General features: G+C 39.7%; 2 protein-coding genes across 6 annotated transcripts; one reads left to right on the plus strand and one right to left on the minus strand.

Moving 5' to 3' along the window:
* The first annotated feature begins 14394 nt into the window (after positions 1-14394).
* On the plus strand, positions 14395-74191 carry LOC120541722 (IgGFc-binding protein-like). The gene is made up of 21 exons (XM_039773613.1): positions 14395-14406; positions 18267-18317; positions 31233-32450; positions 32544-32866; positions 36649-37219; positions 39530-40128; positions 41467-42034; positions 42125-42720; positions 43606-44176; positions 46034-46230; positions 49220-49358; positions 57501-57829; positions 58254-58827; positions 59113-59711; positions 62742-63303; positions 63464-64056; positions 64903-65476; positions 66077-66273; positions 69159-69533; positions 69817-70106; positions 73597-74191. The coding sequence occupies exons 2-21, from the start codon at positions 18269-18271 to the stop codon at positions 73604-73606; spliced, it is 8934 nt and encodes a 2977-aa protein (XP_039629547.1). The 5' UTR covers positions 14395-14406; positions 18267-18268; the 3' UTR covers positions 73607-74191.
* Positions 74192-83272: 9081 nt separating this feature from the next.
* On the minus strand, positions 83273-120819 carry LOC120541723 (guanylate-binding protein 1-like). 5 transcript variants are annotated; one of them, XM_039773615.1, is made up of 11 exons: positions 120545-120819; positions 111557-111758; positions 105336-105463; positions 105144-105253; positions 100997-101187; positions 100659-100901; positions 100056-100336; positions 96469-96681; positions 95709-95811; positions 94331-94524; positions 83273-84003 (listed from the first exon to the last, which is right to left on the minus strand). In XM_039773615.1, the coding sequence occupies exons 2-11, from the start codon at positions 111747-111749 to the stop codon at positions 83788-83790; spliced, it is 1872 nt and encodes a 623-aa protein (XP_039629549.1). In that variant the 5' UTR covers positions 111750-111758; positions 120545-120819; the 3' UTR covers positions 83273-83787. The 5 variants fall into 5 exon arrangements, with proteins under 5 accessions (XP_039629549.1, XP_039629553.1, XP_039629548.1 ...); XM_039773619.1 differs by lacking the exon at positions 120545-120819 and adding an exon at positions 119886-120065; XM_039773614.1 differs by lacking the exon at positions 120545-120819 and adding an exon at positions 113462-113627.
* Positions 120820-137541: the final 16722 nt, after the last annotated feature.

Genomic DNA, 137541 nt, shown 5'->3' on the forward strand with positions numbered 1-137541 from the left:
GAGACGGATGTGAAGTACAAGTGCAAAAGTGAGTGCCTCCAACATTTTTGGGCACGCTGATCTCACTTTTATATTGAGGTAAATTGACATAAATATGCTTTAACATGTCTCTGGTATCGTCTTCTGGTTTTTTTTTCAGAACAAACACTTCAAAACAATTTTTGTAGGACATAGTCCAAACTCCTGATATTATGTTGATATATTATATTGATATTCAAAAATGTAAAAACATCAATGATGTGTATTTCAAAAACTTGACGTGCTAGCTTAATTCCGATTTCATGTCGGTGTAAAAAAACTTAATAAAGAGCTGCTCTGAAGTTCCCAGTAGCAAACAAACAATATTTTAATTATAATTAGTCCAAGGGAACAAGCCTTCTAACACTGTGGCTTTGGACCATCCCCAGGCCATAAAAATCTGAAAAAGCCATCATGGTAATGCTTTAGAATTATTTTCCACTTCTCTTGTTTGGCTCCCCTCATTATGTTTGTTTTTACCTCTTGGTAAGTGGTTCTTTTTTGATATTTTTTTGCAATAATGAATTTGGGCTTTGTTTAAGATCAAGATTCTGTATAAAGACCTGGCTTTATTTTTCCTTTGAGGTGTACCTTCCATCTTGCTTGTTTTTGGATAATTTCAATATATCTTTAAATATCAAAGAACATTGATTTGGTAATATTGCCTGGGGTTTAATATGATTCTTCTCTTCCTTAGCTTTTACAATTCAGTCTTGGCTCCTTTGGTATAAATAGGCTGTGAAGTCCACTTCTTGATTTTGAGACCAGGCTGAATTTATTGTTTGACCTCATACAAGCCTTGCAGCTGTTATGATTTGGTTATAAATTTAAGTTTTTTTCATTTTTCCTATTGTTTTTTGATAAAACTTTTGATCGTTATCTTAGAAATTAGAACATATGGATTTCAAATCTTGTTGTTTTTCTTTCAAATAGAATGTATTTAAAATTGCTGAATTATTTGTGCTTGCTTTCATCGCCATTTAGTGTATTGAAGGCACCAGAATGTCGTGGAGTAGTTGTTACCATAATGCTAGGTAAAACACCCGAAAGTACCTGATCAACCCTTCTGTGGCAGCACTGAGGCCTAGTTTTTTTCAGATTGCAGCCTGGTTTGAGTTCCGTGTGCAAAGCAATGATAAGTATGATGAATGTTTAGAAATGTTTGGAAATGTTCCTTATTTTGACAGCATTTGCTTCTTTAACTGTGTCTGCTTCTCTGTGCCATTATACCTTGTAGGATATTGCCTCTGTATGTTTGATGGCTCTACCCCAGTTTGACTAGCTACTACCATTTTTAACTTGTATGGCAAAGTGTAATAATAATAAATTCAATTTCATTGAGCTGAGCGATGGTTCTCCAAATATCCAATGATCTAAGGAATTAGCTGTTTACAAAAGTCTAGTGGCTTAGGAACTGAACTGCTGGATTCAGTCCCTACCTGTGTGCACTTTTCCAAATGAAAAAATATTAAAGCAATTATACTATGAGTATGAGGTTTGTGAACTTTTTTGGATAAAGTATAGCATAATAAATGATCAATAAATACATTATTATGCATTATGTTGTTTTCTGATTTTTTTCTGTCACATTTATCACCACTACTCCTGATGACACTCTCATTCTAGATTCTCCGCTCTCGTCTCAGTTCTAACCCTCCAGCTTTTCTGTTTAACATGCAGAGACTGGGCTGTTCATGCTTACTGACATGGCTGTTATTTACCCGCCCTGAGTGATAAATGCTGTTTTTTATTTGTCCCAAAGTGTCACCATGTGGACTTTCACCTTATGTGGCCTCCTGTTTTTTTTTTTTTTTTCCAAAATGTAGCACATGATACACTATGGCAAAGTGTACAAGTATATTTAACTCGAAGGCGAAGACATATTTTCCCACTGGCATAAAACAACCCTCATGGCAAATATTGACAACGCAAAGCTGAAAGGAAACCTCATTATGTAGTCTGAGTGATGCATTTTTCTTTATAAATATGCACTTCAATCTTCAATCACAATTCCTCAATTTATTTTCCTTTCAGGGGCATGGTGGCACAATGGTAGGGTTGCTGTCTCACAATAAGGAGGCCTCTTGGGTTCTACCTGTGTCAGCATGGGCTCCCTCTGAGTGCTCCAGGTTCTACCTACAGTTCAAAGATATCTAAGTTACATGGATCTGCAATGCTAAATTGGCCTGTGTGTGTGTGTGCACCATATTTAAGTGCTGCTTCTGCCTTGTGTCCAATGGCTGCTGGAATAGGCTCAAGCTGCTCCACAACCCTGCCCTGCATAAGTGGGCTAAGAAAATGAATGAATTTTCCGTTTACAATCAGAAAGTTAATATAATTTTTCCATAAGGTTATTCACTATAGGTCAGTTTATTTGTATATAGTGTCTTTCACTTTAGACCAGCACAGAACCATGTACAGGTGGTAAATTTAAAACACTGAAGCTTTGTAAATTTGTAAAAATGGCTTCAATTCTTAAAGGTAAGTGTTAATCAGTTTAAAAGCAACTGTGGGATGCAAATGATTTTGCAGAAAGGACACCTCTTGAAGGTCTTGCTCATTTGGGAAAAAAACAATGTTGGATAGACTTACATCTGCTGGATACCCGACCTCTTCTCTTAGAGCATTCATGTTATGCAGTGGACCCAATGCTGTAGTTTATCACTGGTGAAGAGACTTCACACACCTGCTTTGAGGTCCCCATCCTATGTCAAGAGGTTCCTTCATGAAAATGGTAGTAGCACAAAACCACTACAGCATGGTACTGAGAACAAGAAGAGGAATGGAGCAGTTACAGCCATTCAGTGAGCGTCTCCATCAATAGACATAACTGCTGTGATGATGAATGATGCGCAAAAAAGGGAATTCTGACCGAGTAAGGATTTTGAATCATGGCTGTTAAAAGGGGGCAAACAAAGATAAAGAGTTGGGGCACCACCTAGGTGACCCTGTATATTTAAAGGTTTTATAGCACAAGAAAACATGCAATAATTGCAGCAAAGTCTTCTCAGATGTGAGTTCAAGACAGAACTGGAAACAAGATGGCTGGTTCCTGGGTTATATGGTCATGCAGCAGGAAGAGGCAAGTCCAGATGGGCAGGAGATGGAAGTTATGTCAGCAATAGAGTGGCTGTCAATCTTCAGTTCTACAGAGGGAGGAGAAGAAAAGACATTAGAACACAGCACCAGCCCCTGGTTCAATGGGTAACTACTGTCACCAAAGCCCTTTAGCTGTCTTCCATGTGCACGTTTGTGACAAGCCGTAGTAGTCCAAAAGACCTGAAGTCAAGAATGGAGATACATCTACAAGTAACGTTACTTTATTGACAAATTCTTGCCTGGCAGTTTATTGAAAATTCCTTTTTTTTCCTAATGAAGATGCTAGCACAATAGAAAAATAAAGAAATCAATTAAATGTTTTTAATTTTAAAATATAAAAGACCTCATTCAAAATTCAGACTTTATTTTGTATTACCTTCATTTTTTATTACATAAAATGTAATTTTAATTAGCAAATAACAACATTGTAATATACAAATGAACATTAATATTATTGGACAGTCCAAACAGCTGAGCAGACCACCAAACAGTAAAACAGTAAGTAGTGAGGACCGGCTGTATGCGAACAACAGGGAGGTGTGTCTCACACAAGATCCGGCATTGCAATTACATTCAGGAGCTTAACTAGGCACACTGTTTACTCTCCACGGCCAGTTAACTTCCATTGTATATCAAAATACCAAGCTAGATGAGTTCAAAATACCAAGCTAGATGTTTATGGACACTCCTCCCAGCCCCCTGCTTCATTTGCTCTTTCATGTGACTGTATCAAGTAGGTTTCACATTCATTCAAGACTTAATCATCCTCAGGTGCAGAAAACAAACTATTTGAGAAATTCTTTTTAGGCAAAATGTTTTGGATGCTATTCCTGGGATATTGCACATACTGTATCATACTGCATGTCTGTGTGTATATATAGTGGTTGGCAAGGTGGTGTAACAGTTAAGCATGGCTGTATCCATCAACTCAGTCATGTAGGTTTGCATGTTCTCCCCATGTTTGCGTGGCTTTCCCTCCAGGTATTTCAGTTCTCCTGTCACATCTCCAAAGACATGCATGTTAGCTTAAACGGCAGTTGCAAATTGGTCCTGTGTGGCTGGCAAATATGGTTATGTGTTTGAGTGCTTCCTGCAATGGCCTGTGTGACAAGAATGTAAGTTTAATGTCACTGTGCTCTGTACAAGAAATTATTTTATAAATCCAGTCACATGTACAGGCCAGGCCAAAAGGGTCTCTCAGCATTTAGAAGTGTTTAGCCAAGCACAGGACAAGATGGACGGAGACAGCTTGAGGAATGTGTAGTCAGCCTAAAGACAGGTGTATGCTATTTTGTCCTCTGTTGGAAGTGAGCACGGGATCTTCTTTCCTTGTTTGGAAATGGACTATTTGCCTCTGTGGGGGTCTGTACGTGAAGGAACCAGTATAAAAGGCTTGGACAGCAGCCAAACACTTCGAAGCTGATGGACGGATGGAAGATTACATCATCCGTCCTATAAATCCTTTCAGCGCAGTGACGAAAATGACAAACTATTACACAAAGTGTTATCATGGCTTCCTTTCGTCTGTTATACCGCGTAAATTGTCATTAAAGAAAGCTAAGTTATTTTCTCTTATGTGATTTTTACCGCCGTATCACTATGGTAGGGATATAGCCTTTTACATTATATCTATATAGTTTCTGGTTACTTAAAATGCCACAATTTGAAAGAACTTATTCCATTTAGGGAGCTATATTGCCCCTAAAAGGAAACAGCCTGCCACATAGTTAAGGGATGTTTTCTGCCCTATGTCCTACCCTGCCAGGATAGAGTCTGTTCAGCTCTGAACTTTAATTGGATTAAATAATTTTGAGAATCTACGTATGTTATTTTATATATTCTGTATTTCATATTCATATTAGAAAATCTGTCACAAAGCATTTAACCAAGGCATTTTGTAATGTTATACAAGGACAGGAACCATAAGGGACAACTAGGGTGTCTGTCATTTTAATGATGTTCTCAGTTTCAAGAGTACAAGGAGACCTGGGGACGTAAATGTGAACTCCAGGGAAGAAGGCCAGAGGAATTCCGGGAATGTTACTGACAGTGTTTTAAGCATATGAAAGGTTCTGTATTAATACAATGTATGTTCATGGTACATATAAACATTGGATACACTAAGAACAGATAAAAACAGGAAATACGAAGCGTTACACAGAATAAAAGACAATAATCCAAAGTAAAATACTTAATACAATACTAGAAGAAAACCCTGAACAAATAACATAATCTGTGTTGTAACACACAAATTATCCTGAACATCCGGACAGAGAGGATAAACTGACAGAAGTGTCAGAATGTGAGGGTAAATTAAAAAGCCTTCTTGGACAAATGAGATTTTAGATGTTTTTAAAAAGAGTGATCTGAGTCAGCTGATCTTATTAATTTAGGAAGGTCATTCCAAAGTCTGGGCACCAAAGAGCTGAAGGGTCTGTCACACATAGAGCGCATGATAGTGTGGGGTGAAGCGAGACTGTCAAAATCACTGGACCTTAGTGAGTGCATAGGAACATAGTGATGGAGATGGGGATTGATATAAGCCATTTAAAGGTTTTTAGGTTATTAATAGAATTGTATATTCTTGTAAGACACAGGGTGCCAGTGAAGGCGCAACAGGATGGGTGTTATGTGCTCACAGTTGTGAGTCTACGTTAGGACTCTTGCAGCAAAGTTTTAAGTCAACTGGAGCTGTGATAGAAAGTTCGAAGGAGCACCTGCCAATAGGGAGTTAGAATAGTCGATGTGGGATGTGATAAAAGCATGGACAAGTTTCTCAGCATTAGAAAAACAGAGGAGTGAGCGAGCGCAAGGCATATTACGAAGGTGGAAGTAAGAAGGATTCTTAATGTGGTTCGTGTGGGTGAAATAAGAAAGGGAGGAATCAGAAATGACACCAAGATTCCTTGCAGTTGAAGTAGGCCTGGTGAGATCATTGCCAAGAGTGACAGAGAAAGAGCTCCTGTTCTTAACTTGAGCTGCAATTTAATTTTAAAGAGCTATGCTTCATCCCGGTTTTAATTTCACCGAGAAAGTTGTGAGCTGGTGTTGCTGTAGCCTCAGAAGTTACTCCGGAGAGGACTATACAGCTGCCCGTGATCAGAAGGCGTTTGAGCTTAGAATCGAGAGAAGAGTCTGGTAAAACTGAGCCAGGGAGAGAAGATAGTCTGGAAGTGAATTGGAGATGGTCTCTTTGTGCTTCTGTACTGTATCTGCACAGTTGGTTAGTGGACAATCCACCGCAGCTAACAGACTCGCTCCACAACCTGTACTGTTAGGTGTGGTGTAACATCTCATCTATTCTGCTTTTTTATATTTTTTTCTGGTTCTCTACTTGTCCTTCTTTAATTTCTTGTTTTGTATTTATCTACCCGTCCATCTATTGTATTAATATGCTCAAACTAAATAAAACATTGCAGAGATCTACCAGCATTGTCAGAGACATAAAAGGATGCAATGCCAGTTCATCACTAGGTCACAAGCCCACAGCTGCTAAGCAAGTAGATTTTCCATTTATTGCACTACACACCTCTTTGGGTTCAAGTTTTGCACTCAGTGAGGTCGGACTTTTTGCCTGATGACACTGCGTTCGTATAAAGTGTTGGGGAAAACAATGTTTAGATGGTATTCTCATTGACAAGTTTTAGGTGCAGTAGAAACGTGCTAATATAATATAGATAATAATAAATATTCATCATACTTATAAATATAGATAATAATGAAAAGAATAATGAGGGTGTTTCTGTTCTGTTATACATATCTCTTTATTTCGAGTTCATTTATAAATGGAAATGTTATTTAAAATGACATTTTTGCAATGAAATAAATATACATATTTCTACCCTGAATATGAAGTAAATGGGACATTATAGCATAGTGAATAAATTATAAAAAACAGAGACTTCAAAAATGAAAAGAATTAAATAAATTTCTTTATAAATAAAACAAACCAAACCATGCACATGAGCTTTTAGAAAATCTTGAACAGAGAAATATTTTGCTATGTACACCTGGAAAGGGGTGTCAGTTTTTACCAACTTTACTGTGTCTTGCTTTGTAGAGAAAAGCCAAGCAAAATGACACCTTTTATTGGCTAACTAAAAAGATTACAATATGCAAGCTTTCGAGGCAACTCAGGCCCCTTCTTCAGACAAGATGTAAATTGAGTTTTCTCTACATTCATAATGGCTAACACGGTACAACAACCTGTGTCTTGCTTTGAAATTTGCTCTGCTCTTGTTTCCTGACTGCCGCAGATAACACAAACTACAAACATTGAGACAATGACACCTACATAAACGGAGGTGTGGTGTCACCAGTTGATACTTTGACTTGGATTCACATTTCATTAAGTGCTCTTTTACTTGTTTTCCTAGATCCTGAATTCTTGCATGTATATTTGATTACTAGTTTAGCTCTTGTTTTTCCTGTCTTTGCCTTTGTATATCTACTTTTATTATTTCCTTTGACTCGACCTACATTTCAAAGGAGGGAGTGAATCTCTTTTATGATCCTGGGTTTTGCATTTATTTTTTTTTATTACCTTTATTGTTTAGACAGCAATGTCATTACAGTGTCATCATGTGTGGTCACCATTTTGGTTTTTTTTCCTCATTGCTGTTGTTATTTGCAAAGGTATGTTTAGTAAAGTTATCTACTACATCAAGTCAAAACACAGATTCATTAAATATATATGAAGCATTATCTCACCCTACCAGGTAGGTAGGTAGGTAGGTAGGTAGATAGATAGATAGATAGATAGATAGATAGATAGATAGATAGATAGATAGATAGATAGATAGATAGATAGATAGATAGATAGAGGCATTTTAAAAGTGCATTGACGTTGCCATAAACACCAGAATAATTTGTTGGCTAAAAGTCCTCACTGCTAGTGCGTCAGAGAGAGAACACGCAGCATTGTTCATAATGACATTCAGTCTTGTCTTCATTCTGTCCCCCACTACTACATCCACAGGGCTAAGAGTGCATCCCATAACTGAACCTGCCTTTTTAATTAGCTAATTGATTTTTTGGGCCACTTGAGTAAGGTTATTGGCCCAGCACATCACAATGTAGACAATGGCACTGGGTATGACAAAGTTGTAGAAGATGTGAAGGATGTCATTAGCCACATTAAAGAAACAGTCTTCCAAGAAAAGTGTCTGCTCTGCCCTCTTTTACATAGTTTCCCTGTGCTGTGAGACCAGTCCAGTCTGTCATTAATGCGGACCCCGAATCCTTGTAGCAGTGTGCCACTTGTACATTCACTCTATGAATAGTGACTGGGCATAGAGGCTTTTTGGCTCAAAAATGTTCATTGCAATCCATGAACGCATCTTGACAACGCAACCTCAAAACATCACAACACCAAAAAACAAACATAGGGTAAAATGGTAAGTACTAAATAAATGAATACTATTTATTTTTTACATACCATGACAGCATAATGAAAGAATAATAAACCTTAAGACATAAGGAATCAAAACAAAATTAAACTGGCTCTGAGGAAAATTCATTGAAGGAGACAAAATGTCAATCATGACTACCTGGCTAGTATGTACATTTGAAATTTAAATTTACAATTTTAAATTTATGAGTATTTGCTTAGGAGAGGCTTCTATCCAAAGTGAATTATAAAACAAGTCAATGTAATTGAATAAACATCAGTCTGGGGAACTGTTTAAGAACAAGTGTTACAGGACAAGGGTACAAAATTTACCACCACAATTAAAGAGCTCACAACAAAACACAAGTGAGTCTTCAAACACTTTTTAAACACTTAAAGAAGTGAGAAGTTTGAATGGAGGTTTGAAACTCCTTCCACCAGAAAAGAGTCTGGACTAAGATTTGACGCCACACACAGGTGGCATCAAAAGACACCATTCATCAGCAGAGCTGAGTGGTTAAGAAATAGCATAGGACCCCATGAGTGTCTCTCTCTATATATACTGAATATATATTGTCACACAAATGAGTCAAAGACATCACAAAGGTTTGGGGCAGCCACCCGTATATTGTTCCAAGGCTGCAAAATAGGCTTAAATTAGAACTGAGATGTTCACAGATCCGAGTCCAAAACAGAAATGAGGGTATGGTAGTAAAGGTCTGCAAGGAACTGAGAAAGACAGTCAGCAAACTCCGCCACCCCCTGGCATGGTATTATTATTACTCAGGCCCTTTAGCTGCCTCCTATTCACACGTGTGTGACAATATTATATACATATATATATACAGTAGATACATATATATATACATATATGTGTGTATATATATATATATATATATATATATATATATATATGGTGTGAAACAGTTTTACTGTCAAATAATGCAAAGAGTACGCGACACGTGTTTCACCCTAATTCTGGGCTCATCAGGCGTTGTGCCACGGCATGTGGTTCATTTATTTGACAGTATGTAGATCGGGGTTGTGTACTCTTTGCATTATTTGACAGTAAAACTATATCAACCATTCTATGATCTGCTTCTCGGAATTGGAAGAGGGCATCTTGGCGGATGTTAGCCGACTTGCTGACCAACCACAAGTGTTACCTGGTAGGTAACCACCCATACAATCAGATTGTGATTCAGACTACGAATGCCTTGAATATATATATATATATATATATATATATATATATATATATATATATATATATATATATATATATATATATATATATATATATATATATATATATATATATATTGTCACACATGAGCGCATGGGGAGCAGCTTAAGGACCCGAAGTGCATCACGTCAAGTCGTGCCAGGAGACAATGGCAGGGTACTAACCTCTCTCTCTCTTTCTCTGTAGAAAAGACGAAGTACCGCCACCATAATCCTACCCAGACACCCAAGAGAATGACACTTCCGTGTCCCTTTCTCTCCTCTGGTCCCCCACTGATGACGTCTCCTACCCATCCACCACCACGCCTTCCCAGCATTCCACATTTTTAATTTCCGGTCTGGCTCTTTAAAATGACCGTCCACCCATTTCTTTTTTGTGTAATGATTTGTGGCAATTTTTTGACCTTCTTTGCTGCAGTATACGGGACTAAATACCCCAAACCTTTACGAGTATTTTGTCCTTTATTGAACTATATATATATATATATATATATACAGTACAGTTGATATAGGTGATGATCTATGACTACTAATATGTGCTGCTACAAGGGGCCCATTTTTCTGACTGACTGATTAGATGCATTTCTCTCAGGGTGGTGAGAGTTCATCATCAGGCTGCATTTAATAAACTAATCATACTATTTTGAAATTCTCTACAGATCAATGATCAATAGCAGAGCTGATGCTGCAGTGGATACTATGACATACACCCCAACACTAATGCTAAAGGACATTATTAAACAGGCAGAAGGATCAATAAGACAGTTTATCACCTTTTTTGTGAGAAATTATTAATTTATTGTAAAGTGATTAGAGGGGTTGTGGTGGAGGGCCCAAAATCCTCTGCTTCACTTGGGTGCATAGTATGCATAACCCAGCTATGCATTTAAAAACATGTATCTTACCATGGTGGAAAAAGCAAATATAGTAACTGAAATGATTTTTTTTCCCTTTTGTCTTTCAACACTGTTTTTCTTTCAGCTCACAGTTCCAGCATTTGTTTAACAGGCACCCACCCTGTTCCTGCTCTGGTAAAACTAAATATAAATTAACTCTTCATGCCTTTTGAAGCATGAATGTTTATAAATCAGTATTTGCAAAGCTCATGAGAAATTTGCATGATTTCAGCTTTTTTTTCCTTATTATTAAACACTGTAGTTCTGCCCACTTTAGCTTACAGTTGTTTTTTTATTGGGCAGCACGGTGGTGCAGTGGTAGCGCTGATGCCTCGCAGTTAGGAGACCCAGGTTCGCTTCCCGGGTCCTCCCTGCGTGGAGTTTGCATGTTCTCCCCGTGTCTGCGTGGGTTTCCTCCGGGTACTCCGGTTTCCTCCCACAGTCCAAAGACGTGCTGGTTAGGTGGATTGGCGACTCTAAATTGGCCCTAGTGTGTGCTTGGTGTGTGGGTGTGTTTGTGTGTGTCCTGCGGTGGGTTGGCACCCTGCCCAGGATTAGTTCCTGCCTTGTGCCCTGTGTTGGCTGGGATTGGCTCCAGCAGACCCCTGTGACCCAGTGTTTGGATTCAGCAGGTTGGATGATGGATGGATGGATGTTTTTTTTATTGCGCCAGGTTTAGTTTGCTTTACTTTCTGCTGTTAGTTACATAATAGAAAAGAGAAGTTTGGTGGCCCAGTGTGTAGTTTTGCTGCCTACTGACATCTTCAGAACTTGAGTTTGTTTGCTGGTGGTTTTTGCCCTTTTTATATGTTCTCCCTTTCCCTATTTACAATTTCTTGCCACATCTGAAACATATGCAGATAATATTGAATATTATGGCTAAAGAGTAGGTTGGTGTAAGTAAGTATTTGAAAAGTAAGTTTAATTGGAAGGAAGAATATAATTAAGTTACCATCTTAAACAGGAATCTTGTGAATAGCAGAATTTAACTCTTATAGGGTAACTAGCCAAACTACCTGCCGATGCCTTGGGGGATAATCATTTTTTTGAAAATTTAACATGACTAGACACATGATTAGACAAAAACCTGTAATTCTGTGAGACAATGGCAAATTAATAGAGAAGAAAATGCTGTTTTGTACCTTCTGCTTTGGCTGCTATAAAACTTCCTGTGTGCTTACGACAATATCTTCGTCCCATGCTGCTTGATAGGAATTGTAGTCCATAGGTCACTGCTGTTTTTTAAGCTGCTCCACCCTCTCATTGTATCCCCTCTTCTCAATACAGCATATAGCCTATATTGTAAATTGGGCTAACAGCAAGGCACATTCAAAATTTTTGTGAAATTAGTTAAGCTGTTTTTGTGTGATTAGCAAACCAACAATCAGACACTGAAAGAGAAAAAGTTTAACAACTTGATTTTTATATATTACTGTGATGTTCACAGTATTCACAGGCTTAAGCCTTAAAAAATTGACAACCTGGAATTCATGTCTGAAGTCATGTCAGAATCAGATGGCTACTTTTCCAGATGAAAACAAGCTTCACTAAGATGGTCCTGTCATTTGCCTTCATAACTACTACGATACAATACATTAAAACTTATATTTTATATAATGCTCTTCAGTAAGTGCAGGCGCAAAGCACTGTGAACAATTCTCAGTTGAAACACTAGTGTACTGATTACTGAATACAAAGCTGGTACACATATAAATGCAGCTTTGCTAAAACACACAGAGAGCACTGCGGAAACTGATTAAACATGAATGGAAATCAACAATATCTGCCCATTAATTAATTAATTGAAGAACTAGGGCCAGTTGACAACAATAGAGATTAACATTGTAAAAGAGAAAGTCAAACATACATTCACAGTCCTGGAGACCTCAGCCAACTGGCTGCTTACTTGCTTCTGGGTTTTCTATAGTGGAGTTTTTGCTGGCCATCCAATCTAATGAGAGAATTGTTCTTCTATTAGATGACTCCAATGCTCCTTATCTGAGATGTCTTTTCCATATGCAGGACAGCAGCTGGACAGTAGGGCAGTGACACCAAGTACCACACTGAGATACAGAGAAGAGAAACAGAAAAGAGGAGGGTTAGTAATGGCTTAAAAATATTGTGATACTTTTATTTCTGTACAAATGATTAACAAACAGAGATAAAGCATGCACAGCTAATCAGCAGCTCTAGTCATGGTATGCTGGACTAAAGTCTACAGCCTGAATCTAAAATATCAGACTGAAGAAGCATCTCTTATATTAACAGGCTCATCATTCTACATCTTTGGGACCCTGTAACTAAAAGTTTGACCTCCCACTGTTATTTTATTAATCCTTGGAGTGTTAAATGTGCCAGCATCTTGAGATCTTAGTTTGTAATCTGGTTTGTAAGTAATGATAAGTTCAGATAAGTAAGCAGGTCCTCGGTCATTTAAGGGTTTATAAGTTAAAAATTGGATTTTGAAATGAGTCCTAAGCTTAACTGGGAACCAGTGTAAGGACCTGAGAACTGGAGTTATATGTTTGAATTTTCTGATTTGTGTAATAATTCTTGCAGCAGCATTTTCAATTAATTGAAAGCTGAATAAAGAATGATTTGAGCAGCTAGTGTTTAATGCATCGCAGTAGTCAATCATACTAGAAATTAATTAATTGATTCCTTAGTATCTTACATATTTAGAAAAGATTTTAATCTTCCAACATTTTTAAGATGGAAAAAACATGTTTTGGATAGTTTCATAATGTGCATTTTAAACATCATGCCAGTGTCAAAAATAACTTGGTACTGTGAAGTAAACAGACAAAACAAGTTGAAGAGCTGAGACACCAGCGTGGTGAACCATACCTTTTAAGAAAGAAAATGAACAAAGTTAAAAATTACAGGATCAAGTTGGTCTGAAGATTGTTAAACTACAGTCACTCCTGGTGTAATGATGCTGCACTCCCAGATGCAAGTTCTCAACTGAATGCTGACTCCTGGTTCCTTGTGGTCTCTGGTCCAGGGCTGAATGAGCAGGAATTCCTTGATGTAAGTGGAAGTGATGGCTGCATTCTTTCAATCATACGTCCTCTGCTCTGAAGTTAAAAAGTAAGACTTAGGATATAGCGGGTTGGATAATGACTGACTGACTGACTGACATATTAGTGGCAGCGCCACCTCATGCTCAGTACAGAATTACAGAATTCGTAAGAACCTTGAATATGCTCCTTAAGTAGGCGTGTGTGACACTATTCAGATAAGCTTTTGTGTGTCTGGCCAGGCTGAGATTTGAGGGATTATGATTTTTTTAAACAGTTAATTGGTCTATAAAATAATGAACTACAGTACATAACAAGTCACATTTGTAGTTTGTATTAGAAATCCCAAATGAAATATATAATTGTCCTTAAAGAAGAATACTGCAAAGTGCATTTTATACTCCTCTTTTCTAATCGAATGCTGTCATAAGTACTTATACAAATCAAATAAGAACACTAATTTATATTCTCTTACTGTGAGTCAGTCGCATGTTCTGCAAACAATACACAATAAAAGCTGATCCTTAATCCACCTATTATATACACACATTGCCTGCAGCCCTTACAGAAAATATTTGCAGATGTATTCTTTTTGTGATCTTTGGAAAAGTTCAAAGTAAAGAGACCAAAATTCAAAATGTGTGGGTTGCTCTAATTGGACAATGTCCCAGTTTTGCTAATATATAAGCATAGAAAACTCTTACCAGGGATACCTGAACACCATAGGCTGAAGACGCAGGTAAGGAGTTTATATTTAAAGTGTTATAAGATTGAGTTTTATTTTTCATCGAGTGGAAGGCTTGTGACAAACAGAAAGCTGGGATCAAACAAATATGTTAAGTCATTACTTCTTAAAAGGCTTAACATTCTCAGGGTTAGTAGGCAACTGAGGAGAGAACAGAACAAAACCAATTCTGGAAAAATGAAACTTATAGAGTTTACGGTCCATGGGAAAAGTCTGAATATACTGTAGCTGACCTAAGCCAGCTTCACCCAGGGGTGTCCACAATGCACTGCCGTGCAGGCAAATCTCCATGAATGTGTGCTGCCTCTGGCTGCTATGACATCCCATGTAAAAGGCAGGAGATGTCACCTGTGAAATGCTGAATCAGTGACCTGATAGCCAGTTAACAGACTAATATTGAGACTAAACAGTGTCTCCAGCATCCAAGGTGACTGACATAACTGTTGAACGTGACTGATAACGTATCTCTAGCATTGGATGACCAAACATTTGAAAATTTAGAGCACCATTTCAAATGGTGAATATACACACAGTCATGTTATTTCATTGAGGGATGATTTTTGCCTATGATTTCATGTATCAGTGTGACGAGAAAATGACTTCCGTTAGGTAAAAAAAGTCAAAACTGTGCATGGCTTTAAAAATCAGAAAGAAGGCTTTGAATTTCCCTAGGAATAAAACAAAAGCCTCTGACATTGAAAGTTAGTGAAATGACATCTCTTCCTATTTCATACTAAAACAAAAATGGATGGATCTTTGGAGAGACCCAAAGGAGTCGTGGTTAGTGTTGCTGTCTAACAGCTCCTGATTATGGTGTTTCAGTTCCTGTCTTCATGGAGTCTGCACATTTTCCCAGTGTCTGTGTTAATTGGTAATCTTAATCTGGTCCAGTATGGGTGTGGGTGTCAGTGTGTGTGTGTGCTTGATGGTCTGCTACCCCATCCTGGATTCATTTATGATTTGTTCTTCATGCTGTTGGAGTATGCTCTAGTTCCCTATCAATCTGAAATGGATCAAATTAGTTCATGGATGGATCCTTGTGTTAAATTGTAATATTTAGTACATGACTTTCTATTTAAGACATTTTGCATATGCATATGAACATTAATGATAGCTGCATATTTTTATTCAAAACACCTCTCTCTCCATTCATCCTGCCCTGCTGCATGAATAAACTAATAATATTCCCTCCATTATAATGACCCACTTATCCAGGGCAGGGTCATGAAGCAGCTGGAGCCTATCCCAACAATCTTTGGGAACAAGCAGGAACAACACCTGGACACCCACACTGGCCAGTTTGACAAAGCCAGTTCATCAAAACTGCATGTCTTTGGACTGTATTAGGAAACCCACATAGTGAGAACAAGCAAACTCCATGCCCAGGCGCACCTCTGGGACAAACCCCTGTCTCCTTATTGTGAAGTGGCAGTGCTAGCAATGCACCACCATATCATTCGAACTAACAATACATACATTTATATTATCATTTAAATATCAAATACAAAAATAGATCAAACATCACTCAAATGTTTTAAGAAAAATGAATGCATGGCACTTTCCATTTGTATTACATTTCATGCTGTAGGATGGTAGGTGATTCTGTTAAGTTCAAATTGCAAACGCATGGACTCATCACTCTTTTTCTAACAGGTTGTACTTTATTTGAAGTAAACTGGGTTCAACAAGACAAGTTCTCCCTCTCAATTGGATCCTACACTATCACTAACTATAATCCTTGATTTTCCTAACCTTAAACTTTATTGTTATGGTCATGGAGAAGTGAAATACAACTCAGGTACCACCTCTGCATGAGACTCCTGTCTGTCACCGGGCACACTCATGAGACCTGCAGCCATTCATACAGGGCAAACACAGACTTAGCAAGCACATAAAGGGGCTTGAGAGAAAAGAAAAAAGAAAGAAAAAAAAAAAAAAAACAGACACCATTGGGAGAAAATCCTAACTCCACACTAACAGTAACAGAGACAGATTATGAACCCATCCTTTCAAAAGTAAAGTATATGAAAAATATCTTTAAAAATATATTGCTACCAATATGAATATATATTTATAGTATGTTACAATATACTTCAAGGATAAGTACTTTACAATATATGCAATGTGCTTATACTGATATATGTTGTAAGATATGTAAATTATTGCCATTTCTGTATGATGCAACTTTTAAAGGTAGCTGGGGTGGCGACCCGGCCGGGACGCCCAGGAGGACCGGAGGAGGGCTTGCGCCTTCCCCAGACCATCTGGGGGCGACCGCCCTGATTCCTTTGGGGGCCACAGGTACAGAGCTTTGAAGCTCCACCCTGTAGGGGGCCCGTGGTCGCCGCCAGGGGGTGCCCCCCATGCCTTTGGAGCCCTGGACCTCAGCACTTCCGCCACACCAGAAAGTGCTGGGGGAAAGAGGAGCAGGGACACCTGGAGTGCTCCCGGGATTGCAGCCAGCACTTCCGCCACACAGGGGTGTATCCATGGAAGATTGTAGGAACCCACCTGGAGCACATCCGGGTGATAATAAAAGGGGCCGCCTCCCTTCATTCAGGGTGAGAGTCGGGAGCAGAGTGGACTGAGCTGGAAGAAAGGAGGCAAGGAGGCGGCCTGAAGGAAGTAAGGCATTGTGTGGCCAGGACTTTGGGGGTTTTGTGGTGAACTTAGTGATTTATTACTGTAAATAAACGTGTTTGTGGGTGAAATGAACGTGTCCGCCTGTCTGTGTCTGGGCCAGCCTCCACACAACATACTTTTCCATTTCCCGGGCAAGGCTGCAGGGGGTTGGAGCCCATCTCAGCAAGCACAGGGCACAAGGCAGGAACAATACCTGGACAGGGTGCCTGTCAGTCTCACACACACACACACACACACAAGGGCCAATTTAACATCACAAATCTGTCCAACCTGCATGTCTTTGGAGAAAAGCATCCGGAGAAAACCATCACAGACACAGGGAGAACACGCCAACTCCATGCAGGGAGGACCTGGAATGCAAACTCTGGTCACCTTTCTGTGAGGCAGCAGCTTTACCATTGTGCCCCTGTGCTGCCCATATTTCAATATGTGTTTCAAAATATAAAAATAAATTTCTCTATTTTTTAAGTCTTAAGAGTAATATACTTCATTGGAAGGCCCTTGTTTAACTTTTTCCCCAGTAAAAAGATAAGCCAATTAATGGTCTTTCAGAATTGTTAATCTGAAATCTGAGAATGTTACATGTCTTGTGCCCTGTGTATTCACAAATATGTTTGTTACAATATATTAAGGGAAATATATGTTGCACTATATTTCAGATATATCATTGAAATATAAATTTGAACTATATTATATTATATTATATTATATTATATTATATTATATTATATTATATTATATTATATTATATTATATTATATTATATTGAAAGATATGTTGGTATATTACAACATTCTTTATTTTTGTAAGGGCAGTCCCTGAACCTGTGAGGCACTAACTATTCTGCCACCACCTCCTAGCCCAAAAATATTTTAATGAAATCAATTTGTTAAAAACAAGTTATGTATTTAGACACAATGAAAACAGTAACAGTCCATAAAGCATGTGCTTCACAATGCTGGCTCTGCATAATCAAACAAGAATAGCTGAAATTTCACAAGGCTGGATGAAGGGATCACAAATTACTTCAGCCTAAAAATGGTAGCTGGACCATTCCTCAACAACAAATAATATTCTGTTTTAAAGAATATCAGGCTCTAAATGAAGACAGTTTTAAATATGGATTTTAATCTTAAAATAAATTGAACTTAGTTTATGCAGAAAAAAATGTTACTTATTTTAATTTACTTTTCCTCTTTTTAATTTCACAGCCATGGAGGCCAAGGTATTACTGCTCTGTGTGGCAGTCTCTCTGCTGAACTGTAAGTCACAAATAATTCATTAAGTTTTTTTTTTATAAGTTTATAAAACGTATATGTCATGAGTTCAGTGAAATTCTCACTTTCATGCGCTAATCAACTTGCAACATATCACCACTCTCCAGTGCTTCTGCCATTCTTACCTTGAAATAGCTGCTACAAGCTTTAATCCATCCATTCATCTTCCAACCCGTTGAATCCGAACACAGGGTCACAGGGACAAGCTTTAATCATCTGATAATGTTTAAAGTATATGGCAGGATCACACTTGCATGCTTTCATAGGATCGGAATTAAAATGATAATGCTGCAGCCCATGAGGATGTAGTAAGGTCTGAGTTTAAAGTCAAACCGCTGCAAGTCTCAAGTGTCTGGTAGGACAATGATAATGCTGAAAGCTCTGGTCATCTGGTAGAGTCAGGCTTGAGAAGAGGAATGTGAAAAGTCTCCGCTCTCTAAAGGCTATGTCCCATTACACAACATTTCTAGCGAATTTCAGTTGTAGCCTTCTTAGCGTGTCAGAGGTAGTTCTAATGAAGCTCATTGCCTAATGTATTGTGCCCAGCAACTCCGTCCAACTTGTCTGTGACTCACGCTGATAAAATCAAACAGATTTCATGCTATTTTGAAATAATTAAGTGGATAGGACTGGCAAGCTTTGTTGGGCTGAATGGCCTGCTCTCATCTAGACCAGTGGTTCTTAAATGTTTTTTTCTCATGACCCAATTTTACTTTTTTAATGTCTTCTTGAAGAAGCCAGGATGCACTGTTTATTCTGACACCTTTTTCTCATGGCCAACATTATATTTTTCAACAATTTGTGCTACAGTAGCTCTTTTGTAGGATTGGACTAACTGGGCTAGCCTTCACTCCCCATGTGCATCAATGAGTCTTGGGTGCCCGTGATCCTAGGGGTAACCTAGCTGGGTTCAGTGGCGTAGCTCGAGTTCATGCCGCTCGGGGGGGGCTTCAATTTGCCGCCCTCCAACATATCTGAATATGTTAAACTATTTAAATAGAAAATTAAAATGACGTATAGAGAAAAATTAAGATACATTTTGCATAGATTTATTCATATATATAAAGAAACAGCAATAACTTTTTATATATATTTATAAGCATCAACTAGACAAGAATATAGTATAGACGCACGGATAAGACGTGTTCTAATTATTAGTTTAATATAATTACGCTACAAAAAACCAGAACCAAAGTCGGGTACAAGTGATAGGTAGGGAATGTTTTCTGCGAGGAAGCAAGAACACATTCGGATTAATAACGAAGCAGATTTTAAATTGTAAATTAGATGTTTATCTTCCTAGAAATTATTATCGGTGTAATGTTTATGTTTATTTTTGTCATTGCCTAATAAATTTCAACTGCTGTGTCTGATGCAGAAGGACAGTCTGAACATTATTTTTCAAGCATTTGTGGTTAAAAATCAGAGAATTTGGCTTTTTTCATACATGAGTGCTATTTTTCCAAACCCTGCTGCTTACACACAAATTGTACTGAGCCTTTTGACCAATAATGCCGCCCCCAAAAATGTGCTGCCCGGGGTGGACCGCCCCCTCCACCCGCCCCTATCTACGCCACTGGCTGGGTTAACTTATCCCTCCAAGTATCATGTCAAGCCCCCTGCCCAAATGAGTATACTTTTACTTTTGGACTTTACCACACCACTCCCCACCTAGCGTTTCACATTCTCCCCTCTTGATTTTGGTCTGCAATCAAGGTTGGTCAGGTGGATCCTTCCATTTTCTTAACCAGGTAACAGGTAAGCAGGAAGAATTAATGGCCCTTCTTTATTGAGACAACAAAATGTACTGTCTTTACAAATTTTTGAGAGAGGTTGACAGAATATAACAGGAAGCAGAGTGAATCTATGTTAGTAGACTATTGGTGATCATTCCACCGTGGAGCACCTTCAGCAGATTATAAGTGGGGTTCGGCTACCAAGTGACAAGTTTTTGTAAGCTTTAATTATATGTGTAATGTGTCTTTTTTAATTCTAAATAATTAATTTAAATAATTATTACATTGGTGTTTTTTTCATTTTAAACCTTCATCTCAAAAACTGGATGTGACAGAGTAAACCTGTTACCAGATTCGGATTCTGTACCTTCAATCTAAACATCTAAAATTTTTGTCAGAATAAAAAAAAAACAGTTTTTTGCAAACCAGTATTATCTGTTATGTGCTTTCATTAATTCCATGTTTCCACAACTTTATAACTCATTAAAATTAGTATAAATAAGTGTAATTTTCCCTTTAATTTATTTGGAAAAATATGCATTGCAATCAAAATAGTATAATGTAACAATCAAACACACATTGCTTTAAACAAAAAGAAAAACAAGTCAATTCAATAAAAAGCACATTGAATGAAAAATACAATAAATTAATGAGATCACCCAAATCAATTTATTCTTTTTAAATGCAGCTTGAAGCACATTTGTTCATGAAGGCGTCAAACTCACCCTGACATTCTGTTTATTCCAGTTTATCTTTTCCATCCAGGTGCTCAAGAAGATTTGTGTTTGTATCACAAATGATGTTATTTGTTCAGAGTTTTCTAGTAGAATTTTGTATTTTTATTTTATAATTTTATTCTGGGCTATTCTCTCATATTCTAATCCAGTGTTTCCCAACCTCGGTCCTGGGGGCCCACTGTGGCTGCAGGTTTTTGTTCCAACCAGATTCTTAATCAGTGACACTGAACTCATTTTATTAGCTGGTATTATTTTCTCTCATTCTAAATTCAGAAAAGCACAGCAGATTTTTACATTTATAAGACATTTAGAAATATTTCTGCGTTTGCTACAGATTTAAATGCTTAACTCTCCTTTGTTGATTTCATTATATTTTGCCCTTTCTCTGTGCAGTTTTTCCCCTTCGTTGTATCTTATTAATGACAATCAAAAACGAGCAGAGCAGACACGCTGGAAAACAACACTGAATAATCAAAGGCTGCAACTACTTTAGAGTCAGACCCACTAATTAGTAAATAATGGATTAATTAAACAATTAGAAAAGTACCTGGAAAAGTAGAAAGAAAATCAAAATGAAAATATTGTTAAAAAAAATACATTATTCCCATATAACTGCTTGGTACATAAGTATATTTTTTACCAAGCTTAGTTTTCTAATTTCTACATTATTCCCAAAACACAGAACTTGGGTAATAACAGTTCACTTAATTAGCCTAGGAGTCCAATTAAAAACAGAAGCTGGTCGGAACAAAAACCTGCAGCCACAGGGGGTCCCCAGGAACGATTTTGGGAAGCGCTGCTCTAATCCAAGCTTTGAGTTTGCTCTCTTTATCTTTTATTTATTGTTTTATGCTGACATGTTTCCTCCCACAATCCAAAGACATGCAGGTTAGGTGGATTGGCGATTCTAAATTGGCCCTAGTGTGTGCTTGGTTTGTGGGTGTGTTTGTGTGTGTCCTGCGGTGGGTTGGCACCCTGCCCAGGATTGGTTCCTGCCTTGTGCCCTGTGCTGGCTGGGATTGGCTCCAGCAGACCCCCGTGACCCTGTATTCGGATTCAGCGGGTTAGAAAATGGATGGATGGATGGATGCTGACATTATCTCTCTCTCTATAATCCAATGTCTGTCTATCTGTATGTCTGTCCGCTTTCCACGTGAAAACTACTTAACGGATTTAGATTGGGTTTTGTCTATAATTCACTGGAACATTCCGGTTGATTTTTTGACTTCTCTCATCACTTTAAGAATCATAGTTCACTTGCAGGAGCGATATGTTCGCGCTAATTCGAGATAGAGGCTATGGGCCGAGGGGAGGGGAAAGCGTGACGTCAGGAGTGGGGAGCCGGGCAGGGACTCCTCACTGTCCTTTTTCACTAATATGTGGGTGGAGCCGTGAGGGGACGGCTAGTTTTGTATGTGATCTCCTTTCTGATTTTTCCCTGTTGCTTACTTTTGAAAGTCTGTGAAGCACTTTGAACAAGTGCAAGGCAATATATAAATAAAAGGTGTTATTATTTTTAATCCCATATGTCATACAAAGAGTTAGTCTGTAAACCACACTAAAACCCTCCACCCTTACTCAAAACAAAGAGCTAAATAATAATATAAAAACCCATTGTGTTACACATCCTGCGAATGATTAGAACAATAGGAGTTTTTTAGCAGAAATGTTGGTATGACTGGCAGTCTTATTTTAGAATAATATTAATGAAATTGTGCCAAATTCTAAAAGAAACCTTAGCACACAAGGAAAACTAGAATTATTTTATAGTTTAGTCAATATAAAATAATAGTTTTCCCATTTACTTATGAAGGGTGAAGCTAGTGAAACATTTAATGTGTTATCTAAAAGGAAAGCTTGCATTCACTTATTTCATTCATTGGTCATCAAAAGATCTATGAAATAAAAAAGGAAAATCGTTTTAAATACAGGATAATACTTGATTACTATGTGTTTGCAAAGTGTAACATTTAATGTCATCATCCGTAAAGAGACTAATTGCACCACAGCAGCACAGTTGACAGTGTAAAGGGTCTCAGGGGACAGGGATGGTAAACATGGCAGCAGCAGCGTGCTGGTCCACAACCCTTTTTTTTAAGGAGCCAGTGTGTTTTTTCAATGTGCTTAAACTTCATATCTTTTGAGTATGACTGTTCTCAAAAGGCTGTTCCTATTGGGTTGTATTCCATGTAATAAATTTTATTTTTGTTCTCTTTCCCAAGGTTGTGAAACTGAAGTAGATTAATCCAGTTAAACTACATTAGATGGAGAGTTAACAGAATAGCAAAAGGCCTAAACCAAGAGTTCCCAAACTTTTTTCGGCCACAGACCCCTTTACCAAAATTTGTACAGTACTCGATATTAAATATTTCACTAGATATCAAATTTTTCATTTTAATCACTTGTAATTAATGATTGAAAAAGATAAAAGGATTACGGAGTATGGCATTATCTTGTGCAACATTTAATAGCGAAACCTGCACTAACGAAAATTAAAGCAAAAAATTATGACAGAGTTTTTTTTACATTTTTGACATTTATGAAATAAATATGTAAATTCAGAATAAGTACAAATAGTCCAAGCTGTACTGTCTGCATTTCTTTTTTGGTTCAGTCATATTATTATCTGAAGAAATAAACACTTTTATTAACAAACAATTTCAACAGTCCCTGTGATAAAAAAAAAAAACAATAAAGTATGTACTTACTTGAAACAGAAGATTTTTGTTCAAACTCGAATAAATAAACTGTATCCTCTGATTTTCTTTTTCGTAGTACTGCTCCTCAATAAATAATTATATTCAAAGTTCAAATCACAAATAAGTACGTCATATCAAACAAACCAATTTATAGTGTTTTATGAAAGCCTGACCGTACAAGACTGATCGATTCTGCTAATATCGAATATCCCACCGCAAGCAACAGTTTTTCATGTCCGCACTTGCTTTGATACATTCGATAAGACAATGCACAGACATGTTTGTGCTACATGTATTTTCATTCATTCTTATGTGTGACTCTTTTAATGACACATTTTACCTTTTCGTTCGCAAGTTTGGAATGTAATGTGTTTTTATCAAAAAAGTGTTTTTTGAATTATTTTACTTCTTAATTAAGTACCTATTGGAATCATAGATATTTTGAAGTAACAAACAAATAGCAGTAGTAAGGGGGTCGTTTTTTGCTGTCGTCGACCCCCAAATTTTTTCATTGAAACTATCGACTCCTAGATAGTTCAAATCGACGCCAGGGTGTTGATATCGACCACTTTGGGAACTCTTGGCCTAAACTAAGGGATTTCTCCTGGCACAAGTGTGTGGAGTACATAGAGAAATGAAGAGGATAAGCTGTTTTAAATTGTTTAAACTGATGCAATACCTTGCACATATTAGGAAGGAGTGCCTTCTTTACAGAAAACGTTTTATTTACTTGCTTGAAGATTATGAGTTTTTGCTACAGTACATAAAGTTTAAAGAATAAAGGGATGGAGAGCTGATTGTAAGTGTTAGATAGAATTAGTCATTGTGCTACAGTTTTGTCTTTATAGGATAAGATAGTGGGCTAAGCACAACAATAATTTTAGCCCAGTTCTTCTTCCTGCCTCCATCCATCCATCAGACCAATACTAGAACCTGCATACTCCTCAAGTGAATAACATATCAGATTAACAAATGTTTTCACAGACTGTTGTATTTAGAGACTATCATGCAAATGTATTATCGATGTATAAGTCTGTAAGCATTCTGTAAGTAGCCAGAAATTTGAAATTGACCAGAATCTTTCATTAATAGTCAGTTTGCACTCCATGTTCTCCGTATTTTTTGACTGTGAAGGGTTTGTGTATCTATACTTTCAAAGAAAAAGTGGAATGTGGTTGTGATGTTGGGTGAGACATTGCATGTTAATGAATATTTATATGTATTCTAATAGAGAAAATAATATGCTCAAGCTTTGTATTTACTGATATGTTAAGCTTAGAAATTATTATAATAGCCTACAGGTAAAGTAAACATTTCAATGTGCCTCTAGACAAATCACATTTAATACCAAAGCAATTTAAGTATTTTTCCATGCGCCTACTTAATGAGTTTGAATGGGCAGGAAGCCAAGTACATGCTTGTGGTCTACTACTGTAATCTGCATATGACATTAATTAAAATAATTTTTTCATGTCACACCTAATAGTGTACATTGGAACATTAGTGGCAAGAGAATTATATTTACTAAAGGAAAGTAAAGCCTGGGGTTGGACATCTTCCATTAACCTACAGGCAGGGAATACCACGGCTTCTTTGCTTTAATCATTTTGTTCTTTCAACAGGTTTCCATTTATTTTAAATCACATAGTATCCATTAATTATTCTCTCATGATTTCTTTAACCCACTTATCTGATATAAGAACATAGGGTCTATCCCTGCAGCTCTGGGCTCAAGCAGTAGAAGCTAGCCATCACAAGGCCCACTCATACATAATCCCAGACTTACTCATTCTCAGAAAATAAGCCTAAATTGAGGATGTAGGAGGAAAACCAACAGACCCAGAGGGAACATCGATATAGGCATACTGCAGAAGTGACCAATGGTAATGATTTTAATAAGCAATGGTGAATTTTCTGGCTTATTTATTTAATGATTTATATGACAGTGGTTTGAGAACAAGTTGGAATCTTAAGGAAAGGTCAAGTGGAACTCTCAAATTGCGTGAACATTCACATTTGGCAAAATCAGAAATCATAGTCATCATAGTCATCATAGTCATCCCAATGGAGGTTGCACATTGGTAGTGGTTGAAGTGGATCTCCACTGACTAAGTAAAGTGCTTTGAGTAGTGAGAAAAGCACAATATAAATGTAATGTCTTCTTCTTTTTCTTTTACTTCATTGCCTAGGCAGCATAAAGAATAAAAACAATAAGCAAAAATACATTTCAAAAACCAGTTGACGTTAAAAAATACTTCATGGTTGAAGAAACTAATGATGAATAATGAGAGAGTCAACAGCTAGAATGTGCTAACAAAACATACAAAGTGACTAATCCAGAAAAGTTAACCATTTTATCACTGTATGTATAATAAAATTGAGTCATAAATTAAAGAATAGTCAGAATTTTATCAAGCCATTTACCAGATGAGATTTTCAGACCAAAAAATATTTATTATGCGCCATTAGTATTTTGGTTAGTTTTTATTTCTTATACATTTTTTTCACAAATCTCCAAAATCATAGAAGTTTTTTTAGGTGCCTGATTATGATTATGATGTTTAATTTTGGAAATTTAAGTTATCTCTTTTGTTTGGACAATTTTGTCTGCCATTTTGTATTTCTTATGATTGCCGCTATGTCTTGTTCCTGTTTCCAGGTCCACTTCACGCATTGCTAGGGTGGAGGTTGTAACCTTTCTAGTAACGATACAATGGGTTTAAAGGTCATCTAGGAATTTACTTCCTTATCCGAGCTGCAGATACAAAACCCTTTTTGGGAGAGCTCTGTCTAAACGTTTTCTGCATTTTTTTGTGGTTCTGAACTTTTTGCCGTGTATGTTTGGCCACATTTTTTGACTCTCATGTCTTTAATCCTCTGGTTCTGACCCTTTTGTCTGTTCTCTTGGTTATTTCTCAATTGTAGTCATTTTGCTGACATTACAACTAGAAATTCTATTTTACAAGTACATTCTAACCAATCAAATTAACTTGTGGCATTTTTGGAAGACAGTTTGGATACATATCGAACTGGGATGCTTTAGAAATATTTAACTGTGTGTTTTATTTTTTTTTTTGTTACAATTAGAGATTAAATGAATCAAACAATGAGGGATCAGAACGAAAATCTATGTGGTTTATAATCCAATATTCTAACCACTTTAAAGAAAATGGCAAGAGGAATTGAACCCACTTTTATTGTTCTATAAAGAAACCAAGAATATAGTTTTTCTTTCTTGCTTTTAATCTTACTGGCAAATCTTATATTTATTAACCACTAGCTGTCCCCCACGGCTCTACCCGTGTAGTAGTGAAACAGGACAAACTTATCAATAAACAAACAGGCATCGCTAGCCAAGTGGAGGCAAGGTATGCTCCGAAACGTGGCCAGAGGTAGACAGATTCAGCTGGCACGTGAGTGAGAAGGGCCCTGCCTGGCTCCCTACTCCTGACAAAACACTTCCCCCTCCTGTCGGCTCGCAGCCTCTGTCTCAGAGCACGAATATATCGTAACCGCAAGCAAACCATGATACTTACCGTGATGAGAGAAGCCGCAAAATCAACCCGAATGTTCAAGAAAATTATAGAAAAAACCCGATCTAAATCCTTTAAGTAGCTCTCGTTTGCTAGCTTAGCTGGAGGCAAGATATGCTCCAAGGCTGGAGCATTAGTGCCATGTTTCACCCTTCCGTCAGCCCGCAACCTCTGTCTCGGATTACCACAAATAAATCGTTCCTGTAAGCAAACTTTGATACTAAGTGCGATGACAGAAGTCGCAAAATCAACCAAAATGCTCAAACAAATTATAGAAAAAACCTGATCTAAATCCATTAAGTAGTTCTTTCATGAAAAGCGGACAGACTGACATTGGATTCCATATACAGTATATAGAGATGAATAAAAATTGTTGATAAAATGTAACTAATAGAAAGAAAGGTAATACTAGCTTTACATCAATCTGTCTGCCATAGGCTGAGTGTACCACATTATTAAAAGTTTATTAATGTTTGTGTATTTCTGCAGTTTTGTTTTAAGTCAATTACACTTATTTTAACTACACATGATATACCAGATACACAACAATGCAATGTTAAGTGGTTTGTGATTTTTAGTGCATTATATTTCTTAAATTGGTTAATCTTATTAGTGTGTTTGTACATGTGTGAGATATATATTTTCTTACCCAAGATGTACTCTTCACAAAAAATTTTGTTGGAAAATATACCATATATTGCCTGTTGATATGACCCTTTATGTCACTTCAGTTAATAAGTCAGCTTTTTGTGTTCACACTCTTCCCATTATAAAGTAACACCTAAAACGGGTGTTTTTTATCTGTTACTTACCCAGTGATTTTTGTAACAATGGCTGAGAAAAAACTTAATCACTTGCTCTTATGGAAAACAGAGATCATAAAGTTGCGCTACAATTATTGTTAATGGAGGCTGACAGGGAGCCAATACTGAACGACAATAAACGATATAAAAATATCCATAAATCTCAAGTTATTTGTGTCTTCTAATCCAGCGGTTCCCAAACTGTGGTACGTGGAGCCTTTTCAGGTGGTACGCATCGTGGTCCCTGAAATTTAATTTATCTGTGCAAAACCTTTTATGACAAGCCTTTTGTGAGCAAAAACCAATGAAACTGTTTAAATACAATAATATGTGGATTCCCAAATTTAGTGTGGTGTGAAATTTCGTCATCTGAATAAATAAAACCTATTATTCGAATCAGTATTTAGTTAATTTAACGCTATCATAATTCCGTTTCGCGGAAGTCAACTTCTGCTTCCTCACTGTTTGAGCTTTTGGTCACTAGATGAAAGCACAACGCCGACACTATTTAGTCTTCGGTAACTCTGCCTCACAGAAACCGCTCGCGTTTGTTGTTATACATGCACTGCCGCTGTATCGCATCGTAGTTACTAGATCTAAGCACAAAGCCAATACCATTTCGTCTTCTGTAACACATCGAATGAGGAGGTGTGTCCAAACTTTTGTCCTGTACTGTATGTTACTTGCCTCATTTAGCTTATCTAATCTAATGTTTTCTTGCAGAATGAAGAGAATAACATTTCTTTTTGTATAGAAGTCTATGGTAACCAACATTGGACAACAGCAAATAATACCAATAACAGCCATGAAAAAATCTCGCATTACTTGTGTTGCATAATCCACATGTGAAACGTTCCAGTCCTTTGTTCACAATATCCCAAACCACATTTTTTACACTAAAATATTTCTTAATAAACAAAGAAAATGTTCTTGTGAACAGAATTAGAACATGCTCAGACACATGCTTGAGCATTGTAATTGAAGACTCAGCAGCCTGGGCTGTATTGTATGATTTCACGTGTGGAAATGAGTAACATGAGAGTTTTTTTAACGGGTCAAAACATAGACATATAGATGTAAGGATTATAATGTGGTTTTCTAGATAGTAAGAGCACTTTACATAGACAATAGGTAAGTCACTTCAACCGCCATCAATGTGCAGCCTCCACCTTAATGCAGTCATTTTTCTACCTGTACGCTTACCAAACATTAGCTGTTAGCTGGTGAAGGGGTGAGACATAAAGTAAGCCAATTAGAGACAGGGTTTAGATTAGGCATGACATGGTGGGCAATTTAGCACTACTCTTTTGCAAAGATGCCTAAAAATCTTTTATGACCACAGAGAGTGAGGACATCTCAGTTAAATGACAGCACTAGTTTTACAGTACAATATCCCCATCACTTCATTGGGGGATTGGGATCCACACACAGACTACAGGGTGCGCGCCCTGCTGGTCTCACCAATACCTCTGCAAGCAACAACCCAAGTTATTCCTAGCTGGTCCGCCATCCAAATAATAGCCGGACCTGAACATACTTAGCTTCAGATGGATTACCGGCTGTCTCCATAGGCCTCTGTTCTATCAGAAATGATTTTCTCTCTATTCTACATGCAAACATGAGATTATTTTTTTTCACAAATTAACATATAAAAAATTGACTTTTTAGGTGCAGTATTCCTTTATAGTCCAGGCTCAATTGAATGCATGGACCAATCTTTTATATCACAGCCATCATTACACCTTATGCATTATATGCTTATTATATGCTAGTTATATACCCCATCCAAAGAACCACAGTATCGCCATACAAGTATATACAAAATAATGCTGGCCATTAAAAGACAAGCATACAGTATGTAATGGCAATGAGATTATGTCAACAAAAACAAAAATACAATCAAATATAGAACAGTATATATATATATATATATATATATATATATATATATATATATATAGGGGTGGCACAGTGGCGCAGTGGTAGCGCTGCTGCCTCGCAGTTAGGGGACCCGGGTTCGCTTCCGGGTCCTCCCTGCGTGGAGTTTGCATGTTCTCCCCGTGTCTGCGTGGGTTTCCTCCGGGCACTCCGGTTTCCTCCCACAATCCAAAGACATGCAGGTTAGGTGGATTGGCGATTCTAAATTGTGCTTAGTGTGTGGGTGTGTTTGTGTGTGTCCTGCGGTGGGTTGGCACCCTGCCCAGGATTGGTTCCTGCCTTGTGCCCTGTGTTGGCTGGGATTGGCTCCGGCTGACCCCCGTGACCCTGTATTCGGATTCAGCGGGTTAGATAATGGATGGATATATATATAAAGAGAGAGAGAGAGAGATAAATAGATATATTTATATTTATATGTGTATTAGGTCAGATTGAAATACTGAAATTAAATCTAGTCTAGCCATCTTGCAGAGTTAGGTACTATAGCTTTTACTCTTGTATGGGATGGACGAGCATCCCAAACAGGAGAGGGAAATGTTCCTTTCCTGAATGGGAGGCCCCTGGTGGATGGACAGTTGTCCCAGCTGGATGTGGTTTCAGTACCTTTTCTTGGCTGGGATAAAATGGAAGTACTGTGAAGGAATGGCTCTGCGGGTTGTTTATTCCCCCAATATGCTAGGTGGCAGCGTACCTCTGGCAGAGCTCCCATTCATACTCCTGCAGGTCATCTTGGGACATATATTCTCAGAGAATAGCCCCGTTGGGGTGTGTGGGTGCCACCAGAGGGAGCTATAAGAAAAGTGTACACCTCGAAGGAGGTTCCACCTGACCCGGAAGTGCTGTCAGGTTGTAGTCATTTGACACCAGAAGCACTTCCAGGTCCTGATATAAAAGGAGCCATCCGGCCTCATCCAGGTTAGCTAGAGTCGGGTGGAAGGTGGACAAAGCTTGCTTGGAGGAGAAACAGAAAATTTCTTGTGGAATAAAGGCTGTTGTTAGGGAATTGAGACCTGTACAGTATAAGGTACCTGATTTAAATAAACCACTTTTACTGAAGACTTTGACTGTGGGACTGCACTTTTATTCTGGGTTTGAGGAGCTGTGTCCACACTCTATTTTTGTAACAAAATGTGTGCACTGAACAATGAGGACAGACATGTTTAGTCTGTTAATCATCTTAATCATCATCATCATGCTTTAGTCTGTTAATCAGATGCAAAATACTGTTCAGACATTAACTTAAAAATACTCGTATAATATATTGTGTTGAATTAATTTCATTATTTCTGAAAGTAAATTACTTTTATAAAATTTACCCACCCTTTCTGTATTTAGACATTTTACGGTTGATCATCTTCTTTGATTAAAATAACTTTAGCCAAACTGACTATAATTTTGTGCTGAAAATACATATCATTGGTGCTGTATAATACCTACACTATTTCTCATTATAGGTCCCATCTGGTCATGCCCTGTTGGCACAGAATTTGTTACAGTCTTCATGAGCAATTACTTGGCCAATATGGATAAAACCAACTTTGAACTTGCCATTACTGCCTATACTTCTGTGGCCAATGTCCGGGTTGAAATGAAGAGCGACAAATTCATCAAAGAGGTTCAGGTGAATAAAGGCCAAACCATCCGGGTTTCTCTGCCCACAACTGCAGAAAATGTGAATGCTGGGAGATCCACCAAAACTGTGATAATTACTTCAGATAATCCAGTATCGGTGGTCTCATTTAACAGCAAATTAAAAACTGGAGATGGCAGTGTGATCTTCCCTACTGAAGATCTGGGATCTGAATATGTAGTGTTCACGCCAAATACAGGCCAATTGGGCATGAACAAACTAGCGGCTATCATAAATGGCAAACAGAGCAATACAGTAGACATCTACCCTAAGCGAGCAATCAAAATTGAAGGAGTAGAATACAATAGTGGAAGTAAAGTAACCATCACTTTGTCTCCGTATGAAACATTCCAGCTTGCAGCTGGGTGTACCTTGACTGGAACTCGTATTGTGGCCAATAGTCCCGTAGCAGTATTAGCAGGTCATCAGTGCTCACTTCGAAACACATTCTGCAACCACGTCTATGAACAGTTGATACCAGTTTCAAGATTTTCAACACAGTTCATGGTTGCTCCCCTTAACGAAGATCCTTCAGGAGACTTGGTTCACGTGGTGGCTGCTGAAGACAACACTTTGGTCACATTCTCCTCTGGAGCCACCATCCAGGCAAAGACACTTAACGCTGGAGAAGTCATGGACACGTGCATTAGCAAAGCTACGTCCATGGGTATCTCAACATCTAAAAAAGTGATGGTTATGTATTATGGTGGAGGAGGAAAGTTTGACCCCTATTTAGTCAACATCATACCAAATACTGCATTCTCACAAAACTGGGCAGTAGATACTCAAGAGACCTTTGATAATAGAGTAGTTATCATTGTCAAGAAAGATGGTAGTGGTTATGTTTCCCTGAATAACCAAAAAATCCCTGATAATACCCTCTGGCAAAGGTTTGACAAAAATCCAGATTTTATGTGGAGTGAAGTGTCACTTGGCACTCAAGGGGGTCATTTTAGCATTAGCAGCAACTTTTTGATGGCCGTTTATGTCTATGGCGTCAAAGATCATGATGGCTATGGAACAAGTGGAGCCTGCTCTTCTGGTGAGTCAATAAATTGCTTTTAAAAGCAAAATTCAGATTCAATGAGAGGTGTATTGCTATTCTAAATATCATAAATCTTTTTATTTCCAACAGCCATAGATCCTTGTAGTTCAATTAAATGTCGAGAAAAGGAAAAGTGTGATAAAGGAGTCTGCATACCTCTATCCAAGGCTACCTGCTGGGCTGTCGGTGATCCTCATTACAAAACCTTTGATGGCAAAACATTTGATTTCCAAGGCACCTGCACTTACACTCTGGCTAAAAGCAACGAAAAAGATACTTCTATAGTGGCATTCTCTGTGACTGTGAAGAATGAAAATCGCGGCAGCACTAAAGTGTCTTTTGTCAAAACAGTGAATGTGAATATTTACGGCCAAACCATCACAATTACAAAAATGGAAAAAGGCACAATCCGGGTAAGATGATTATCATTGTGTTCAACCACTCGGTTGGTGACAATTTATAATAACTTTCATTAGTAAGTCATTAACAAACATCCATCCATCCATTTTCCAACCTGCTGAATCCAAACACAGGGTCACGGGGTTCTGCTGGAGCCAATCCCAGCCAACACGGGGCACAAGGCAGGAACCAATCCTGGGCAGGGTGCCGACCCACCGCAGGACACACACAAACACACCCACACACCAAGCACACACTAGGGCCAATTTAGAATCACCAATCCACCTAACAAACATTTAACAGATTATTTGTTCATGTACATTCAAACAGTTGTAAATGTAATTAAATAAAAAATCCAGATATTGGTAACACTAATTATCTAATATAATTATATAATTAACAAACATTATATAATGGTTCTTTACATCTTTTAAATCATTTAGTCATTACTTTTAGATCTTTTTGCGGTGTGTGGTCTAAGGTTGAAACTCTTTAGACATGAAGTCTCATGTGGTCTGATTCTCTGCCTGGACAGTCCCAGTGTAAGGACTATTCTGTGGTCTTATGGACACTTAAAGGTGCCTTAGGGTTATTGAGAGCACAAGTACAACAGGAGATGATTAAAGTAGCAATAAGCCATGGTCAGAAAAAGTAAGGTTCAGAATACTATGAAAGATAAAAGTAGAAAACCAAGTGGGCAGATGAAATCAGAAATAAAAGCAGAAATCAAAAGGAGTTCATAGCCAGAGCATAAATCATACTCCTAGGGCCTACTTGTTTGAAATCTTACTATCACTAAGTATAATGAAAGGGATTGGTATCTATCAAAGGATAAAGAAGATAAATTGCAACATGTTCATAGTATCACTTCCTGTGATTTCATTTGTGCAATGTTTGTGATCACGTGATCAACTAACCCATGTGGAGAATCAGCCTCGACACAGACAGACAGACATTGACTCACAATGTCCATAAGCATACACGATTATATTTCTCCTTCTGTATACACCGCACAGCACAGTAATCCCAAATAGGCACAATAAACTCAGTTCATTACTTTATTTTTACTTTTCTTCTCTTTCCTTTTGCCGCCTTCACTCCTTTCTTTGCAAGCTTTGTCCTCTGCCTCCAGCTCTTCGTATGGAGTGAGGCGGTCCCATTTATAGTTCACCTGGATGTGCTCCTGATGCTCCCTGATGACCTTCCTGCAGAACTTCTTGGTGTGGCGGAAGTGCAGCATGGGCACCTGGAAGCACTCCGGGTGTACCTGGTTCCTATTCCACTAGCACTTCCTGGTGTGGTGGGAGTGCTGTAGTCCACGGCTCCGGAACCATCCAGGCGCCACCTAGTGGTGGCTATGGGACCCCACCGGGTTGAGTTTCCAAGCTCCGTGGCCGCCATTCAATCCAGGGGGGCTGCTCTCTTGCGTTCAAGGGAAGGAATTGCCCCTCTCCTGGTCCTTTGCTTCTCCAGGCATCCCGGTGGGGCAAGGTCCCCAGTCATCTGTCACACCAGGTGTTGCATAAACAAAGAAAAGCAAGATGGGAATTAAAAAAAAATTTAATTTCAAGATGAAATCTAAAAATAACTACAGAATTGGATTATCCTAATATAACCAGTGCTTGAAGTGACTGGTACAGTGTGCCGGCACTTGTCAATTTATTAATGTCGAGTACTGGAACTCTTAGATGTGTACCGGCAAAGTCCGTTCCTACTCTTTAATTGCAGCACTTAAATTGTGCAGGTTTTAGATTGTGGAACTTGAAAGTCTAAGAGGGAACCACAGAAAGTCTGTTGTGACACCGGAAGCCACTGCTTTTCATGTTAATATATCAGTGTTACACACAGGTTACCAACACTTATGTAAATCCCTTTCAAGCAGTGTGTATAACACATACAGTGCATCCGGAAAGTATTCACAGCGCGTCACTTTTTCCACATTTTGTTATGTTACAGCCTTATTCCAAAATGGATTAAATTCATTTTTTTCCTCAGAATTCTACACACAACACCCCATAATGACAATGTGAAAAAAGTTTACTTGAGGTTTTTGCAAATTTATTATAAATGAAAAAATTGAGAAAGCACATGTACATAAGTATTCACAGCCTTTGCCATGAAACTCAGAATTCTTTGAGATGTTTAATTGGAGTCCACCTGTGGTAAATTAAGTTGATTGGACCTGATTTGGAAAGGCACACACCTGTCTATTAAGGTCCCACAGTTGACAGTTCACGTCAGAGCACAAACCAAGCATGAAGTCAAAGTAATTGTCTATAGACCTCCGAGACAGGATTGTCTCGAGGCACAAATCTGGGGAAGGTTACAGAAAAATTTCTGCTGCTTTGAAGGTCCCAATGAGCACAGTGGCCTCCATCATCTGTAAGTGGAAGAAGATCGAAACCACCAGGACTCTTCCTAGAGCTGGCCGGCCATCTAAACTGAGCGATTGGGGGAGAAGGGCCTTAGTCAGGGAGGTGACCAAGAACCCGATGGTCACTCTGTCAGAGTTCCAGAGGTCCTCTGTGGAGAGAGGAGAACCTTCCAGAAGGACAGCCATCTCTGCAGCAATCCACCAATCAGGCCTGTATGGTAGAGTGGCCAGACGGAAGCCACTCCTTAGTAAAAGGCACATGGCAGCCCGCCTGGAGTTTGTCAAAAGGCACCTGAAGGACTCCCAGATAACAAGAAACAAAATTCTCAGGTCTGATGAAACAAAGACTGAACTCTTTGGTGTGAATGCCAGGCATCATGTTAGGAGGAAACCAGGCACCGCTCATCACCAGGCCAATACCATCCCTACAGTGAAGCATGGTGGTGGCAGCATCATGCTGTGGGGATGTTTTTCAGTGGCAGGAACTGGGAGACTAGTCAAATAAAGGGAAAGATGACTGCAGCAATGTACAGAGACATCGCGGATGTAAACCTGCTCCAGAGTGCTCTTGACCTCAGACGGGGGCGACGGTTGATCTTTCAGCAGGACAACGACCCCAAGCACACAGCCAAGATATCAAAAGAGTGGCTTCAGGACAACTCTGTGAATGTCCTTGAGTGGCCCAGCCAGAGCCCAGACTTGAATCCGATTGAACATCTCTGGAGAGATCTTAAAATGGCTGTGCACCGATGCTTCCCATCCAACCTGATGGAGCTTGAGAGGTGCTGCAAAGAGGAATGGGGGAAACTGGCCAAGGATAGGTGTGCCAAGCTTGTGGCATCATATTCAAAAAGACTTGAGGCTGTAATTGCTGCCAAAGGTGCATCGACAAAGAATTGAGCAAAGGCTGTGAATACTTATGTACATGGGATTTCTCAGTTTTTTTATTTTTAATAAATTTGCAAAAACCTCAAGTAAACTTTTTTCACGTTGTCATTATAGGGTGTTGTGTGTAGAATTCTGAGGAAAAAAATTAATTCAATCCGTTTTGGAATAAGGCTGTAACATAGCAAAATGTGGAAAAAGTGATGCGCTGTGAATACTTTCTGGATGCACGGTATATAAATCGCACTGTCACTACACCGGGAGAGTGTTTTATTACTTCAGGTCCTTTATGACTTTGCCACAAATAATTATATACAGTTTTTGTCACATCTTTTATAGATTACATTAATTCCCTTAGTATTGTGAAGAACTTGTAGGTCTTTCTTTTATAGACAAGAAGTAAGAAAAAACAAACAAAAAATAACATTCTCAAACCCACCAAATAGAATTAGGGATATGAGCAGTAAGCAAAGGCACACTCAATTACTAACACATAGAATTTTGATGTGTTTTTAATTTTTTTATGATTATTTCTAGGTAAACGGTGTGACTTCAAATCTGCCAGTCACATTGCAGAATGGCCAGCTCCGTGTTTATCGCAGTGGGATCTCAGCTTTTGTAGATACAGCTGTTGGAATTCAGGTGTCGTTTGACTGGGAAATGTCTTTTGCCCTCACTATCCCCAGCACTTATTTCAATAGTGTCAGTGGGCTTTGTGGAAACTACAATGACAACAAGGATGATGACCTAATGAACCCAGATGGAAGCACAGCTTCAAGTGTCTTGGTGTTTGGAAGTAGCTGGAAAGTAGAAGATGATGACCTGTTTTGCCACCATGACTGCACAGGTGGCTGTCCTAGTTGTGAGGAGAGCCTGCAGCAGAAATATCGTAGTGAAGGCTTCTGCGGTCTCATGGCCAAACCAGATGGACCCTTTGCCAACTGCCATGCCTCAATCGACCCCAAGATGTATGTCAACAACTGCATTTATGATGTGTGCATTAACAATGGCTATCTCCTCTTCCTTTGCCAAGCTATGAAGAGCTATGCTGAGGCTTGTCAGAGAGCTGGGGCCAAGGTGTTAGACTGGAGAACACCAGCAAATTGTCGTAAGTAATCGTGCCTCCATTTTTCTCACATTAACTAACCACACAAGGAAAAAATCTGACCACTTTTTAAAAATCTCTATTAGTAATTCACCACAAAGAGCCTTTTATGAGAAAATTAAGCATCTTTTAAAGGAATGCTCCACACAAAAATGTTATATTTTTATATGTTACTTACCCATATAGTATATAGAGATGGCCAATAAAAAATTTTATTCTCATGTTTTCTTGTTGAATGAGATACCAAACCGTCTAAAAGAGAGGCATCTATGATGACTAACATTGGACAACAGCAAACAACATCAAAAACATCCATGAAAAAATCTCACGTTACTCGTGTCACCAACATGCAAATGCATGCAGTTGATACTACAATACTGGTAATTAAATACTTCTGTAAAAAATCAGAGTAGTACATTAATAGAAAGAGCATTCACACTGGATTGTGATATGATTTGGTATTTTTCATAAAATCTTAATGGTATTTCCTGAAGCTTTTTAGGCAAAGTATGCATCTATTTTGTTATTTTTATTATTTTATAAATTATAATAAATTATTTTATTTTTGTTTACCTTAATAATTCAGTTCTATCCTTTTATTTAGAAGAAAATCTAAATATGTCGCAATTTTAAGGTTGTGCCACAATGCCATTTTTTTTACATAATCGCTTAATATGGCAATCTACCCAGAATGCTCTTGGAATGTGTGATATCATCAAAGCCAGTGGTTCTCAAGACTCAAAGGGGGCCGTGAAGATTTGAAAAAAAGAAACCAAGAATCAAAAATATGAAAAATACATCTATTGAAACCAAAACAAATTAACTTAAACTACATTCTAATACTAGAAAAATAAATATAGATTAAGATAAATGTCGATAAAAGTTAAGTAGGAATAATAAAATATGCATCTATTGTGAGACATGCCTGGACACCATCAGACAGACACCGCATTTTTATAAAAAGGTATTTTATTTTGTCCTCCATCTTTAATACACACAACTCAGTCCCGCACAGTCCACTGGGCCTTCTTGCCCCAATCACCTTAATACTGGGCCTTTCTCACTCTGTCCCTTGTCACTCTGTCCCTTAGACCGCCTTTCCTCTCTCCACGGGAGCCTCGTCCTGCTCCCACTCCCGACTCTAGCTCCCCGACTGTAGGAAGGCGGGCCCTTTTATTTTCACCCGGATGTGCTCCAGGTGCTCCCTCTGACGTCACTTCCTGGTGTGGCGGAAAAGCACTCGGAAGCACTCCGGTCGTCCCTGGAGGGATTCTCCTCCATCTTCCCGGGTGTGGCGGAAGTAAATCAATCCCGGGCCCTCTGAGACTCAGGGCACGTCCTGGCGGTGGCCACAGGTTCCAATAGGCATAAGCCTCCTTGTTCCTCTCCTGGGGTCCTCCTCTATTCCAGGGCGGTTTCTCTCGTGGCCTGAAGGGCGTACATGCCACCTTCTGGTCCTTCCAGGTGTCCCGGCTGGGTCGTAGCCCCAGCCACTTGCCACACAACAACAACACAACATTTATTTATATAGCACATTTTCATACAAAAAAGTAGCTCAAAGTGCTTTACATCATGAAGAAAAATAAAAGACAAAATAGGAAATTAAAATAATGATATATCATTAATTAAAAAAGAACAAATTGGTATTAGTGGGCTCCTTTCAAAAAAAGGTCAGGGGGGTGCGATTAAAACTTAACTTCTCTTATATCATAAACTTTTATTTCATTCCGCATGGAAGCATGAGATTAAATTTTTTTCTCAACCATCGCTACAAACTACATGGAGTAAGCAACAAATTAAAAAATATATATTTTGGGGTTGAGTATTCCTTTAATTCTTTTTTTCCAGTAATTGCTACAAGCTAGATGGAGTAAATAACAGATAAAGAAACATAATTTGTGGTTGGAATATTCATTTAAGGAGTTTACAGCTGATCTGCCAAACGATGATTTAATCTGACATGGAGACCTGAAGTAGCTGTTTTCAGCTGTTACTTCGAAAACAACATAGATTTCAAAACATTTTAATTTTAAAATTATGCACATAAAATTTGCTAAAATATTCTTTAAAATTCATTTTAAGACTAGATGTTGTAAACAGAACTGTAAATAATGTTGCTAAAAATCAAAAGGGTGTTTATATGACTCTCTGGTAATAAAAATCACATTTGCATTATTACGTATTAATGAATAAAAAAAAAAAATATTGAATTATTAATTATTTCTAGATAACGGGAATTTTGCAGACATTCATTTAATATAGTAAGTCAAAAGAAGTTCATGCATGTTTGTCTTTCTTTTATTCCTCTCACAGCCCTACCATGCCCTGAATACAGTCACTATGAACTTTGTGGAAATGCCTGCCCAGCATCATGTAGTGAACTTGACGCCCCTGCCAACTGCAAACTTCCCTGTGTGGAAACGTGCCAGTGTAACCAAGGGTACGTGCTGAGTGGTGGCAAATGTGAGCCCAAAGATAACTGCGGCTGTACCTACAATGGACGTTATCTTTCATCAGGAGAATCCTTCTTGACCGATAAGTGTGACCAACAGTGCACCTGTGATCCAAGCACTGCCAAGGTTAAGTGTGTCCCTTTTAAGTGCAAGAGCTCAGAACAGTGTGATCTCCGGAATGGAGTGAGAGGCTGCTTCCCTACTACTTACTCCAAATGTGTGGCATCTGGCGATCCTCACTACATCACCTTTGATGGCAAGACCTATGATTTCCAGGGTACTTGTGTCTACCAATTTTCCAAACTGATTTCCACAGATCCCACGCTCATCCCCTTTGAAGTACAAATCCAAAATGAACACCGAGGCAAGAACAAGGCAGTGGCCTACACTAAACTCACTCTTATCAACATCCTTGACAATCAGATTATAATGAGCAAAGACAACCCTGAAAAAGTCATGGTGAGTCTTATGCTTTTTTATGAAGTGTTTGTAATTATTATACTTGTATGTTCAATTTTTCAACAAAGAGCATTGACATTGATTTCCCCGTATTCTGCTAGTCTCTCTGGGAACCACCCATGGTTCTCAAATGAGAATACGCATCTGGGGACAACTTGCTAAAACGTTTTGTTGTGAAAAGCACCAAAATTCACTGCTGAAAGACTCCACTGACAGGATCTTTCCCTAAATGTCCGCCCCAATTTCCTCCAGTCCATGCACTTTAAATGCTTGGGGTTGCAGTGTCCAATTTATGCTTATGTATTAGAAAAATACGTAAAATAATTATGAAAAGACAGGGACAGAGCAAAAGCAACTTAGCATAAGACTTTAAAGCAAGAGAAAAGAAAAAGGTCAAATTGCTGTTGTGAATTCAGGAGCTCAGTAGTAGAAGGTTTATGATTAATATGTAGATTGTAATGAGTGTGGTGACAGAAGAGAGAGGCGCACACACAAACATACATTGGCCACTGCAGGTATTTGGCTTCATACAGTATGTTTGAGAAGTGCTTCTGTCTGCTATGGTACCTTTCTGTCATTTTGACTATTTCATCACTAAATGGTATAACAACAGGATGTTTTCAGGACATTTCACACAAAACAATAAATGCCAGAATTACTTTTTTTGAATTTGAAAAAATCATAATAGATGTCAGTCAGTCAGTCATTTCCCAACCTGCTATATCCTAACACAGGGTCACGGGGGTCTGTTGGAGCCAATCCCAGCCATCACTGGGCACCAGCCCACCGCAGGGCACACACACACAGCACACACTAGGGACAATTTAGGATCACCAATGCACCTAATCTGCATGTCTTTGAACTGTGGGAGGAAAGCAGCGCACCCGGAGGTAACCCACGCAGACACGGGGAGAACATGCAAACTCCACCCAGGGAGGACCCGGGAAGCTAACCCAGGTCTCTTTACTGCGAGGCAGCAGCGCTACCACTTCGCCACTGTGCTGCCCCCATAATAGATATATACTTTTAAAATCATCAGACAAATAAATATTCAATAAAAATATAAATTCTAATACACACAGTATCGCAGAATTGGTCTCACTAATCCATTTCCCCTCGTATCTCCTAATATGTTTTAGCTTTCCATTACCATTTCACTTTGTCAGTTGATGTCTATGGAATAGTATCAGTTTATGGCAGGTATCTACAAAAATCTTGCTGTTTTACTGAAGAGCCTCAATGGTCTATAGTGAAAATCTTAAATGGGAATCATTTAACAACAACTTGGTGTAAATGTGTCATATGTCTCATTTACTGTTTTCCTTTCATTTTTTTCAGGTGAACAATCTTTATGTAACTCTTCCATTCTACATTGAACGAAACAGGGTCTCCATTTTTAGGAGTGGTCAGTTTGCTGTGTTGCAGACCAACTTTGGTCTAAGATTGACCTTTAATTGGGAAGGTTACATTGCTCTCACGCTGCCCAGCTCGTACTCCGGTGCTGTTGCTGGGCTTTGTGGAAATCTTAATGGTAACAAAGATGACGATCTAATGAAACCAGACAAGACGCAAGCGAAAACCCCTGATGAATTTGGGAAGAGCTGGCTGGTGGAGGAGATTCCTGGATGCATTCACACATGTCAGGGCACATGTCCCACTTGTGATGTTAACATGAAGCGCCAGTATGAATCAAATGATTATTGTGGCATCATTATAGACAAAGCCGGGCCTTTCAAGGACTGCCATGCCAAGGTGGATCCTAAGCTTTACTTTGACAACTGTGTCTATGATGTGTGTTTGTACAAAGGCCAGGCTGCTCCTCTCTGTCAGGCTCTCACTGCCTACACAGCTCTCTGCCAAGATGCTGGTGCCAAGATATCTGCATGGAGGACTGACAAATTGTGTCGTAAGTATCTAATATTGCCTTAACAATATATTTAAACAGTTCTTCATTAAAATTTCATTAAAATAACCTTTTTAAAAATTTTCTTTGTAGCTCTAAACTGCAAGGCAAACAGCCACTACGAGGTGTGTGCCTCTGGATGTCCCCTGACATGTTATGGCCTAACCTCACCACCAAGCTGCGAAGGCATTCTCTGTAAAGAAGGATGTGCCTGCAATGATGGGTTTGTACTCAGCGGAGGTGACTGTGTACCACTGACTAATTGTGGCTGTGTTTACAATGAGCAGTATTACAAGGTCAACGAAGTCTTCTTCCCACAAGGTCTGTGCTTCCAAAGGTGTGTTTGCAACGTTGGTGGAAATGTGAACTGTGATGAGGGCTTTGACTGTGGGCCCCGAGAAAAGTGTGAAATCCAAGATGGTGTACAGGGCTGCCACCCAACAGGTACGGCCACCTGCTGGATTTCCGGGAATAGCCGTTTCCGGTCCTATGACGGTCGTTCCTTCAACTTGCAAGGAGACTGCAGCTATAGAATTACAGAAGTCAGTCAAGCAAACAGTAAGCTCACAAAATTCAGCATTGTGATGCACAGAGAAGCCAGTGGCAGCACAACAGCCATCAAAGCTATTGAGCTTCAAGTTTATGACTATACGCTGACTCTGCTCTCAAAAGTGAGATGGCAGATATTGGTAAGAGTGCTTTGTAGTTTTCATTTTTATGTATATTGCTTATTAATATGCCATAACATTACATTCTTAGACCCGTTTATTCCACTTCTGTGTCACGGGGATGGAGTGGAGTTAGGGCGGCATGGTAGTGGAGTCATTAATGCTGGTGCTTCACACATCTTCGCTTGAATTCCTTACCCAGTTGATGTACTTGTGGACTATGTATGGTCACCCTGTGTGTGGACACCCCAGCTTTTCTCCTATGGCCTCAAAGACATTTAGGTTAGACTAACTGGTAGTACCAGACAGGTGTCATGTGATTAAGAGTTTATTAAAATATATTTAATTTTAGTTGTTTCAAAAGGCCACTACAACAAAACCATATAAAATGAATTTGATAGGGCTTGTAGTGGCAACGTAATTAAATAAGTAGATGAGCTACAGCTAGTGCTAAATTCATCAAATAGTGTGGGTTAGGGTTAGGTATATGGCGTAGGTGCATGTGTGTATGTTCAGCCATCCCATCCAGAATTTATTCATGTCTTGTGTCCAATGTCACTAGGATAGACTCCCCATTATCACCATGGATTATGATTTTTCCTACTTTGTAAAATATTTCATCAAATCAATCTGGTCTGCAGTACCTATCTCTAGTGGCCTAGACATAATTGTAAGAAGCACATGTCCAGCAAATAGCTATTTTATTCTCCTCTGCATTTTATTCAGTTTTTCTAAAAGGCATTTGACAAGCAATGAATCCAATTAAACTCAACTCATTCCTACTCTTTTTTACTCGTATGAAATGAAAATTGTTCAAATTGTAGTATGCTGTATATACTTCAGTTTATACATTGTTATTATTCATTCAGTATATATTAACAATTTGATTATCTAACATCTCCACAGCTTGGTGGCATTAAAGTAAATCTTCCTCTTACCCTTGAAGACGGGAAAGTGAAAGTCTATCAGAGTGGCTTTAATATAATTGTAGAGACCAAGATGGGTCTCAAGGTGAGCTTTGACAGTGCATCCAGTGCTGTTTTCAACATCCCATCCACTTACTTCAGTGCACTTGGTGGTCTTTGTGGCAACTACAATGAGGATCAAAGCGATGACTTCAAGCTGCCCAGTGGACAACAGGCACCAGATGAAAGCAGCTTTACTGCTGGGTGGAAAGCCACTTCTGCTGCAGCCAATTGCCAGACCAGCTGTGGCTCCAAATGTCCTGGTAGTAATGACTCAAAGAAGCCAGATGCCAGCAAGGACACAGCCTGCGGTATCCTGACACTAAAGACTGGCCCCTTCGCTTCTTGTCACTCCACAGTATCTCCACAAGAATACTTCAACAACTGCGTTAAAGATATGATTACAGATGGTGCAAGCAATTCTGTTCTGTGTGACAACATCCAGACATATGTACAAGCCTGCCAGAATGCAGCAGTGACAATAAGTGCATGGAGAACAGACACATTTTGCCGTAAGTACAGATTTATTTTCTTAAAACTTTTTTGACATGATCCTTTTAAGCTGAGGGTGGCATAGCAGGAAGGTATGTTGCTACATGGCAGCATGGAAGACCCAAGTAGTGATCCATGTGGAGTTTACACATTCTTTATGTTTCCCAAAGATGGTGTGACCAGTAGGGGGCACAACAGAGCCCTAGGCACCAGAAAATAAGTTCTGGATTCAAATAATAATTTTTTTCACCCAACACCTTCAACAGGTTTCTAGAAGTTTTGCCAAACACAATTCTCTCTTTTGTCCATCATCCACACCCAACTCCACCTCCCCTGGGTGAAGCAGAGTAGCTTCTTCTTCAAACTTCCAGTGTGAGGGCATTTCCTAAAGTAGCCCCAAAAAGTAGGGATCATGAAGTGCACTACAAAAATGAATATGCAAAAATTAGACAAACAAAACCTTAAATGGGAGTTGTTTTGCTTTTATGTAGCAAAAAAATCTGCCAATGGGGTAAGCGAAATTTTCTTGACAAGATTTCTTAAAGTAAGCAAAATAATCGTAGATACAATTTTTTAATCAGTCAATAATTTTTACAAAATTGAAATCAAGGTTAAAAGTTAACATATAAATACTTTCACTTGCTTAAATTGCGTTTTTTGCATTGCAGCACCCACAGAACACAACAGGGCGTCTCAATGGGACTACAGCTCCCAGCAAGCCCTATGGGTGTATATACTTGTAACATAGCCTAGAGATGCTGCCATTTAGCATGTCAGGGGAGTCACTGGTCTGAATTGATCAACACCTCTCTGTCCCTTCATTTCACTGGCCTCCCAGCTGAGTAAGGATCTTCAGTCCATTCCTGCTGAGATGCCAGTGCACCCTCTTCCAATCTTCTGGCTAAGGCAGGGAATACCCCACCATTCTTTATGGCCATTCAGTATGGTGGCCTCCTGGCCTGGAAAGGAATCATGCACCATCCCAGTCGAGGTGTCAGGCCCTACCTGCCATCTATCACAAAAGGCATATTAGGTCAGTGGATGACTTTACAATGGTCTGGCCTGAGAGTGAAGAACTGGTGGCCTGTTCACTTGTCCAGGGTTAGTTTCTGCCTTTGATAGACCCCAAGTTCCAGATGACTCTTTACAACAACAACAACAACAACATTTATTTATATAGCACATTTTCATACAAACAGTAGCTCAAAGTGCTTTACATAATAAAGAATAGAAAAATAAAAGACACAATAAGAAAACAAAATAAATCAACATTAATTAACATCGAATAAGAGTAAGGTTCAATGGCAGCGTTTTTAATGCAGTGTTTCTCAACCTTTAAGTATTTACGACCCGAGTTTTCATAACAGTATTAATCGCCCCCCCCCCCAACATTTTTTTGAAATGTAGATGCATATTTTATTATACCTACTTAACTTTTATCGACTCTATATTTATTGTTCTAGTATCAGAATGTAGTTTAAGGTAATTTGTTTTGGTTTCAACAAATGTTTTTTTCATATTTTTGATTCTTGAGAACCACTGCTTTAATGGAAAAAAGTAGATGCATCTGAAAACAAAGAAAAATTACAGATAATGATTTAATGGAATAAAATAAAGCAGTTGTAATCCAGTTTGCTTCATAATAAATATGAGACATGGCTGTTGCCATTGTGTATTTTAACATTTCACTTTACAAAATTCAGAGTAAGATGGTAGCTAAAAATAGATACCTTGTCTTACTGCTGGCTGTCATAACTTCAGAGAATGGATATACACATGTTTTTGACTCTGAACTATGTTGCTCTTTGCTGTTCGTTTCTCTTCAGGTCATTTAGTGGAAATACTTTAATCAACTTTCCAATGTTTCTTCTATGCAGCTGCTACATGTCCAGCAAACAGTCACTATGAGCTCTGTACGGATACCTGCAGCACCACGTGCGCATCGCTCTCTGCCTCTGTCCAGTGTTCAGTCTGCCGTGAGGGATGCCAGTGCAATGACGGCTTTGTTTTTGACGGGGAGTCCTGTGTCACCCTGGACAGCTGTGGATGCCTTGTGAATGGCAGATACTACAAGGTAAAGACTGAAATTTACCAACCTGATATAAGTGGAAGGCTTGTATTTGACAGCTGAACAAAGTAGAAGAAGACAACATTTAAAAGGGAATATTTCTTAATAGACACATTTGTAACGGACTGCATCATGCTGTATCATTTACCGTGTTTGCTTACTTAGTCATTCAAAGAGACAAAAATTTGATCGTGAAGCAGTGACTGTAGATTGCACTACAGGTCAGACTTGTTTTTCCCCCTTTTTTTGCTCATTTTTGGCCTGCGGTGACTATTAGTATTACCTTTAACGATCTTTATGTGTTGTGACTACAAGGAGGCTTTGCACACGAAGCACAGTTTAGGGATAAAATTAAAGAAACCATATTTGATTACCCAGAGACACATTCACATGTTTTTTAAGATCAATATACTTTGTTGTTAATAAAGCTCCTTCTTCTCCTCTCCGTCTCCTTCCACACCTCCATGTGAGTTTCACCCTCTATTCTCCCAACTCTGACTCAGCAACTCCTTCTGTGTCAGATGTGAGAGCACTTCCAAGCCATAGCTCGACAAAATAGGAAAGTACTGTACATTTTTCACAGTGCGCAGCGGGCAAGAACAGGGTTACCCTTCTGTACTACAATACCCAGGCTACCTTGCGGGTGTCCTGACTGGGCACCAGCCAGAAGAGCACTGCCACATCATATGCAAGGGGACTCATTCCCTGTCCATTTATTATTGAATCATCCTTATTGGGATGTAAACCAAGGACCAGCCCAGCCTGGTTGTGTCTCTATTCCTGTGCTCCATCCATTAAGACTTCTTCATCCCACACCCCCATTGGAATGCCAGTCCATCCAGTGTGGTACTTACAGTGTTAAAAAGTACCGTGAGGGGAATCCAACTGAAAGTTGAGTAGAAAAATAAGTCAGCCTGCGAGGCATGCAGCTGCCTATCGATATGACAAATCTGGCCGGTGTAGAGATACACTCATGAACATTCTCTCACAATGAAATACAGAAACTACAATAACAGCTGGTGTCTCATTTCCAGTTTTAACAATTCCCATAATTCTTCCCATTTGTTCATCTCTCAGCATGCATTGTGCTGATGTAGTAGTTTGTTTTAAGCTTGCACAGACAAGATGCCTGCAGACAGGAGCAACAGTACAGTCCTTAATTTTTTACATTCTTTGTAATTCTGAAATTAATTGCTTAGCTGAAGCAAAAACACATACACACAATATACCATAAAACCAATGAAAAATACTTTTCCTTGCTAAAATATCACTTTATCATTATCTGTGGTGCTATTTTTTGTCAATAGGAAAAACATCATGATTAATACTTGTAAAGCTATTGAATTTTAACTACAAAATCCGACTCTGATTGCTAGTAACATATAACAATAATACTGGACAATGAAGATTTTGCTTCCTTATAGATTATGGTTTGCTGATCACTTACCATTTTACTGTAATCACCTATTTTTCTAATTTTTCTCTCATAAGTTTGTTGTGATCTGCAAATAAGGAGAACATGGGGTCTGCTGCACCCTGTTTAATTGTGGAAATTACAATAACGCATGGAGAGAAAATAAAGAGAACATAAAATGTCGAGCCCTTCCACCTACAAACTGTTTTTCCGAAAGTTGGCACTGAAGCTGTAATGGCACCAGCAGTTGTGAACTTGGCATTGAAGACGGCCGTCTTCAGATCTCAGTATAGTTTATATGTCAAACTGCCAGAAGATAGCTGGGTTTCTCTGCCGTGCCAGAAATGACATCAGGGTGTGTCACCTCCTCGACTTACGGACTGTAATAGAGGGAGAAGTTGGTGTCTGTGCAGCCACATATCCCGTTCCCTCCTTAACATCAGTCTCAGGACCCCCAACTTGCACCCTCCTTGTGCATGCATGGCCGTAGATATACAGTACAAGACCAATAACAGGAACATCTGTGGATATATAAAAGGAATGCACTAAGATATCCCAAGTGCTGGTGCTTTCTTTGAAAATGGGACAGCCATGCTAAAGAATCTCATTACCTTAAAAACAACTGGCCACTCTGTACCTGTTAGGTTTCAGAGCAGAAAAGTGTGGCACAAAAACCATCTGTCTACCCAGCAAAGATATGTTTGCCTCCTCTTCGTATAAAACGTATACTAATGAAACATTTTATGAACATAATGAACAAAGAAGGTGAAGTACTGTCATATTTGTGAAACACATTTCCTTGAATAACTGATGCCAAAAATAATAAAAGGCTTTTCTGTTGGTGCAGAAATCAAACATTAATAATAAGCAGTTCAAAAATCTGCCAGAGAGGCTGGAGGAAATCACATTCAAAGGTACTTAGAATTTTCTTGGCAACTACAGAGCACCAAACTACATCCTGTTGGTTGAAAGCAAGCTTTAAGCATTAAAAAACATGAAGTGCAACAGGTTCATTTTCTAAACTCACACATGGACTTCCTCACTGCTGATCTTGGTGCAGTCAATGATAGACATGAGGAAAGGTTTCGCTCACATATACTGTAATGATTGAAGAACAGAATATGGGCAAGTGGAATCCATAAATACTGTTGGACACTCAAGCATCAGAGCAGAATAACATTTATGTAAATTGGCAGAACAACATTTTAAGCTCATTTGAAATAACACAATGTGTCAGCAGGATTACAATATTATATATGCTAAATTTAATAAAAGCAGATTTCCTGTTTCTCTGAATTCCTATATTATACATCATGTTTGCGCTCATTTTGAAACTGTGTAGATAGATAGATAGATAGATAGATAGATAGATAGATAGATAGATAGGAAAGGCACTATATAATATAGAAAGATAGATAGATAGATAGATAGATAGATAGATAGATAGATAGATAGATAGATAGATAGATAGATAGATATGAAAGGCACTATATAATATAGTGTATTTGGATTTATTTTTTTGCTACCCTAAAAAAATCTATTGCTGTCTAAGCTTGTCAAAACGTCCTCTTTCTTCTCCAGTCTGGTGAAGCTGTGACCCAGAACTCCTGCAGTCAGCAGTGCACGTGTACCAAGGGTGTTCTTACCTGCGCGCCATTGTCCTGCACGGCTAATCAAGTCTGTGAAGTCAGGGACGGTGTCATGGCTTGCTACTCCACAGGTAACTGTAATCACAACTGTGGTCCTCTATCAAGTGCTGCCTTTACTCATATATTAAAATAATGTGTACATTTTGATATCATCAGCAAACTTAACCAGCTCGTTATTTACATTTTATCAAAAGTAGTAGCTGGAAGGAGTTTAGGCTAATGCGATATTTGATTTGGATTTCCCTTTATCGCCTTGAAAACTTTCACAGTGGACAGGTGAGAGATAACATGTAAAAGTGATGTTGGCATCACAGTGGCGTTGTGTGTGATCGGATTTCCATCAAGCACTTTGGGTCTCGTTTGAAAGCTAAACTACTGCTAGGTTAACTATGAGAAGTGACTGCAGAGTTATTGCATAATTTATTATCATGCTTACCAGTTTAAATGAAAAGGTTAGTGTTGTTACCATTCCCAGGCCCCCATAAAGCTGAACTACGACTATTTACCTGTCATGTCTCTTATATGGGGGGCAGTTTATAATTGGATTTAATTTAATTTCACACAGGAACCTAATTTATTTTTTGCACTAAAGCCCATCAAATTCTACTTATACCACCAAGGGGAGGGGGAAAAAAATGATGGAGAGACGTCAGTTTAAAAAAAAAGACATCAGGGCTCAGAATTATAAAGGACAGTTTCTTGTTTGTTGCCTGTGTTTTTAACCTTGTTTTAATGAATATTTATTGGAACTGTTTTTAACTTCCACCTTCACTTCATTTTATTGGATTATTTATTTCTTTAACTTTTTGCACTGCACTGAACTGAACACCGTTTGTTTTGACGGTTTTTAATAAAAACACTTTTGCACTTTTATGCACCTACCTCTTGCTCTGTGTGAGTGTCCTCATCCACTGACTCATACCTGGACCTGTTATCAGCTGTAGCGGGTTCAAGAGGCTCTCTACAGCACCTGGGAGTGTGGAGCTTACATGCACCATCACAATTCACACAAGATTTTCTAAAAAGAAAGAAACTTCTGACTAGGCCAAAGCAGTCACATTCTCAGTGAGGCATTATAAAGACCTATTACCATTGGTAATGGAGCTAAAATATAATAATTATAATTTTAAAAAAGCTTTGTCTGTATGAACACACTTGTGACATTTTCAGTGTTCTATTTTCATACTGTGGTTTGCTGTAGGATAGCAGGATATATGAAGTTAAAATACAGTGTTTTTCAGCCTTTGAAAACCTTTAACTCAACCAGTTTAACTCTTGGACCAAAAATTCAAATTTTATGTTGCCATAAATTTTAGGAGACTATATATATATACTGCGGTGGGCTGGCGCCCTGCCCGGGGTTTGTTTCCTACCTTGCACCCTGTGTTGGCTGGGATTGGCTCCAGCAGACCCCCGTGACCCTGTAGTTAGGATATAGCGGGTTGGATAATTGATGGATGGATATATATACAGTATATATTAGGGCTGGGCAAGTTAATGCATTATCATTGCGTTAATGCATTAATTAATTAACGCCAACAATTATTTTATCGTGCATTAATGCAGTTTTTGTTATTATTATTATTATTTTGAAAGTCTCAGTCTCACTAGCGATCGATAGAGATCAGTGATCTTCTTGTTACAGAGTTTTTCAATATGCTTTTGCTAGAAGGAAAGTTAGCTTTGTTGATTTGACCTCGATTCCCTGTGCATGTTTGAGTAGCGAAGAGCAAACACTTTCTAAAATGGCCTGTGGACAGATACCAAAGTGAAGGCTTAAAGCAAAACTTTTTTCGTATTATCGCTGAATCGGACTCCAATTTTGTTGCAAGTGATCTGAAGATGTAGATCGAAAACGAAAGTGAGGTACAGCATCAGCTGATCGGTCATCAGCTGATCGGTCCCCAGCTGATCGTGGCACTGAACAGATTCGTGTAGCTGATGCACCTATGTCAATGTTCACCTGGGAGGACACACACTTACAATGACAGGAGGTACAAACCATATTGTGTCTCACTGCAACTGCCACCCCTACCCACCTGTCTCACAAAGACTGCCAGGTAGCCAGCCCACTGTGAATTCCTGCTGGCTGTCGAGCTGCTGCTGCTTCAAACAGGCGCCGACAGCAGGCACTACAGGCAGCAACGGACGTTTTATGTTGATTTATGTGTGAAACCATTGCTTTGTGTGCTTTTCAGAAAACATTTTTGGAAAAAATATTAGCCCTCAAAGAGTTGCTACTGAACATATAACTGTTTATGCTGCTCCCTTGTAAAAGAAAATGTTTCTGCTGGTATCTGTTTAGATAAAAAAGAAAACTGATTTAGAAATGTTAACTTGCTGTTGCTCAGAAGGTGCCTGTTATAATGTTATGATCGTGGGCTCTGGACTCTGAGGGTCACTTGTTTTTCTGTAACAAACTAGATTAAACAATAATGCCCTAGCAGTGGCAAATAGCTTTGGTTTTGTATTTGATTTGATTACATTAATGTTTAAGTTGAGATTTACAAGAAATATTTTAACCGCTACTATGTAAAGGGAATACTGCTGTTAAAAAGCACCTTATTTGTTTAAAGTGCTTGCAAACCAAATACACGCAATACACTACTTTTGAGTTAATTGTTGAATTTTGCGCATAACAATGTGATTATTGTGATTGTCTGCCAGTATATATATATATATATATATATATATATATATATATATATATATATATATATATATATATATAAACATCTATAAGTGAGAGGTGGAGTTAGGGTAAAGGCTCCACGTCCAAGGAAACAGAAAACTCGCTTAGCTGCTAATAACTCAAGTGGGGCCAGCATGTCCACAAAACGAAACCTCCGAAGAAAGACAAAGTTGCTTAGCTGCTAAAGGTACCCCTCTTACTTTTCCTCCTGCTGCTAATACACAAATGAGACGAGCATGTCGAGATGCTTTCAAAGTAGTTCCTTTCAATTACCTGACATCTCTACATTTCAATTTTTGTCTGACGATTTCAACAGTTCCTAGGGGACCCTTAAACAGCTAGTATATATATATATATATATATTTATATATACAACATCTTCTTATTTCGGCTGCTCCCGTTAGGGGTTGCCAAAGCGAATCATCTTCTTCTATATCTTTCTGTCCTCTGCATCTTGTTCTGTTACACCAATCACCTGCATGTCTTCTCTCACCACATCCATAACCCTTCTATTAGGCCTTCCTCTTCTCCTCTTGCCTGGCATCTCTATCCTTGACATCCTTTTCCCAATATACTCAGCATCTCTCCTCTGCACATGTCCAAACCAACGCAATCTCACCTCTCTGACTTTGTCTCCCAACCCTCCAACTTGAGCTGACCCTCTAATGTACTCATTTCTAATCCTGTACATCCTCGTCACACCCAGTGCAAATCTTAGCATCTTTTACTCTGCTACCTCCAGTATATATATTGTGATAATAATACGCCAAAGACATCATAAAGATTTGGGGCAGCCACCTGTATATTATTTTTCCCATCTGCAAAAGTTTGTTCTTTGAAGCATGATGTGCATAGAACAGAGTCCACAACAGAACTGGCTATAGAAGCCCAAGATACAGGCTTTAAAGGTCTGGAGAGGAACTGATGTCAGCAAATGGGCCGGAACCAGAACTGACGTCATCAAAGGGGTTGGCTTCGGAAGTGATGTCATTAAAGGGGCCGGCTTCAGAAGTGAAGTCATCAAAGGGTCCGGCTTTGGAAGTGACGTCTTCTGAGGCGCCGGAACCTTGCAGGATTTCCCGGGAAAGGTCTGTAGGGAACTGAGAAAGACAGTCAGCGCACTCCGTCGCCCCCTGGTCAGATATTTCATTACACTTACTCAGACCCTTTAGCTGCCTCCTACTCGCACGTGTGTGACAATATACTGTATATATATATATATATACTAGCAAAATACCCGCGCTTCGCAGCGGAGAAGTAGTGTGTTAAAGAAGCAATGAAAAAGAAAAGGAAACATTTTGAAAATAACGTAATATGATTGTCAATGTTATTGTTTTGTCACTGTTGTGAGTGATGAGTGTTGTTGTCATATATATATATATATATAAATATAAATATATATATATATTTATACACACACACAAACATATATATATACATATCTATACATATACACATACATATACATACACACATACATACACACACATATATACACACAAATACATATATATATACATACACACACATATATAAACATATATATACATATACATACATATCTACATATATACACATACAGCTATTTCAGATCAGTGCAATATGCTGCTTGTTAAAACGGATGACTCCGCTCTTACGTGCAAGTCTGCGTGGATATTATGAACTATCGTATTTGTTCAAGTTCTATTTAAATTTTAAATAGAAGGAATTTTTATTTAGTCGACAGAAATATCTTTGGTAGGAATGGTAAAACAGACAGGAATATTATTCCTGAATCAATCAACTCAAACCTTAAACAACTTATAATATTTTGCTCTCCATAAAAATATATCCTGTCTAAATTATACAAGTTAGAAATAAAGTAAACATTAAAAGAACAAACATTCAAATTTCTTTACTCTTATGTAATTTTATATTTTATAAAAAATAAACTTAGATTTTAAATATCCCAAAAGATTTTGCTCTCCATAAAAATATATCCTGTCAAAATTATACAAATTCAAATATGAACATGCTGCATAACAAAACCTAGAAATATAAATAAAATGTGTTCCTTTCAGCAATAACAAATCAAATCATTCAGTTGTCTTTGCTCATATGTCATTTTAGAGCTGGACGCCTGGCATCTTTTTGGCACAGGTTCGTTTCTGTTTGGTGTGAGGTTCTGTGTTGTGGAGATTCTCAGGATGGATTGCAGGTGCTCATCAGTGAGGCGACTCCTGTGTGCTGTTTTGTTAGTCTTTATCACTGAGAAGAGCTTCTCACACAGATATGTGCTACCAAACATGCACAAGGTTCGAGCCGCATGTAGACGGACTTTTTGTTCTTCAAAGTCACCAAAGCGCCGTGCAAACTCAGTGCGCGCGCTCAGTTTATCAGCAAAGTGCGATTTGGGAACACCGTAGTGACGACTTGGTTTAACATTACTTGGCAACAGGGAAAGTGGGGCAAGGTGCACTGTGCATTTGTGTCTCCCATAAAAGCAGCTCAATTGAAATCACTTTGTGATTGTGCACGGTAAAACGTCCGCTGAAGTGTCAGATTCTTATTTAATTCTTCTGCTTTCTGTATCTTCTGCATTGCATTCAGGTCTTTCAGGTTACCCTGATGTTTTGTTTTATAGTGCCGTCTTAGATTAAATTCTGTAATTACAGCCACATTAGCTCCACAAATGAGACACACGGGTTCAGTAAACATATACTCAGCCTCCCATCGGTTTTAAAGGCTCTATTTTCAGAATCAACTTTTCTCTTCAGCATCGTGTGAGCTAGCTTGCAATAACTTGCAGCATCTTAAGGTAGACTTGATTAACGCGTAACTGTTCGGCAAGGCAGCTGAAGCGCTGCATTATGGGATCTGTAGTTTATTGTGTTACCAGCGCTTCATATACCCGGCTTTAATAACAATAATACAGTATATAAAATGATCTCGGGCGGATATAATTACGCCGGGCGGATGTGGCCCGACCCTTGAGTTTGACACATATGGACTAAATAGAACTTGAAAAGATATATTTTTTCAAATGTGATCGCGCAATTCAGATAGAGTTGACGCAAGACTACAGCCTGCATGCCTCAATAAGTCATCCTCCCTTGCCCTTACTTTTTACCGCTCATCTAATGAATACACTGAGTATGGCTTTACCAAAACAATCATTGATGGCGAATAAAGTATCCATTATTCGAGTATGTAGATCGGGTTATATATATATACATATATATATACCCGCGTATCAGCGAGAAGTAGTGTGTTAAAAAGCTAGAAAAGAAAAGGGAACATTTTAAAAATAACGTAACATGACTGTCAATATACAGTATTTGTTTTGTGAGTGTTACTGAGTGTTGCTGTCATCAAGGATTTGATTATCATTATTTCTTTCAATCAGGTTCGTATTTGTAGGATGTGTTGTGTTCAAGTTACATTCCGTGTTTGTCAATCGCTGTAAAGATGACAGGTTTCATTCATCGATTCGTTTCTTACTGCATCAATAAACAGCTCGTCTTCTTCTTTATCTGAGACCTGACACACTGCATGCACGGGTTTTTTTTACACTGTCTTCCTTTAGCGGGACATTGACTTTTTCCAACGTGTGCTTTGTTTCCGCAGTAGTTGGATTTATGAATATGCTTGTATGTATGAGACGCTTCATATTTTTGCTGCCTTTTCAATTGTGTAATTCGGTTTTGTTCAGCTTTTGGAACTGTTGCCTTTTATCTGTGCACTGCGCCAGTTCACGTGAGCCATCGGTGTACATGCATCGAAGGTTCCCAGCTGTGCTGGTGCCATCTCCTGCTATGTCCATGGCTGTATTTAATGTTACCTTAGTCCTGGCACTTAAAACTTTCTCTCGCAGTTTCACTGAGTTTGTGTCAAACACCACCCTGACCATCTCATCTTCCTCTCCATAAGCACAGTCCTTCACCCGTGAATATTTACCCGTGGCAGTTTGCTATTGGATTGCCGCTGACGGACGGCCTTATATGGGCAGGCACTAAATTACAAACGCCAGCGGCAGCCTGTCTATGAACTTAATTTAAAGTGTAGGTTTACATCGTGCTTTGTTTCCGAAGTAGCAGAACTCATGAATATGGTTGTATATGTCACTCGCTCGCTTCTTATTGTTTCGCTGCCTTCTCAATTATATAATGCATGTTTTCTTCAGCGCTTTTTTGAGGTCTTCCTGGTTTTCTATGTACTGCGTGATTACGGGGAGGCGTGATGATGTCACACGAAACTCCGCCCACGGCGTTGAAGCTCATCTCCATTACAGTAAATGGAGAAAAACTGCTTCCAGTTATGACCATTACGCGTAGAATTTCGATATAAAAACCTGCCCAACTTTTGTAAGGAAGCTGTAAGGAATGAACCTGCCAAATTTCAGCCTTCCACCCACACGGGAAGTTGGAGAATTAGTGATGAGTGAGTGAGTGAGTGAGTGAGTGACTGAGGGCTTTGCCTTTTATTAGTATAGATATATATACAACATAATTAATAAATTAAATTTGGCTGCTTTCAACAGCCTTTGATTGATTGATGACACTGTTTCAGTTTAGAGATTCATCATTGTTATTGAAAGATCCAGCAGCAGAGGACCAACTCTGATGAATTTAAGGAGAGCAATGGATGAAAGATTTTGAATAATTGTTGGAAATCATTGTAGGCTACTTAGGCATTGTAGACTAACATTAAAGTTTGCATTATAACTTAACAAATAATTTCCTCTGCTGTTCACTGCTGTCAGAAAATGAGTTGTTAACACTCTTCATGTCAAGTAGGCTTCTTGTCTGAGGCAACCTCTGCCACAATGTCTAGAGCAAATAGTGATATTGCATTCTATGAATACATTGATGTGGACATAGTGAATAGAATATATGTTCTAAGCGTATAGATTTTGTGATTATATTGAGCTAGCCAGTTTATTTCCAGGCCCTAATTTAAATTTATGTACGAGGGACATTCAAAAAGTTTCCGCACTTTTATATTTTCGTTGGAAATGGTGAAAGCAGGAGGAGTTGTAATTGGGCATTAAAAAGCTGGTACGACGTTGGGAAAATTGCATCGCAAGCAAAGGTAACTATGTAGAAAAGTAATGTAATTTCTTTTTGAAATTCTTAATAAATAGAGGTAAAAAAAAGTGTGGAAACTTTTTGAGCTTCCCTCATATTTGTAACTTCTGGGGCTGCTTTGCCAAGACTATGATTTTGCTGTTGCCATCATTGTAGACTCCCAGTTAAGTTAACAGATTGAGTACAGATCTGTCTTTGTAAGTAGACTGTAGCTAACTCTAGACAAATACATCTGATGTGAACCTTTTCACTCAGTTTTACTTTTCTCTAGCATCACTCTGGGGAATCACTGCCCCCCAACATTAAGATGTGAGGAGGTGGGTCGATCGACCTACAGTAATGTCGCACTCAACATTAATGCCTATGTATGGTGCCATAATACATAATATATAACACTTGTTGAAAACTAAATATGCATCTCTCCTAATAATCTGAAATTTTATTTTTATTTTTAGATCCTTGTTTTGCAGTAAAGTGCCGTGAGAAAGAAAACTGTGTTGCTTCTGGGAAGTCAGCCACTTGTGTACCAACATCGAAAGCTTCCTGCTGGGCAGCAGGTGACCCCCACTACCAGACTTTCGACCAAGTTAATTATGACTTCCAGGGAACATGCAGCTATATTTTAGCTCAGACAACTAATACTGACCCCACCCTCACACCATTCAGTGTGGTCAATAAGAATGAACTGCGTGGAAACTTCGATGGTTCGTTTGTCAAGACAGTCACAGTCACTGTGTACGGCCACACAATTGCAATTGTCAGAGATGAAAGAGGAAAAGTCAGGGTAAGCATCAACAATGAAGGAATACTAAAAGTAAACCAATTAAAGAATCCTCTCTAGACTCACGCCCTAGTTATCATACACAGTAATCCATTGAATGAATCATGTCAATGTCACCTTTGAAATAAGAAATGTAAGCATGTCGTATTGCACATTTTATTTTAGCAATAGATTAAAAGTGCTCTTTATAAGAATGGAAAACCTATGTTTAAGTAAACATCAATTCAAGTAGCCATTCAAGTGTATGTCCTTCAGTTACCTTTCAAGCTCCATAGCCACCACTATAGCAGATGCTACTCAGACATCAAGTCTAAAAAAATACATTTTTTCTATGCTGTCCTGCTCATTCAATTTCATTCTTTAGAAATATTAGATTTGTCTAAATTCTTGAACTACATTATCACTATTAGCATTCTTTCTCTTTTAGGTTGATGGAATAATAACTAATGTTCCTGTTAACATAGACTCTGGAAAAATTATCATCTCTCAGTCAGGAATTAGAGCAGTCCTGGAGACTGACTTTGGACTTGTGATCTCTTCTGATTGGAAAACAATGGTTTTAATTACTGTAACCAGCAGTTATTATAACAGTGTGGTGGGTCTGTGTGGCAACTACAATGAGAAAACAAATGATGACTACACAATACAAGGGGGTGGCGTTACAACAAATATCATCGACTGGGCCAAATCCTGGAGCGTTCCAGATCGCGATCCATTTTGCTGGCACTTCTGCAAGGGCTACTGTCCCACCTGTTCAGATGAAAATCAAGCATTGTATGGAGGCAAGAATTTCTGTGGAGTTGTCAGCCAAAAAGATGGTCCATTCCAGCAGTGTCATAGCAAAGTGTCTCCAGATATCTTCTTTGATAACTGCTTGTATGATGTATGCATTAATCAAGGGCGACAACCCATTTTGTGCCAGTCCCTGGGGACATATGTTGCATCTTGTCAGAAAGTTGGAGCTACAGTTTCCAATGAGTGGAGAAAGATTACTAACTGCCGTAAGTAGGTTATAATATTTTTTTATAAAATATGTCACTTTATTATTATGGGTTTAATGGCATGTGGAAGTCAGCGATTTTAACTTGCAGCAGTTCCTTGCTTTTTAACTTGAATATGTGAACATATTATTCATTTAACCACATTTCTGACATCAGATCTCACCTCTCTTGCATGCCGACGACAGCACAGTTATCTCAGTTTTATACAATGTAATCTTTAGCAAATTCTGAGGTCATTTATGTGCACTCAGGTTTCAACACAATGCCATTATTTTTTATTTGCAGCTCTTGACTGTCCAGCAAACAGCCACTATGAGTACTGTGGCAATGCTTGCCCCGCCACATGTACAGACCGAAAGGCCCCTGATAACTGCCAGAAGCCATGCACTGAGACCTGCCAGTGTAACGATGGATTTGTTCTGAGTGCTGGAGAGTGTGTACCAGTAAACAACTGTGGCTGCAACTATAATGGACGCTACTATCAACCTGGGGAGACATTTTGGGCTGATGATAAATGCCAGCAGAGCTGCTCTTGTGATGGAAGTACGCGCAAAGTCACATGCCAACAGAAAGGCTGTAAGGACAAAGAGCAGTGCACTGTAGTCCAGGGAGTTCAAGACTGCTACCCAGTCAGCTACCAGACCTGTACAGCAATGGGAGATCCTCACTATCGCACCTTTGATGGCAAAACCTTTGACTTCCAGGGCACATGTGTTTATCGGTTGGCAGGGGTGTGCTCCAAAGACCCCAGCCTGAAAACCTTTGATGTAACTGTGCAGAACAACAACAGAGGCAGTCGTCTTGTTGCATTTACCAAGGTGGTGTCTGTGAAGGTGTATGACACCACATTTACTATCAGTCAAGAAATCAACGGAAAGATCACGGTACGTTTCAGATCTTGTATAAGATTTTGTTAGTACTGTTGGAAAATATAACCAAAAAACCTGAAATAAAAAAAATGTCATTTGTTGTATAAGTAATTATTACACTTATTTGTTTTATAAGTATATAAGTTCAAAGTTATAAACCAATATGTCATCAAAGAAATGCTTACAAATCAAGTAGAATACCATAACCTTTTAACATCTAAAGTATTAGTGCTGGGCAGTGATTGAAATTTTTAATCGTGATTAATCATAATAATCACATTGTTATGTACAAAATTCAATAATTAACTCAAAAGTAATGTATTGCGTGTATTTGGTTTGCAAACACTTTAAACAAATAACGTGCTTTTTAACAGCAGTATTCCCTTTACATGGTAGCGGTTAAAATATTTCTTGTAAATCTCAACTTAAACATTAATGTAATCAAATCAAATACAAAACCAAAGCTATTTGCCACTGCCAGGGCATTAACTTTTTATCTAGTTTGTTATAGAAAAACAAGTTACCCTCAGAGTCCAGAGCCACGATCGTAACATTATAACAGGCACCTTCCGAGCAACAGCAAGTTAACATTTGTAAATCTGGTTTCTTTTTTATTTGAACAGATACCAGCAGAAACATTTTCTTTTATCAGAGAGCAGCATAAATAGTTGTATGTTTAGTAGCAACTCCTTGAGGGCTAATATTTTTTCCAAAAAACTCAGTTTTCTGAAAAGTGCACAAAGCAATGGTTTCACACATAAATCAACACAAAACGTCTATTGCTGCCTGTTGCTGCCTGCTGTTGGCGCCTGTTTGAAGCAGCAACGGCTCGACAGCCAGCAGGAATTCACAGTGGGCTGGCTGCCTGGCTGTCTTTGTGAGACAGGTGGGCAGGGGTGGCATTTGCAGTATCATTTGTACCTCCTGTCATCTTAAGTGTCTGTCCTCCCTTGCAAATGTTGCCATAGGAGCATCAGCTACACAAACGTGTTCAGCACCACAAACAGCTGGGGACTGATCAGCTGATGCCGGTACCTCACTTTCATTTTCGATCAATTGCATCAAAATCGTAGTTCAACAAATCAGAGTCCGATCCAGCGATAATACAAAAAAAGTCATCCACGGATTATTTTGCTTTGAGCTTTCACTTTGGTATCTCTCCATATGCCATTTTCGAAGCTGTTTGCTCTTCGCTCCTTATACACACACAGGGAATCAAGGTCAAATAGACAAAGCTAATTTTCCCTCTTGCAAAAGCATATCGAGAAGCAATGTAACAAGAAGATCACTGATCTCTATCGATTGCTAGCAAGACTGAGGCTTTCAAAATAATAATAATGTAGTACTAGGGTGTTGTACCATGTTAGCCATTATGAATGTAGAGAAAAGCCAAGTAAAATGACACCTTTTATTGGCTAACTAAAAGGATTAGAATATGCAAGCTTTCGAGGTAACTCAGGCCCCTTCTTCATGCAAATTGTAATCTTTTTAGTTAGCCAATAAAAGGTGTCTGTAAAATAATAATAATAATAACAAAAACTGTTGCCGTTAATTACTTAATTAATTGCTCGGCCCTAATATATATAATAATTGGAAAAAGGTTTGATGCAACATGGTGAAACTTGTATAATTGGATGAAAGCAAAAGACAAAAAACAAACCATAAGAACACCTTTTCAGATAGGAGTCATCAAGCAGACTGGCTCAAAATGGTGATGTTGTCAGTCTTATAAGGCTGAGGCAGGAAGAGGTGGGTTCAGGAGGGTGGATGATTAAAGTGACAACAGAGTTTGTGAGATTGTCAATCGTCTAATCAAATACAGAAGAAGGAAGAGAAACGGCAATATGTAACAACTGCAAGCTCCCCTTAACATAGAGGAAGTGTTGGGGCACCAACCATGTTACCCTTTTAATATTTACAGTGTCTTCAGACTGAAATAGGAGCTTGATGGCTCATCAGACAAAGCACAATGAAAAGCAGATTAACTAAAGAAATAAACAAGAGGATTTCAAAATTCTCTCAGGTGTGTCCAGTTCAGGTAGGAGTTCCAGTCATCAATAGGCTCTCTTCAGAATGAGACATGCCATGCTAAGAACATCTCTGTTTTATAGCAGGGGCACAACAGGGGTGGTTGTAAGGGCTGTAGGAGAAAGGGAAGATGTTACTGTCAGAAACCATGACCCCTCATGTCCCAGAATGGTAGTGCTTACCTGACATGAGCCCAAAATGCAAACCTTGTGCATGACAATAGATAGATAGATAGATAGATAGATAGATAGATAGATAGATAGATAGATAGATAGACTGCAGTGGGCTGGCACCCTGCCCGGGGTTTGTTTCCTGCCTTGTGCCCTGTGTTGGTTAGGATTGGCTCCAGCAGACCCCCGTGACCCTGTAGTTAGGATATAGTGGGTTGGATAGATAGATAGATAGATAGATAGATAGATAGATAGATAGATAGATATATAGATAGATAGATAGATAGATAGATAGATAGACTGCAGTGGGCTGGCACCCTGCCCGGGGTTTGTTTCCTGCCTTGTGCCCTGTGTTGGTTAGGATTGGCTCCAGCAGACCCCCGTGACCCTGTAGTTAGGATATAGTGGGTTGGATAATGGATAGATAGATAGATAGATAGATAGATAGATAGATAGATAGATAGATAGATAGATAGATAGATAGATAGATAGATAGATAGATAAGATTATGGGAATTGCTACCCTTGTTAAAATCATTGACAAAGGTTTCCTACTTCTTTACCAAAACACTACTATAAAATGTAAATCATAATTTTAAATATTACAATAGGGCAACATCACATTACCTTCTCAAGTGTAAATGGAATTTCAATTCAATATTCACTGTTATGTACTGTAAAGACTCTAAACTGAATTAAGGAGGTTCGATACTGGATGGATAGGTATCTGTACTAAAGACTCAACAAGCTGTCTTAACTAGTCTTCATGTGACAAGAATGTCACTCTTATATAATTTTGTAACAATATAAAATGAAAACTCCTTATCTAATTGGTTGTTCTTTTTTAGGTCAATGGAATTGTCACATCCCTGCCCTTCTCTCAGGAAACCAACAAAGTGATCGTATACAGAAGTGGTATTTCAGCCGTATTAGAAACCAACTTTGGCCTCAAAGTGACTTTTGACTGGAATCAAGTTGTCGCTGTCACCGTACCGAGCACCTACACCAATGCAATGTGTGGACTGTGCGGGAACTACAACGGAAACAAAGATGATGACTTGCAGTTAGCAGGTGGCCAGGCAGCACCCAATCCTACAGCTTTTGGAGACAGTCACAAAGTACAGGATGTTCCAGGCTGTGTTCCAGAATGCACGACATGCCCTAAACCAGTTATTCCACCAGTCAATCCTCCTTATGTGGCCAACTGTGATATCATTAAGGACAGTGCTGGCTCTTTGAAGGATTGCATGAACAAAGTTGACTATGCCCATTTCCATGCCAGCTGTGTCTATGACATCCTCCTTTACCAAGGATTGCAGAAGGCAGCCTGTGATGCTATCACTGCCTATGTAGTAGCCTGCCAGGCAGCCGGGGGTAAAATTGGCAACTGGAGGACAAACACGTTCTGTCGTAAGTGTTCAAGATTCATTGTTTCTTGTCATTTGTGGTAGCTTTTGATGAAGTACAACAGAATGGGCATTTCACTAAATTCATTAGTGACCCATTGTTTATGTCTCAATTGGTGTGGTTTTTAAAATCCCTAATACATTTTTCTCTGCCCCTTTTTTAGCTCTTGCTTGTCCACAGAACAGTGAGTACCAAAATTGTGCACCAGGCTGCCCAGCAACCTGCTACTCTATGTCTTCACCTGCTGGTTGCAATGCTGCTTGCAAAGAAGGGTGCCAGTGTAAAGATGGATTCCTTCTGAGCAATGACCAATGTGTGCCAATAGGAGAATGTGGCTGTAGCTACCAGCAACGGTACTATGCCAACAAAGAAGAATTTTATCCTGGTGATGCATGCAGTCAGCGTTGTAAATGCCAGGGTGGCATGGTTACCTGCACAGATGTCAAATGTGGTCCACAGGAAAAATGTTCAGTGGTCAATGGTGTCCAAGGCTGCTTTCCTACAGGCAGTGCTACTTGCATATCTGCTGGAGACCCCCATTACCAGACATTTGATAAACGCCGGTATGACTTCCAGGGAACATGTGATTACACGCTGTCAGCTGTTACTGCCACAGGTTCTCAACTTGAGAAATTCTCTGTGCAGTCGAACAATGCACGCCTGGGTCTTGGAAAAGTCTCTGAAACCCGCTCGGTAACAGTGGAGGTCTATGGGTACTCAATCACCATTGTGAAGAACCAGTCCTGGAAGGTTCAGGTAAGCAATTCCAATATACAATAAAGAGGTGTCTATCCCTGCACCATGCAGAATAAATCAAGACCAACTCTGGACATCATGCCAGTATCAAACACATGTTATTAGTTTAAAATTAAATCTACAAAATGATGAAGTGTGCAGAAAGTGAAGGAGTGGGAATACTTTCTGAATCCAAGGGGAAGGCAATGGTTGTGTTTGAGGAGGACGGCATTATGTTCCTGGACTTTTGTGACCTGGACTACTGCACCACTCCCCTTAATTGAGATTTCAGAGATTCTGACCCACGGCAAAGGAATCTGAATACTTATAAGCAGTTTTCAATATGTTTAATTCATTGGGAACGGTCAAGTCAAAAACCAATGTGTGGTCACCAGCAAATGTTCAATTGACACACAGAGATTGACTAAGCTGGTCCAGATGGGCAGCAGTGGTGCTGCAGTAAGTCAGGCAGCATTAGGACTTCGCATCACCAAGTGTGCACTGCAATATTAAGAGATGCAGACACAGGAGTAATCCACTGCACTGACAGTCCTCATTCTGGTATGGAGTTAAGTGTCCAACAGCTTCAATTTCTCCTTAATGAATGGCATTATTCTCACAGGGTTAAAGTGATTACGAAATGTTGTGGTACTTAATTCACAGTTGCTCGTGGTGTGGTAGTCCAGGTGTTTCTCATAGCATCATTATATAATGTTGAATTTGAGTCTTCACCCTCACATGAATATATTCTACTGCTGGGATAAACTCTCGACCCTGAATTGTTTTCAGTGTGTATGTGGATTTTTGAATTAATCTGCCACTTTTGAAAATCATTTCCGGTATTCATTTTATACTCTCTATTCACAGATGAATGGAATCCTGACAAACCTTCCTATTACAGTGCAGGGAGGAAAAATAACTGCTTCTCAAGTTGGAAGGTCAATAGTTGTGCAGACTGACTTCGGCCTAAAAGTTAGCTATGACCTGGTGAATGCTGCTGCAATAACCGTGCCATCCACATACAGTGGTCAAGTGGGTGGACTATGTGGCAATTATAACGGTAACGCTGATGATGACCTCTCTCTACCTAATGGTCAAGCTGCAAGTAATGTCAATGATTTTGGAGTCGCCTGGAAAATAGGTGGAAGCAGCGAGACCTGCGGCGATGCTTGTCTGAATGGAGGCTGTTCAGTACCTAGTGACAAAACAGTGGAAGAGTTGAAGAAGGAAGACAAATGTGGCCTCATTAGCTCCACCACTGGACCCCTGGCTGCCTGCCACTCCGTGCTGCCACCTGATGGCTTCCTGAAAAACTGCATCTATGACAGCAATGCTGCTGGAGGCAAGATGGAAATGGTATGTGCAGGAATTCAAGCCTATGTACATGCCTGCCAGGACGCTGGAGTAATACTAAAGTCTTGGAGAAGTAACACCTTCTGCCGTGAGTATCTAAAAGCATACCAAAGTAGAAAAATTGTAAATGTCCAATATTCTGTCAAGCGTTTGTTGAGGATTCTGGAATGAATGGCTTAGTGTTAAAGGATAATACTAGGCAAAGTTATCAAATTGGTCACTATTTAAATTTTCTTGTTGGGATATTTTATGTGTGGTTAGCACTTTACCGTTAAATTGATTGTGTGTGAGCATGGATATTTAGATAAGCAGGCCCTGCGATAGTCTGTCGTCCCATTCACAGTCCCAATAATAGGCTTTATACCACCCTGAGACCCTGAATTGAATTAAGCAAGCTTCAGAATGTTATGTTCTAATGTTTTTGGAGAAGACTAATTGAACCAGTAATAAAAGTAAATATGTTCTTACACACTCAGTCAGCACTGATACAGTATTCACTATCAGCAATGCTTTGTGTCAGCACATGCCACACTACCTGTAGCCAAATGGAGTAATGCTAAGGTAGCTATTCTAGAAGGCTTTTTAGTTGAAGTCTAGATGTTGATGCCAATAATACAAGTAATGGGTTCTATGTAGCATTTCAAAAGGTGTTCTGTTCACTCTTAATATTCTTATTTTATCTCAACAGCCATGACATGTCCCGCTAACAGCCACTATGATCTTTGTGCTGATACATGCCAAGCTAGCTGCATGGCACTGTCCACCCCTCTGACCTGCAAGAACTGTTTGGAAGGCTGCGAGTGTGACGTCGGCTTTTTAGCTGATGGAGACAAATGCGTGTCTATTGACTCCTGTGGCTGTGTGATGGATGGCAGATATTTAAAGGTACGGTAAGAGAATTAGGAATAAGAACATTGTTGGATGGGTGGCTAGACTACAGAGAATCATGTGCAGTCTCAATCATAGCGGTGTTCGTCTTCAACCTTAACTTACTGTTCATTTCTTAATTGCACATTGATGTGTTCTATTATGGCCAATAGGGGACATTCTTAATCATTCTTTAAATGGTTCCTGGCTGGGGTGTAAAAGCTCCTTCAAGTCATTTAGAAATTAAACTTTACATCGAGGTTGGCATGAGAGGCCAGGGCTTGAATGGCAGGAAGAAAAGAGGCCAGGGTGTTGAGAGAGAAAGGTACAGGCGGTCAAAAGCACTTGGCTGTGGTATGATGGTGGGAAGAAGACCAGCCACTCCGCATGGCTGATAGGGAGAGATTCTGCAAGTTATTTTGTTTTCTTTTAATGTACTTTTATCACTCTTTGTGTAATTACCCTGCATTGTGTTTTTTCTTTCTTGGTAACATTTTAATTTAGATAATGTCTATAATGCATTTATCAGACACATACTATTGTTTAATAAGACAATAGCAAAGGCCTCTTTTGGTCTTAATAACACTTATAAAGCATCAAAATAGTGTGCAATATGGCTTACTAAAGCAACTTCAATTTGGTGACTAATGCTTGATGTGAATCAGTACTCACCTTTACTCCATACCTGACACTTCCACATTTTTGTACTGGGAGTTTTTCTTACCAGTATGCAGTACTAGCACATCTATGTTTTATTCTTTTTAGTACTGTCACTTTTTCTTTTATACTTCTCATGACCTACGGCTGTCCTGATCTGCCTCTGTCTCTATGGACTGTACTCTGGAAGTGTAGTCCTCATTCAACTTCATTACCCAGGATGCACTAAGTTATGCAAGGTGTCTCGCATTCTGTGATAATGTTAACCTGGTTACAACAGGGCAACCAGACAGAAGAAAAAGGTCCACTTTAAAATCAAAGTTAGTGGAGACACATTGAACCGCTTGCTGGAAGTCAGCGGCATCAGTAAGTGAGTGCCTCTCCTATCAGCACCATTAGCTATTGACATGGCTGATGGTAACAACCATGACAGTGCTTATGAACAGCCAGACAAAGGAGAAAATGTTATATATTTGTTCATAGAATTAACTGCAAATTGTTAAAGACAAAAAAGCTGAGGTTCATCAATTTAAATGCATCATACACCAAAGTTGTAGGCAGATTTTAATTTGAGTAACTGGCATTTTTGCATCTTCAGTAAAGTAAATATGTTGAGAGCGTATAGTAGAAATTTAAAATGGAGTACGATTTTAAATTGGTGGTATCAGCTGACATACATGCCAATATGTGGAGTTCCGCTTTTTTCCTTTTATTTGCTCACAGTAATTTGGAAGAATTGCACAAATTCATTTTCATATTACCTTTCATTATGGCATGCATGTATCTCTCTGTGGGCAAAAAGAAAATTATTTAATCATTTAGATGGTGTTTATATTCCACCCTTCCAATGCTGATATCCCACCAACCCAACATCCTGAGTATCATCCCTTATTTTTTTCCCCTGAGCCACTGGTGACAATATGTCTTGTAATATTGCAAAATTTAGTATAAGGTTTGTGAATCTTTAATTAATGCTTAATATGACAAAATGAATCTCTCGTATTCCAAAATAAATTTTACCAGAGTTTCAAAGGCCCCTAATATACCACACTGCTCAGAGGTAACCACTATATTAACACTTTGTAAGAATATTAAGATCAAATGAAGGTATTTTAAAGTCTTATTAAATAACCATATGTGACTAATAGATGCATTTTAGGTAATACCTAAAGTATCTAAATAATACATTTTTAAGTTCATTATTAATAATAATAATAATAATAATAACAACAACAAAATTCATTTATGGTAACACTGTTGTCTTGCAGTAAGGACACCAGATTTCACATCCCAGGTCCTCCATGTGTGAGGTATGCATGTTCTCCCCGTGTCCCCTGGATGCTCCGGTTTTCTCCCATAGTCATGCAGGCTGCTAGGTCGATTAGTGATGCTAAACTGACCTGTGTGTGAGTGTGTTCACCCTGCGATGGACTGGCATCTGGTTTAGATGTTGTTCTTGCCTTGTGCACAATGCCTTCTGTAACAGGCAGATGACTTTATTTTTATTGTAAAAATGAATATATATGGTAATTAAAATAAAAAAAGAACAAAATTAAATATCATATAAAATAGGATGTGCTAAAATATAATGCATAAAATCAACAGGCAGCAACTTTGACCTACTTGACATTCATGCTGAGTTTAAATGCCAAGTGCACTGGGATTGTTCATCTATGACTTTTAGGAATCTCGGTGATAATTACTTTTGGAGTCAGGATTAGCCTTTGGAACTCCATGAGTTAACCACCTGAGACTCCATATAGCAGTTCCAGATGTCCCTGCAAATCTTGAATCCATTACTGCCCTCTCTATTAAGAAGCAGCAAAACACTCACTTATAACATTGGAAAATTCCTGTTCAATTTGCCTGTTGTACCACTGCCATCCTCAGATTCCCAGCATATGGGGTCTCACCTCTGCCCCCTACTGATTACAGATCATTCACACACCTAGAAGTGCATATATTATTTGTATGGACCATCCATTAAGCCATCTTATAACCTGACCCTGTCCTGTACTGCTTTCAGTCCTCACTGGGTAATGGCCTTTCTCCAGCTCAGCTTGTGAACTTGCCTTTATGTTATCATTAAACAGAGACTGCCTCTTATTGTTTAACATTCCTTTAGATTTAACATGCAGTTTTTTCTCCCAGGGAACAAATTTTGGTCCCACTTCTTTTAAGCCCCACATTTTTTGCATTCATTAATTCTCACATTGTTCCCCTATTTGATTCTGTACCTTCCACAGAATGGTGAGACGGTGTTTACAGATCAATGCACTAAGACATGCTCATGCAAAGCAGGCCAAGGAGTTGTGTGTCAGGCAACCAGCTGCTCCGCTGACAGCATGTGCGATGTGAGGAACGGTGCCTTGGGCTGCCATCCAAGAGAGGTCTCCTGTAGCCTGAAAGATGGCGTCATCTCAACATTTGATGGAATGAACACCCAAATCGAAATAAGTGGTGTCTTCGACTTGGCATTGCTCGCAGATGACAAGGCACAGCTTGAAGACTGGTTCAGAGTAGCAGCTGGCATTAACAACTGCAAGACAAACTCTCTTAATGTTGTTCATTCTTTCTTCGGACAAAACTTCATCACGGTGACCAGTACCAATGATGTCTGGGTAGGTAACAGAATATAATGCTTGCCATCTTTTTTGTTGCAGACTTGAATGGTCTTTAGAGGACCTTTGTTAACATCTATAAAGAGAGAGATAATGTGTTTTTTTTTTTCGACAATTTTTAAAATTGCTTTACACTTTTATTCTTTGTCTCTAAACATAATGTACTATACAAGTGAATAAATCTATTCAGAGATAAGGCCACTACTAAAATTTGATAGCAGTATAATCACATTTCCGGGCCTAACACTGTACTGTCTAACTATTTTCTCCTTTCTCTTTTCAGGTGAATGGCAAGCGTGCTGTTCTCCCTTACAAAGTTACTGATAACATTTCTGTATCACTGAACAATGGTGCTGTAGTGATTAAGCAGACTGGGAAAGTGAGCCTGAAAATCGGTGCTGCTGGGGATCTGTCACTGACCATACAGAGCAGTCTCTTCAGTCACCTGGCTGGCTTCTGTGGCAGTGCCAACAATGACCTGAATGATGACATGAGGACAAGGGAAGGATATCTAACCAGTGACCAAGTGGAGTTTATCCAGTCTTGGACTGCACAGGATTTTATGCCCCAATGGTAAGATAAAAAATGAAGTTTATATTATACACAAGATGGAAAATGTATTTGTTGACTATTAACATGATTTCCCTTGTTTATACAGTAGTTATGCAGTACATTGTAGGGCATTCTAAATAACAGGTCTTCTTCCATCTACATGCTTATCCCTATAATAAAAGACATGTTGCTGACCTAGCCAGAACATGCAATCATTTCATGAAAACATTTTTAAAACCAAGTAAAAATGTGGTGAATGAATGAACAAGCCACTTCCATGATGTAAAGTACACATTTAAATATGTATTAAGTCTATCTAACTGCCAAAGGGAACGTCTTTCCTTATTCCTCTTGTATTATTGTGAGGTAAGTGGCACTTACCAAGTTCATTTTTTGACTGCTCTACTCTTGAACCCTTAGCTTAACACACAAACACAGATCCAATTCACTTAAGCATTGATTATAAGATATGCCAGCACAAACTATCACTCCTTAGTACTCCACATACAGTATGGACTCACTAGCTTTGGAGTGAACAACATCTGGTTGTCCCCAGATATAATCTAGACCTGAAGGCCAGTTTGGTCAACAAGAATGCACTAGACACATGAAGGCCAACACCTTGGATAATGCCACTTACCCACCAACAATACATTACAGTACTTCAAACCATGTTCCTGTCTATTTGGAACGTCTCCCTCAACCTGCTAACCCTGTGAAAATAAAATGGCAATCTCCCCATTCCAGGTGCCCTGTGTTTGCTTTATTACTTCACTCAATCAAATATGAAAGAAATATGATAGCAAAGAAGTATTTATTAAGAGCAGAATAATAGCAGCAGAAGAAAATATATTAGAAAATACAAATGATGGATATATAATTCTCAATCAAAATGCACCCTTGCCTTAAAGTCAGAAAGCTTATTGAAGATTAGCAGCAAAGGAAACATCATCATCAAATAGGGTATTATCCTGGGTGGCTTGCTTAAAATCAGCAGCCAGGCTGATACATAGATGACACCTTCGTCTCAGGTCACTGGATAGCATCCATGTTTCGCAACTATATAACAAAACAGGAAGCACCAGGAGCGAGACAAAGACGCCAATGAGCCCCCAACTCCAAACACAGACAACCCAACACAAGTCTGGGTTCAAATAAATGATTCGTTAATCCACAGAGATCAAAATGATAATCAATGCAGCCAATACACATACTTTAAATGCTTGCTTTCCTTCTCTCTTTCTTGTTCTCCTTCTCTCCTCCAATGAGTTCTGCCCACTGCCTCCCAACTGACTCCTTGAGCTATGACTTCCGGCTCCTTTTAAGGTGGAACAGGAAGCAATTCCAGTGACATAACATGGCCAATTGGAAGTACATCTGGGGTTATAAGGAGGCCAGGGAGGTACATCCCTGACAGCATCCTTTATTGTCCCCCAGGAATCCCTACAGGGCTGCACTTCCCAACTCCAAATCCCATGCAGCCCTGTGGGTGTCCAGACTGGGAAATATGAGGGACAGTGCCACCTAGTATTACAGGGGGATGGATGAACTACTCTCTTTTGTTCTCTCTTGCTGGTTCCAGTAGCCTCTGGGCATCCCAATCATCATGGGAATCATAAGGAGTCCCTGCCAGGTATTGCTCCAATTTATTCCATCCTTCTGTTATGGCATTCTGGCCGGGTAAGGAATTCAGTTCCAACCTGGGCATCTACACTTGTCATCTCAAGTCTTAAGGAACATTCTCTGTAAATCTCACAGATGTGACAAGAGGTTTATATTTGAAACCACTCCACAATATCAATTGTTGCTGTCCATGTTATTCCAGTCACCTCCCGCATTTCCACTATTACCTGACTGTCCAGCACTCCAAAGATTCACCAATTATTCTCCCATATTCTACCACCACAGCTACAACAAGTAAATCACCATCATTTTGGTAACAATATAACTCTTAACAAAATATTAATACACTTTTAATCAACATAAAACCATAGTCCATGTAAAAAGTTTTCTAAATGTTACTCATATTCAAAATAATGTATTAATTTTCTGAACCTGCTTATTCCTGTATAGGAACAGAGTCTATCCAGGCGAATGTTTCTCAACCACTGGGTCGTGATTTGCCATTGCTTATATTAGTACTGGGTTGTAGTGGGTCACAGTTGGGTGGGTTGTGTTCACGCTCAATCCTCCTTCCACTCTGACAGTCGCAAGGAAGACACCCACACCTCCTGCTCTGACGATTGTGCTCAATTAGATGGGGGGACCAAGAAGAAGATTAAATGATAAAGAATGGGTTGCAATACCAAAAGGATTGAGAAACATGGATCCATGTGAAACTGGGACAATGCAGGGGCCATCCATAGATGGGGCATCAGGCCAGTTACTCACATTTGGCCAATTTACAACCAGTCAGCCTACTCTATACTACAGAGGTGGGCAAGTGCAGCCTTCAAGGTCTTTTTTTGTGGCTGTCATGAAGGTATCAGTGAAACAAGTGATTGCGGCCTTTTGGCTTGTTCAGATTAGCCGAAAATGTCCAACGAAACAAACCACGTAAACGAAGATTGTTGATGAGGAATTGTTATTGAGAAGAATACATGGGTATAAAGAAAGTAAAGCAACTGTGAAAATATAACGAGCAGGATCCATTCAGGGAAGGGCTATGTAGTAAGTACAAACCAATCAGCATACGATTAGTGCAATTTGCAAAATTTGTCTTTTTCAATCAGTCACACTACTATGCTGAGCCGGCATTTTCAGAAATATAAGATCTAGAGAGCATTTTCAAAAGCATTGGTTTTTGGGGTTAAAATACACTAGTGTTGTGCAGATGACAGGCAAAAACAGAGACCAACGAAGGGTTGTCTGGAAGTCGTGGTTTTGACAAGCAGTCCTTTAGGAAGGGAAAACAGGGCCCAGAGGACAGAGCTCCAGGGAGGTGCTCTCAGTTCTTTTATGGGCTTTACCAGATGTGCTGTCACCAGAAACACCTCTCAGCCAATCTTTTAACAAACTTCGGCAACTTCTCCCAAGTGAAGAAAGGAGTTGGGAGTGGAATTGAAACAAGGGCTCACCTGGCAGAACGGATAAGGAAAAGGAGAATGCTATTGGTAGAAGAAGGCAAGATGTGAAAAAGGAGCATATAAGACAATTGGGGCTTATGGGACAGCTGTATATATATATTTTTTTTAAATAACTCCCTCTTATTTGCAAGATGGTCTCATCCGGAGGTTATTCTGGGTATATGGTTTTTCTCAACAGCACCCCCATCTGGTTACAATGGGTGAATTCTTGCAAGAAGTTGCCATATGACTCTCCATAATATTTTAAGCTTTGACTTGTGGTGTATATTGTTAAGCCTTTCTATTTTATGTTGATTCTTTGAATGAGTGTTAAAGCAGAAAAAATCACATCTACTTTACTTCAGAGAAGCAGTTATTCTGTTGTACACTTCCTAAAAAATGTCATTAAATTAACCCTTAAATTTACTTTTTTTTTTTTTTTGCAGTAAAGCATAAAAGGTTACTGAAGAGAAGAAAGCAGTGGAAGATTTGTGCCAACATTAAAAAATTAAAACAAGATGCACAATACAGGTTTTAATTTACAGGAAACAGTTAACTGTGGCAAAATTGCTAAAATACTTATAAATATATTAAAAAATACCTGGAACCAAGTCAATGTTCAAAATTATAACTGACAAAATCAATACAAAGAAAAAGTAAAAATCCTGTATTTTTTCATGACTTCACTTTTAAATAAACTCTAAAATTACATTTTACGTCACAACAAATTTGCATGGTAACATTATTTAACAATTACAATTAAATAATACATCTTTATATTTGCTGGAGGGAAAAAATAGGGATTTACATTCTTTTGGTAATCATTTTAATGCAGTTATTCTACTTTTAAGTCACTTCCTTTAACTGACATTTACTTGTATGGATTCTCTTCCAGTTGATTAATGTTACAGCTTCTCTTTCTTTCTAAAATAATGTATTTTCCTTTTATGTTTTTACCTGGCATTTTATCAGCAAAAGATTTCTGAGGACAATGTTAATGATGTTGCATTCTCAGAATAAATCATTGATGTAATCAAAAAATGTGCCTTGCTATTTGACCATCAAGTACACATTTTTATGTCACTTTTACTTTGTTATGAGTGCTTTGCTTATGGTTTGGGTGGCAGTGCCCACGTCTCAAGGATACTGGCTATGAATCCTGGCTTAATCCTGAGTAGACTTTAAATGTTCTCCTCATGTCTCAATGTTTTTCTTTGCTTCCTTCAGCCAAAGACTTGTAGATTATCTTTACTAGTGTATGGGGAAGAAAACAATCCTCATTATAGCTTGTTTTCATCCCCATACAATAAAATAAAATAGAATAAAAGTTGAAACTGTTCAGAATTGTGAATTAACACCCTGTCCCTCCCTCCCTCTCTCTCTCTACACACACATTATATATATATATATATATATATATATATACATATATACATACATATGTACATATATACATATATATACATATACGAGGTGTGGCAGAAAAGTAATGAGACTGGCAACACTGCAAGCGATCTGGCAACGCTGTGCTGTTGTCCTTGATAGAGCACGTGTATCAGTACCCTCCCATAGCTCAGTGCGAGTTTCAACTCCTTCCGTTAACTACGTGATTTTTGTGACTGCTATTAGCGAAGTTGTGTTTTTGGTTTTGTGTCACGCAAAATGGCACAGCGGAATTTGGAGCAACGTTGTGCCATTAAATTTTGTGTTAAGCTTGGAGAATTTTTATAAAGGCGTCCTTGAAAGGCTCAGAAAATGGGTCATTCGCGTGAGACCAGACATTGCAGACAAATGAATGACAATGCCACATGCCACACTGCCCTCTCCATAACAGAATTTTTGACCTCAAAAAGCATTCCTGTGGTTCCCCAGCCCCCTTATTCACCTGACCTCAGTCCGTGTGACTTTTTCCTAAACTGAAAAATGTCCTCAAAGGACGTCATTTCGGGACTTTAGAAAACATTCAAAAGAGTGTAACGGACATGCTGAAGACCATACCGGTTGAAGACTTCCAGCGCTGCTACCAACAGTGGGAACAACGTCTCCATCGGTGTGTAGCTGCCCAAGGGAACTACTTTGAAGGGGATAACATTGATGTTTGAAAAAAATAACTTTGGTAAATAAAAAATCAGTCTCATTACTTTTCTGCCACACCTCGTGTATATGTGTTAAGACGGCCCTGATCTGTGGTGAGGCATACATTCAAACTTTATCAAGGGCACAAAATGTAAGAAATTGGCTCACAGCAAATGAAGCATCAGAAAGGGGAAGCCAAGTAGGATTAGAATCTCCATCGTGTGCAGAAGATGTGGTGGTGGAACCCCTCAGACATTCAGTGACACAGCAGATTCTTTGACTGAAGGTGATTCTAAATTAGACCGGGTTCACAAGTTTTGTTATCTTGGTGATTTGCTAGGCCCTACTGATGGGGCAGATTTGGCAGTGACCACCAGACTAGGTGCATTTGGCAAACATTTAGAGAAGCACTACCATTAATAACATCCAAGCAGACTCCACATAGAGTGAAAGGGAGAATTTAATTCACTTACATGTGTCATTATGCTGTACATTAGTAAACATTAAAATCTGAATACCAGAAGAAGTTAGAGAGAACTGAGAGGGGCATGATAAGATGGATGTGTGATTTGTCACTGAAAGGTAATTTGAAGAAATAAGATCTATGCAGCTGAGTGAATGTTGAACCTATAAGTGTCATCATGCGAGGAAGAATCTTAGGTTTTTGTGATGCGAAAGGATGACAACAACTGGGTGAAGTCAAGTCTTGAAAGATTGGAGAATGGTAAGTGGCTTAGAGGAAGGCTAAAAAACATTGGAATGTAACAAGATATTAAGAAAACACAGCTTACAGATGCTAATACACTTGACAGAAGTCATTGGAGAAGAGGAATTTGGGGTAAAACGGACAACCCAGGTCATCCTGGAAATTACACTGTACAACACTGTACTGTATTCCATTTTAGAAGCAGTGAAAACGGGAGCATACCACTGATGACACTCAGTCCAGTGTCGGCTAAGGAACCTGTGACATTTTCATTTCATTTAAAGTGTACAGTGTGATGTTCGGTGTTCTGTTCTGTTAAATACTATTGTGAACCAAGCACAGTTTTAATGTGTTTTTATTACTCTAATTACTGTAATCCACACTAAGCAGCACTGGACAGTCTGCACTGCCCGGTGACATGTTAGAGAAGGTGGACCCAGCCACTTGCTGCTGCATTTCCAAGTCTATGCAATTTTCTTGAAACTACTGTACATGCCATTCTAACTCTTACTTTGGTGATCATAGCCAAATCTACTGTGTTTTGAACAAAAAGGCTGACAGGGTTGATAAAAGACTTACATTCATATCAGATAAACATTTAGTGCTGCCATAGCAAGAATAGCAGCATTTTGAAACAGGTGTTACTTTCCATACAAGCTCTCTGGTGAGGATGACTGGCAGATCTGGCCACCCTATACTTAACAACGTCCATGTCCTGCTGGAGAATCTGCAGACGCTGCCACGTAAACAGAATGACATAATTCCACTAGTTTGGTCCTGGGGCTTTCCCCAGTGGCCCTCAATGGGGGAACAAAAGGCCAGCAGGCTGATAATGTAGAAGCCCCAGGCAGACACTGACCGTGTGTGTATTATATGATAGTTAATCATTTATGTACAGCTGTGATCTGTAAGTGTAATTTTATTCCTGGTAAGGGTCATGGGGGCAGCCAGCCAAGCAGGTTAGCCCAGACTTCTCAGTTCCCACCTAAAGATCCCAGCTCTTCTAAAGGACTTCCATAGCATTCACAAGGGAGTCAGGAAATATAATCCCTGTGGAGTGTCCTGGGTTTTCCGCAGGTACTCCGCCCAGTGGGACATGCTTGGAGCACCCCTAGAACTGCATATCCAAATCACCTCAACTAGCTCCTTTCAATCCAGAGAAGCAGCGGCTCTGAGACTCCCTTGAATCTCTATGTTCACCCTATCATGGTGTGTCAGTCCAGCCATCCTAAGAATCCTCATTTCTACTGCTTGTACTCCCAATCTTTATTCTCTTGATCCTTACCCACAGTTCATGTTCTTTTACACAAAAATAATTCACATGTCCATCTTGTTAAATAAATAAAGCATAAACAACAAGCACATCTATACAAATATCACAGGAAACAACATTAGCAAACACTTGGAAAACTAAGCCAATACTTATAAAACATAATATGAAACTGCAGAAGGGGTGAAATGAAACTGGGCATCTTGACCAACTGGAAGAATTCACTGTATATACAGTATATTACTTAAGATTAAGGTTAAATTATTTTTGAACACATGTGCTTACTTTTTTGTTGGTTTGAGTCAAGGAATCCCTATTTGGAGTAAACTCAATACTTTGCAACTAGATTTGGGATTTTCTAACAAACAGGAGCCAGTCAGTCAGAATCTGCGACATCTTCTACCATCATTGTCAACACCAGCACCCCCCAGGGGTGCGTTTTGAGCCCCCTACTGTATAGTCTGATGACCCATGACTGCATATCTCACTATCAAAAAAATCGCATAGTAAAATTTGCAGATGACACAATGGTGGCAGGACTTTTCACACATAATGATGAGTCAGCATACAGGATGGAAGTGGCCATACTGGAGGCTTGGTGTAAGGACAACAACCTTAGCATTAATGTCAAGAAAACTAAGGCAGGAGACTTTTGGCGGCCTGGCACTCTCCCTTCTCTCCACCTTTACATCAAGGAAGAGATTGAAATTGTCACCTGCTTCGAATACTTGCATCTGCATATTACAAATGACCTCTCTTGCAGCTACAATACAGCCCGTCTGGAAAAGAAAGTCCAATAATGCTTCTGCTTCTTGGGGAGGCTAAAGCAGGTTGGTTGGTGCCCCTTGTTGACGTTAGAGGGTGCTGTTGCCCCGTGAAACCCAACAGACAGATGCTCAGGACACAAGTTGAAAAGCACTAAGCAAAATTTTAATAATTTTCTTCAATATAGTGCCTCTCAAGCACTACATCCACCAAACACAATCAATAAACGCAATAATTCTCTCCTTCTCTCCTCCCAGCAGCTTCTTCACACTCCCTCCCATCTCCAGCTCTTTTGCTGCGTCTCCACCAGTCCTTTATATTGTCCTTGACCCAGAAGTGCTTCTGTCCTTCTGTCCATGTGATTCATCAGCACTTCCGGGTCAGATGGAGACTTGTATTTTCTTCAGCCCAGAAGTAATTCTGTTCTTCTGTCTCCATGACTTAGGAGTACTTTCAGGCTATATGGGAAACAAAAATCCCTGCATCTCCTTGCAGCATCACATGGCGCCACCCACGGTACCCAGCAGGGCTGTGAGGCCGAACTCCTTCTACCATGGTTACATGCATGAATCCGGGGGAACCTCTAAGTTGCAAGAGGCGTGAATCCAGGACGCCTCTAAGCTGCAGGGAAGTCGCCATCTAATGTCCTGGGTGTGTTGGCTGGGTTGAGCTGCTTGCCATCCATGACAGTTCCCCACCCTAAGCTGAGCACAGTGGGGCAAAGCGTCCAGTCCCACGAGGGTTGTCCTTCTCCAGGAGGTGCTCTTTGCTGTGGCCAGATTGTAGCTCTGCCCTGTAAAGCAATCACAGGAGAACCGTGGGGAGACACCGTACATATGACGATGTTTAACTTACTCCCCGGTTCTCTGTGGACAATTTCTCCACACATGGCCCGGCCGGCAGCATTCATAGAACAGCCGCCTTCCCCCCGATAGTCTCACCCTGTGAGAATGAAAACAAGTTGGAAACGCTTGCTCCGCCCCTCTACCAGCTGAGGATGGACCGTCAGCTGCACATAAGCTTGCAGCTCCATGCTCTATTATATCAGGAGACCCCCATTTCTTTTCCAGGATCTCCTTTTTAATCTGGGGCTGCTTTATCACAGTCTGGGTCTCTCTATGTATAAGAGAGAGGCCCTTTACTGTCTGCTCCCCTTTTGATTTACATGTACCGATCACCAATGTCTTAAGAGCCGAGGAGATTCAGAAATCAGCACTACACCGCTGTTCCACCTCCCCCCAAACCTTCCACTGGGCGATTGGTCATCAGTACCCTCTCGACTGTAGGGCTCGAGGTTACTTGACATCCGCTACCGATTAATCATGGGGCCATTTCACTCTGCGTCCCTATTTGTTGAACGGTACCGGTTTGACCCACCTGTACCACTGAATTCACCATCTGGGGAAGCTATTGACAAAACCGCCGCTGGTATTCCTCCACCCGTTTCAAAGGCGTCTCGGCCGTCGCTCTCAGCTCCTCAACTGTGTTTTTTATTGAAGACAGGACCTGTAGAAAAATTTGTATGGGCTGGAATAGTTTTTATAGCTCCCGTACAACCATATTATTACATGAATTGGCCGGAGTTGGGCTCAGGCCATCTTCAGCCCCACATCCCGGCTGTGAGACAGTGAGCATGCCCGTCTCTGGCACATGCTCCGTTGGGTCTCGCAAGGGCAGCTTGGAATTGGAGTTCTGGAATGGGGTCAATGACTGACTGCAATCCGCCTGCTCTAATTTGTTGGCGGAAAGTTCAGTCACATCTTGGACCACCTTACCTGTGTATAGGGTGAGCGGTGCCTCACTCGCCTCCCTTTTCCCCTTTGGAAAGTCAGAGTCCGTCATCTTATAGCAAAGTAGAATACGGTAGGACGTGGACCTTCTCCTGCCTATAATTCTGTTGGGCTGGCTTGTCTTCCTCTTGCCCACTCTCTGGATCATCTTCGTCTGAGAGGTACGTGCATGCAACAAAATCAACTAAATCAAACCAATTCATAAGGTTTTCTCCGCACGTACCTCATTCCCGATGTTATGATCCAGTGGGCTTTTCCCCCGAAGACAATTGCCTCTCTTTGTTTCTCCACCAATGCCGATACTTCCGGGTCTGACACCGCAATCTGTTTCGTCCTACTCCTTCCCCGATGGACGGATTATCTTGTGAAGGTTTGTTGGCTATCACTCGTGTCACAGCGCTGCCTGTTGGGTTTACATCCTTGTAAATTTTAAAAGGTTTCTGACCTAAACCAACGGCCAGAATCCTACCAATTACGCCAATTGTGGACATTAAAGGGTGCTGTTGCCCCGTGAAATCCAACAGACAGATGTTCAGGACACAAGTTTCAAAGCACTAAGCAGAATTTTAATTATTTTCTTCAATATAGTGCCTCTCAAGCACTAAATCAATCAATCAACACAATAATTCTCTCCTTCTCTCCTCCCGGCAACTCAGTCACACTCCCTCCCAACTCCAGCTCTTTTGCTGGGTCTTCACCAGTCCTTTATATAATCCTTGACCCGGAAGTGCTTCTGTCCTTTCATCCATGTGATTCGTCAGCACTTCCGGGTCAGATGGAGACTTGTATTTTCTTCAACCCAGAAGTACTTCTGTTCTTGTGTCCCTGTGACTTGGGAGTACTTCCGGGCTATATGGGAAACAAAAACCCCTGCGTCTCCCTGCAACATCACACGGATGCACCCATGGTACCCAGGAGGGCTGTGAGGCCAAACTCCTACCATGGTTACATGCATGAATCCGGGGGAACCTCTAAGTTGCAAGAAAGTTGGCATCTAGTGTCCTGGGTGTGTCAGCTGGGTTGAGCTTCCTGGCCGTCCATCACACCCTCTATTCTGATCTCCTTTTACAAGTGTGTGGTAGAGAGCATCCATACTTCCCGTATCACAATGTGATGCAGCATCTGCTTAGTCACAGACAGGAGAGCACTGCAAAGGGTGCTTAAGGCAGCACAGAGGATCAGCAAAAGCAGCCTATCCAGTATGGAGGACATTTACACCAGCAGGCGCAAAAGTAAAGCCTCCTCCATTATGGAAGATGTCACTCATCCTGCACACAAACTATTTGCCTCTCTCTCATCGAGCAGGAAGTTGTGCAACTTATAGGCTAGAACTACCAGTTTGAAGAACAGCTTTGTCTTGGATGCTATGAGACTAATGAATACAACATCACTAAATCTGACTATATACACAGTATAGTATTCTGTTAACCCCAAGGACTTTGTGATAAAAGGTATCATAGATAAATGATAAATAAAATGAAATAATGTTAATACATAAATACAGTAAGATAGCTATGGCTAAAATAAATATTTCTGCAGTACTCCCTGTAGTTAATAGCAAGTAAAAAAGGTAGTAGCAATAGTTTAGTACATGAGGCTACTGAAATAGGTTTTTAAATTACAGGGACCGGAGTACCAAATTTCGTTTCTGCATATGTATGTTGGAATGACAATAAAAAGATCCCCAAACAACAGGAAGATATAAAACAAAGAATGAGATTCTGAAGAGGATAAAACACATCTACAGTATCACCTGCTTTACATCATCAGTAAAATGACCAAACAATATATCTGCTCAACTTCTAGTTTACAGTGGTGCAGAGATAAGATCAACTAAGAGTTAAGGTCTTTCCTATCAGCATCTGTTTTCAAAATGTCTTCCTTTAGTTGTTCTTGTTTGTCAGTAGACAAATTTAAGGCTAAACGAAAACAAGCTAAGTGAGCTTTTTCCTTGGTTGGATGGAGTTGTATCTCTCTTCATCAAGGGAAACATATGCGAGGTTGCAGCATTCTCGGTTAGTCTGTAGCGATTGTAACTGCTATGCTTCACTACGTTTATAGTGAAAAATTAACTACGGATTGTATGTCAACCCCAAACTGTCTTCAGACCCCCTTTCTCACGGCGCTTAAAATTACATACACTAATAAAAAATGTGCTTTACAAATGACCCAGATAAAAAAAGGTACAGAGAAAAGAAATGTAATTAATGATTTATATGCAATCCCAATAACTCCCAGGGCATAAGCCAATTCCAAAACCACCCGCACTCTCCCAATATATACAGTAAAAAAAAATACAATAAAAATATCCCATAACATCCACTCAATTTAGATAATCATATCTCAAAATATTTCAATTCTTCAGTTATGCCAATTCCAGAATAAAATATTTCTCACTCTGCTCGTGATCCCATCCACTGTCTAGTCCACTTCCCTCAGTGTATCAGGATTCTTCATCAAACTGCATCGGCCTTTTGGTGCTCCACAAGAAACATTCCTTTTCCTGGCCTTAGATAGGCCACTTCTTTCTCCACCGCCATAAAGCTTGGGGTGTTATTCCTCTCTTCCTGGCTTTTCGCGCTCCTTTTCAATAGTGAGTCAGTTTCCAAGGCACTCCTAGAAATTGCAACAACAGCCCAATACCTCACAAAGGTCCTCCCTATCCAGCCTGGCCATCTTATGGTATAGCTGTGCTCAGACGGAGACGGGATTCACATAGTGAGACAAAAGACAAACCCGAACATAAACTTATGTGCCAGTGCCCTAAGTCTTTTAAAAGAGCCTGAAGAAGCTAGGGCCCCTAGATGAAAACCAACATAGATTTCAAACCAATTCTGAAATGCAAGATAAAGTTCCAAAAATATAACAAGAACAAGAATATAATAGAAGATATGTAGACAGACTACAGTTCAAAACCAGAACAGAAAGAAATGGAGACTGGAGGCAAAGTGGTGAGATTTTGAAACTGCAATTACAGTAAGTAACAAAATTTACTACACTGAATACCAGACATACTTTGCATATAATATTTTAATGGATTTTTTTGCAATAGTTTATCACACAAATTTTTTTTTACCCCTTTAGCTTGAAGTAAACACACACTGTAAGATAAATAAATGAGAAAAGGCTAATTGGCCCTTAACCCTGATTTATAATTATTCATATCATGCTTTATTCTGCTAGAAGACATGCAGTGACTTACTACTGGGTCAGTCTTTCTAAAAGGCTATTCATGAACAATTAAGTAACCTTTATCTAAGCACCAACTATATGGCCAACAGCATTCCTATGGTGCTTTCCAAATATAGTTCAAAATATATTATGGAATATAACATTTGTACCAGAAGTACATTGTGGCTTATAAAATAAGGAAGACGTTGGCTATAGATTACGATAAAGTAATCACTGTTTAAATTTTTAATGTCATCATAATAAGTCACCCTTTTTTTGAAAGCATTGGAAATATTTTTGAATTAAAAATAGTACGACGATAGAAGAAAAACATTTAACATGAAAAGATGCCAGAAGCTTACAAACATAGAACACATACTGTATGTGTTACATACAGAACACATACAATAAATAATCCAGTGAAAGCCTATTTTATCACTTTGAGAGGTTTGACATCATCATCTCAAATGATATTTCTTAACTTGAAGTATAAACCTATTTATATATACTGTATACAACTCACATATTAGCAATGTATTATTTATAATTTAACAAAGTAGGCAGTTCAGTTACTCCCCTTATTTTTCACTCGGACCTTCATGTTGTCAGCTGTAAGAAAAGCGGCTTAATTTCATCCTAACAAGTACAAATGCGACTTTTATAATTTGCTACATCCTCAAACCCTCATTGGTCTCTCCAATCCACGTTGATAGAATATAGTATTAAACTTTTATCTGATTGCTTTGAGTTTGAAATAAACAGGCTGGCCATATCCTTGAACACTGAGCCCTTCCGCAATCAGCTCCCTTTTAATGTTGATCAAGTGCACGTGTCTTAGTTCACCATCTCGTGGTGCTATTCAGAACAATTTAGAAAGCAGTGATGTGCCAACTCCAAGCAGCTTTCCTCCAATTCCTGGCATGAACAATGTAGCAGCTGATCCAACGGTATCCAAAATTTGTCCAAACAATGATGGTTTGCTTTCATTTGCAACCTCCTGCTTCAGTCTATTAATCTCTTCATTCAACAGTCCTGCTTTTTTCTCAAATCCTTCCTCCAGAAGCTGTTGCTGTTCCTGCAAACACAACGGAGAGTCAGAAAAAGAAGATTCATTGAAATGAAAAACAAAACATGTCAAGCTCACACTCATCCACAAGACCCCATGATCGCCTAGCGGTGTGTAATTTCACTTACTAAACTAAATGTTCGCCCTACTGATACTTTCATGTTGTATTACTGATGTGAACTGATATATTCTCGCCTTATCACAGTGACTGCTGGGAGATTCTTTTGACATTTCTGTTTATGCTTTACAGATACAATGTGGTGGTACAGGAGGTGGTGGCCTTGTGAATCTGGCACATAGCATTCCTAATATTTTTATAAGTAGGCAGTTTGGGTTTTGCCTTTTGGCTTTCTCTTTGATTCTTGTAACTCTTTATTTAGTTGATTTTGTAAGTTATATTATAGTGTAGTGCCAAAGAGGCCAGATGGGCTTCTTGATTGAGATGGAGGATAATTTCTTGCCCATTTGGAACACCATAATAGAAGGATAGCAAGAGTGGAGACAACTCAGCCGGGACAGCTTGTAATCTCAGTCTGGGATGGGAATATAGAATACTAGCAAAATACCCGCGCTTCGCAGTGGAGAAGTAGTGTGTTAAAGAAGCAATGAAAAAGAAAAGGAAACATTTTGAAAATAACGTAACATGATTGTCAATGTAATTGTTTTGTCACTGTTGTGAGTGATGAGTGTTGTTGTCATATATATTTACACACACACACATAAACATATATATATATATATATACATATCTATACATATACACATATATACATACTGTCAGGGATGCCAGGGGCTATGACCCGGCCGGGACGCCAGGAGGGACCGGAAGAGGGTCAGAGCCCGCCTGACCACGGGGTTCGCCTTCCGGGTTGCTTTGGGAGCCACGGGTCAAGGGCTTGGAAGCTCTTCCCTGTAGGGGCCCGTGGCCACCGCCAGGAGGCGCCCCAATGCCTTGGGATTTGTTTCCCAGCACTCCTGCCACACCAGGAAGTGCTGGGGAAGACTTTGGACGGTGCCCGGGAGCAGCCGGGAGGACAGCCGACACTTCCGCCACGCTGGGGCGTGGCCAGAAGATTGCCGGGAACACCTGGGGCTCATCCGGTCCTCCATAAAGGGCCGCCTCCGCCATTCAGGGCTGGAGTCGGGTGGAAGGAGGACGGCAGTGGAGAGTGGAGGCGGCCCGAAGAAAGGCATTGTGGCCAGGACATTGAGTATTTGGGGTTTTGTGCACGTGACTAGGTCTTTGTGACCAATGGACTGGGGTCTTGGTGACCATAATAATTGTAAATATTTTGTAAATAAACGTGTGGTGGTGTGATAACAACATGTCCGCCTGTCTGTGCCCGGTGCCGCTCACATCTGGCGAAGTCGGCAGGATGCTCCGCCTGTTTCAAGGCGGAGACCTGTTCATAAAAATTTTGTTGTGGACGGCCCGTGCAGCAGGGGACCCCACCCACGCATCGCTGGGCTGCGTGCACACAGCCCCGCTGGGTAAGGAACCCCACGGACCGCCAGGGGTCCGCAGGAGGGCCGTTATTCCCTGAAGCGGGCGGGCGGCGCGTATTGGAAGAGTGCAGCGGTCTCCAACGAGCGCGCCGTTGCTGGAGGCGCCCGGGACGGCATGGCGTCCGGAGAGGCCACGCCGAGGACGTTTCCTCGGTTTGACGGGACCTGGGAGGTGAGTTCCCTGCCTATCGGCAGCCGCCCTTGGGGCCGGGCGTGTTTTGTTTTCCAGGCAGGGACCTCCAGGATCCGCGCCAGTGGCGGGCGATGCTGGTTTGCGGGCCCGCAGCACAGCGCAGCCGCGAGGGCTGCGGCGAGGAGACGCTGCAGCTCGAGAGGCGCTGGCAACAGCAAGGCTGCCGGCAAGCACGCCGCCGCAGAAAGGGAGCCAAGATGGCCGCGGACCGAAGTCCTCCCCTGACAGGCACGCATTGGACGGTGTGTCTTGCGTGCCCGCCGATGACTGTAGAGAGGCGGACCAGGGAATGTCCATCACGGGCAGGGGGGAGACCCGATTGGGCCGGAGGAGAAGGCCCACAGGAAGTGGCCGGCGTCGGAGGCCGACAGTCAGGTAGGCTCCGCGTCGGTTAACTTCCTGTCTTTGCCGGCTGCTTTGGCGGAGCTGGAGGCGCCCCTTCAGCCCGCCGGGCAGCGGTGTTACAGGTGCTATGTGCCTCCGGCTGAGGTGCTGGTACTGGAGAGAAGGCGCCGGCGCTGAGAACGTTTCTATCGACAACGGGACGGCGCGACGCTGGAATCTCCAGCCGGAGAGGTACAGCGGAGACGGTGAGTACAGCCGACTCCGTAAAGCATATGGGAGGGTCTGCTGAAAAAGGCTGTGAAGACAATGAGCAGTTCCGAGTAAGCAGCCCTCCGACAGGAGGTGCGGCGCCGCGGACTGCATGCGCGGCGAGGGGGGAGTCCGAGAGGACGCTGAAGGGACACGGGCTGCTAAGTGCCCTGGTCCTAGCGCCCGCCCGAAGTTGGCTGCGGTCTTGCTCGACTATAGGGACGCAGACGGACAGAGGCGCTTTTATTCCATAAGGAGTCTCAAACCGCCATGGCGCCCAGAGTGAAGGGAGGAATAAGAGGCTGGGTGCCGATTCCTCCGATATGAGGACGCAGACGGAAAGGGGCTGTGTTGAAGGGATATCGGAATAAAGGGAGGATTAAGAGGCTGGGTGCCGATTCCTCCGATAAGGTGAGACGCTGCTGCTGGGTGCACGCTGTGGCTGGCTGCCCTCTGGGAGAGCAGAGGGAATCCCTGAGGCCGGGCGGAGAGAGAGCGGGCGGTGCCGACGACTCCATCGCGAGAGGGACACGGAAGCCGCGGAGAGGGTGCCGATCAGGCAAGTGCCGGGTGCCGTTGGAGGGGGAACGCTGCCCGCATGCGGCACGAGCTGGGTGCTTTGGCAGCGGTTCTGCCCCTGTGTTCTCTTTGTAGGGACGGACCCCGGCGAAGTTGAAGGAACCCTTCGGCGGAACAGCCCTCTGATGTCGGGCCGCCTGCAGAAGGATCTCTGTCGGTGCGCAGGTGCGCCAGAGCTGGAGGAGCCAACGGGGAACGAGTGGCTCAGAACAAAGGGGCGGAGGTCCCGGAGGGGGTGCCTACCGAGGAGGCCCCGGGGTGCCGGTAAAAGGGGGGAGCACAACCTGTGCGAGGCACAGGGATGCACCATGGGTTGGTGCGCAGATTGTGTCTCCGCCCTGTCCCTGCTAGGAGTGCGGGCCGACCCCGCTATCCTCGAGTGGGACCCGTTTCGGGGCTCTGCTGCCCTCGCTGGACGGGTCGCTCTTACCCACGAGTGGTCTTCGCTGGCTGTGGGGCACTGTCAGGGATGCCAGGGGCTATGACCCGCCGGGACGCCAGGAGGGACCGGAAGAGGGTCAGAGCCCGCCTGGACCACGTGGGGTTCGCCTTCCGGGTTGCTTTGGGAGCCACGGGTCAAGGGCTTGGAAGCTCTTCCCTGTAGGGGCCCGTGGCCACCGCCAGGAGGCCCAATGCCTTGGGATTTGTTTCCCAGCACTCCTGCCACACCAGGAAGTGCTGGGGGGAAGACTTTGGACGGTGCCCGGGGAGCAGCCGGGAGGACAGCCGACACTTCCGCCACGCTGGGGCGTGGCCAGAAGATTGCCGGGAGCACCTGGGGCTCATCCGGGTCCTCCATAAAGGGCCGCCTCCGTCATTCAGGGCTGGAGTCGGGTGGAAGGAGGACGGCAGTGGAGAGTGGAGGCGGCCCGAAGAAAGGCATTGTGGCCAGGACATTGAGTATTTGGGGTTTTGTGCACGTGACTAGGTCTTTGTGACCAATGGACTGGGGTCTTGGTGACCATAATAATTGTAAATATTTTGTAAATAAACGTGTGGTGGTGTGATAACAACATGTCCGCCTGTCTGTGCCCGGGTGCCGTTCACAATACATATATATATATATCTACATATATACACATACATATGCATACACACATACATACATACATACACACACATATACACACACAAATACATATATATATATACATACACACACACATATATAAACATATATATATATACATATATACATACATATCTACATATATACACACACAGCTATTTCGTATCAGTGCAATACGCTGCTTGTTAAAACGGATGACACCCGCTCTTACGTGCAAGTCTGCGTGGATATTATGAACTATCATATTTGTTCAAGTTCTATTTAAATTTTAAATAGAAGGAATTTTTATTTAGTCGACAGAAATATCTTTGGTAGGAATGGTAAAAACAGACAGGAATATTATTTGTGAATAAATCAACTCAAACCTTAAACAACTTATAATATTTTGCTCTCCATAAAAATATATCCTGTCAAAATTATACAAATTCAAATATGAACATGCTGCATAACAAAACCTGGAAATATAAATAAAATGTGTTCCTTTCAGCAATAACAAATCAAATCATTCAGTTGTCTTTGCTCATATGTCATTTTAGAGCTGGACGCCTGGCATCTTTTTTTGGCCACAGGTTCGTTTCTGTTTGGTGTGAAGTTCTGTATTGTGGAGATTCTCAGGATGGATTGCAGGTGCTCATCAGTGAGGCGACTCCTGTGTGCTGTTTTGTTAGTCTTTATCACTGAGAAGAGCTTCTCACACAGATATGTGCTACCAAACATGCACAAGGTTCGAGTCGCATGTAGACGGACTTTTTTTGTTCTTCAAAGTCACCAAAGCGCCGTGCAAACTCAGTGCGCGCAGTTTATCAGCAAAGTGCGATTTGGGAACACCGTAGTGACGACTTGGTTTAACATTACTTGGCAACAGGGAAAGTGGGGCAAGGTGCACTGGTGCATTTGTGTCTCCCATAAAAGCAGCTTCACTTGAAATCACTTTGTGATTGTGCACGGTAAAACGTCCGCTGAAGTGTCAGATTCTTATTTAATTATTCTGCTTTCTGTATCTTCTGCATTGCATTCAGGTTACCCTGATGTTTTGTCTCATAGTGCCGTCTTAGATTAAATTCTGTAATTACAGCCACATTAGCTCCACAAATGAGACACACGGGTTCAGTAAACATATACTCAGCCTCCCATCGGTTTTAAAGGCTCTATTTTCAGAATCAACTTTTCTCTTCAGCATCGTGTGAGCTAGCTTCGCAATAACTTGCAGCATCATAAGGTAGACTTGATTAACGCGGTAAGTGTTGCAAGGCAGCTGAAGCGCTGCATTATGGGATCTGTAGTTTATTGTGTTACCAGCGCTTCATATACCCGGCTTTAATAACAATAATACAGTATATAAAATGATCTCGGGCGGATATAATTACACGCGGGCGGATGTGGCCCGCGCCCTTGAGTTTGACACATATGGACTAAATAGAACTTGAAAAGATATATTTTTTCAAATGTGATCGCGCAATTCAGATAGAGTTGACGCGCACTACAGCCTGCATGCCTCAATAAGTCATCCTCCCTCGCTCTTACTTTTTACCGTTCATCTAATGAATACACTGAGTATGGCTTTACCAAAACAATCATTGATGGCGAATAAAGTATCCATTATTCGAGTATGTAGATCGGGATATATATATATATATATATATATATATATACCAGCGTATATGCGCAGAGAAGTAGTGTGTTAAAAAGCTAGAAAAGAAAAGGGAACATTTTAAAAATAACGTAACATGACTGTCAATATACAGTATTTGTTTTGTGAGTGTTACTGAGTGTTGCTGTCATCAAGGATTTGATTATCATTATTTCTTTCAATCAGGTTCGTATTTGTAGGATGTGTTGTGTTCAAGTTACATTCCGTGTTTGTCAATCGTTGTAAAGATGACAGGTTTCATTCATCGATTCGTTTCTTACTGCATCAATAAACAGCTCGTCTTCTTCTTTATCTGAGACCTGACACACTGCATGCACGGTTTTTTACACTGTCTTCCTTTAGCGGGACATTGACTTTTTCCAACGTGTGCTTTGTTTCCGCAGTAGCTGGATTTATGAATATGCTTGTATGTATCAGGCGCTTCATATTTTTGCTGCCTTTTCAATTGTGTAATTCGGTTTTGTTCAGCTCTTTGGAACTGTTGCTTTTATCTGTGCACTCGTCCAGTTCACGTGAGCCGCCGGTGTACATGCATCGAAGGTTCCCAGCTGTGCTGGTGCCATCTCGTGCTATGTCCATGGCTGTATTTAATGTTACCTTAGTCCTGGCACTTAAAACTTTCTCTCGCAGTTTCTGAGTTTGTGTCAAACACCACCCTGACCATCTCATCTTCCTCTCCATAAGCACAGTCCTTCACCCGTGAATATTTAGTGGAGTTTGCTATTGGATTGCCGCTGACGGACGGCCTTATATGGGCAGGCACTAAATTACAAACGCCAGCGCAGCCTGTCTATGAACTTAATTTAAAGTGTAGGTTTACATCGTGCTTTGTTTCCGAAGTAGCAGAACTCATGAATATGGTTGTATATGTCACTCGCTCGCTTCTTATTGTTTCGCTGCCTTCTCAATTATATAATGCATGTTTTCTTCAGCGCTTTTTTGAGGTCTTCCTGGTTTTCTATGTACTGCGTGATTACGTGAGAGGCGTGATGATGTCACACGAAACTCCGCCCCCACGGCGTTGAAGCTCATCTCCATTACAGTAAATGGAGAAAAACTGCTTCCAGTTATGACCATTACGTGTAGAATTTCGATATAAAACCTGCCCAACTTTTGTAAGGAAGCTGTAAGGAATGAACCTGCCAAATTTCAGCCTTCCACCCACACGGGAAGTTGGAGAATTAGTGATGAGTCAGTGAGTGAGTGAGTCAGTGAGTGAGTGAGTGAGGGCTTTGCCTTTTATTAGTATAGATTGGTTGGGTTGGGGGATTGTAGATGCCAGGATCAGGTTATTCCCCCACATGGCAGATGACAGTGTTTCTCTGGGCTGAACCAAATTAGGACAACTGCAGGGTGGCATGGGAATATGAGTCTAGAAGCATAACCCTAGTCTGGGTCCTTGGGCACAGCCAGTGGAGGACCGTCCTGGTTTTTACACAAGTGATCTGGACACTCAATGTAGTCTCTAGTCCGATTTTAAAGAAGCCCCGCAGCTTCACCTCAGTGAGTCGGAGTCAGTTGGCATCACTCAACAGAAGGAGCTTAAGGAGAGAGAGTATTCACTTGGTTTGTAATTGTGGTTTTCTTGATTATGAGCACTTTGTAAAGGTATTTTGGTGAAACAATATCCTTTATCTGAACTCGAGACTGAGTTGGGTGATATTGTGTTAGAGGTTTCTGCGACATCCCATTGTAGCTACAATAGTTGGTAAATTACAAATCAATCAATGATACCATAACTGCAACACCCTAAGCATTTTTACTTAATGTCATTCTCCACACTCTTCGCCTGGCCAGCTCAGACAGCCATTTGAAATATATGAAATGGTCTCTATGTAGACATTAGAAATATCAACAGAGACCAAACGTGGTTGTTTTAGAAGAGTATTAACAAATTCAGTATGTACAGTACTTCTACAGAACATACCTTTTTTATATTATTTTGAGCATCAACAGTATATAATACATAGCAATGGAGCATGTTTATTATTAGTAGTTTTACATATTAAAAGTATCCTTTTTTTTTGTTACACTTTGGGTCCTGGCGTATTTTTGTGATGTCCCTTTTTGCACGTGTGTGTATTCAGGTTTAAACTTTGTACTTATGGGACTGTTACTACATAGACAGGTACGGTTTTATTACAATTCCCAATTTATTATGTTTCTGAAGCTACAGTGCGTTAATTCCTAACAAAGAAATGCTCCTTGATAAACGCACTGGTTCAATTCAGAAATACAAAAGGTGCAGGTGGGCTCACGCGGATTCAGTAGAAATCCAATAGAGCTGAAGTTGGTGGCAAGTTGATCCGCAGATATACAGGAGGACCAGTCCTGTGATACATGACAGCTATTGGCACCTGGTACTTTCACATATGGAGACTTGAACATCTAACATAGATTACATATGTCCTACATATAACTGACTTTGGCACTGTCTGCAGTCTCTTTTGCCTTAATTCATCAATATGCAGTTGAAGTATGGACTTGGTGACTAGCTCACCTTTTGCCTTACATATGTTACCTCTACTTTAAAGAAGTCTGCTTACTCAATGACAGCACCTTTTTTTTTTTTTAAATTGTCTGAGATTGGGGGCTGTAGGATTTATAGGTTTATGGCATATGGGTTGCAAAATACTTCAGAATACTTTACTGATGTACAATATAGAGAGGAATGATTGCACCCGAGCCACATGTCTAGAATATACTTTGCGGTGCAGTTCCAATATTGTTTAACAGTTTAATTAGAGATTTAACCTCCGTTTGGTTAACACGCTGCTCTCGTAAGTTTGTTGTTTGAAGGGCAGGCAGAGTTTATCCTGGCAGCATCAGCTACTTAAAATCCATCATTCATCCATGAATCTATTTTCACAGACCAGTCACAGCATCAAAACCACTGACAGGTGAAGTGAATAATTGATTTTCTCAATACAATGGCACCTGTGAAGGCATGGGGATATGTTAAGCGGCAAGTGAAGGGTCAGTTCTTGAAGGTTATGTGTTGGAAGCAAGAAACAGGACAAAGTGTAAGGATGTGAGTGAGTTTGACAATGTTAAATTGTCTAGGTCAGAGCATGTCTGAAATGGCAGGGCTTGCGGGGTATGCAGTTATTAGTTCTTACCAAAAATGGTCCAAAGGATGACAACCTGTGAACTGATGACAGGGTCATGGGTGCTCGAGGCTCATTTAGGAAGTGAAGGCTAGCCCATCTGGTCTGATCTCACAGAAGAGTTACTATACCACAAATTGCTGGAGAAGTTACTGCTGGCCATGACAGAAAGGTGTCAGAACATGCAGTGCATCACAGCTTGCAGCATATGGGGTTGCAAAGCAAGAAGTTGGAATGGTCTGATGAATCACGTTTTCTTTTAGACCATGTGGATGGCCAGGTAGGCGTGCATCGTTCACTGCCAAAATTATATCAGCAGGATGCACTACAGGAAGGCAGCAAGCTGGCAGAGGCAGTGTGATGTTCAGGGTAATGTTCTGCTGGGAAACCCTGGGTCCTTGCATTCATGTGCAGGTTTCCTTGACATGTAGAACCAACCTAAAAATTGTTGCAGACCATGTACACCCCTTCATGGCAATGGTATTCTTTGATGGCAGTGGCCACTTTCAGTGGAATAATGTGCCCTGCCTCACTCATGAATGGTTTGAGGATCATGTAAAAAAAAAAAGTTTAAGGTGTTGATTTGGCCTCCAAATTCCCCAGATCTCAGTCAACTCGATCATCTCGGGGATGTGCTGGAAAAACAAGTTCAATCCATGGAAGCCCCACCTCACAACTTGCAGGACTTAAACAATCTGCGGCTAACATCCCGGGGCCAAATACACAAGGACACCTTCAGAGGTCTGGTGTAGTGCATGTGTCATTGAGTCAAAGCTGTTTAGGTGTCATGATGGGGACCTACACAATATTAGGCAGGAGGTTTTAATGTTGTGGCTGATCAGTGCATTTTCAGACCAACTATCAACAACTTCCTCCACCCCAACCCAAACACCCTACACTACTACCACCACAATAAATCAGGCTGCTCCTACCCTGTCTGCATTAGACAAAATCCAAGAACCAACAACAGACACAGACACACAGGGTCAAGGTAGAGCCATACATTGGGAAAACCTATCAAGAATTAAGTAATTTTGCTAATATTTGTTTATTTTACAGTTTTATTTGTGGATTCTATTGGTGATGCCACTATTGCTGCCATTTTGTGTTTCTGTTGTCACAAAACCCCACATTGGTAAGGTGTATTCATCATTATGTCATGGTGACCATTTTTAAAATACCAAGACATTGAAAAAGACTCACTGGCACAAGAAATCTGCTTCTTGAGCAAGTTAATCTGTTTTTAGGTTTTCCTTTGGTCTTGCCTGCCTAAAGATTTACTGAATAAGTTATGCTAGCTCTTTTTAGTTCTGGTTGCTTTGGGCATTTTAGTGATTACTCACCAAGCCTATCTGAATGCCCTCTTGGATCACTCTTTGAAAGCCTCTTGATTTTTCTATGCTGCTTTCTTTTGCGTAAGAATTACAAACCAGAAGTACACAGAAAAAAAAAAGTGGGTGCAGGGACTAGGGGGTGTAAATTATATACAGATAGGGACCAGCTCCAGGTATGAAGTCCCTTGCATTGAACTTTGAGCTACTATCTACTTAAAAATCGGCTTCTTATTTTTTTTTGGGGGGGGGAAGGGGGGACAAAGAGCTAAAAACGTCAGAAAAATACTCTTAGACTGTCCATACCTTAAGCCTTACATTCAGGAATCTCTCACTTTCTTCCTTTGCCTTTTTCTGTTCTTCTTCACATTTTTTCTGGAGCTGCTTGATGTTCTCATCAAATGCCTTCTTTTGATCTTCTATTCGCTTCTGAAGGATTTCCTGCTGCTTCTTAATTACTTCATTTTCTCTTTCAGTTGCTAAACGTTTGGTTTGCTCCTCTGTAATGTACAAAGAAATGGTCAATCCCTCTCATTATAAGTTTCAATCAAACCTAAAATTATCAATATGCCTTAAAGTGGATGACCTACTAGCAAACTTTCATTATAATCTGTACAATCTATAACAGTGGTGGTGTAGAGTTACTATATTCTTTATTTTCAACCCCACACAATCCAATTCAAGATGACTGGTCAGTGGTTTGACAGAAAAACCTGTTCACTGCAGGGCAAACTCACTCACAGATACAGGTCACTTTAGTATCACCGTTTTATGTAATTGGTAGGTCTTTGGAATGTAGGGAAATGAAATATCCAGAGAAAACTTGTGAAAGGGGTCATTAATCAAACATATAAATTTAGCTATTTTATCATTTTAAGCTTTGATAAAAAGTGTGAAGAGAATGGTGTAATAATTATTTAATAAAAGTAAATTCTTAAATATTATTTCTATTTACTGCAGGTTAAAACTAGAACAGGTAAAATCTCAGAAATCAGGCCAGCTGACCTGAAGGAATATAGGCAGGATGAGATGGAAGGTCATTAAACTGACCGATATAGAAGGGATAGGTTGGTGGAATTTATGAGGTCTCTTCTCCATCCAGGAGGGGAACCTGGACTGGTGTTGTGGCTGAATAGGATTGGGTTGAAGAGTTAGCTTTTCCTATCTCTCTCTCCCCATTTTCCATCCATGGAGGAAGAGGAAGAGACCAAGTCATTACTGACTCCATCCAAAGGCCATGTAAGGCCAAAGACCAAGCCAGACAATAACATAACACAGAGAGCCACCTGGTAACGAGCATCTACTAACGTTGCAATGGTATTTTGTCAAACTCATTTTATTATCTATAATACATGAAAAATTTGGGACCTTTTTCTCCTGCTTGTTCTGGTACTCTGTCGGATTACCTGGGGCATAGATATAAAAGGTGACATAACAAAAGATGGCAATAGCCGAGATTTGGGGATATTTTATTAAGGTCTACATAATAAAGAGTATAGCGAGGAAAAGGGTCACCCTAGAACCATAACATGACAAAACATAATGAAGTTTTTCTTCTATTAAATAACCAATTAGGCCACCTTTAATTTGTTACTTATTCCCCATTTCCACATGGGAGCCAACTATGGCCTGCTTCATTGACAGCAGGTGCCGTTATTTCAAAAGGTTTGACAGGGTGGCTCACCTTTAATTTGTTTTTCCTGAGCTGAAAGAGACTTATCTGCATTCAAGATCCCTTTGCCCTCACTTTCTTTAGCCCTCAGAAATTCATTCAGAACCGTGTCAGCCTGAAGAAAACAAGAGAAGCATTCAACAGGATGAACAAGACAAAATAACTCTTACCAACTTTTCAGTAAACTCATAACACCACAGATCTGATGACAAAAAATAACATTATTAGTCATTAACTATTGTAAATCTGTATCCTTAAACATCTTTTCCACTTCTTATGTTTTATTCTTTTGGCAACAGACACTAACTCTTGATGGAATGTCATTCACATGTGTCACAGGGCACACTGGCAAATATGCTTACTCACCGCTTCAAATGTGGGTCAGCCAATCATCATTAACATGCACTTTATAGTGTGGAAGGAATTTCACGCAAACACTGGAGGAGTGTGAAGACTTTAACCAGACAGTAACCCGACTAGGCTTTAGAGATGGAAGGCAGCAGTGTTAACCACTGGGACATCCTTATTTTTAAAAGTTATTTTTTGTTTCTGTAAAAATTCTGTTACATAGGAACTAGATTGACATCTCTAAAGTTTCTAAACTCTACTAAATTAATAACTCCTATAATCAGGGTCTGAACCAGCAGGGTGTGTGTCATTTAAACACAGTGCTTTGGTGTGACAGACCTTTGATTCCTGAATGTATATGACCGTGGCACAATGCAATGCACCATCATGCTGCCAATTGCAAGTCATGTATTAAACTCCCTACCATGATGCCTTTTCTAGGGTTGCCCTTGTAGTCACGGATCACACCTTCCAGGTCCACCTGATAAATCTTGAATCCACCTGGTTTCATGTAGTTCCCGGCGTTTTGCGCCTCTCTCATTTTCTTGGAGAGGTTCTGCAGGAGACTGGAGCAAACCTCCCTTGATTCCTTTTCATTCCTTTGACAAACTAAAGTATATTGTTCTTCCAACAATTTCTACAAAATAAACAAACAAATAAATAAAGCATGTATATCAATGAAACATCTTTCCTAAGCTATAATGTGTATTATGTTGCTAAACCAAGTTAGATTGCTATTGTGAAGACATACAAAAAACTCACCATTATTTCCATGGCAAACAAATTATCAAAGAAGTTTCTCTGAATAAAAGAATTACCATTCTATACAACTAAAAGCAGGAGTGTTGCTGGGAAAAATATTTTTCAGTTTGAATATTTGTTCAATACCAACTGAAACTGCACAATTTAATACAATTGTAAAATACATATCATCAGTCTGTTTGCAGCAGTAATTTGCATCCAACTTCCAATAGTCAACACAGATTCGTTCATTAGTTGTGTCCAATTCAGGGTCTCAGGAGCTAAAGCCTACTGTGGAGGTATTGAGTGCAGGTCTAGCCAGACAGAGTACCTGTTCATTGCAGAAAGGTCTCACTCTCACACCAACAAACAATTCAGAACCACCACTTACCCAGTGAACATGTTTGGGATGAGGGAGGAAAACCACTCAATACTCCAGAAAAAAAGAATTACTGTGTGGGTTAAGAGTCAAAGCCATGGTCTAGGGCAGTGATGGCGAACCATTTAGAAACCAAGTGCCCAAACTGCAATTCAAAACCCACTTATTTATCGCAAAGTGCCAACATGGCAATTTAACCTGAATACCACCTAAAACTGAACACCAGCATAACCAAGAAGCTGGTGGTGGATTTTAGGAGGCCCAGGCCCCTCATGGACCCCGTGATCATCAGAGGTGAGTGTGTGCAGAGGGTACAGACCTATAAATACCTGGGAGTAGAGCTGGATGGTAAATTGGACTGGACTGCCAATACTGATGCTCTGTCTGTCTATCTACTGAGCTTTTAGTTTAGAAAAGCAACTCATACATTAACATCTTTTGTCTTAAAAGAAAAACATAATAACAGAGCTTTCAATGATACAAACAACTTTTTGTTGAAAGGTAAAAGTTTGCATTCGGTATGCTTTTGAACAATTAATGTGTTTTTTGCTGTTGTATGCATGCTGATAATTTGTCTAACCTTGGCTCATACTTTGCAAGCTTGAGAGCAACACATGCAGCACTCAGGTCATCTGTTAGTCTGTTTCTGGTGTCAGATTTGATTTAATTCAAAGCTGAAAACAGCTGCGCACAAGCATAAGATGTTCCAAACAAAGTAAGGAAAGCAATCTCAAGTGCCTTCATTGACTTAAGATAATTTGGCAGAGAATTCCACACTTTAAGGATTTCATTTTCATAACTAACTGTGCTGTTCTTTGTCATCCCTTCGATCCTCTCAAGTGTTTCACGCAGGTCTTCCCTATTAAGCTACGCCCCCAAAGCTTCCATTATATATTACAGGGTCGTGGATCAGGTGTGGTGATTAGCAACTCCCGGCAATAATTACAGATGCGGACGACTCCTCACCTGTGCGCTTAAGCGAGGACTGCCCGCATCACAAAGCTCCTGGAAACCGCTCCGGCCACTCTACCATAACCCCCTTTAAGCCGCGAGTGCGGCATTTATCTGTTAAAACTGGCCTTTTCAATTTTGAGCTGTGGACCCGCTATACCACATCCCCTCCAACCCTACCACGGGAATCACAGACTCAAAAGGCTGCAGTCCGTGCCGCACCCTCAAGCAGCATGTGTGCCGCCTGCCTTACCCCAGACAGGAGAGGAAGGAAGGGCTCCCATTGGGCTGCTGGGCAGAGGGGCGGGTGATGTGAGAAAAGTCCTCCGGCGTGCGTGAAGAGGGGGAGCGGCGAGGGGAGCAGCCCGGCCCCACATTCCTCTGGCTTTATTGTAACGAACTCTGTGCTCGGGCGACGGTGTGCGTGCCCACTGAGAGGGCTCCGAGTGCCCCCTTTGGCACACGTGCCATAGGTTCACCACCACTGGTCTAGGGTGATACCAATCGGCACAACAGGCACTAAAACCAAGCAGTGGATTTCGAAGGACAGTGAGTGATGATGAAATCTTGGGAAAAAATAGTTTGGAGGTCTTGTATGGAAAATAAGGATTTCACTGTATCGTGTAAACAAAATAAATCTAAAATGAAGTGAGGACATTCCATTTTGTATTAAAACAATGCCTTGTAATGTTTAAAAAGCCAGTGCACATCGAACAGAATACCAAAAAATATTCAATGTTATGTGGCTTTGTAGCATGTCATTTGCAGGTATAATACGAAAATTACCAAGGAAATGGGGGGGGTTGTAGGAAAAATGTACAAAATGTATAAAATGTAATTAGAATAGAATAAAATATGTTTTTCTTTAGTGCATGCTGAGTCACTTTTGCTCAGAGCATGAGAGAAAGAACGAATTAGGATGCTGTGTTTGTGTGAGTAAAAGTAATTTGTAAGTTTTACTATTTTTTGCTGGTAAACATTTATACAAATCCACTTTATGATAAAGCAGATCTAACTTTCGAGCTTGAGGCAATTTTAAATAAACTTTGAAGGAGTCACCTTTGAATTCTGTCAATAACATTACCGAATAGCACTATGTGTGCTGACCTACAGCAACTTCTCTGAGGCATCATCCCCCCAGTGTGGACACTTTTAAATGGTTTAAGGACCACCTGCATATGTTCTGCATTAGCCACTGTGCTCTGTGTGTGTGTGTGTATCCATTCATCCATTATCCAATCCGCTACATTCCAACTACAGGGTCACAGGGGTCCGCTGGAGCCAATCCCAGCTAGCACAGGGCGCAAGGCAAGAAACAAACCCCAGGCAGGGAGCCAGCCCACCGCAGGACACACACACACGGGTGTGTGTGTGTGTATTTAATTTTTTAAATTATACACCTGTACTCTGATCCGCTGTGGCAACCCCTAACAGAGTCTTCTTCTTTCGGCTGCTCCTATTATGAGATTCACTCTTTAGTTTTGCCCTTCCCTTGTGATGCACTGTTCTGTTGACATTACTGTGTATTTTGACTCCTACATGTTGATGTACATTTAAATTACATAATTAATCTTTTACCACAATCAAAGTACTCCTATTTATCGTGGATCTAGAATGCAGATAGAACTTAGACTATACAAAATGCATCCAGCAAGCCATTCATTCGAATGCTTAACTCACTCTTCTAGTTAAAGATTGTAAGACATTTGAAATTTCTCTGCCAAAATAGTTGGGAAAACAGCCCATAAAATGAAAATACACAAACACACAATCTAATATTTCTTTAGAATTTGGAAGGAAGCACACGCAAAACATTGTAGCAGCATGCATTTTCCTGCTCCAGTACAAACTCAGGGTTCAACGTTATCAGGCAATAAATGATATCCTTTGCACCACAAGGCCACCCAATATATTTTTGTTTATACCGAGTGTGGTCATACCATTAGCTCTAAATAGTATTTCTGATCTTCATCCTTAAAAGATCGCTCCATAAAGATTTTAACCGCTTCTTTTTCACACTGAAGATGCACGTCAGATAGCTCTGCCTGAGTTGAAGTAGGCAATTTGGCTCGCTTGTCCATCTCCTCACAGTAATGGGCAACAGCAAGGCTGATTGCAGTCGAGTTTTCAATCTGGGCAAGAGCTAACACGGCATTTTCCAGACATGGGACGGACCCACTGAGGATTGCGTCCACATATGTGGTGGCTAAATTTCCCAGCACTGTGGAAACAAAACAAGAAGTAATTTGTTAATTTTCTGAGGCAACACATTTGAACAAAAATCAAATGAAGGTAATGTTAATAGCTAAATTGATTTGAAATCACATTTTTGATGTCAACGTCTCTTTTCAGCTTGACATATTTAAGAAACTTTATGTATCATCACAGTATGAATGTTATTTTCATGTCAACATTTTCTTTTGTTTAGTGTATGAAAATTTAGGGTAGTCCAGAGTTGTTGGTCACAGTTTACAGCTGCTTTACTGATCATTAAGTAGTAAGAATAGCAATGCTGCCGACAGAAAAAGAAACTCTGCTCTTACAACGGCCAGTTACAGTGATGCCTCCGCTTAAGGTTTTTACGGATGTTTCTCTCATGATGAAATTGTAGAACTTCTTTGTCTCTTCTATAAATCCCTTTTCTAGCTTCGACTCATCCATTTCTTCCAGCTTTCGCATGCACTCCACAGTGGAGGGTCGTTCAAACACAAAGCACTTGCGTTTGGGGAAGTAGTTCCGGATGCACTCTCGAGGTAAGTTGTAATTTTGGACATTTTTGTTGACTCCTTATGAAGGAAAAAAAATAAAAGAAACCTCTGTCAGTTTGACAGCGAGTGATAAGCTCAGAGCCATAATTAACTAAAATGCATGAATCTTTTACCAGGTTTAAGCTTGAGAGAGTTCTCAAGGTACTCGTCTGCTGTAACAGGCCTCCCATTCAGTTCTAGTTGAAGACTGAAATCTCGCACTGCCCATACAAAAGAAGGGAAGAACCGAGCAAATTCTGATGACTCATCTGGGTCTTCTTGCTTCGATTTTACCTTGATGAGCTCAGTTAGCTCAGTCACATAGCTGAAATCTTTGGTTAAGGCGTTATGGAGCCAAGAATTCATAGTACAAGATGGGAAACAACATCTGATCTGAACTATCTTGTAGACCTTTCAACATAACTATGGCTGATATCGTTAACACAGTTTCAAGTCTATATCCAGGATATTCACAAAGAGCAATTATAATTCATACTAGGATTTACGTACAATTTTCAACAATAGTGTCATTATTCAGTAAGAATCAGGAGCATTTTCATATTTTCTGCCTAAATGTTATTGAGAGAAGGCTACAGTCGTTCAGTTGAAACCTTTTAAATAAAATTTAAAAGCTAATGCTTCTGCACATAGCATGCCCCATGGAAAAAGGATTGCATTTTTTTCAAGAACAATGTTATTACATGTAATAGAAATATGTTAATACAAAAACATAAACATAATTAAATGAAGCAAAGATACTATATATCTAGTGTTGGCTGATGCAGATTTAGCAAACATTCTTCATGTGATGCATTTTCAAGCAGACTGTGATGTCAGACTGTGTGTTGGTGACGGACAGTAGAAGTCGGTTTCTTTGTACACTTTCCTTGTAATATTTTTTCTATTGCTTTTACATGAGAGGGTAGAATGCGAGTGTCTGATCACGATTGATGCCACCTGTTGTATTATTGTAGGCTAACACAGCGCAAGACTGTGACTTCCACATTTCCCCTGACACAAACATAGACCATTGCAGCATTTTGAATGGTGCTTAGAAGTTTAACATCTTTCTTGCCTTTCCCTTGATCACAATGTTTTTGCCATTTTGCCACACAGCTACTTAAACCAAACTAAAGCTTCCTGCAACCAAACTGTTTAGGCATTTGCATCAGTTTCACTATCTGTGTCACCTTCTGATGACCAATTCACATGGTCATCACCATCACTTAAATTAACTAATGGTTAAGTTTCAGTTGGTTCTAAAACTGGCTTTACTGGCTCCGTGCCACCCCATGAATATTGATGACAGCCACATATTGGAAGAATGCATACAATTTTTTTTTTTTTTTTGCAGCATCTTATTTTACCCACAAAATGGCAGCAGAATACTGTCACAAGTCCTGTTTGGGCTTAATGCTGTATATGCCATCAAAACAATCCCCCACTTGGGGTTTGCTGTTTTAACATAGAATTCTAAGCCCAAGAGATGGAGGTTAAAACAGTCTAAACTGTCTTAATTAACATGTTGACTGCTGTATGCAAAAAGAAACTTCAGCCGCAGTGGTCTTCAAAACCTTATATTGGATGAGCTATTTCTTTAAAGAGTTGCAAAATGCACCGGTCTACTATTATAACGTTAGCACATTAAGACAATTGTGACCAATGCAGGACATTCTGTGTAACAAGCTCATTCACCTTTGTTGCCTATATTGTGCAAAACTACATCAAGTCAAGATACCATATTTAACATACAGGTGAAGTGATAGCAATATATTCTATAATCTGAATAAGAAAAGGAAATGTAGCATGGATAGTGGGTGAATTGAGGAAGAAGTCACTGGAAAGCAACTGTATTCATTTGAACATATGGCCTGTTAAAACAGAAACAGGGACAGCAAAGCAGTATGGCAGCTACCCAGTTGGTGTAAAGCCAGATCATCAATGCTGAATGCACAGTTTACTTTTATTTCCCCTTTTTTGCACTTTTTTTCTGCCAATTTGTCACAAATTAATTTTCATTTCAAGTTACAATGGTGTGAAAAACTATTTGCCCCCTTCCTGATTTCTTATTCTTTTGCATGTTTGTAACACAAAATGTTTCTGATCATCAAACACATTTAACCATTAGTCAAATATAACACAAGTAAACACAAAATGCAGTTTTTAAATGATGGTTTTATTATTTAGGAGAAAAAATCCAAACCTACATGGCCCTGTGTGAAAAAGTAATTGCCCCTTGTTAAAAATAACCTAACTGTGGTGTATCACACCTGAGTTCAATTTCCGTAGCCACCCCAGGCCTGATTACTGCCACACCTGTTTCAATCAAGAAATCACTTAAATAGGAGCTGCCTGACACAGAGAAGTAGACCAAAAGCACCTCAAAAGCTAGACATCATGCCAAGATCTAAAGAAATTCAGGAACAAATGAGAACAGAAGTAATTGAGATCTATCAGTCTGGTAAAGGTTATAAAGCCATTTCTAAAGCTTTGGGACTCCAGCGAACCACAGTGAGAGCCATTATCCACAAATGGCAAAAACATGGAACAGTGGTGAACCTTCCCAGGAGTGGCCGGCCGACCAAAATTACCCCAAGAGCGCAGAGATGACTCATCCAAGAGGTCACAAAAGACCCCAGGACAACATCTAAAGAACTGCAGGCCTCACTTGCCTCAATTAAGGTCAGTGTTCACAACTCCACCATAAGAAAGAGACTGGGCAAAAACGGCCTGCATGGCAGATTTCCAAGACGCAAACCACTGTTAAGCAAAAACAACATTAGGGCTCGTCTCAATTTTGCTAAGAAACATCTCAATGATTGCCAAGACTTTTGGGAAAATACCTTGTGGACTGATGAGACAAAAGTTTAACTTTTTAGAAGGCAAATGTCCTGTTACATCTGGCGTAAAAGGAACACAGCATTTCAGAAAAAGAACATCATACCAACAGTAAAATATGGTGGTGGTAGTGTGATGGTCTGGGGTTGTTTTGCTGCTTCAGGACCTGGAAGGCTTGCAGTGATAGATGGAACCATGAATTCTACTGTCTACCAAAAAATCCTGAAGGAGAATGTCCGGCCATCTGTTCGTCAACTCAAGCTGAAGCGATCTTGGGTGCTGCAACAGGACAATGACCCAAAACACACCAGCAAATCCACCTCTGAATGGCTGAAGAAAAACAAAATGAAGACTTTGGAGTGGCCTAGTCAAAGTCCTGACCTGAATCCAATTGAGATGCTATGGCATGACCTTAAAAAGGTGGTTAGAAAACCCTCAAATAAAGCTGAATTACAACAATTCTGCAAAGATGAGTGGGCCAAAATTCCTCCAGAGCGCTGTAAAAGACTCATTGCAAGTTATCGCAAACGCTTGATTGCAGTTATTGCTGCTAAGGTTGGCCCAACCAGTTATTAGGTTCAGGGGGCAATTACTTTTTCACACAGGGCCATGTAGGTTTGGATTTTTTTTGTCCCTAAATAATAAAACCATCATTTAAAAACTGCATTTTGTGTTTACTTGTGTTATATTTGACTAATGGTTAAATGTGTTTGATGATCAGAAACATTGTGTGACAAACATGCAAAAGAATAAGAAATCAGGAAGGGGGCAAATAGTTTTTCACACCACTGTAGATGTAAAAAAAAGGGAGACTGGGATGCTACGTAATTAAATTATTAGTTTTTACCAACATGGTTCTGTCCAGTTTATTTGCTTTGTTGATACCTGCTGTAAATTTTCCTAATATCTCAACCAAATACTTTTTGAAAATAATTCCAACTTCAGCTCTTTGATATGGCATTTTTTAGCATTTATGATCCTGTGCTTCCTAGTTCTTTTGTGAATATACTAGATAGTAATTTCCATAGCATGATTTACAGTTATTTGAAAAATTCACTGAGTCAGTTTTATAGATGCCTTTGAGAATTAGAAAGACATGTATTAGTTTTAAACAGAGAATGGGGACCTAAGAGCACAAACTCTCTTATTATGCCAGTGCTGGACATGCCCTTTAGTCCAGGGATCTACATGTAATACTGCACTATATATTTTCTTTAAAATGCAAAGACCAGAGCTTAAAAATATACTTTGATGCAATCTCACCAGCGTATTGTAGGTATGGAGATAAATCTTTCTGATTTGTATTCAAACACTCTATATATACAAGACTAGTTTATGTATATATATATTAAGCAAACATTACCAGTTTCTATTTTAATCCTTCACATTAAAAAGTAATATTTTATATACATTAGATCATCCAATGTGTCCAGGTCAGGATACTGCAAATTCTGTACAGCATCATTGTTGATGGTGCCCATGCTATTGTAGATCAGTGTGCTGCTCAGGAGGACAGCCAAAGCAAAGATCCAGTTATCATTTTTGTTATCTCCCTAAAGAAAATTTGAACAGATTACTATACATTAGCACAAAGAAGGTGAAAACACAATTACAGCTACAGTGTAAAAAGCATACCTTCTCCACATCACCCAGTCCTTCAGTGTCCAGCAGCACCAGAGTTTGTCCATCCCTCATTGGGTGTGGAACGCACCACATCCAAATGCCCTTTGTGTGAGACTGGATGGTTGATCCCAGAGAAAAGCCTTGCAGAGACAAAAAAAGCAATGCTTCCAATCTGATATTTTTCACAATTTACTTTTTGGCTACTGGAATAAAAAACAATTGAGCTTGTAATTATAAAACTGTACTGATCATTCTCAAGAGACTGAGTGAGGAATCCGAGTGTCTGGGCTTCCGAATGTTCTGGATAAAAAAACAAGATCCAGGCCTTTAATGACCTCTTGGGCACAGCCATGAGCAGTGTGTCTGTTTGCGGAGAAAGTGTCAACCTCGTCGAGAGGTTTACTTACCTTGGCAGTGACATTCATGTCCCTAGTAACTTTTCCTATGAAGTCAGTAGACAGATTGGGAGAGCATGGGGAGCTCATGAGGTCATTGAAAAGGGGTGTGTGGCGCTCCCTATATCTATGTAAAAAGACAAAGGTCTTTGGAGTCCTGGTGCTTCCTGTCTTGCTATATGGTTGTGAGACATGGACGCTATCCAGTGACCTGAGACGAAGACTGGACTCCTTTGGTACTGTGTCTCTCCGGAAAATCCTTGGGTACCGTTGGTTTGACTTTGTGTTGAATGAGCGGTTGCTCATGGAGTCCCAAATGAGGCACATTACCTGCATTGTGAGGGAGCTAGAGTTACGGCGCTACAGCCATGTGGCGCATTTCCCGGAGGGTGATCCGGCTCATAAGATCGTCATTGTTGGGGACCCGAGTGGTTGGACCAGGCCATGGGGTAGCCCATGTAACACCTCGCTGCGGCAGATAAAGGGTCATTTCCGGAAGGGTGGGACTGGAATGCGTGTCTGCCTGGGGGGTTGCCAACTGGGATCCCGAGTTGTTTCATCGTGTGGTGGGTGTGGCAACACACTGTACCAGTGCACGCTCCCCAACTTGACTTGACTGGTCACTCACACAACAATTTGATCGATTATTATTACAAATGCCATCCCACAAATGGCTAAAAAAAAAAAGTTAATAATCCAGTAAGAATAGAAAAGGCTGCATGACTCAACATTAACAGTTACGCCCAAAAATCCTCATGGCCCCCCAATGACAAATGCAGTGGGAGCACCCACCATCAGGCAATTAGGTTGTTGAGGTGCATGCCGATAGCTTTAGTTTTTAACTCTTTTGTCATCACCTTAACCTCTTCTTCAGAACACTAATTATACACAGGTTTTTCTCCTTGACTTTTTCCAAAAAGTTCATGAACCTGGAGCACAACTGCATATCAGGCAAGTGGATCTGCTTTTTTCAGTTTAGCAAAATGAAAGTCTATTATGGTACCAGAAAGTGGAAATATGTGGCATGTTATTTCAGCATGCAAGTAAGATTTTTCTAGTACTCCATATATTTAACAAACCCACTGCTGCTACTACTATTACTACCACTAAAGTGGGTGGCAAGAGGTTGCTGGGACTAGGGAGCCACCTTGGAGATCTGGCCCTTTAAGGGCAACTAAAGGCTCAGGTGTGCAAAAACACCAAAGCAGTTAATTAACTGCCTGCTCTGTTAGATGGACAGTACAGTTCCATATGTTTCTTTCTGGGACTCCTTGGCCCATAGTAGGCATAAAATGTTGCCAGCATTGGTGTTCTCTCTCAGACATCACTTACTCACTCTCTGATGGAACATCCTGCAGCATTTTACAAAGAAATACCCTACTTCTACGCTGTTCATTCTCGGTTTTCTCCCTCTCTCTTGTGCTGATGTCTCTATCAATCGATATCTTGGGGTGCTCAACACACACGCACACGGCTTACAGAGCTCACATGACTCCTTCACTCACACATCGGTCTATGCAGGACTTAAACTACTGCTGCCAGTGTAGAACTCCTCCTGTTCTGGTAGTAATTTGTGGAACTTATTCTGTTTTTGCCAAAATGGTGGTACCCACTACAGCTGTGCAGCACCTTTACACCCATGGACCTTATCAGCACATCACAGCTTTTTCCATGAAGTCATTCAAATATCCTATGGCTATGACTAGAAAGAGTGAGTAAGTGGGCAATGAAAAATATAAACTGTAGGTCCCATGATTACTATTAACCATAGCCATTTACATTACAAATGTTTAAACATAATCTTCTCGTATAATACACTACCGTGGCTGTCCGTTTATCTGTCCAGGATTTTAAATCACCTACAGCTTGCAAACCGTTTGAACTATTGACCTGAAATTTGGTACACAGATACTATGTACCTCTACTGTCCGCTTTCAGGGTGATGATTTTTATTACTTTTAATTTTATTTTATTGTAGAATCAACTCTCAGCAATTGGCAGCAGGTTGGCTGTGCGATACATGCGTACGGGCGCCATTCTCATCTCTATCACCTTCGTCGTCACTCCCCCTACCTCATATTTTAAATCATCCCCGAGGCAGATTGACCACTTAGGTGCCAGCATAAGTGAAAAATTAAGAAAAACGTACCAAGTAACTGCAACACAAAAACTGACGTAATCAGTTTTAACGTGAAAACAAGGGCATCAATGTCTGAGGAAACGATTGCTAAACGTACAGAGAAAGAGTAAGAAAACTGCAAGTCAAGTGTATTCACTGCACGTTATCATGCAGTCGGCTGTTACTGGTTGAATCACAATTAAATAGAATGCCATATGTTCAGTAGGTTTAGCTATGGAATCTCACACACCCAGTGTAATTGAACAAAGCTTCCTGCTTGGCATTCATTACTGCCACAGCAGGTTGTTGTCTGCACTGACTATGTGAGGATTTGAGTGAAAGTGGGCTTTACAGGGATTGCAGCAATGATGTGCAGCAAGTGAAGAACTCCTTATTTTTAATTCAGTGTGTAAATACTGCTCAAACGCTCAACCTATTTCTTTTAGTATTAAACATTTATTTAGACAAATACATGTCAATAAAACAAAAAAAATGTGAAGGTTTACCAAATTAAAGGCATTTAAAACAGGAAATGTGCAGATAAACCGACAAGAATAAGATTTTAAAATTAAATAAAAATATGCAGTACCTATCAAAAGCAATTATTTCAAATTAAATAGTATGTTACTCAGCTACTTCTTTGCATTTAAGTAACATATAATGGCTCTGATACCCAAGTTCCTTAAGATTGCAAGCTCTATGAAAAATGCTGCATACATGTTGACCGATATAAGCATATCAACTGCTATTAATGTTCATAGCATAACATTTTCAAACCCACTTAATATAATAACAGAACTGCTGGCCTAATTAGAGCACAAGCAGCATTTTATCATTGATTAATTTTACAATAGGGTATCTCAGTTTTTACACAAACGTAAATATTGGCCATAATCAATATGCTCAAGTATAAGTTTTAAAGTATTTGATATTAATTAACACTTTAATAAATGCAGGATTTCTTTCTATTTTATGTCCATCCATCCATCCATCCACTTTCAAAACCCATTTATCCAGAGCAGGGTCACAGAGAAACTGCAACAAGCATTGGCAGCAAGGAAGAAACATGCCCAGGAAAAGCCAGCCCATTGCAGAATGAACACTCGCACACACACGGACACAAAAAGCTAATTTAGCATCTCCAATCCATCTAACCCACATGTGGGAGGAAACCAGAGCACCCGGAGGAAACCCAGACAGACAGACAGAAGGAGAACATGCAAACTCCACACTGGGAGCACCCAGAACTTGAACCCAGGTCTCCTTGTTGGGAGGCTAATTCTGTGGCCCATCCTGTTTTATCATACGAGTCATAGCACAATCACTAAAGTATGAGACAAGTAAACACAACACGAAGCAGAGACACTCCGAGTGAGCTGGCATCTTCATGATTGTATCCTAATTCAGTGTGGTAAGGACTAATGGAGATGTGCAGACTTCCTCCACTTTAAGAAGGAGTTAATCTATTCCTAGAAATCCCTTTGTAAAATTTCCATAACGTGAACATCTAACTAAAATTTATTTAAATGGAAAACAAATTTTAAAGTGTTCCTTGGTCTCAAAAAAAAAAAATCCCACCAACATTTGTACAAATAACACAGAACTAAATGAAAATTAACAGAATTTGTTTAATAACATTAGATATCAAAATAAACCTTCATTTTGCAGTGGGCTGGTGCCCTGCCCAGGGTTTGTTTCCTGCCTTGCGCCCTGTGTTGGCTGGGATTGGCTCCGGCAGACCCCCACATGACCCTGTAGTTAGGATATAGCGGATTGGATGATGGATGGATGGATAAACCTTAATAATGTTTAATAAAATGCTTTAATTTATCACTTCTTGTTTTACATTTAATGAAATGGCCTTTCATTTTTTTCTTGTGCTTTTCTAAATATTTTGTGATCTTTTTTGGAGCGGTGATGCCCAGAATAATGTGACAAGACATGAGACCAACACAGGCGACGAGCCGGATAAGCCACAGCAGATAAATGAGCAAGTACTGCTGCAGCTGGCTGATAAGCCCCGCCCTCTTTAGCAGGCCACCACCGTGAGGACAGAGTCTGAAAAGCAGCAGAATCAGCTGTGGACAGAACTGAGACTGGGATTGTGGGTCATCATCTTTCTGCACCACCCTGTTCTGTACTCCAGCTATGGCTAGGACAATGTCTGAACGTCTAAGCATTAGCTGTGGAAACAGCCGAGACTGGCATTGTTTCTCACTAACATCCAGCTACACTGGCTACAGGAAGGCGAGCTGGGAAAGACTGTGCAGATTTTGGGGTGTTAGCACCAGCAGTGCATGTTTGAAAATCGTCTCTAATTCTTCACATACAATAAAAACAGGGGAAGCCTGTATTTTAGGTAATAGACTGAGTAAAGCATTGTGTTTTGTGCAGCCCTTTTGTTTTAATATTGAAAAAATAAAATGTGCCCTGCAAAGTTTTATCAAAGTAAAAGTAGTCATTTGAAAATTGAAGTGAAGTGAAAGTAGACAATTTAATACTCAAGTAAAGTAGAAATATTCTCAAAAGATACTGAAGAAAAGTAACAAATTATTTCTAGCTCCTTATTCCACATTGGGCTCAAGACAGGAATTACCCTGGTCCATTGCAGACATTTAAATGAAACAACATGGGAAATGGGAATTAATGTAACACACACTATATATATATATATATATATATATATATATATATATATATATATATATATATATATATATATATATATATATATATATATATATATATATATATATATATATATATATATATATATATATATATATATATATATATATATATATATCAGTGGTAGCACTGCTGCCTCTCAGTTAGGAGACCCGGGTTCGCTTCCCGGGTCCTTCCTGCGTGGAGTTTGCATGTTCTCCCTGTGTCTGCATGGGTTTCCTCCCACAGTCCAAAGACAATGCCGGTTAGGTGGATTGGTGATTCTACATTGGCCCTAGTGTGTGCTTGGTGCGTGAGTGTGTTTGCGTGTGTCTGCGGTGGGTTGGCACCCTACCCTGGGATTGGTTCCTGCCTTGTGCCCGGTGTTGGCTGTAATTGGCTCCAGCAGACCCCTGTGACCCTGTTTTCGGATTCAACGGGTTGGAAAATGGATGGATAGAGATATATACACACACACACACACACACACACACATATGAGATATTAGAGGAAGAACAGAGTAACTGGACTAAAAAGCCACCCAGTCTGCAACACTAACCTCTGCACCACTGTTCTACTTTATCAGTTTCAAACAGAACTCAAATCCAACTCTGTTTTAGAGTGGACGAGAGTAGCCAGAAACATTACAGTAGTGACTCGCTGTAATAGGTGAATTTGTGGACATCTAGTCTGCCTCAGCAGCTCACGTGTCCTAAGAAAACACTTCTATTTTACATATCTCGGTCAATTACCTAGGATAAGATGCAATACGTGCATAATAAAGTTAAAACCTGCCTGACATTGAAGCACCTCACAGAGCAATATGGCCTGATCACAAGTGGATCACACACTATACACACCAACGGTATAAATAATTAATCACAGGAAGAGAAATCATGGTTGGGACTTAAACCACTTGACACGGGCCTTAGAGAGGAGTGGAGTGAACAGCAGCACTGAATTAAGACCACTCTTGTTTACTGAAGAACAGACTCAAAACTTTGAAAATGTATATGCAAAAACAAAAAAAAAACAAAATGTACAAAACTTACCCTTTTTCTGCCCTGCTAGCTTATTCATTAGATAGGATTTGCCGGTGCGATACATGCCCACAATGGATGCCACAACCACTGGCTGATTGATGCCAGATAGGATGTCCACAGCCTTCTGATTTATCTGGAGTTTCCCCGAGACATTTTCTATGAGGCACACTGGACCTGACATTTTGACACCTCCGGTTGCCATTGTAACCTCCTATGAGCAAAAAATAGAACAGTTGAAAAAGCATTATAGGAGAGTTCGACATGCTCCTTTAACTATACACTATCCTGTAAAATGTGAAATTCAACCACAACATGGTGCTAAACAGTGAGAATTTCTGTTAACACAAGGTGCCCTTAAAATATAAATAAGACTGCATAATTCCTTATCACAAAGTTTACTTACTTTATCTGTAATAAGCACAAGGACTTCTTTGCTAGGATATCAAGAGGCTGCAGGTATCCTGGTTGGTAGAATTACAATTACTCTAAGCTTCATCAAACTGATCTCCAGTGCACAATGTAAATATTTTTAGCTTAAATTATCTGCTCAGGCTCGCATAGTTAATGAAAGGAACTGAATCAGCAGCATCTTTTTTATAGTCTAGCAGCCCAACTCCGTCTCTTTAAAGGGTTTAAAGATCTTTTTGAAAAGGGCAATACAGTGCGGCACAGAGGTCCCACTTCTGTTTTGAACATGAAGACCTGGGGTCATGTCCTGGGTTCTCCATGAGTGGAGTTTGCATGTTCTCCCCATGTCTATGTGGGTTTCCTCAAACAGTCCAAAGACATACAGGTTAGGTAAACTGGTGATAATAAATTGGCTGTTGTTTGTAGTTGGGGTGTGTGTTTGCCCAGCAATGGATTGGAACCCTGTGCAAGGTTTGTTCCTGCATTGCACCCTATGCTGAACGGGCTCGGCTTCAGCACCACCTGTTACCCTGTGCAGGACAAAGCGGGTTAGACAATGACTGACTGACTCTGTGTGTATTTCACACAAATTATCAAATGGTTACATCACATGCAGGTAGAGATTGCTTAATATACATATATATATATATACAGCTTGATGCAAAAAAATAAATAAATAAAAAGCAAATTAGATACATATATTCTGTTATTAAGACAGTTGACTTAAATCAAAAATAGGTACCTATTTTCTCAAAACCTTTCTTCGTCCAAATAAGGTTTGCGTGTGTCACTGCCAAAACCAGCACCAGTGGCTGCAAAGTGAAAAACAAACCAACACAGGGTGCCTGGACACAGAGTCACAAATGACCACAGGCTACACAACTTTGGGGATGTGAAAGAAAATACAAAGACAATGTTTAAATTCCACCCAGGCTGTACTATCTGTGAAGTGCTGACACTCGTACCAAATCGCCCTAACCCATCAAAAAACGGATTCTGTTTGGAGTTTTCTGCAGTTATTTTTATGCCTGTCTATAGGAGACTAATTGCATTGTTCACGCCCTCTTCCATCTTACCATGTACTGAAAAAAATAATACATGCGCCTTTTGAAAATGCCTCCCAGTCAAAACAAATGCAAATCTTCTTACCGAATCCCATCATTAAGCAGAACTTCGCAAACAGCAGAACCAGGATGGACTGCTAAGTAAACACCGTACCCTTTTGCGAGTTAGGAGTCCTTAAAAGAGCTAACAATGAGGTTTTTACCTCTACAAAATAACTGCGTTGCGAGTTCTCTTTAAAGTATAACAACATTTCCACAGTGCTTTAATGTTATTAATTTAGTAAGGTGGCCGATAAAGGCGATCGGAGGCACATTGTGCGATTCTGGCAGCTCCGATTACAGTCTTAGCTGCTGCTGGATGTGGCAGCGCACCCGCAGACAGTCGATCGGGTTATTTGCTTTACTCGATTCTTACAGTGCATTTTTGTTTTTGTTTTTTTACCTGTTCTGGTTATCGTCACTAAACCGCTTTGATGACGGAGGCACTCGGTTATTTCTCTCTTGTTTGTGAAAGACAACTGGTTCTTCTTATATCTCCTTTGGGGAGACAAAAATCACACCTCGAACTCCGATGACGGCGAAAGCAAAAGTAAAAGTAATCCGCTGCCAAACTGCTTTTTAAGGTAAGCTGCAGCAATTTCGCAATGAGTGGAGCTTTCCGGGAAATTCCCAAAGTTACAATAAACAAAATGTGCTTCATAGCCACAGTGATCGGTACGTATAGTGGCGTATCTTCTGCCGTTGAGAAATCACAGACGATATCCATGTACTGTATTGCTTTTCCCAGTAGACAGTCGCCTACCCCAACAATAATCGTAAGGTTACGGAGAAACTCTGGGGTTGTCCGGGCGCCTGTCCAGCGTAACACACACATTAGACAAATTTAAGACACCAGTAAAACTAATACGATGTAAATGGAATGCGAGACAAAACTAGAGAGGGACACTTCACAGATAATGCATTTATCAGTGATTGTTATGTTAGAATTAAACGTCAGTCTATCGCTTTTGCATATTCTTATAACGGAGACAGATTAAGTTAAAAACAAAAAAAAAAAACTGTTAACTGCTCCAATGAGGAGTATGAGCAAATTCTTGATATCAGAATATTTTAAACCACAATAAGCTAATTTAAATTCTCTTTGTTTCTGATTTGCACACTTCTCTGCATCACGGTCGATCGATCTCCAATAACTCATTCTCTCAACAGCAGTGCGATTTGTTTTCAAGACTATGTAATAAATAAATTCACATAACATTTTCAATTTCCGGATGCATCTCTATTGGAATTTATTCAGGTTTCAGAAGCAACCCCCCCAACACACACACCATATTGATTTCAGCTAGCTATACCATACTTGTACACCCTTAGGTTTAAATTTGAACCTTTTATTTAAAATATTTAGTAATTTATCTATCCATCTTCTGAACCTGCATAATCCAATTATGCAATCACAACAGATCCGAGCTTATCCAGACAGCCATCTGCACAAGTCAAGAAACAATCCACATGCCTTCTCAGGGATCCCATCCTGTCCATGGTTAGCATCTAATCCTGTGTTAGGCCCAGTGTTGTTGGTATAAATTCGAGCCAGCTGTGAAACTATGTTCTTTATATGAAAAAAGAATGAATTATCTGAATTATGTTGGGAGTTCAGTGTGAGTAAACATATTTTACACCAATAGTCCACTGTAGGATGCATTTTCCATTTCTTTCAAATATGCATAAAATACCTTTTGTCTAAGAATTCAATTACAATAGCTGAATATCTGTTAAAATGCTTTAAATATTCAAATGTTCAGTCCATAAAATAGATTATACTTTCCCCACTGAACAATCAAAAGATAAAAATGCACTTGCACTTTCAGGAAGACATGCTAGTGCTCTACTTTGACAAACAAGCCTCAAGAAAAGTTCAGAGAAAACAAGACAGACACCACATTATTACACTTTACAGCATTGTGATAGTGACAACCACCAATGTGACAGGTTATAAACATTTAGCAGAAAGAAAGTTTTAGTTAATTGAATTTAACTTGAAATGAGCCCTCCTGGTCAAATATGTTCAAGTTAAACACCTGCCCCAAATCCAGTCATAAGTTCATAGGGTCAACATCATCACATGAACAGAGTACAGCGACATTATTACTTTCATGTGCTAATCAACAAAGACAGAAAGACGTTTATTTATCCTCAGGGGAAATTTGGCTTTTTACAGAGGTCAATAAATAAATAAACAAACAAACAGAAAGACACAAACACACACCCACCAGAATGACTAAAAACAAAGAAAATTAAAAAAAAAGAAAACTTAGAGACACAGTGAATTATTATGCAGGCACATCGTCGTTGGTATAAAGAGAACATACAACATGTCAGATCTGGCCACTGGGTTCAAACATGGAAAGCGAGGACATTTCCTGTAAACAGGCACACATTTGAGCACAAATCTGGCTTAGAATAGCAACACACGAAAGAAAGCCCAGCCCTTGGTAGGTGTGACTGCATGTCTGTCTTTGTAAGGAGGGCAGATTAGGTTACTTGGTAAATCTAAAAACTGGCCGGGTGTATAAATATGGGAGTGTGAGTCAGCCGGTTTCCTAGCATGTGTCTTAGCATTGGGCTGCAAGCCCAAATGGGATTAGATTTTTTTATATATAGCATTTCATTAAAGTTTTTGAGAAAACCTTTTTTTCTCATGATGGAGCAGGTTCTTGTTTTCTTTGTGTTTGTGTCATACTTTGACTCAATAGCTTCAGGCAAATTATGAGTCAGATGTAAAGAACACCATCCAAACCTAGAGCAAACAGATTGAATATTAGAAGAAAAGCAGGTTATATTCATATGTAACATGTTCTGTTACAAAGGATTGCATTATGTAACCTGACTTCTCAAAATCTATTTGGAATATACTTAATTCTTAATAATATTCCTTGCCAGCCTCTCCAAATTTTCCCATATGTTAATCTGTGAATTTTATCATGTAATTCTCAGATTTAGCTTTGCACATTAGGTTAGGTTTTGTCATATGGATTGCTGGCAAGAATGTTGCAATTAAAGAAACCACAGTACGTGCAAACACTTGTATAAAGCAGTGGTTTCCCTGAGCAGGTTCCTTTTTCAAAGTCAAGCTGAGTTTTGTAACAATCACTTAAACTTTTATTTCTAAAATGCCTTTAATCATGGCCATCAAAGCACAGTGCTTTTCAAAACAAATGTACGCCATACAAAAGCAAGAAAACCAAACTAAGTGACTCAAGTGGCAGAATCACACGGGTGGATGAGAGTTGGATGGAAATGGTGAAAGTGCTGGAAATTGTGGACCTGGCAAGAAAGACATGGATAATGCCTTGGGTTTGGGAGAGGAGAGGGTAGGGTTCAGTTATAAAAGGATCTCGGCCTCCCTGGGAAAAAAACTTTTTCCTGGGTACTGGAATGATGGAGATGCCATTGGATAGCTAGGAGGAGTAATAAGGATTCAGTCCTGGCTGTGAGAGAATAGACACTTTGTATTTGTAGAGATATTTGAGGGATCACAGAAATATGCCATTCCTGTCTACAGTTGCTTTCTGGATTCAGAAAAAAGCTTACGATAGTGGGCCCTATAGTCTATAGTGACGAACGTGTCAACGGTATGGGGTTCACTGTAGTTGATTTGGTTCCAATATTTTGAAAGTAAGAGGTATGGTGAAATGCTTCGTATTAAATTGAGACTGGTCAATAGGGGTGTTTGACTTTGAGGGGACTGGGCGGTATCTTGGTCTGGAATCCCTACAGATTTTATTTTTTCTCCAGCCGTCTGGAGTTTTTTTGTTTTTCTGTCCCCTGGCCATTGAACCTTACTCTTATTCGATGTTAATGTTGATTTATTTTTTATAATTATGTCTTTCATTTTTCTATTCTTTAATATGTAAAGCACTTTGAGCTACTCTTTGTATGAAAATGTGCTATATAAATAAATGTTGTTGTTGTTGACTTCATCAAAATTAGATATGATACGGTGATGCAGCCAAGGATTATAGAGTATCAAGGTTTGGAACCTACGGGTTATGCTTTGATATCCAATATTCATTGATATGGTCTGCAGATGAACCTCCCAGAAAAGAGTGGCTTGTTCTGTTGAGGCAAGGGGTAAGCAGCTGCCGGAAGTTGAGGAGTTCAAGTACCTTGAGGTCTTGTTCTAGAGTGAGTGAAATTGGCCATTGAGTCATCGCCATCTTAATAGTTTTATGGACTTTGCTCTGTACTGTGGCAGAGAAGCGACAGCTAAGCTAACAAGCCACGATAGAAATGACAATGAGATTGACTGACAGATTAATGCAGCATTAGCAGTTTTGCAGTCTGGTCAAGTCCACATACAAAGCTTTACATTACGATATGCTGTATGCCTATCCTCACTTATAGTATGGTGACTGATAGTCATGAACTCTGGGTTGTGACCAGGACAATGAGACTGTGAGTACAAGCTTAAAAAATGAAGTTACTGTGCAGGATTGCTAAGCACACTCTCTATCACAGTGACAAGCTCAGCAATACCCTTGGATTAAAAAGGGATCGAAGAAGAGTAATGAAGCATTGCTTACTACCTTCACACTATGATTTTCATTTGAGATAAAATAGTCATAAGGATATTATTTATACATTCCTTCCTGCCATCTCTGCATGGAACTTGTATGAACTCACTAAAATGTCTTCACATAGTCTACTCTGTGATTTGTCAGTCACTTTGTACATAGCCATAATCCATCCATTCATTATTCAACCCTTTATATCCTAACTACAGGGTCAAGGGGGTCTGCTGGAGCCAATCCCAGCCAGCACAGGGTGCAAGGCAGGAACAAACCCCAGGCAGAGGTCAAAGCAAATAGATTTGAGAAGTCGGGTTACATAATGTAATCCTTTGTAACAGAACACGCACACACAAACACCAAGCACACACTAGGGACAATTTAGGATCGCCAATGCACCTAACCTGCATGTCTTTGGACTGCGGGAGGAAACCGGACCACCCATACAGACACAGCGAGAACATGCAAACTCCATGCAGGGAGGACCCGGGAAGCGAACTCCCAGGTCTCCTATCTGCGAGGCAGCAGCCCTACCACTGCGCCACCATGCCGCCCTATAGCCATAATGAATTTCTAAAACTTTCATAATATATGGCTATTATCTTCTACAGCAATTTAGTTTTTTTCCGTAACAGGCCCTGGTGGTCTTTCCCAAAGACCACATCCTCTGCTCAAGCAACTTTTTTGCCACAGGCTGAATAAACTTCATGTCATCCAGAATGCCAAGGAGCAGATGTTCATACACTCATCACAGTCACACTCCCATCTCCCTGACCTGTTGCCACTCTTTATCAGTGGCACATAGTAGATTCAAAGCTCAAGCTCCATTTAACTGGGCAACACACACAGTGTGTTGATTCTTTGCACCTCTAGAAAATCGTCATGTCATGTATACCATAATAGTGTTTGCCAATATCTGGCAGTCCTATTATGGCAAAAACAGCAACAGTACTTGGCATGACAGTGGTGCAGCAGCCTTTCTATTATGACTGCAACAACAAAAATACTATCCAGTTTTGAAAAGAACGGACAAAACACCTTTTCAGACTATTTAACATTTGAGGCCCAACCCCTCCCATTACAAATATCCAATTTATGCATTTTAACAAAATTTGATAACTATTTTTTCCAGTGGTCATTCCATTTTCAAACATAAATCATTAATTTTGTATGTATAATTTTACTTCATGCAGACAGCGCTTGGTTATACTAATATTTGTATTTATTTACTTAATTGGATTTATAATATGGTTTGTTTGTTAATTATAATTACCATAATTAATTAAATTCATGCTGTAATAAATGACGGCACCCAAAAATTTGCTTACCTGATATAGTTTGTTAGTGATGGCTAAGAAAAAAAGTTTAATCTCATGACCCAATGCTGAGCAATGCTTAACAACAGCAAGCAAAATCAAAAACATCCTTGAAGAAATCTTAAGTTAACTCCTGTCTCAAATTACAGGTAGAGTCATACAGTTGTATGCTCATGACCTAGAAAATATGCTTTTATTTATTGCTAAAATAAGGTGAAATGAATAAGTCCAGAAAATGAAAATAATCTACAAACAAAAAGCCCATTCAGCATGGGATTTAGCTTTTCAACTGAAGACCTGCTGCTTCCCTTCATTCATTGTTCAAGAATCCTGTCTTCAATTCAGAAGCTCACTCTGGTATGAATGGGTTTTCTCGGTGTGCATTTTCCAGTTTTCTGGGAGTATTTAACAATATGTAAGGAAAAAATGCATGCATTTTGCACATTTTAACATCGACCAGATGAGTTGTTGTGCAGATTACACAGCATGGATGTCACTAAGACTTTTTCTTGGAGGTTTTTGATGTTCTTTGCTTTTTATCAGCATTGATCACCACAGGCTCCCATTCTATCATATACTTTACTTTGACACATACTTTCTCCACAAAAACATAAGATTAACACGTTTTCTTGGCCAGCACTATACTACATGAGATAAGTAGCAGTTTAAAAAATATATATCTTTTTGGGTGGACAAATCCTTTAATTATAATATAACATGTTTAAAAGTAAAATCTATTGCACTCTGCTCATTTCTTATACTTCGCATTGCATTCAACTAAAGAAAGACTCAATAATAAAATTATTCGTTTCAACTGTTTATCCTCCTCTTGTAATTAACATTTCATTAATTATGTAATGTTCTTTTAAGAAAACACTTCTTCAAAATGAAGATAACTGCATAGTTAGCCAGTTCAGGAGAAATGATGGGTATATTAAAGAAGATAAACTACTACGTCATAATCTGATAAAATATTAGGTACCTGAATGAGCCTGATGGATGCAGGATCTACACCCGATTGCAAATTTTCTTATGTTGTGGAGTTTTCCATCTATGCCACCCGTTTTCTGTATTCGGAGAAACGGGCCCATAAATATATACATTAGGCTATATAGGAGCCACGCGTGGCAACATTTGCAGTTTTTTTCTTCAACGTAGAAGAATAAAACTTTTGTTGCAAATAGTACATATTTGGTAAAAACACACACACACACACACACACACACACACACACACAAGGAAAAAAATAAGGTATGAAAAACTCCCAAGTTAAGCAATTGGGTTGTCAGCATATAAAAAGGTGAAGCCAGGCGCCAGTCCGCCCCCACCGGCAATCTGCGCGTGTGCTGTCTCTGCCAGGCTTTGTACAGTGACGTGACTTTCTCTTTCAGTTTCTGTCTTTATTCTTATACCTTTTACTTGACACAGGAGGCTTTCTGTTATCGCTGCATCTCCGCCAAGAAAGTTGATTTTTAGCTGTGAAGCGGCGATTTCAAAAGGTAAGCGAAGTTTAATTTCAGAAACTCAACTACTTTGACGATCGCTAAATGCAGCTACTGTAATTTATTTGTGTGTTAAATATATTTAAGTGTCATACCTACATTTTGTCATTGTGGTAACAGTAATGAGTTGAGTTCCTACCTGGGAGAGGGTCCCCTTAACTTTTGGACAACGCTGGGTTCGGACTGCTAGTCGTACCTCACATTACATTAATGCCGATGCGAAGAATGGGCGTGTGGCGGCTTTCGGTGCCCTTCGCCGAGAGGGAGTGGCTGTTTGGAGTCGCATAGCAAGTCCGTTTACCACAAATAATGGGTGTAACTCGAGTGTTATAGAAAAATTTAATATTAATTCACTTCTCAGCAGCTCACAGCTGCAAGTACTAATTTCCTCTAAGAGCCCCTGAGGTGTCTACGGCTTCCTCGCCACAATATAATTGGCTTGTGACGAACTGCTTTTTGGTGCAGAGATCGTCCCGTTCTCGGATAGGCTCCCCGAATAACGTCACCCTGATGAGATGTCCAGCCATTGGCTGTAAAAATAACACTCAATTTTTATTAATAAAAGTTGTTCATTTTCAAGAAGTCCCTGTACTTCTGATTGTTGTATTTGCAAATTAAGAATGACCATTACTGTAACGCACTGTTATTACACCATTATATATAAAAAATATGTTTTTCCTTGGTGGAGAATTTCTGTGCTATTGATTAGATCTTGCAAAAAGAATCTAAAGTAAACCCTAATTGATGATTTTTTTTATATACATGCAGGTAACATCGTAAAATAAATATGAGCGGGGGACAGTAAACACTGTATTATATGTGGAAATAAAGGGGCATTTGTGACGAGGATTAGGAGCGGAGACACGTCCGAATATCAGGAATACAGAGTAATAAAGGCAAATAGCCAAACTGTTACATCTGGGCTTCACTCCAGACTTAAACAGTCTACTTTCATAACGTGCTAAGTGCAGAACTAACCTCACCCTGGAACTTTTATAGTTAGCTGCAAGACTGAATGGTTAAGTAATCAAAGGAAGTACTGAATTGGAAGGAGTATATTAAACAAATAAGTGATTCTTATTACAATGTAGCACAATGGGTGGGCATATTTAATTGGATACTGAGTTCCATTCATTCATTTTCTGAGTCCTAACCCTAATTTGGTCTAGATCAGGGGTTTCCAACACGTCGCTCACGAGCTGCCGGTAGCTTGCAACCCCTTTCCAAGTAGCTTACAGAAGGGTTAATGAATCCTACATAAACTTGAACACTTGATTAGTCAAATTAGGGGGTGGGTGATCATCCCAAAAATCATACCACGATCCTTTTAACAGAAAACCACGATCCACAATCTGAATTGCAATCTATCTTTTCAAACTCCTCAAGACCTAAGCAACACTTTATTTTAAATGTCAAACAAAGTTGAATTCATTTTGTCTCGTTCGCTAGCTATGCGGAGTTAAGGAACACGCCCGACGCTGACGAGTGAGTGAGGAGAGCTCATCCACACACACCCAAACCCCCTGCCCCTCGGCCCGTTGCGTGTTTCTTTGATTCGCACAAATAAATCGGTACTGCAAGCGAACTATGATACATAGCGAAATGAGAGAAGTCGCAAAATCATCCGAAATGTTCAAGCAAATTATAGAAAAAAAAAAAAAAATCTAAATCCGTTAAGTAGTTCTCGCATGAAAAGCAGACAGACAATGAATTTTATATAGCATATATTAGTAAACCTTCAAAATAATGTGCAGTTAAAGTCTCAACAGCATTCTCAGCATTTCTTGAGCTTAGTAGAGCCAGATAACTATAAGAATCTTCACCAAGCAACTCTGAAAATGTCTGCTTTGTTTGGGTCTCCATACTTCTGTGAGTCTGCCTGATTTTACATGAATGTCATGAAATCAAAGTTCAGAACAAGACTGACAGACGAACATTTAAATGACTCCATAAGAGTGAACCTCAGTGGCTCCACTCCACCAGACACCGGCCTCTCTTGTTGACTCCATGCAGTGCCAGTCATCTGACTAACTAAAAAACACATCACAAATGCAACTGGACCTGTGAATAAAGTGAAACAGTGACATGTGACAAAATGACAAATGAATAATGAATATCTGTGTATTTGAAATTGCATTGTTTTGTTTTGACAGCATTCATGTTGTAATTCAATAGTGTGAGATACACTAGAAAGTGCATACAGACATACAACATACACTTGCAGGTGAACTAAATATTTTTTGTGGTGCAGAATGTGAGTTCTGTACACCATCACTTTGTAAATGTTCAGGCAAAACAAGCTTATTCAGTTTGTTTGGGTTGAAAAAGGCTATGAGAATAAACATTAGAAAACAAGAGTACCTCTCGGCCATTGTCATTTTGTAAAAGTAGCTCTCAGGGCAAAAAAAGGTTGGAGACCCCTGATCTAGAGAGTCACAGGAGCCAAAGCTGGAAAGCAGCAATTCAAAACAGAAGCAGCCTATTTTGAAAATGTTTGGAGATCACGCATACTCAAACTAGACAGTGATGTGGAATATCAGTGAAAACCCAGGGCTCCATATGTGTAGTACAGTCTACAGTGCCTAGAAAAAGGATTCAGCCCCTTGGAAATATTCACATTTTATTATTATACAACATTGTATCACAGTGGATTAAATTTGGCTTTTTTGACACCTCGTCAAAGAAAAAGACGTTTTAATGTGAGAGAATAGATCTCTACAAAGTGGTTTGAATTAATATAAAACACAAAATACTCGATCACATAATTATTCACCCCACCCTTTAATATGACACAGGTAAACCATCACTTGTGCAGCCAATTGGATTTAGAAGTCACATAATTAATTCTATAATAATATTAATAATAACACTGTAATAACATATCATTTTATTAATATAGTGCCTTTCCCATTCTTAATGATGATCACTTGTCTGGGGTCTCAATTAACTGTAGTATAAATGCACCTTATTGGAAAAGGCCAACCTTCACTGGCCTAACCTACACTATGAAGACAAGAGAACACTCCAAACCTCTGTTATAAGGTCATTGAAAAGCACACGTTCACAAAAACTGAGTGACCACTCAAGAGTAAAACTAGTGAGGGAGGCCACTAAGAGACTTGCTAATAACGCTGAAGGAGCTGCATGTTACAGTGGTTGAGATAAGTGAGACTATGCAGACTGTTGCTTGGGTGCCTTACCAGTGGAAGGTTTATGGAAGATTTCCAAAGAGAAAACCACTGTTTAAAGAAAGGGGGGAAAAAAAACAAAAAAAAAAACATGGGATCTCGGCTGGTGTAAGCCAATCACTGCACATTGTCAAAAACACGCCGCCCCCATCGTGAAGCATGGTGGTGGCAGCATCGTACTTTGGGGATGCTTTTGTGCAGCAGGCTCTCGAAGGCTTGTGAGGTCAGAGGGGAAAATGAATATCGAAAAATACTGAAAAATCTTTTGAGGAAAACCTGATACAATCTGCAAGAATCCAACACCTTGGAGATTTGTTTTTTTGCATCTAGACACTGACACTAAGTGCAACAGCAAAGGTACACAGGAATGGTTTCAAAACATATGTTAATGTCCTGGAGTGGCCTAGTCAGAGATTACAACTCGTGTAATTGAGGATTTGTTGCTGAACTTGAAAAATGGTGATCGCTTATGACCAACATGAAGACTGACAGAGCTTGAGCAGCGCAGCAATGACAAATGCTGGTGATGGAGGGGTGATGGCAGTGTCCAGATGTACAAAGCTCATAGAAACCTGTGGACAACGACTCAAGGCTGTCATGGCCAGCAAGGGTTTATCTACTAATTATTGACCTGAAGGGGGAGAATAGTTATGGAATCAATTCTCTTGTGTTTCATATTTATATTTTTTTAAGCCACTTTGCATAGATCTTTTTTCACTTTGGCATTAAATTGTCTTTTTCTCTTGATCAGTGTCACAAAAGTCAAAGTAAATCCTCTGTAATTCAATGTTGTGGAACAATAAAATGTGAAAACTTCCAAGGGAGTGAATACTCCACATAGGCACTGTATCTACTGTACATTTACTTATTTGGCTGATGCCTTTATCCAAGGCGACTTACAACGTTTTGTGATACAAGTGCTTACATTTCTTTTGGTTTTCCAATTGGAGCACAAGCAGGTCAAGGGACTTGCTCACGGTCACACAGTGTCTGTAGTGGGTTTGAAGTCCAAAGCCTTAACCACTACATCACACTGCCTGAAAAATGAGGCCGAAAGGGGTCATTAAAAGTTTACAAATGATCAATTATGTCCATTTACACTGACAGTTTTTGCTTATCTTGTATTGTTTTACTACCTTGCCAAACTGATAAGAATTTTTTTTTATAGCTGTGTTCAGAAACACAAGTAATTAAAATGCTTCGTTATGAGACACACTCTGGACGCTTTGAAGGTCGTAGCAAAGGAGAGCAGTAAAACAAAACTAAGTGTCATTATAAGCAATAATGCATATCCCCTCGCTGACACACCAACACCAACATTGAGGAATATATATATATATATATATATATATATATATATATATATATATATATATATATATATATATATATGTATGTGTGTGTTTTTTTTTTATTGACTTTTTACTACTAGGGTGTTGTACCATGATAGCCATTATAAATGTAGTGAGAAGTCAAGCAAAATGACACCTATAGAATTTATCCAATACTGTGGTTTTAGTTTAGAAATTTTATCTTCATAATCTTTGTTTTAGATTTATTTCATATACATTTATATTGCATAGCGACTGGGAGCCCGATCAAATCAGGCTACAAATTCTCCATTTGTGAAATCCAAACTTTCTCTGCAAATAATTATTTGTTTTTTTAAGTCCTTGAAATGATTTTGTTATCATGGCACCGATTTGTGCTTAAAATAGACCTTTTCAGCCGATGTAATGAAGAGCTTCCTGTTTAAACGGGGCTGCGAGATGTGAACTCAGCTGTTCGGCGCACCTCATTTGATTTTTTCCGGCAAACATATTTTCAAAACAAACCTTATTTTGCGACTCTAATCAGGGTCAGAGTAATAATTATGTTGGCGTAGTCTTTTTATATCGGAGATCGGCTAAAATTTAAACAATGACCGTTGTTAATACTCAGCCGTCATTACTCAGTTTGCCAATAGATGTCAGAAGGATGGATGCCAAAACGGAACTGCCCAAAGATAGATTTCGATGTACCAAGCAAATGGCGATGCATTCTAAATTACTTACGGTTCCGGAGCTGTCGAAGGGTTTATGTCAGACGACGATGTTAGTCCTGGAAAGTACGCCCCACCAAACCAACGTTCCAAAAACCAACCAAACCTGCTGTTATCTGCTCGAACCAACACCAACTTACTATACTTGGTCATCCAGCGGTGTCAGTGAAGCAGTCGAACATTCTTAGCCAATCATGCAATACGTTATGTTCTAACTACAGAGGTAGAGTCCCATTGCATGGTTCTAACTTGTATTGAGTCGAGGTATTGATGAGAACACCTTACATACAGATAGTATCAAATTATATATAAGGAATATATATATATTTATTCATGCACACTTACTGTATAAAGTTTAGAATTGTATGGATATCTAATCTATCTAATCTATCTAACCAACCAAACCCTGGGTGAAATCTGTCTTTCTACAAAATTCTTGAGAAGTTAAGCAAAATGACACATTTTATTGGCTAACTAAAAATATTACAATATGCAAGCTTTCAAGGTAATTCAGGCCCCTTCCTCATGCAAGATGTATACCAGATTTTCCCCAGGGGACAGATTATCTATCTATCTAGCTAGCTAGGTAGCTTTACAATTATTCTAAACTTTATATAGTAGGTGTGCATGAATAAATGTATATAATGTAATATAAATGTATATAAAATAAATCTAAAACAAAGATTATGACTATAAAATATCTAAACTAAAACCATAGTATAGGGTAAATTCTATAGGTTTTTGGGTTTTCATGGTCATTATGTCACACAGAGTTCAGTGAACTCTTATCTGCATGTGCCAATCAATATGCAGCATTTTGTCACTCTGTGGCACCATTCCCTTATTAGTGTGCAAAACCCACCCGGAAGGAAAGTATAATTTTAAAAGATCTTTCTTTTCTTTTTGAAAAGCCAACACAAGTACAAAACACTGAAACAAAACAGTCCATTCTTGGTTTTAATAGCATCGTTAACAAAAGGCAGCATTCTGCTCACTGATGCTGTGTCACACCACCAGTGGGCCTGCATTCAATTTACAGCCTGGTCACTCTGTAGAGCTTTCATAATTGAGTTTTTGTCAGCATTTGTGAGTAAACAGCAGTGAATCTTTGGAAGTGCACATTAAGTTAGTCAGCGATTCTAAACTGGCTAAGTGTAGGTGAGTGTGTTTGTGTCCTGTGCTGTCCTCTCATTGCTTTAAAGGTTGAGTCCTGCCTTTTTCTTGATTCTGCTACATTGGTCTTTGTCTTCTTACAAATGTGTTTTCTACAAAGCATATTATACAAATGGACAGATGGACTATTAACAGCATATCCAGTTACATATTTCCTATTGTGAGTGAAGGATATTGCAGTAAAGCATTCACCAGAAAAACACTAGTGAAAGCACATTAATTCTCAAACTCAATCCAGGTATCAGATCATGGTGCCAGACCAAAACCTACCATGAGCAGGACTCCAGTCCATTGCAGGGAACTCTCACTTGCAAACCTGCAATCAGTCATTAAATAAATTTTCAAACTGTTGAAACAAATATTGACAAGCATCTGGTGGAGTTTGGGAAAAGACATGACCATGAGAATAGTGTGTTTTGTATTTTGTAAATACAGAGAAATCAGTTAAAATAAGAACTATTGTAGCATAATGTAGCAGAATGGTGTCAATTTTAGGATGTTAATGTTGGGTTTGTGGGGGGGAGCAGGTATTCAGCTTTCATTTAAATGTTCTAAAAATTGCAGCTTTAGGAACAGATCTAGGTAAACTTAAGAGTTAGTTAAAATGAAAGATTCAAACCAATAATAAGATGATCGTTTTATTTTCTAGTATCATAATTGGACTCGATGTGAATAACAAAATGGAAAATAATGACAGATTGAGCACCGATACATGAGAGCTATGGGTGAATTTTATTCAGAGTTGGCATTTGGCTGCTTCATTAACATAGGGAATGTTATTTTTTTTATTTCATTAATCTCTTTGTAACACAAGTCATCAGAAAACCTCTTGAAGGATGACATATTCCAATAATTACAGTTGTGTGAAAAACTATTTGCCCCCTTCCTGATTTCTTATTCTTTTGCATGTTTGTCACACAAAATGTTTCTGATCATCAAACACATTTAACCATTAGTCAAATATAACACAAGTAAACACAAAATGCAGTTTTAAATGATGGTTTTATTATTTAGGGAGAAAAAATCCAAACCTACATGGCCCTGTGTGAAAAAGTAATTGCCCCTTGTTAAAAATAACCTAACTGTGGTGTATCACACCTGAGTTCAATTTCCGTAGCCACCCCAGGCCTGATTACTGCCACACCTGTTTCAATCAAGAAATCACTTAAATAGGAGCTGCCTGACACAGAGAAGTAGACCAAAAGCACCTCAAAAGCTAGACATCATGCCAAGATCCAAAGAAATTCAGGAACAAATGAGAACAGAAGTAATTGAGATCTATCAGTCTGGTAAAGCTTATAAAGCCATTTCTAAAGCTTTGGGACTCCAGCGAACCACAGTGAGAGCCATTATCCACAAATGGCAAAAACATGGAAAAGTGGTGAACCTTCCCAGGAGTGGCCGGCCGACCAAAATTACCCCAAGAGCGCAGAGACGACTCATCCGAGAGGTCACAAAAGACCCCAGGACAACGTCTAAAGAACTGCAGGCCTCACTTGCCTCAGTTAAGGTCAGTGTTCACGACTCCACCATAAGAAAGAAACTGGGCAAAAACGGCCTGCATGGCAGATTTCCAAGACACAAACCACTGTTAAGCAAAAGAACATTAGGGCTCGTCTCAATTTTGCTAAGAAACATCTCAATGATTGCCAAGACTTTTGGGAAAATACCTTGTGGACTGATGAGACAAAGGTTGAACTTTTTGGAAGGCAAATGTCCCGTTACATCTGGCGTAAAAGGAACACAGCATTTCAGAAAAAGAACATCATACCAACAGTAAAATATGGTGGTGGTAGTGTGATGGTCTGGGGTTGTTTTGCTGCTTCAGGACCTGGAAGGCTTGCTGTGATAGATGGAACCATGAATTCTACTGTCTACCAAAAAATCCTGAAGGAGAATGTCCGGTCATCTGTTCGTCAACTCAAGCTGAAGCGATCTTGGGTGCTGCAACAGGACAATGACCCAAAACACACCAGCAAATCCACCCCTGAATGGCTGAAGAAAAACAAAATGAAGACTTTGGAGTGGCCTAGTCAAAGTCCTGACCTGAATCCAATTGAGATGCTATGGCATGACCTTAAAAAGGCGGTTCATGCTAGAAAACCCTCAAATAAAGCTGAATTACAACAATTCTGCAAAGATGAGTGGGCCAAAATTCCTCCAGAGCGCTGTAAAAGACTCATTGCAAGTTATCACAAACGCTTGATTGCAGTTATTGCTGCTAAGGGTGGCCCAACCAGTTATTAGGTTCAGGGGGCAATTACTTTTTCACACAGGGCCATGTAGGTTTGGATTTTTTTTTCTCCCTAAATAATAAAAACCATCATTTAAAAACTGCATTTTGTGTTTACTTGTGTTATATTTGACTAATGGTTAAATGTGTTTGATGATCAGAAACATTTTGTGTGACAAACATGCAAAAGAATAAGAAATCAGGAAGGGGGCAAATAGTTTTTCACACCACTGTATATACTGGGGCTATGTAAGAGCCTTACATGGAATGAATGACACTAATTTGGCTGTTTTTACAATTCTAAGAAGTCACACCCTAGGTAGGAAATTCAAATATTTTTTTTGAAAGGTACTTATGTGGGTTAGTTTATGTTTTCCATTATATAATCTGATCATCTCAACCTGATTACTCGTCTGCACTTTCACTTTTGTTTCATAGGCCTGCAATTTTTTCAGTCATTATTCCTGTTTCTTTCCTATTTTTGCATCTCATGTTTTTCTAACTATCTTTCTAGTTTCTTTCCTGTTGATTTTTTATAAACACACTTCCATTTAGTGGACTTTGTGCTGTGATGTGGACATTTTACAAATAAAGTTAAGATAAAATGCAGAGTAACATACAATAAAAGACAATGCTGAGCATTACTCAGTCTATGCACAGAAATATGCATACACACTTTAACCATAGGCTTTTTTAATTAGGTTTTAAAAGCTTGTAAATACTATTAAATAAATGATGGGCAGTATATATGTTAGCTATAAATGTTGGAGTGGAGAAGAAACAAGAAGCAAAATTCAAAACATAAACCTCTTTAGGGGATAAAAAGGCTGATCAGAGTCTTTCTGCATCTGGCCAGTGGGTCATTCAGGCTGCACACAGGCACATATTGATTCCTTTGGCAAAATGCTGTGACGCTCTTCCATTGGGTATGTCATTGTGTGGAAACGTATCTTCTCCAAAGTCCAGGTCCAGATCAGATGGAGTAATCAGTTCAAGGTGTAGGTTATGCCATATGCCACCACAGGATGCTAAAAGAACAATAAAGTCTTGCTAGCGAAACTCGACAATTGCCATTGTTGTTAAAATGCAGTGTGAGCAGCCCAAACAAGAGTACAGTGGAACCTCGCGTCACGACTGTAATTCGTTCCAAAACTCTGGTCGCAACCCAATTTGGTTGTGACCCAAAGTAATTTCCCCCTTAGGACTGTATGTAAATACAATTAATCCATTCCGGACCATACGAGCTGTATGTAAATTTATATTTTTTAAAGATTTTTAAGCACAAAAATAGTTAATTATACCATAGAATGCACAGTGTAATAGTAAACTAAATGTTAATACATTGAATAACACCGTGAAAACCTTGAACAGAGAAAAGTAACATTGCAGGAGTTCATGCTATAGCCTCATGAAACGCTCGCTGTAAACTCTTTTTATAATGAGTTTTAAGCACAGGGAAAAAAATGAACATTTGAAAAATCCGCAATTTATACAAAAACTAACCATAAACAACCAAGAAAACTAACCTTGCATGAGCTGAGTTCTGGCATGAAGGAAGTGAGGAGGAACTTGGTGGAGAGGAGATTGCAGTTTTGAGTTAAAGTCTCTCTGCGCGATGCACGTCTGACTGAGAACAATGTACTGTACAGGGAGAGACTGAACACGTGCTTAAATCACGGGTGCGTACGAACCGGAAGGGAAACGAATTTAAGCACAGAGTTCATAGCGAATGCACAGGGATAGACTAAACACGTGAGGAAATCATCAGCGTGTACGAACCGGAAGGAACACTGGCTTGTTCGTCACCCAAGTGTGTGGTCGTGAACCGATGCAAAAGTTTTGCGAACTTTTTGGTCGTAGCCCGATTTTTAAGTGTTCCGAGACGTTCGTGACCTGAGGTTCCATTGTACTCTGTTATAAAACAACACGTCTCAGATTTTCTTCTTGTTCTTTCCTTTCCTTTAGTTTTTTTTTTTTAATCTTTCTTGCCATATCCTTTGCTTTGGACACTTTGTTTTCATTTTGCCACTTAAAAATAATCTGTAAATAAAATTATGGACGCGCCATGAAATAAATGAACATCGTTTCTGCTAAACATCCCTGAACTCCTTGTTTCTATCTGTGGCCCAGATGTTGCCAGTGTTTGTGTTGTGTTTTTCTCTGAGCACTCCAGTTTAATCCCACACCCCAAAACCAAAGAAAAATTTTACAAAGAGTCTTTCTAGAATAAACATCATTCCGAGGTATTTTATATGAACAGCTACTATTTAACTGTTTCTATATGCGATTGTTTTAACAATTGATCCTATGGGCAGGTTAAGTGACTAGCACGCAGTCATCTAGAAAGTCAGCTCAACATAATGAACAAGTGCCATCCTGTTTGAACAGTTTTGCTCAAATAAACCACTGTACCTGCTAGAAAAAAATTGTCAGAAGGCAAAAGTACAGCTAAGGGAGGAGCCATTGCACCAAGAGTTGCAAAAGTATGCATGTTAGGTTGATCAGTGACTCTGAATTGTCCCATTATACGTGAGGATGTGTTCATTGGTGATTCCTGTGAAACACTGAGGACCAGTCCAGACTTAGGGTTCATCCACACTACTATATTTTCATTTAAAAATGATGTTTTCAAATGAAAACAATCTCCGTCCATAGTAGTGTTTCAATATCATTTACAAAAGAATCTTTCTCCACACTAAAATGATTAAAACATCATACGCCATCGATGTTCATCTACAATGGGCATTTACGCATTGGCAGAAAAATCTACGAAGGAGTAGTACTGCTGCCAACCATTACTACTTACTACAAAACTGTAGCGAATGGTAAATTATTTCCCTTCATATTCTACAAAAACACATTTAGATGCATTCAGGTAAGCAACACAACTAAATGCCATGGCAAGTAGCTCTTCTGTGCTCTTTATGTTGGAATATGGTTTTCTTCTTTGAAGCATGACCAACTAGGGAATGAGACGTTGTAATGAGCAGGACCCTTCTGGGTACGGTTATGTAACAAGCATGAGCAAATCGGAGCATGATTAGAGTCTGCATTTTTACAATTCTTTGTTTTCACCCATTCACATTGTAGTGCCGAGGTAACATTTTCAGAAGTATACAATGTAAGAGGTAGCCCAGCCACAGAGAGACACGACAGCGCAATGTCCAAACACACACACATTTATTTACAGTATTAACAAACTATTTACAATTTCTCAGTCCTTGGTTCCTTCGGCCGCCTCCACTCCTGTCTCACAAGCTCCATCCTTCTTCCACCTGACTCCAGCTCCCCGAATAGAGTGAGGCGGCCCCTTTTATAATGCTCTGGATGTGCTCCAGGTGCATGATGATGGACTTTCGGCAGCACTCCCCAGTGTGGCGGAAGTGCTGCCCTTGCACCCGGAAGCACTCTAGGTGTACACCATCCCTGGTCTGTCAGCACTTCCTGGTGTCCCAGAAGTGCTGTCCCCCAGGGATCAAGGACCGTCCGAGTGCCCAGGGAGGAGAAGTGCCACTCTCCCGGTCCCTCCTTCCTCCAGGTGTCGTGACGGGGCAGGGCTCCTGGTCGTCTATCACAACAGTTAAAAATGCTGGAGTTGTGTGGACGAATGGCAAAAATTGAGACTAATATCGGCATTTTTAAACAAAAACACAGCTCTGTGGATGTAGCTTTAGCTTCTGCATTCTGCCCCAAATTAAATGAAGCAATTTTGTTAATGGACTGATAAAACATGAAAATAAGTGCTTAAGTCAAAAATAGCATGGATCAAGGTACATCTCCTGCATCCTAGAGGTTGCACTCACAGACATAGGTTTCAAGGTGGAAGAAGTGGAGTGCATTTTCTATGCAAGGCAAGACAAATTTCAAAACCTATGTTATAAAAATAAGTCTTTTATGTGGTGCATTCTTATTGAGTGCATCTTCACATAGGAGCACAGTGTGTTATACTTGGATTATATATATAGCACGCAGGTGTCAAACTCCAGTCCTGGAGGGCTGCAGTGGCTGCAGATTTTCATTCTAACCATCTTCTTCATTAGTGACCAGTTCCTGCTGCTAATTAATTTCTGTTGCCTCGGTTTTAATTAACTTTACTCAGGCCCCTTAGTTGTGTCTTTTTCCTTAATTAGCAGCCAAACAATAATGAGACACAAAACAAGCCGCTACATGACCAGCTCACCTGTGCCCATCACACAATATCTGAAAATAAAGAAAGGTGAAGGTCTTGGTCAGGTTGATCTCTCAGGTCACCAAAACATCTTGATGTGTTTTCTTAGAAAAAAAAAACATAAAAATCAACAGTTTTGGAAATGTCTACTTTGGCTGAATGAGAGCAGCAACAAGCCATGGAATTAAATAGCAGGTTTAATTAACAGCAAGAATCAGCTTCCCATTAAGAGATTGGTTGGAGTGAAACTGGTTGGAGTTTCACATTCCAGTTTAGCTGGTCATCTGTTGTCTTGTTTCACATCTCATTCCTGTTTGGCTGTCATTTTACTGAAGAAAAGAATAAATTCAGAGGACTTAATCCACAAAAACAAGACTATTAAAATGAAGGGAAAAGAAGTTAATTAGTAGTGAAAACTGGTCACTGATTAGGAAAAGGGTTAGAATGAAAACCTGCAGCCACTGCGGCACTCCAGGTCGGGAGTTTGACACCCCTGGTATAACATGTCTAAAAAGACATGAAACATAAATGCAAAACATTTTATTTTTAATATGAAAAAATAATAGCATTCCGTGAAAATTAATCTAAATGTGTATTTTCCAGCATTGCTAAAGGATGTCTTTAATTTCCTTTTTGTCTTGTAGGTAGAAAGACACAATGGCGAGCCAAGGGCCTGAAATGGTATCTCCTGTATGTTTAATTGAGAACACTGCATCTGGGCTGCAGATGAATCCAGAAGCTTTGGAGATTCTGTCCAGGATCGAACAGCCCGTAGTGGTGATTGCCATTGTGGGATTGTATCGTACAGGCAAATCTTACCTCATGAACAAGCTGGCAGGGCAGAGAAGTGGTAAATACTGCATGTTTTGCTATGTTTGCTTACTCTTTCACAATGACCTTTTCACTGTCAGCCACTTTCTTAGAAGATCAGCTTTTCAACAGGTGTTTTGGTTCAATTGAGTCATTTGGCACATATTAGCTTTCCTTTGGCTTCAAATATTTTGTTTCAAAGGGATACCATTTTTGTAGATGACGTAGTAGCACAGTGGTTGTTGCTGCTACTTCATAGACCCAATATCCTGGGTTAATCTCCAGCACCCAGTCATTGTTTGTGTGGAAGTTGCTGGTTCTCTCTGTATCTGCCATGATTTTGCTTCCAGTTTTCAATAGACGGGCAGATTAGGTTGATCTAAATTGGCAGTAGTGTAATTTAGTCTTTTGTGTGGCAAACTCACTGATTATTTTCCCCACCTTGGGCACAGTCCTGTCATAATAGCCTCCAGCCCTTGCACAACATTGACTTAAATGTAGTCAGTTTGAATGAATTAATATAATATTTATTATGTTATTGTTTTATAGGGTTCTCCCTGGGGTCAACCATACAGTCACATACTAAGGGTATCTGGGTGTGGTGTGTGCCTCACCCAATGAAAGCAGACCACACACTGGTGCTACTGGACACAGAAGGACTTGGTGATGTGGAGAAGGTTAGTATCTTGTATTTGTGCATTGCTTAGTCTTTCATCTGTGTAGGCACCTTGAAGGAAATAATGATGTAAAAGCAAACTAAATCAGATATATTTAGAGAAACTCAAATTCAATGCAACCACAAAAAAAATTAAAGCAATTGGAATAATGAATACTTAATGGAAAAACTTAACTTTTAGTTATAGCAGTAACTTTCAATACCTACAAAGCTGCCTTATGGTAGCTGCAAGTCAGTCAATTGTACTCAACTCAGAAACAGGAATTGGAGTTTTATTTAAATAGATCACAAATTTAAGTATCATGGAATAATGAAAAGAAAAAAACTCTGATGTTTGACAAAGGGGGGGATGTCCTATCCTGACTTGTGTTTACCAGTAGGCCAGTCAGTAGGATCTGAGCTGAACTTCATTCCTACAGTGAATCACCACTCTGGCATTATCAGGGTACAGGTAGGCTCTTTAATGTTAGTCCGCAAGGGCCTTTGAAAATTAAAAAAGATGAAACCATTTGAGTAAAACCTTCTGTAGTGTGTTAGATGTCTGGGACAACACAGAAGATTACATTTTCAACCGAGATAATAACTTCAAACATGCAGCCAAAGCCACTCTGGTCTATCTTAAAAAGAACGCTTTGTTTAGTCGTGCTGGTAGTTAAAGGGTATGATCAGCTAATTTTCTGTTCAACCTTAGGGATCCTGAGCAATATTTTTGCAGTTTTACAAATGGGGGGAAAAATGCAGAACTGCTAAAGACTTATTTTAAGTAAGTAATTTGGAGCCAATTTAACCCCACAAGGTATTTTTGACACACATTCATTACATGGGTTGAATACCAATGGAATTGATTATTTTCTTTTCAGGCATAATAACCTTTTCAGACCCATTTAATTGAGGATTTTATGGAGCTTGGGCTCATCCTTCCAGCGGTAAAGGAGAAACAAATCTTGGATGGTGTGCCAGTCCATTGTAATAGTTTTCTATTTTGTATGCATAGTTAACATAGCAGGATCTGTAGTATTTTTTTTTCACTTTGACATTATAGGGTTTTCCTTATGTTCATGTCCAACCAATTCAATTTAAATACATTTTGATTCTATTATATGTGAAAAAAATAAATTGGAGGGTATTTTTATTGGCATTAAAAATCTGTTATCTGTCATTTTTATGTGAACCACTTCTGATTGAGGCCTTATTCAAGCTTGAAAATGTGGAAGCCTATTAACATATTCTGGAACAGGGGTGCCCAATGCGTTGATCGCGATCGACCGGTAAATCGCAAAGGTAGTGCAGGTAGATTACGTTGCATTCAAAAAAGTTTTTTTAAAATGTTAGTCTATCATATGTCCTCCCTATGGCATTTGCCACCTGATTTGACATACAGGGCGGCCAGTCTGAGATCTCTTTACTTCTAACACACTGGTCATTCCCGCACACACGATCAAAACGCGCAAGCTACTGCAAAACTCCGGCTGTGATCTAGTTAGCTTTCCAATTTATATCGACTAAAGACGGAATTTAAAAAAAAAATGTTTGGGGAGGGTATTGGCTGGATGTGGAATTGGAAGAGGAATTTTTTCTCGCAACGTCACAATCGATATGCGTTTGTCTGATCTGTCAATCTATCATTGCTATTCCAAAGAAGGAAAATGTGGAAAGGCACTTTCGAACTGTTCATAAAAACTATGAAACTGACGTCCTTCCAAAAAGCGATCTGCGAAAGAGAAAAGAGAGGGAACTAAAATCGCAGTTAATCGGTCATTTTTCACTTGGCTGAATTCAAAAGCTCCTTGACTGCATTATTCGGCTGTACTTATTTATGCCTTTTCCCACATGACGATTATTAAATCCAAATAGTGTAGTGACCATAAATGTATTGAATTGTTATTGTGCCATAAAGGTTATTCGGTTATGCAAGGTATGAGAACATATATTTTATATATAAAGTATATACAGGGCCGTTTGAAGGAATTTGGGGGCCCCAAGCAAAATGGACATGAAGGCCCCCCGCACGCACTCACGCAAAGGAACTACAGCATAGCCATGCAGTTTAAATTCACTCACACTTTATATAAATAAAAAAGGTTTACAGTGCAAATACTGCTGTTGCATATAAAGTGCATAAAATTTGAACATTTTCAACAATTGAACATTTGCAAAAAAACACCACTGTACCATAAAATCAAATATACATTAAAAAAAGTGCACAATAACAAAATCAAACATACTTAAAAACAAACACACACATACATACTCACATTAACATGTCATGTCATTTATGTATGATACATAAACATATTTCTGCTAGCCTACCTGCTGCAAAATTGCACCATTTGTACAAGACAAGTAGAGCTATTTTATGTGTGTAATTTATCACTTACCACTGTCTTGTTTTTTCTTATCCTCCTCTTCCTTTCTCTTCTTTCTTTTTTGGCTTCCTGAAGCATAATTCCGCTTCATGACTGCCGAGGAAGTTTTGTATTTTGCCGGCAGCAGAGATCGCGTGGTTGGCTGGCTGCTGTCAGCGAGGGGGGCCACCTTGAGGGGGATCCCGATAACAGTGTCATTGCACTTTACTGCATTCACTATCAATGGGCTCACACAGTTTGTCGCTGCATTTTATTCTTAACCAGTCGTTGTCTTGGGGCCCCAGGCCAGCTCGGGGCCCCAAGCAATTGCTTGGTTTGCCTGCCTTGTCGCGACGGGCCTGAGTATATATATATATATATCTCTATCTATATATATATATCTATCTATATATATATATCTATATATATATATATATATATATATATATATATATATATATATATATATATATATATATATATATATATATATATATATATA

The sequence above is a fragment of the Polypterus senegalus genome, chromosome 12, assembly GCF_016835505.1.
Source record: "Polypterus senegalus isolate Bchr_013 chromosome 12, ASM1683550v1, whole genome shotgun sequence".
NCBI lineage: Eukaryota > Metazoa > Chordata > Cladistia > Polypteriformes > Polypteridae > Polypterus > Polypterus senegalus.

Bases quoted from the DNA above. Each gene is read 5' to 3' on its own strand.
- LOC120541723 (XM_039773615.1), bottom strand. From the start codon at position 111,749: ATGGCAACCGGAGGTGTCAAAATGTCAGGTCCAGTGTGCCTCATAGAA. The intron at 100,337-100,658 runs GTAAGAGCAGAG...TTGTTTCCACAG, and splicing joins CATCACTGTAACTGGCCGTT to TGCTGGGAAATTTAGCCACC. The intron at 96,682-100,055 runs GTATGACCACAC...TTTATTTTGTAG, and splicing joins AATACTATTTAGAGCTAATG to AAATTGTTGGAAGAACAATA.
- LOC120541722 (XM_039773613.1), top strand. From the start codon at position 18,269: ATGGAGGCCAAGGTATTACTGCTCTGTGTGGCAGTCTCTCTGCTGAAC. The intron at 32,451-32,543 runs GTGAGTCAATAA...TATTTCCAACAG, and splicing joins AAGTGGAGCCTGCTCTTCTG to CCATAGATCCTTGTAGTTCA. The intron at 57,830-58,253 runs GTAAGCATCAAC...TTTCTCTTTTAG, and splicing joins ATGAAAGAGGAAAAGTCAGG to GTTGATGGAATAATAACTAA.